The 144,179-nt window shown below is 35.3% G+C and overlaps 3 long non-coding RNA genes and 1 other non-coding gene across 4 annotated transcripts; 2 read left to right on the forward strand and 2 right to left on the reverse strand.

Annotated features, from left to right (window-relative positions):
* The first annotated feature begins 4,938 nt into the window (after positions 1-4,938).
* LOC141460229 (uncharacterized) lies at positions 4,939-22,872 on the forward strand. Its single transcript, XR_012461803.1, has 3 exons — positions 4,939-5,363; positions 8,407-8,653; positions 22,326-22,872. It is a non-coding gene; the product is annotated as an uncharacterized lncRNA (long non-coding RNA).
* LOC141460234 (uncharacterized) lies at positions 13,230-22,297 on the reverse strand. The gene is made up of 2 exons (XR_012461804.1): positions 21,735-22,297; positions 13,230-14,236 (listed from the first exon to the last, which is right to left on the reverse strand). It is a non-coding gene; the product is annotated as an uncharacterized lncRNA (long non-coding RNA).
* A 6,464-nt stretch (positions 22,873-29,336) lies between the features above and the next one.
* LOC141451493 (uncharacterized) lies at positions 29,337-96,181 on the forward strand. The gene is made up of 3 exons (XR_012456848.1): positions 29,337-30,258; positions 93,002-93,160; positions 95,630-96,181. It is a non-coding gene; the product is annotated as an uncharacterized lncRNA (long non-coding RNA).
* TRNAA-UGC (transfer RNA alanine (anticodon UGC)) lies at positions 44,291-44,362 on the reverse strand. Its single transcript has one exon. It is a non-coding gene; the product is annotated as a tRNA-Ala (tRNA).
* Positions 96,182-144,179: the final 47,998 nt, after the last annotated feature.

Below are 144,179 nucleotides of genomic sequence, written 5' to 3' on the forward strand. Positions count from 1 at the left end.
AAATATCATAGAAACAGTTTAGTTTTCCCAAAACGGTTCCTGCGATTATCATGAAACTTAGTCTATTGATTGCTTACTTGTGGAAATATTTTCTCGAGGAAAATTGTATAAGGCCTCGCCTTGGAAAGAAAGCATGGCTTCTCTTTATATTATCAGTGCAATGTGCAGTCTCGTTACATGCAAAATCTCTGACAGTTCAACTTTTCTTTTAAGATACCGTGATGTTAATTGTGGAATTACTGCTATTTTCTGGTATGCTGGACCGAATAGTTACAAACACAAACATTTGAATCATTAAAGCACAACATTTCAATGAAGCAAATAAAATGTTTTGCTATTTACTTTGTAATATGATCTTTACCTAAAATAATATAATATAAAAGGGTATAAAATAATCCAACGTGATAGAGCCTGCAGGGCGATCTAGATAAACCAATCGCTTCTGCCCATACCTACGTCTTCAATGTTTTAGGATCAAAAGCTAGTTTTTATGGGACATAAACGTAAAACAAGATCTCCAGAGTGCACTACGGGCGCCCCTATAAAAATCAAAGGCTTCCCCCTCTAACTTTAGGAGATATTGAGCTAAAAATACTTACTGATTTATTGCTTATTTTTTATATATATTTTTTTAAATACTCGTAGTTATATTTTTATTAAAAGAATTTTTTTCATCCTTTATTTATTTTAAATTAGGGCTTAACAATTAAAACGATAGCTACACCTGAATATAAGATTTCTTTTACCTAAGATGATATAAAATTTAATTTAGAGTTGAATGAAAAATAAGCAAGTCTCTGCGCGAACGCAGCTTAAAGAAACCATCAGTAAATACTGACTCCTTTATACTCAATTTTGGCACTTAGAGCTTTTAGGGATTAGTTGTGAGCACTTATTCGGGTTACCTAAAGGCCAACTCATCACAGCCTCATTTAAACGTATCCTCAACATTAGGCACAAGGAAAAAGAAAAGATTAATCGGCTAACCATTTGCATTGCCCTGCTGAAAACGGAGGCTGCTGCACAAGTCATCCGCTCCCCCGGTGCACTCCACAGTTTTTTACTATTTAGTTTCTTTCTATTTCTAACACAGAAATGATGGAGAAGACATTGTTACCAACCTTGACTATAAATCACCCTAAAAGGTACTTTATCTTTACATTTTTTCCCTCGAACCTACCCTTAACCTTTTTTTTTTTTTTTTATCTTAACCCCTACTTGACTTCTGCCTTGCACTTGCCTAGTGACCTCTGATCGAACGTGAACTTAACAGATGTGTTCTTGGATACATGCTTCACCAATAAGGTTACCTCCTCTATAAGTTATGTCAGTATAGATCATGGTGGAAGGTAGCTTCTCATCAGCCAAATTATTGTTTGTTTATTGCATAATCAATTATTGTTTCAGAATAAAATTTACTGTAAACACAAATTTTTTCGACCATTGAAAAACGAGTAACATAAATTGAAACAAAACTATCTGATTGATCATCGTTTTTACTTTTAGCCAGGATTACTTTTGTACTGGTCACGAAATCCCCTATATTTGTGAATTTCTTTCTACTTTGTTGTCTTAAATTTTCGCCAAAATATAGTTTCAAAACAAAACTTTTTTCCCCAACTTTGCTCCAACTTATCCTTGTATGATTTGTTGACAAGGAACGATACACCGCAAAAATGAAACTCCAATCGATTTGGCTTTAATAAAAAACCTTGTAATTAAAGTAATAGGCCACGTGTCACCATTTCATTGAATTTCCCATTTATCATGTGGAAGTTTAAAGTTAAATTATTTTTCCGTTACATTTGTGTCTTTACAAACTTGCTGAGCATTGTCCTGCCTAAAATAATTCCGAAATCAATCTGTTTTATAAAAACTGTCTAGTAGGTTGAACTTTTAGGTTGATGAAATTTTGTTTCAGTCTAATGTAAGTATTAAATGCTTATTTAATAGTTTGGCTTTGCTATGATATGACACAACTGGAGTTATGGTTGTAATCTAAAGTAAAAAGTAAGTGCCACAGTAGAACCTCCCTGGATCGCAGAGGTAAAGGCAATTTAACCAATCCTCGTTGGATTTAAAGTATAATAAGGAAAAATAAGAAATAAGTAATTCCTCAAGGAAATAAATTTATGTGATGACGAGTTTGTGTGGAGAAATGATTATAATAGAGGTTTATTTTTTCTTTTTATTTAAGAGGGTCTTAAAAGGAGGTCAAGATAAAAAAGAAGTGAATAAAAAACCAAAAAGAATAGGATAGTGAGGAAGAAGAGGGACTAAATGGGTAGACAGTAGCAAGCCGAGGCCTGCTACCAGTATTACTGATGTTAGGTATCACAAAGAGAGCATGACTGAAGACGGATTTACATTGTACCTGGCTCTGTCCAGCCTTCAAGCTACAGCGGCTACCGTACCAACATATCTCCACACAATTCTCTATTATTCCATTACTCAACTTGGCTACCTACTTAGCTTCCTTAAAGCACTAAGTTTAAACAATTAAGGTAGTAATGATCGGCACTTAAACAATTTTTTTTTTTTTTAAAAAAAAAAGATTCACTCTTCACGCAATAATCAAAAGTTTGCATGACAAATTTTCTTAAAAGACAGGCAAGGAGGAAATTTATCAGCTTTTGCTACTACCCAATTCTTCTTGATTGATGTACCCCATGTTGCCCTCTAGTTTGGATATTATAGTACGAGGGGGTACCCAAAAAAAACCGGAATTAATTTTTAAAAGCTATTTATTTACAAATTTTTTACAGAACAACCTTATCCCCTTCAAAATACTCTCCATTACAACTAATACATTTGTCCTACCGGTGCTTCCACTGTTCGAAACATTTTTTGTAGTCATCTTTAGAAATGGCTGACAGCTCCTTCTTCGTTTTTTTCTTGACCTCTTCAATGTTGTCAAATCGGTGACCTTTCATGCCCTTTTTCATGCGTGGAAATAAGAAAAAGTCGCACGGAGCCAGGTCAGGCGAGTAAGGTGCGTGGGGCAGCGGAACCATGCCATTTTTAGCCAAAAACTGTGTAACAGAGATGGCTGTGTGTGCAGGTGCATTGTCGTGGTGGAAGAACCAGTCTCCTGTTTGCCACAAATCGGGTCTTTTTTGGCGAACACTATTGCGCAATCTTTTCAAAACTTCCAAATACAAGGTTTGATTGACGGTCTGACCTGGGGGGACAAACTCTGAATGGACTACGCCTTTGGCATCAAAAAAGCAAATCAGCATTGTTTTGATGTTTGACTTGACTTGACGACATTTTTTTGGTCGGGGTGAAGATGACGTCTTCCATTGGCTCGACTGTTGCTTTGTTTCTGGGTCATAACCATAGCACCATGACTCATCACCAATAATGACCTTTTACAGAAAGTCTGGATCAGTTTCAAGCTGTTGTTTCAATGCACGACATGTTTCAACTCGATGTTCTTTTTGATTGTCAGTCAGAACTCGAGGTACAAACTTGGCAGCAACCCTTTTCATCCCCAAATCTTCCGTTAAAATTCGCTGAACCGAGCTCCAAGATAACCCACTACTCTCTGACAGTTGATCAATTGTCTGTCGACGGTCTGTGAACACCAGCTCTCGAATTTTTTCAACATTTTCGTCGATTCGGGCAGTTGATGGACGTCCAGAACGAGGTTTGTCAGCAATCGACATGTCGCCATTTTTAAACCGAGTAAACCACTCGTATACTTGAGTTTTTCCCATAGCGTCATCTTTGTAAGCTGTTTTCAACATTAAAACACTTTCAGCAGCATTTTTGCCGAGTAGAAAACAAAATTTCAGAGCTGCACGTTGTTCACTTAAACTTGCCATCATAAAAAACGAAAAAAGAACAAAACAGCGCTGGTAAAAACAATCACTGCAGATGAACAGAACAAGCCAGGCAGACAACACAGGCAGGACTGAACTGGCAAGGAATTGCGCTATACACGTCTAGCGGCAGAAATGCGCACTACATAAGCTCCATGCGCGGTAACGCAATTCCGGTTATTTTTGGGTACCCCCTCGTATATTGTTCGATGCCTTGTGACTGTGCAGACGACCTGGCTGATCATTTCTAGCAGCTTGCCTTGAACACTGCAACGGCCTGGAATTTATTGAAGCCGATTCACGGCCAGTAGTCTAATATAGTGTAAGAGTCCCTTTCATTTCATTTCATTCCCATTCTAGTTTTTTTACTTCCAAAGAGCAAAATAGCTGCCTGGGATCAACAAGAAAGGCAGTATGTGGTTCAATTCTCGAAAATAGCATTACTATTGCGAATGCAATTGCAACTTTTCGCGTACCGCATTGGTTGCACGTTTACCAATTACCACACTCTGTTGCGGATAATATTTAACTAAGGCAAGAAATATGTAAAAATATGGTCAAATATTGGCTCTAATTATTTATTTATATAGTGAACTAAGGCACGTCAACGGTTATTGGCGCCCGTAGATTTTTTCAATGCACTGCCTGTCTTCGGAAAGTATTCTCTCGTAACAGACCACACTGTCCATCACCAGACAGCGAGCTGTAAGAAGCTTCTAGGAAGAGAAAATCTAAGGGCCAGCAGTTAGATTCGAACCCGGGGCCTCCACGTGGAATCTAATAAGCTAATCCTTTCCCTATTGGTTCTAAATTCATATTTCTAAAAGAATCTACAGGCGGTTATTAAAAAGGAAAGAAAACATATGTTTCTCAGTTCCTAACTATGACAAAAATAGCATCAATTTGATAGTTATAGCACATGGTTTTTATTATGATATTCCGTAACATTTCAAGAATTATACAAACTACTTCTGTTTACGTTACATGATATATTCAAAGTGTAGTAGGGGTTAAGTCTTAATTATATTCTTCTCATTTTTGTTTTTGTTTTTTTGTAAGAAAGGAATTATATACATATATATATAAAAGAAATTCAAGTGGCCTATTTTAGAACATATGTTTGTACATATGTCACAGGTTTTAGAGTGATAATGACGGCTGTGAAAGGTCAGTTCTGTATAAAAACAAATGCAAGCTGTTTCTAGAATATGTTTACTAGCGCAGTTATTTTGGAAGCCGTGCATGTAGTAAGTGCGCTCTCTATATCACATGTGATTGTTTGTGTGTCTTCTAACATTTGACACCGGCCTGTTCTAGCTTTCTTATCCCTCGAGCGTCCTCTCTTCGCCTAGAACCAACTAAACACAGCTGTTTTTAAAAATTGATAAGTTTTCACTAACTTCACGGTAAGTATAGATATGTTGATTTCTTATTTGGATCTGTGCTGTACACGGATGTAAAAAGCTTTAATTATCTTTCATGATGCTGACTGATGAATGTCAAGGATCGAGTATTCCATCTCACTTAATTCTGTTTTCTGTAAGTATTCTATTCTAGTTAACGATCATATACGGATTATAAGTTATATAATTTTGCAGATGCTTAATTCTAATTTTAACTTTATAATTTCTATACCTATTTATTGTCACTCTCTACTAAAAACAAAAAACAAAAATAGCAAGACAGTGTTTGTTAAACATGGAGACTGAGGTGAGAGCTTTGTCCAAACTTGACGAGTGAAAGTCTCGAGATGATGCTGGAATTATTATTTCTAGACTGAGCCACGTACCAGCCATTATGGTCAATTATCTTGCCTTCCTCTTTTTACAGATCCTAGAGACCTAAACGGTCTTTGTTCCTTGCGTATTCTGAATATTGACCCAATACTTGCAATGCAATGTTTTAAATATTTTTACTCATGACTTGAATTCGCCTTAAATTGACAAAACTTTTCTTAATACATCTATACTTTAACGATATTGATGGATATTTTAAATCACCTGTAAAAATCAAGAGGCACCAGCTTTCTACCTGTATAAGGCTGGAAACATAGTGGAGCGGCGGGCAAAGCGGCGATGATAGCGAAGAGCAAAGCGGCGAAAACAAACACTAGAAATAGATAGAGTTGCTCTATCTTCGCTTTGCTCGCCACTATGCGCGGTCCCATATGTTTACTTGTGTTTGATTTCGCCGCTTTGCTCTTCGCTATCATCGCCGCTTTGCTCGCCGCTCCACTATGTTTCCAGCCTAAGTCACAAAAGGAAGGATCTTGATGGTTAGCGTAAAGGTTCCGAATTGCACATTTTGTTTGCACATTTCCAATGCTGCAGATTGAATCTAGATTTCATTTTTAATCAAGTCAAATTTCCCATTTAATGCCTGAAATTGGTAATACTTCAAAATTAATGTTTCAACCTGATTTCTTGAGTTATATTTTTTTTCAATAAAGGGATTATAAAGCAAAAGAAGTGATCTTGTGGACCTTTACCGATTCACGAAATGAGAACGGAGAAGAAAATAATAGCATTCTCAAGGAAAAACTGTTTTCAAATCGTATTAATTGTTCAGATTCCTCTGAAGAAGCGGATTTCCTCATAGTGTGGCATAGTGCGGTTCAGTTGTTCTACTGATGGGGAGAAGGGTTATTGACCCGTATGCAGTTTTGAAATTGCATACAACAGTCACAGTAACTTCTGTTTCACTGGATAGAAGCTAAAAAGTTAACTTCAACGCAGCTCTATATGAACTGCCATTGCATTTCGGCGGTTATATCAACTTTGAGCGTATAAAAGCGAAGGATATTTTCAACGATATGAAACGTTTAAGAAATAATATAATAATAATTTCGTCGAATATTAATAAAATGCACTGGATATAAGATACTGCTTGCTTGGAGTAATTGCCTTGCAGAACAATACCATGTGTTTTGCACTGGATACAGCTAATGTGAGCAAGGTGTCCTATTCATTAGGAAAGGAGTTTGTCCGTTTCATGAGACAACCTTACGAGCTTAACAGCAAAATAAATCTCAACAACAACCTTAATAACAAATAATACTTCTTAAATTGCTAACTTCTGGCATAAAAATTACTTGATTTCATTGTGTCTAACTGATAGACCAAACTCGGTTAATGGTTTTTTTCTCTCTGCAATAGAGTAAAAATAGAGGACTGCGCGAGGTCTACGACATAAAGGTTACCTTTACAGTTTTTACAAAAAATGATTTTATCATCTATTCGTTACTATATCAAATAATATGATGTTTTTATTTTACTTATCAATTTATTACAAGCTTTTAGGCGATTTATCCATTTAACTGAGAGTTTTAACAGCAAATTAAAGAAAAGCATAAATAATTCAAACTTACTTGTGCATTAAAGAAAGCAATGCTTGAATGCAATACTTGTTGCGGCCGTTATGATGAGCAAAGTTTGTCACGTCTGTAAAGTCGTATGCTTGAAGGTTTGCCATGAATCAATTTAAATTAAAATCTCTATAAACAGTGGAAAAACCAAAATATAAACTGAACATATTTGCTTCATGAACAAGAGGATAGAAACTACCCAGCGGCAGCACTCGCCACAGGAAATCGATGATGACGATGTTCTTCAGTCTCTAAGGAAGTCGCGGAGCAACACTGGCGGTTCAGTCGACGGTCGGATTGTCAGGAATGTAAGAATAGCCGATAGACTACTGTACTAAAAGATTAGAACAAGTAGAGCAGCATGGAATTTTTGGTATTTAGTCTTGGCGAGTTGGTCTATAAAGGGGATGTTGAGTATGTTGTGAAGAGTGAGGTTAGTCTTGTAGAAAGGAGCGTTAACTTGGAATGACTGTACAATCTGAAAGTTTGTAGGTTAGGCTGAACCCTTCAGCACAAGTTCCTAAATCAATCTTCACGTTGATTACAAATCAACCTGTAGAACTCATACGATTGTAAAGCAGTTTCACACGATTTGTCATTGCTTGTCTTTTAAGTCTAGTAAGTCAATATAATAAACAGCAATATCAAATTAATTTGTAATATTCAAAATCAATTGCGACGATTACCTTAATTATTAAAAATAATATTACTCATCGCAATTATGTAAATACTAACGTATGCTTAGATTATTCTTCTAAATAAAATTTTTAATTTTCAGTAAAGTTGAAACATAATTATAGGATACCACATACTTGTGATAAGGATGTAATTAATAATTGGTTACTGGGTGCTTGTCAGCATGAGGTACCTAAGTATTTGTTTATTTTGTCAAGTAAAGCTCGCCTAATTCTTTAAAATGGAGCCTTGAAAAAAAAAATGAATTAAGTAATGCGAAAGAAAATCTCAGCAGAGATTAATTATTATGTTATTGCTGTAAAACACATATTTGCTACCATTACAAGGAAAGATGGCAAATGTAAGCTTTGTTAGACGAAGCTGTGATATTCTTAAGAATCTGATTGGAGCATTTCTTTTCTAAATATTTCTCAGACAAGCCTAAGGAATTAACATTTTTATAAAGTTTATCAATCACACACTATAAGTCTTCGGTTAAAATTTTGTTTCTATAAATTAATTGATTATTCTTGAATTCTTTAGTTTGGTAATCAGAGGATTGAAAGATTGAAATACTTCCAATGATCCTTCGGACATCAAGAGCTACTTCACACTTCAGTAATGTTGATTTTATCCGCCACAGCGTGCTCTCGTTCTGCCGGAACTGACCGATCGACAAGTTCTGTTCATTTCTGGCAGATTGGTCCATCGGATTGTTGAAGAGTAGTTTACTAGCAGTTTCCAGCACTGGATGGCAGAGAGAATCAGCGAGAAACATCAGCACAACTTGGTAATCAGCTTGTAAATGAAAAATACAATTTAATTGAGGCTACCTACATAAGATAGCTCCTACATCCGCCTGGATATTTTTATGTGAACAGTTTCTTTTTTTTTTTTTTTATTCTTTGACTTGTTTAATGTAAACACTAAGAAGGCAGACGCTTGTATGGAGTGGCGACCGTTGATATGCGCTGTAGTGGTGGTGACAAGTGCTAAACAAGCAGGCTACCTCTAGAAGGACCCCTGCTGATAAGCATTAACACACTGACTCATTAACAGCACAACGATCCCAATCTCTGTCCCTCATATTATTATTAACATTTCTTATATGTTCTAAACAATCCAGAAGGCAATGCACGTTTACTACCGTCCTCCTTCCAGGTTCTACATCTCTTATATCTGTACATAAATATACATACATGGTTATAGTCAAGTGGTCCAAACGAACCTCGTAACATCCACAGGGCATATGCCACGTAGTTTAAACACACTTTTATCATGGAAATAAGACATTTATGGTATTCTTTTTTTATTTTATTTTTTTCTAAAGGGTCACACGTGATTTAAACAAAAATGAAGCTTTATTATGGAGGAAGATTTATTCATTTTCGTTGTGTGAAGTTTCTAAGATGAATTACAAAATAATGACAAAAAAAAAAATTAATTTGTAAGTAATTCACTGTAGCGATTTGTTCGATGCAAAATGCAAAGTAATTGAACTCATCTGTTATCGGTTTGAAAATTATGAAGTAGAGGTTCGTCATCACAGTTTAGTGGCAAAAATGATAAGGAATCTTTCTGTGGCCGTTGGCCTGTTGGCGACCGAGAAAATACGTTGGCTGTCATGCTAGCGAGGAAGTCACAAACTTACTGTTGGACAATAATCAACCCATTTCTCCAAGAAGTGAGAACGAAACTAGTACAGCTTTATCTAGTAAAAGCTCCTAGAATTTTAATTGGCTAAGACTAGTACGATCAATTAAGGAGATCAAAGAGATAGCAGAGACTCCAGGCCACCAGATACAGTCGCAGAGATTTTAAAAGTGGAGGCCAAAATATATGGTGTGATTTTACTTTAGAAAGATAGTTTGGTTCTTATGTAGTAATTAGGAAATCATCTTCACAATGAATACATTGTGTCCGGTATCATCTGGACGTGCGCGACGAACAAAGTGACATGGTTGGCATTGCGCTTGTGAAAAAAAGTGTCATATAATTTTTTTTTTTCTTAATGAATTTCTTTTAAGAAATATTGGCCGTTGTTGAAAATGGCAGCAGAAGACAGTATTGGCGTGCAAACATCTAAAACGTACTCTATGTGCTGTAATGTGGTAGAGCAAGGAGTTATTGTAACATTACCGCTTGTTGCGGCAGTACGCTACATCTACGAGAATGGTGAAATATCGAACACGTAGAAACCGCGAACAACTCTAAAATCTGTACAAAAACGAGAAACTTTTTATACAGTAAAGTAAAATATATATATATACACAAAAGATTTTTCTTTGCTGCCTAAACGTAACTGGGTAATTTGATACAGTTATAAAGACGTAGGCAATGTTAGAGAAGTCTTTGCTACATGATGTGTCAGATGCTGGATGTTTCTGAAGAGAGAAAAACATCAATGCTTCACACACTTCTTGCCTTTTCTAAACACTTACAGCAAAAAGAAGTGAGAGTGACTTACAAAACTGCTGAAGGTAACTTTTTAACAGCCTTCTTGTCAGTACTTATCTGTAACTTGGTTAAGTGTTATTGAAGACTTTTATAATTTTATTCGGGTAGTATGTATTACGTCACTATTATCAAATCCAATAGAAAATAATTTAGCAAATTCTGGATAAAGCTTGAAGAGAATAACTTGGCCATTAATCATTTTTAGTGATCTTTCGGCAACAGGGACACATTTACGGCTGCAGCCTAAATTGGCTTCAATAGTTCTTCGCTGCGATGAGGATTGGAACCGAAAAGCCTCTTACTTACAGGATTACCGACTCTAATAAGTGAACTCTGCAGAAAAAATATTACATGGGCATCATAGCCAATTTTAGGATTTTCTGTCTTTAGAAGGCAAGAACAGAACGCCGAACGTATTGAAAAAGAGTTCAGAAAAGCCTCAAGCCAAATTCACGGCATGTAAAATAATTAGGGATAGGTAATTGATGCCTGCGAAAAATTTTAATCAATTAGTAATCTTAGTTAAAACTATTGGTCAGCATGTTATTTTACGCGAACCAAGCAATTGCTAACTGAACCAAATAGCTTAATTTACTAATCATAATTATAGATGAATTGGAAGCACCGTAATGAACAGAGAGAATTCAGATCGTACGGCCAGAAATATAAATAAGAAATTCCAATTATGTACCTAAATTTAAATGACCACAACTTTTAAGTAAATTAGTGTTAATTTAGGTAGCGTCGTGAAATTAAATTAGACATAATTGAAAAGATTTTAAGGTACTTGACTGGTGAAGTTGAGTTGCTTTGAAGCTCAAAAATGGCAAACTAGAAAAGATGTTTTTTCTGTCTTTTAACCTCTAAGAACTGGCACTCCTTCTTGATGCATTCCTTTCTTGATTCTTGATGTAGTAGTATCCTCAGTAGAAACTGCATCCTTTCTTTTATTGATGTAAGTGACTCGAAGTAGGTCTGTATTCTGTCATGACATAAACATTCAGTTTAGTCGGATCTTTCCTGTCATTGCAAGGGCAGTTTAACAAACTGTGCTGCTACTTATTATCTCTTAATTGTCAGTTTCTACGTTATGATTCTTTCAAAATACGCTCCTTTCAGAATTTTGTTTTATTTATAATACTCTTCTAATCTTTTTAATCAAAGGAAACCCCAAAAAAAAAATTGAATAAATGTATAAAATAAATGAATAAACAAACATTACAAGCTGAAAAGGCCCTGATTTATATTCATAATTTTTCATCCTATGTAAAAATGTATTTTTAAGTCAATTACTTACAATAAGGAATATCATATTTAAGTTCTTACGATATAAGTGATGAGTTATCAGTCAAAATAATGATAATGAGACACACTGTAATTTCACTTGAAATGTCGTAATGAGAAATGAAGGCTGCTTGCTCGTTGGGCGAGTACTCGTAAAGAAGTGCAGGTCTAAAGAACGCTGCATATTGATATCATGTTACAGATTGTCAGACAACTTGATATTATCCATACATATATATCTGGTCCTATATTTTTATAGACATATTTCTATTGTCAATATAAACCTCTTCTTTCATATCTCCTTTTGAAGTAGGACAGATTATTTTTTATATATATAAAAAAAGCCGACGTCTAATGGTTGAAAGAATGAGGGAAAAAAACTTAGTATAAACAGCATCTATATCTGTGTAGAGCATGTCGGAGTGCCCTGTATTAGCGCTCAGATTACAGCGTTCGGTTTGTACAAATAATGACGATATTTAAGGACACTTAATGCAGGTGTCCCAAGGATACTTATCCTGTCTCCCTTACACTTATTTTTAGTAACTCTTTTGTTCCTGCTTTGTGGTTTAATAATATGTAAAGCAATACATTAGGTTTTAACTAACATTTTACAAACGAATTTAATTTTATCAACAGTTTCTGTAATAAAAATTATCATTATTATTACTTATTATACTATAATAAAATGAACATAATTTATTTTTTTTAATGTAGAGAGTAAAGTTTAAATTTTATCATTGAAAAGTGAAGTTGGTAGTTGAAACTACGATTACAAATTAAGACCATTTGTTTTTTGTTGTTGCGTAAATTTCTCTTAAAAACGACCTTTAAGAGGGGGTTTATGGAGCCTTCGGGCCTCCATTCCGTCAGGGAGAATAGTTAAGGCTTCACCTTCTATTCACCAAGACCGTCCTAGCGTAACATTAAGTTATACAACATCCTGCAAGAGGTGGCCTTGCTTGATAACTGAACTCGGCGGATCTAGACGTGGATGTCAATAGAAATCCCGGATGGCTAAGGGAGGGAGCCACTCGTTATCCAGGGTGGTGTCCCCGGGGACAGCTTTGGAAGACACCCCCAATCCAAGATGTGAAACTCCGTGCTGAGGGATGAATGGCACAGGGGTGTTTGTGTCAAGAACGGATTCTCCGGGGTACCAGGCGATCCCCCGATAGTAAGTAGCCTTTTGGATGATGTTTTGGGTAATTTGGAATTTTATTTTAAGTAGAAAAAAGTTAAATTTCAGAATTATTCTATTTTCAGCCTTTTCTATTTACTTATTCGTTTCTAAAATAAATAAAATGTAATCTTCAGCGCCTACGCTGACGAATTAAAACTTCACATTGATATTGATTGCATACTTCAATTAAACTTTAACATTCTGTCATTTTTTCAACATGGTAACTGGTTAAATACTGCGAGTTAAATTTAAATGAGCAAGGTTGGCGACCAAAACAGGATACAACAAGGCTTCCTTGCGGCAAGCTGGTGTGGGATAAGTTGGATGTATATTCAGTGCCACTTCAAACTCCTAAGTGGTCATCCGTCATGTTGGACTAAAGACTTTGGAGAGAAGGTATTGCTTTAGTTTACACAACAGCCCTGATGTCACAAACTGTCGAAAGCTTACGTCAAATACAAGAAGGCATACTTTTTTTTTTTTAAGCTGAGAAAAGGTTTCGAGAAACAAGGATCGTTCTTCGGAAGGATGTTGGCGAAGTTCTGGGGGATTTAGATTTAGATTTAGTTCTGCTTGATCGCACTGATCCAGGATCTCTTAAAGGATTTCTTAAAGTTGTGGACAATAAAAAAAAGTTGATTTCTTTCTTTATCGCATCTGACTTCATATTTATCCTGCGTAAAGGAGATAGTGAATTTACGCCATGTTTTAAGCGTGACAGACAGTCGCGTGCAACGTCCCAGCTAATCGAATAAACTACTAGAGAATGGCAACAACTTCCATTTTGTGATGGCTCTACAAATGTTTTTAGCTGCCAACTGCAGGGCTTTGTCTCTCAGTTTTGCTAGCAGACTTATTACACAAAGCTTCGAAACACCTTTTTTGACTCCATGAAAATCTTGTTCCGCACACTCCTCAGCAACATCAAAGTCCAAAAGTGGTTGTGTGAATGAGAGTAATTTTCTTTTGTTGCGGAAGTTGGCTAAACTGGTCAATCTGCGTCAACTAGTTCATCACGATATTCTTTGTCCCTTAATTAGATATATATTCTTCTCATTATATTATTATACCTAAATATTTTCTATCTTCATTTCTCACCGTTTGACCCTCATCCTCTTATCTGCATAAAATGTTAACAAATTAGATTTCCGTTTTAATTAATTGTCATATTCTACAAGGCGTTTTGCATAGTATCTACTTTGGAAACTGAATTGTTGATTTACACAATTAATTCGTCGTTTTTATGCTGGTACTCTGTCTGGGTCATTAACTTAATAATTTTTGTTTTGTTTTGTTTTCTTTTAATTGTTTTTCTTCCGCTTTTGGAGTCAATGCCTTCTTCAACTGATCATTTAAACCAACAGTTATTCAACATTAACGGATGTGAAGCCAAATCCCCAGTAATCGACATCGATCGGTTTTAACAAATTAGTCCTGTGTCCGCCATAACTAAAAAAAAAGCAAAAATCACAAATAGTGAAAATTTGTTGTATCGATTAGTAGCTATTACAGGAAACCACAATAAGGTTTTGGGGAAAATCGGGGTAGCAAAAGTACCGCTACACAGAATTTTTCAGGTGTAACGGTAGCCGAGCGGGTTAGAGACGACACCTGCAAAGCTAATATGTATTGTTGGTATTGGGTTCGATTCCCGGTCTAGGCCTTAGATTTTGTTTAATGTTTAATACGAGAATTAAATAGGGTATGTGCGGAAATCGGTGCTAAGTTTGCGCTCATAACTGCGAGACAAGTATTTAGCTTGCAAGAGCGAGCCACGCGGTGTGCGGATCTTATCTTCTCAGGATCAACAAAAGGTCCTCTCCTCTCTGCGTAGATTGCAATGAGGAGGAGGATTTCAAACATGTAATAATGATATGTCCACGTTATGTGGTGGAAAGGAAACGAATGTTTGACGATATATACAGGTATTTAGATGCACCATTTCGCTACGAAGACATTATATTCTCCAGCAACATCTATGTGCTTAAATCTGTAGCAGAGCTAGTAAAGAAATATGAGTGTATTTAAAAGTTACAGCCGATTAGAATGAATGCAAGAAAATAATTAGAGAAGGATTACGTGATTTTAATTTCGGTTAAGCTATAAGGATGGCAGGAATATAGAGTACTGATCCATCCATTAGCTGTAGTTTATGTAAATAGTTATATATAGTAGAGGGATGAATGTGTGAAGCGAATGTATTTATAAGTAAGAATGGAGAGTGAGTGATATTCTAGTGATAAGCACCTAGACGATGTATGGCGGAAGCCAATGACAAAAAAAAGGCAAAAAAAAGAAGAAAAAAAAAGGATTTACCTACAAATATAAATTTAGTTGAGCCTGAAATACTGGATCATCACGTTGGTTTATGCCTGATTTCGATTATTCATTCATCATCAGTACAGTATAGAGAATGTGACTTCCACATATATTGTTTTTGCTATACGCTTTTCTAAAAGTATTCTCTGTAATGAGAGAACATTTTCCATAAGGGCGACAGCGCACTGAAAAAAGGCTCCGATCGCTTGTCACTTCAGATGTTGACGCTCCATAGATGATAATAATAATAATAAATTCCAAACATATTAAATTATGAAAATAAAATTTTTTATTGCTTAACGAAGTCTTGGATGAGGTTTCATTTGCATTAGTAATAATTCTTAACGCATTTTTCTTTAAATAAAAGAAAAAAGATTTAGCAAAGATCAATGCAGATAGTAACCGTAATGTAACATGCACTTAGCAGTAGATTTTATTGTACCAGTATTGTTAGGATAATAAAGTAGTTAATAGATAATGCTTAGATATTTGATTCCGGTATCTTATCGATGTATAGAATAGTAAACAACTGGTCGATAATGTTGAAAGTGTTGATTTGTTTGGTACGTTACGTTAGAAATAGTAGTAGTAGCAATAATAACATTAGAAGCTTACAGTAGTGTAATGTGTAGTGCAGTAGGCAACACTCAGACGCGCACGCACAAACACTTGTAGTATAGCTGTGGGGAGGGGATAGTGTGTGTAAAAGTGTCCTTGGCCAGTTGGTAGTATAGTGTGTATGATTTGGGAGACTACTACGTCACAACTGGGGCCACGTGTTCATCAGCACAGCTAGCTGTCATACACACGCGCCCACCTTCATGCTTATATACAATTTCTTTTTCTATTTTTTTTTTTTTTTTTTTTGGTGTGTGTAAACGCCTACAAACGTTCTCTTTCTCCACTACTTGTTGGCCGTACGTACGATTCCCGGCTGTTCGCTCATACCCCAGTACATCATCCTCCTCCTCCTCCAATAGACAATCATACTAACACCAGCTCACTTCTCAACCTTTTCCATTCGCCATTAAGGAAGCTCAACGTGTTCAAGTCTCCACACTTAGCCACCCCTTGTCACAGTATAAATTATAATACACCAGCCAGTGTCGGATGGTTGGGTAGAGGGTACGGTCCTGTCTATTTTTATACTTGTGTAGTGAGTGCCCATACGCGCGGCCGTCCTGGACAAGTCAGCGCGGGTCAATGCTCTCCTCCGCAGTCTCACCAATACTCGTCCACTCTTCAGGCCCGTCACACTCTTCTACCTCTATACTATCATCCTTAATTCGCAAAAGAATTATCCAAATTTTCGAAGGCCTGTTCGTGAAAAAAAATTAAAAGTCATATAAGTGATAGTTTGTCTTAAGCAGTAGCGTTGCGAGACCTTGAAACTGGACTCCCTTGCTAAAAAAGAATAAATAATCCGCACAAAAAAAAATTAAATTGCAATGAAGTTAATCTCACATTAAATTTATTTGCTTTGATACAGCAAACTGCAGCGAAATAAAGTAGTTTTTTTCTTTCCAATGCAGTAGTCAAACCAAGTGGTAGCAGGTTTGGGGCTTCAAGTACTTGTTACAACCTGCATTTTGAGCGTGCGCAATACAGTGGTTGCCAATCAGCGCCGCTGCAGTTTTCAAGCTTCTGTAGAACCCAGACACAAGTTTAAAGTCAATGAAACTTGTCAATTATGCTTTGTCTATTTAGCTAAACTTTATCAAATTTAGCTCATTATTGTTCTTATATTATTAGTGATTATTAAATTAATTATTACTTTACTGACCCTGACGAACAAAAGAACACTATATACCACTCCAAAAAATCGAACATCAACCGACTTCAAACCTTACAGTCTAAAATTCTGAGAACAATAGTTAACGCTCCCTTCTACGTCTCCAATCATACTATACACTCTGATCTAAATATTCCTCTCGTCACTGAAATAGCCCAATCTCGATACACAAAACTCCACTCAAATCTACACAGCCATTACAACCCTGTGATCCACAACATGTCTACTACAACACTTCCTTCAAATCCACAGCGCAGACTAAAGTAGCGGTGGCCACGCGATCATCTCAACATTTAACGCCGACCTCCTAGGATGGTCGCTGCGTAAGCTTGCCAAATCTGGCGAACTAAAGGCTTCCATCACTGGATGGTCGTCGTCCTCTCCAATCACGCCCTTGACGCACATGCATGTGCGCGTGTATGTATGTACACACATATATATGCGTGCATGTGTATTTGCGCCATCCCTTATCTCTCATCACTTTTGCCTATTGTACTAGACACAGTTGAAAAATTAACAAATTAAATAAAAAAAATTATTTTAATAACTATGAATATTTAATATTCTACTTATATCCTTACAAAAATTAAATTTTAATACACCTTATTAGATTTCATAAATAGACCACTGTATTCTTTTTTATTATTATTGCTAACATTAATTGTAACTGTAATGCCGGCCATAAACTATTGTTTTACTTTTTCATGTTTTTATAACACTGCAAATATGTAAATTTGTAGCTGAGTAAAGTAGATGAGGCTGAAATAAATAAATGAATAAACATAAATGCATTTTGATACTGCATAATATGTTTGCAAATTTTTGTCAATTTGGTTGAAGTTGTAACTTCTACACCACCAGAACCATCTAGCATCCTCATATAAAAATGCCATTCTACACCACAAATCATAAAAATTGAAAAGACTTGTATTAAGAGATAAGTTGAGCAATACCCTAATTTCTGGGACTGTAATATGCTGTCATTTATTAAGCAAAAACCATACCCTGTAAAAGTGTACTTAATCAAGGCTAATTGAAATGTTCTTAAGCTAACTTACGATCGAAAGAAGCCGATTTTTCTGCCGCTTTGATACGTTGGACAATGAAGCTTAAGGATCTTAAGGAGTGAGTTTGTTTTAAAATGCTTCATTCAACCTATTTGGCATAAAATATCCTTCATTATAAATCTCAAGAACTAGCACTAAATTATAGACGCAAATGCATATATTATTTTTGTATTATTATTATAGTTGCATTTTAGATTCCTACACCCAGAGTTCTGAAATGTATAAAGAAGGACTTTAGATTGAAAGAATCGAATTTCCTGAATGTTGCAGGATTCTGGGAAACCCAAATTAGTTTCATAAATCTAGATCGGTTTCGTATTCAACTCAAGAAAGATATACGAGTATACCTTGATTTTTGCAAATATTTGCGTGCATACTACTTCTAATAACAACTTTTTCCTCTGGGTTAGGGTTCTTGGTGCTATATTGCACAATTTTCGGGTTATAAACAAAGATTTTGAAGGTAAAATAGTTTGCTCAATTTTAGAATAGTAGTGATCGTTACATTAGCATTCTAATATATTATATAACCTGGATTCCTTTCTTAAAAGCGAGTTGGTGGAACCTTACCACTTTGAAAAGGTTACGTTTACGTTTATTGCCAGCACATCCATTCCTTGACATTAAGATCCAACTTACTTTTATTTTTGTTTCTTTCACATTCTCTTGGTACATTATGTGGAATTCTCTGTGAAAAATGTCGAAAAAATTACTTCCAGTTCACAGTTTTAATGAGTGATTTTGAACAAAAAATCTCCAAAATGCCAAATCGCTGTAATCTCAAAATAGAAAAGTCATATGGATTTTTCCATCTGACAAGAAGTTTTTTTTAGTGCGTATCCGTGATCCAAAAATGCAACAATACTCTGTATTTTTATAGTATTTTCCGATTTTTTCTAGACGTTCTCAAAAATCTTTCAAAAACGCATGCCAACTAAATACATACATCAAGGCTAATCACTTTTATTTACCCAAAGTGGCCGGTAGGTAACAGCACTGGCTCATCATCCTCCACTCTCTTTCAAATTCAGACATTTCACTATCCTTCTAAGTACACTGAATTTTAGGAAACATAGACATTCAGGTCGCAATGGATTTGGCTTTTCATCCATCTCTACTAAGGTTATAGAACTTGGGCTTCCGGTAACAATAACATTAATCATTTCGCTTAAAATGCTTATGCAATATTTTGGGCATCCTTTAACTTTAAGATTTTTGCAAATCTTTCATTGATTCTTTTGTAACAAATAATTGAGCAAATCCTCGCTCATCAAAACACTTACTTAACGCCAAAAAATTCTTTATGAACATCTTTACCTACTCCTCAGTATTTCTACCTCAAAACATAATAGGAAATGATTCTTTGGGAATTTCGAGGTCCGGTCATCAATAAATACAACTTTTTTGCTTTATACCAACGTTTCGGTAATTTTTACTACCTTCTTCAGGGTATTATAAAAAAGTTTGTGAAGTTTAATGTAGATCATAAACAGTTATGATGATATACTCGTAGCTCCCTGATGACCGCACCTCGATATTCCCAAAAAATCATCCATCAACATCGGTCGAAATAAACCAAAAACCATAATAGGAAATGTACATATGCACTCAACTAGTTGAATTATTGATAATTTTGTAGTAATTTCTGTCGCAGTTCAGGTTTTAGTCGTCATTGGTCAGTTTTATAGTCCAAGTTGGTGGTACTATTAGAATGTGGGTTACCTAGAAATGTGCATGTTGTCTTGTCTATGAAGTCTTTGAATGTTGGTGCTTCCAGTTCTCTGAGTATCTGATCGTTTAGCTTAAACCACGATGCTCCCAAATTCAAGATTCAAATCAAAATATGCAGTATGCACTTTGTTTTAAAATACTTGCAATTTGTTACTGTAGTCTTATTAGCCTTTATCTGTTATACTATATTCGCCCATTTTTTCAGACGTTGCTTAACGTCCTACTACCGATTAGGAGGTGTTAGACGGAGACAGAAACACACTATTCCTACTAATTTTTTATCTTTTTTTAATAAATAAAAATTACCCGGGATTTGAAGAGGGGATCACCCACTTACAAATCAACGTTCGTGACCACTAAACCAACACCTGACCCTATGAAGTACTTATAGAAACGAATGGAGGTTGCGGTAACCCTCGATTAATTAGGGATAGAGCTATATATGTTAAGAATTGGTAGGCCATAATAAAGGTAAAAAAGTGAGTACTTCGAGAATTGTTGTAACAGCGGTTTGAATTATTAGGATCTCAGAACTAGTTATCGATAAAATAGATAAATGGGTTGGAAATATACGTTCAGTTTTATTAAAAAACAGAAAATCTATTTAAAAAGGTGTTCTATCACTATTTTGAGCATTAGTATTGGGTCAGTATTTCCTGTAAGTACAAAGTTAAATAACAGAAAATTCTAACATAATAATTTTATTCAAAACGAAAGAAAACATAAAAAATAAGAAGTACTATACATGGAAAAGAACCTAAACAAAAAGGAAAAACAAATGAAAGATATACTAGTGTTAATGTTTCGCAAAATATTCATTTCACATGTTGTACGCAGGTTCTATTGTAAGCGTCACGCGAGAGCACACGTGTTCGTAGAGCAAAGGAGGGTGGTGTACTATGTATATGTGGGGTACACAGAGTAGTAGGAGCAACTGAAGCTGCACACATGTGCGTGTCACAACTCATAAGGCAACTCTAGGATTATTGGAAAGAAGTATGCAACAAGTGCTCTTTGTTCCTTTGCAGGCTCTCTGGGCGTTAGAGTGGAAGGTGCGTACATACAAGTGATGCAACGGCGGGAGGAAAGCTCAATGTGTAAGGTGTAGGTGTAGAGAGGAGGGGATGACGGTAATCCTCGGTGAGGATGTGCCCTCACACATCTATTGCTCCCTAAAACATGCTCACATTCTGAGGCAATAATCTAGTGGACAGCGCAGGTTATAAGTGAGCAGATGCATGTGTAATCACGAAGTACTTGTTTTGTGTCCTCTACACACTCACTACGTTAGCCTTCCCAACAGTCTTCCTTCATTATATCTGATGTACGCATGTACATACGTACGCTGGGGACAACAACCTCTTACCATAACCATTAAACAAGTTTGTGTCCAAATTTACCACATTTGTTGTTTAAATTATTCAAGTAATAACGGAATAACGGAATCATTCCGTTTATCTACGTAAGTTATAACGTTTGTATCGTTCTTAAATATTGTTTCTTTAGAAGAAATACCACAAGGTTGGAGCAGGTAGAGGTTTTACTGAGATTTAATTAAATGAAGACAAATGTACATATACATAAAAATGTAAGGCTGGCTTATTTCCACCAATATTTTGACTGTTTAAGCCGTTGAAGCCAACAGTAGAATTAGATCATTTTGCTAGATTTTTCAAGCCCACAAAAATCAAAAAATCAAAGCAGTAACTAAACAATACATTAGATAGTGCTTAACAAACCACAACAAATATTACTTTAATTTAATTACAAATATCTCAAAGCTCACGGGTGACTCAGAGGGGTAGAGTTAATCCCAGAGTCACAGTTTTTTTTTTTTTAATTTAAGGCGCGTCAACATCTAAAGTCAGAGGCGCCCGAAGCTTTTTTTCAGTGTAACTGCCGGCCTCCGAACAAAATTCTGTCGTTACAAAAAACATTGTCCATCACCGTACTGGGAGATGTAAGAAGTTTCTAGGAAGAGAAAATCTAAGGGCTGGATTTGAACTAATCTCCACTAATGGGAATACAGTACACTAACCACTCAGCTAATCCATTCTGCTGCAAAATGATTCTACTCTCGTAGGCGCCACGATGACCGAAGTGTTAGAGGTGCGGACGTCCAAGCTTTGGTTTGCATTGGGTTCGATTCCCAATCTATTGCCCTGGATTTGATTCATATCCTTCGGTCGGGCACGGTATATCAAATTCATCGTATTAATCACTTTTTGTTTAGAAGGCGCTGTAATTGTAACAATCAGTAAATATAAGTAAATTATTCTTCACATAAACGAATGTTAAGACTTATGCTTTTAGTATAATTATTGTTGTTTTATAACACTACAAAAAATCATTTAGTTTAAGATTAATTGATAAAACAGAACATTAATAAACTTAGCAACTTGTAACCCTTCTTCCAATCATATTGCCCCAGCTCCTTCTTTCGATGATTGACACAGTTTCCTTTCGGTTCTTCTTGTCTTTTCGTGCGTTTACATTATTTTCGTCTGTATCAGTTCAGTCTCTCTGGAAGCTCTGACGGCAAGAAATGGTGCCAAAAGAGAATAAATATTTAAAATATGCGCAAAAAGAATAGTAATACTATTAATAACTATTAATTTTACATTTGCAGAAACGCGGACGCTGTTCCAAATTGACTAAAAAATAATTTCCATACTATTTTTGAAAATAAACGTCAACATGCTTAAGAAGAATGAAAAATAGGAAGCTAATACAAGATCAAGATGGCTGAGACCAGATGCTTACATATTCGCACCTCCAAGATATTATAAACAAAATGAACGAAATATCACAAAAAGAGAAACAGTCATAAAGAACTGAAACTTTATTTTATTTTTTTATTGCGAATCCACCTGGAGTTCAGACTGTTGTTTGGCCATCAAAATATATCATCAACCAGTAATACTTGTATTGTTATTTGTTTCTTATAAAGACTTGGTGTTTCAGCAAGAGTTAGTCAAAACATTATTTTAACATAGTTCACAGTTTAGTCTGAACAGAAAACAAGACAAAAATAAACAAAAGTTCGAATCATAAAACAAAAATGAATATGTTTTTGCACAAAATTGGAAAAGTTTATAAACTTTTATGCATCCGTAGATCATCATGTTGTTCTTATGTTGAAGTTATTTATGCTCATGAAAAATAGAGAAGCATTGTACGAGGGTCGTTTGAAAAGTCCGTGCAGTCTGGCGCGTATCTAGGTTATGTTTCGTTAGTAGCATCTCTTGGAAGAACACGCACCCAGTTTCAACCAGATCGGTCTATTTCTTTGTGTTTGGCATTCGTTTGAAACGAGGAAGTCGAGTAATTTCCAAAAAATGGACGAAAAAGAATTTCGTGTGTTGATTAAACACTACTTTATGAAAGGCAAAACGCCTCAGGAGACTAAAGAGAAGCTTGATAAACATTATGGTGACTCTGCTCCTTCGATTAGAACAGTTTATAAGTGGTTTCAAAATTTTCGGAGTGGCCATATGGGCACAAGTGACGCTGAACGTTCTGGACGCCCTGTTGAGGTTACTACTCCAGAAATCATTGATAAAATCCATGATATGGTGATGGATGACAGAAGAGTGAAGGTGCGTGAGATTGCTAGTGCTGTGGGCATCTCGAATGAACGGGTACATAATATTTTGCATCAACATTTGGACATGACAAAGCTATCCGCAAGATGGGTGCCGCGATTGCTCACGCTTGACCAAAAACGAAATCGTGTGAAGTGTTGCAAGGACGGTTTGCAGCTGTTCCAGAAGAATCCGCAGGACTTTAAGCGTCGTTTCGTCACTGTGGATGAAACATGGATACATCACTACACTCCTGAGACCAAAAAACAATCTAAACAATGGGTTACCAAGGGGGAATCTACGCCAAAAAAGGCGAAGACCGTTCCTTCGGCCGGGAAGATTATGGCGACTGTCTTTTGGGATTCGCAAGGAATAATCCTCATCGACTATCTGGAAAAGGGTAAAACTATTACAGGTGCATATTATTCATCGTTATTGGACCGTTTGAAAACCGAGCTGCAAGAAGAACGCCCACGATTGGCCCACAAAAAAGTCCTTTTCCATCACGACAACGCACCAGCTCACACCTCAGCAGTTGTGGTCGCAAAATTAATGGAAATAGGGTTCCAACTCGTTTCACATCCCCCCTATTCTCCAGACTTGGCTCCCTCGGACTACTATTTGTTCCCCAATATGAAGAAATGACTGGCGGGAAAAAGATTTTATTCAAACGAGGAGGTGATTGCAGAAACGAATGGCTATTTTTCAGACTTGGACAAATCCTATTATTCGGAAGGGATCAACAAACTAGAGCAGCGTTGGACGAAGTGTATAAACCTAAAAGGAGACTATGTTGAAAAATAAAAAAGGTTTACTCCAAAAAATTAAGTAGTTTTTATTTTTGCACGCACTTTTCAAACGACCCTCGTAATTACGAAAATTATCGAGTAAAAAAAAATCTTAGTTTATCAATATTTAATTCAGAATTTAAATAATCAAAAAATATTTATATGCGGTTCAGTTTAGTTTCGTCATTGATCGCTAGCAAAGATTCCATTGTAACTTGTAATAATTTGTAGGATCGATATTTTTTTCTAATTTTGAAATGGCTCTTATGATTTTTATTAAACCTCTCTCTGCGCCTGCGTAAATAGATCTCGTAACCTTTGCCAATAAAACTTCAATTAAGAACACTTCTGGAATGCGAAGAAGGCCTTCTCTTTCAAGTCTTCATTTCAATGAAATAATACAGGCTCCTCTACCTTATGTATCATAAAGGAAAATTAAAATTATTATTTTGAGCTAGAAAGAAATTCTAAACTAAAAATTACAATAAACTGTTTTTGCTTTTTGTTTTTTACACTCTCTTTAACGATTTTTCTATCAACTTCTTTAAGAAATTAAATAAATGTTAATCAATGATGAATATTGTTACCGAAAATTGTTAAACTTAGAATTCTAGGTTAGCGAGGAATCGGTCAAATAAAAAAAAAAAAACTCGTCTCTTTGCCAACGTTTCGACAAATATATTGTCCTCTTCAGGGCCTGGATATTACAAATACACAAATACAAACAATTCAGTAATACAGAAAATCAGAAAAAAAACAGTAATATAAAAATAAAAATACAATAAACTTACGTGGCTCAATAATTATAAAGAATTTATTGTATTGTATTTTATTTATTTATTTTTTTTTTATTGTATTTTTATTTTTATATTACTGTTTTTTTTACTGATTTCCTGTATTACTGAATTGTTTGTATTTGTGTATTTGTAATATCCAGGCCCTGAAGAGGACAATACAGGGTGTCCCAAGCTACGAGGGTCGTTTGAAAAGTCCGTGCAAAAATAAAAACTACTTAATTTTTTGGGGTAAACCTTTTTTATTTTTCAACATAGTCTCCTTTTAGGCTTATACACTTCGTCCAACGCTGCTCTAGTTTGTTGATCCCTTCCGAATAATAGGATTTGTCCAAGTCTGAAAAATAGCCATTCGTTTCTGCAATCACCTCCTCGTTTGAATAAAATCTTTTTCCCGCCAGCCATTTCTTCATATTGGGGAACAAATAGTAGTGGTAACCAATTGTTTAGATTGTTCTTTGGTCTCAGGAGTGTATTGATGTATCCATGTTTCATGCACAGTGACGAAACGACGCTTAAAGTCCTGCGGATTCTTCTGGAACAGCTGCAAACCGTCCTTGCAACACTTCACACGATTTCGTTTTTGGTCAAGCGTGAGCAATCGCGGCACCCATCTTGCGGATAGCTTTGTCATATCCAAATGTTGATGCAAAATATTATGTACCCGTTCATTCGAGATGCCCACAGCACTAGCAATCTCACACACCTTCACTCTTCTGTCATCCATCACCATATCATGGATTTTATCAATGATTTCTTTGGGGATACCTGAAAAAGAAGGTAATTATTCATAACTTTTTTCTTTCTTTCCTTATTTCTACTTACCTAAAAGCATTTCTAAATCTAGGTGTACCAGAATCAAGCCGGAATTGCAATTTTAGATGAACTAAAGCAGAGAATAATAGATACGTGTAAGTCGGTTAAAGCCGAATCTATTTCTTTGGCAGTAAGGGGCAATTGGCAGGAAAGAGCATGTCTATGCATCTCTAGTGGTGGAGGCCATTTCGAGCATGATCTGTAATATTAATGAGGAGTAAAATTTATAATAAAATAGTACTTTTCTTCTTATTCAATCAAAAAACCTTTATAATATTATCATTTTGATATTTCTTATAAGAATCATGTTTTCATTCATAACTTCTAAAATATCGCTCACAGAAAAAAACCGTTCAAGTAAATTTTTCTTTAAAAAAATAGAGGAATCTATTTCTGAAATAAAAACCGCACCTTCCCATTTGAAAAAATGAAGTTGATGTCTGTATCTCGCTTCTGGAAGCACCGAAAAAAATTTACAAAGTAAATTTGGATTCCTTACAAAAAACTAAGGGAACACGTATTTTTTAGTTTCTTTCTAGCTATCCTAGTTTCCGAGAAAAAGTCGTTATCCATATAGCTTGGGACACCCTGTATATTTGTCGAAACGTTGGCAAAGAGACGAGTTTGTTTTTTTATTTGACCGATTCCTCGCTAACCTAGAATTCAATGTTAATCAATGACTTTGATTAAGTTTCATGTCGGTTTAGTGGATGGTTTTAGTAAAATTATCTAGGTTTAGAAAATTCAGGGTGTACAAAATATATTTAATGATTTCGAAAATTTTAGCCATAGATAATCAGGTGATCTTTAGGTAGGTAGTTCTTTTTATTTTTTTAAATAATTAATGTAACAACTGTTAAGTTAATGTTGTAGTTGTAGAAGTAATGTGTAACAACCTGAGGAATATTTATACAAATATAAATAATTTTGTAGTAGAATTTTCTGTATAAGATAGATTGTAGGTTAGGTTATAGAAGAAATGGAGAACATGTGGAAGGATGGTAAAGTTGTAAAGGCAGGTACCTCGGTCTATGTGTGCTAGTATATAGTCGTGGCCATACACCTACACGGGCACACTAACACCTGAAGGCGACGCGCTGTCTGGGACGACGTGGTCTCAACCACTTTTTTTTTTTTGTTCAAACTTACACAGAGATCTCTTGAGGAGAGAAGAGCGGAACAGCAATGTACAGACAGATTGTGAGGGAAGAAGATAGAAGTTGACCGAGGGCAAAGCTTTGCCTTTTTTGTTCAACTCTTAGGAAGGAGATAGCATCACATGTCTCTCTCTCCTTTACCCTCACAAACTTACGTTCTATAAACCTCTTCAACAGATTTTTCTATTTTTACACACACAGACAGAGATATTATATACAAAATCTTTTCTCTACACAAAACTCCTCTTTAGTGCACCCTGAAGGCACACAAATATTACTATCATATGACCTGAAAAAAAAGAAAAAAGAACCTCATCTTCCTTAACTATAGTTCAGGTTATTATATTCTAATTTCTACACCTACTACATCTGGAGAAACTGCTACTGGAACTACCTCTCCAGCATCCAAACACACAACAGATCTCCTACCAAAACCACTTACTCACACAAACTCAACTAGTGGTTTTTGTTTAAAAGGAAAGTAAGTGCTGCTATGGACCGTCTACCATATGGTGATCCACTAGGTTCAGCTATTAGAACAAACCACCAGCAGTTTGGGGCGAACAACCACCACTACAGGCACACTGCTCTTCTTATACTCGCAAGGCTTGAGTAGAACACATCTTTTCCATAGATTTATTTGGGTAAAAATTAACAAAAAAGAAAATATCCAGTAATTGTTCTCTGTAGTGGTTGAATATTGGCTGTGTTCTAGTGTGAACACGCTACTAAGGTCACATCTCTGGAACAGGTGGCCACACGGTTGAAACAACGGCAAACTAATACAACCAAAACCTCTGGGGTTTAATAGAGGGACTTTCTAAAGCATATACCCCCACTCTTAGCCACCTTCCGTGCTTCCGACCCCTTCTTCGTCACTGATTGTATCTAACACAGTTGTGTGCCCCGTTATGTATATTATAAACACCTTCTAAAGTACTGAGAGTAGGTGGGGCAAATCGAGTTAATGTTTTCTAATAATTCTATTGTTCTAAAACACTAAATTTAACTATTTTTTTTGGTTTTCAATTAAAACTAATTAACACAACTATAAAACATGACGTGTATCCACAAATATACACATATAAATATTAATGCAGTTGTCAGGCTGTTGTATGACTGAACCAAATGCACGCATTGATTGAAATCGGAAATGCATGTTAGTATAATTTAATTTTAATTCTCCAGTTTGTCTTTAATTGATATAGTTTTATTAATAAAGATGACTATAGTCTTTTCGTGTTACTTAGTAATTATAACCTAAAAATTCTGTGATTATCTAATTGTTTTTTTGATTGTTCTGGGGAAACATAATAGCTCTTAATTTAAACGCGACATGTACTCTTACATATATGGAGTTATATAAAAATATCTAGCGAGATGACTTGATCTTAACGCAGATAAAAAAAACTCAGAATTTGTGTTAAAAAAATTGGTTTGATTTCAATATTAAACATGTTCGCTTTAAAGGCTCTACGAGAGGCACTATTTATATTTTGAGCCTAATAATAAAATAACAGTAATTTATCATTGAAAATGACTTTATTGTTTTTCAAAATATTCTCCTTTATGATCTATACACTTCTGCATGCGTTCAAACCACTTGTCACAGCATTTTTTCCATTCCGCTTGAGACACCTCCAAAACATGGTTTTTTGAATGCATCAACGGCTTCTTCTGCCGACGAAAATCGTTGTCCACGTAATTTATTCTTGACGTTCGGAAACAAAAAGAAGTCATTTGGTGCCAAATCAGGACTGTACGGTGGATGACCCATTAATTTGATTTTTTGAGTGTACAAATAGTCGATTGTTAGACGAGATGTGTGGCAACTGGCATTGTCTTAATGAAGAATGATCCAACGGCGCTTGTTTGTTTTCCTTATTTCATCGAAGACTTCCGGCAAACAAACGGTTGTGTACCATTCAGAATTGACCGTTCTACGTTCCTCTAAAGGTACTGTTGCCACATGACCAGTTTTACCGAAAAAACAGACGACCATTTTTTCGAAGTGCTTCGAGCGCGAACAACTTCTGTTGGATTTGGTTCATCTTGAAACACCCTTACAGTCGACTGCTGTTTAGTTTCCAGCTCATACGCATATATCCATGATTTGTCACCTGTTACAAACTTATACACGTCTTTTGAAGCACCGCCACATTGTATTTCTTAAGCATTTGTTTGCACCAATCGACACGAGCATCTTTTTGAGATTTTATCAGATTACAATACACCCTTCCTACAAGCTAAATATTCCCAGAAAATAGTAAAGTTTTAGAAATTCTTAGGAGAAGTAACAAACGAATTGTGTACAAAGTTCAAAAACTCGTAATAGCCATTTTTTTTGGTAAAAATCTTAAAAACAGAAAATAAATCTACAATAGCATTTCCGGTTTGGCTGATTTTGTCCTAAAGTTTATTATCTGTGCTGTCAGTGACATCTAAATAAGATACAAAATTTTAACTTTTAAGGGGCGGGTGTTGGTCTAGTGGTCAAGAGCGTGGCTTTGTAAGTGGGAGATCCCCAGTTCGAAATTCGCGTACTTTTAATTTAAAGTAATCCTCAGACTGACCAATTTGTAAAATCCACTTATACGAGGGGAACCCAAAATGCTTACTTCTTACAACCTACAACTCGAAATTCAAAACGATTCCAACACCTCTTCCTCTTGACTAGTAAAAGGAAGTGAAAATGGTAAAGTTGTTTGGTGAAGTTATAACGGATTTAAGTCTCACAATAACTAGTCACTGACTTCATTGAAAATTCATATGGATACTTTGGTAAAGATACAACATTGTGTAAAGACTGGAAAAAGTATGGAAAGTAACGATTATTTTGTAAGGTCGAGTGGAAGTGAGTTAACCAGTTGAAACTATAGTATACGTAATAAATTCCATCATTGATGCCCCAAAGTACCGGTGATGGATTTTAAGTGATGTGGCCATCATGGAAGTGAATGTCCGATAAGAGAAATCTGCTTAGAAACGCGTGAAAAACGATGAATGGATTGAAGAGACATCTGTGACTTTGAAACGATGTCTACAATATCGTTTTGTACGCGCAGTAAATGAATACATATAATTCAGAAAAATCGAAACATCTGCAAAAACCCCAAAAAATTATAAAAATAGTACACTTTCTTTCAAAATCAACTTTTGGATATATTAGAAACTAAATTCTAACCAATACCCAAGTGTTCAATGTCCACTAAAGTGATTCAACTAACTGAAGTAAAAACAAAAAAAAAATTATTAAAAAAACAAAGTGAACAGAGTGGGGCTCATTATATCGAACGTTGAATCTTGTATAAACATAGGGAGTCGATCAGATCAGCTAGTATAACATGTAATTACTAATGACAGAGTGAACAGACAGAGCGAGCAATGGAGATGGCGAAGGAGGTAGAAAACAGCACTATCCAGGTATATAGAACCTTATATCTTCCCTAGACAGCAGACATTGGTCTATTATCTCTATACAAGCACTTCTACTCATCCATCATTAGCTTTACGTCTTGGACTAGATTCATTGCTAGTATATTTACTACAACAAACAAAACACAGATTTCCTACAAATAATTAAATAATTATATGTAATACTTCACTAATTATGAGTTTAATTTAAATATTCAGTGGAAGAATAAATGAAATAACTTTAAGAGAAAGTTAACCTAAGGTTTACTGCGATGAATAACGCAGAACTCAAAAACCTTCACTTTATTTAAAACCTGGTAACTTGATACCTCTCAAATCTTTAACAAGAGACAATTTCTAGCATGTAGATTACATAAATATAGGGATATTTATAACCTCAGTTCTTCCTCTGAACTTTGTATTTCTCTTAGGTTCATCGTGATCTTGCCCCTTGGGTCTTGATATCTTCTTCCAATTATGTCCTCTTCATCAAAATTGCATTGCGACTTAACACACTGCATTGCCAATCCGAAGTCAATTTGACTCCAAAAAAAATAGGAATGGTCTCTATTTCCCCACATCACATAGCTATCCCAAAATGCTCTTAGATATGCTATCCTCACTCTCTCACCATTTGATAGTCACGAGCTGAAGACCATGGAATTCTTAGTTTCTTTTTACAGATTAGTTTACTTGAATCATAGGAGTCATTTTGACTTCAGATTGGCATTACAAGAAAATATATCGGAGTCATTTCGACTCCTGATTGGTAATATAAGTAGATTTTCTGTTATTAACTTGACTCCAGATTATTGCCTAAATGCTTATTTGATAAATTTACATAATTTTCATAGAAAGTATCAAGGCACAAAAAAAGTCTCTTTCTAGACTTTTCTGTCCGAATTGCAGCAAAAACTTGCAGCGAATTGGGTAATTTCCGATCCGTGTCAACAGTACATAGTAATTGAAAAAATAGTGAATGTAATTAAAAGATCAGAAGGCAGTCAATCAAGGCTCTAGAAAATACTGAAATTACTGCGATCCTAAGTTGAAGTTAATTCCTTCTGCGTGAAATGTTAAAGCCGATTTGTGGTCAGCGTCAAAATTTGTTTTTTCGTTCTTAATTCCTATTCTTTCTCATCCTTTAATGGAAATTTCATTATTAAAATTGAAATCAATAGAAAAAAAAAGATAAAAATAAATTATGGAGTCAAGATGACTCCACATTGGCAATAACTGACTAAGTTCGAGAATTGGCAATCCAGTGTTAAAGGTGAAGTTCTTATTTTCTCCAGCTTCACTGGCGTTAGAATTTCGGTCATTAAGAACAGTCGGTGTCTCCGTTGCATGTAAAATAACTAGCTCATACGACATATGCATTTCACTGCAGTCTATGATATGAAATATTTTATAAACAAATATGGCAAAGAAAATTGCTAAAAACCACAATTTTATAAGTATTTATTGTTTTTTAACCAATTTCCGTTAAAATTATCTGGTTATACAGAATTTTATAATGATTTAGGAGTAATAAATTGTACTTAAATCAATTAAAAAGTTTAAGTATTATTATTTCATTGATGTTGAATTAGTGTGTGACGATTCCAAAATGTATGAAGTTGTTTATTATTGGCTAGAGGTAGGAACTCGGCTAAGTTTAGTTTCATAAAAACTTGAGTGAGGGCAGCACTGGACAAACGTGTTTCATCCACTCTTCGTTGAATATATAGAACCAGAAATGTTCTAACTTAACTCAGTAATCACTCGCAGTAAATTACGAGACAAGATAAATTGTCAAAAGTTTGGGAAAAGTACAAAATAATAACTGAAAGTGTCAATATTCTTTCCTCCTTTTGGTTACAGATTTATGTACAATTACAGATTAAATTAATAAATAAATAAAAATAATAATTTATTTTGAGAAATGAATCAGTTGCCAGATTTTGATCCAGTGCAACACAATCAGAATGTGACTTACTGCTGAACGATCAACCCTTACACAACTGTTCTACCGGGCAGTTTTAATGAGTGATCGAAATAATGGAACATCTCGAACTTAGATCTAACTTTAAATTCAACCCCTTTCAACATTGCGGTAGATTAAGGTTAACTCCAAATAGACAATTCTATTTCTTCGTCTTTCGCTCGTTTATATATCCTCCATGTAAACATATATTGCAATAGATGTAGCACTGGACAGATGTATAGCGGTAGATAGCGGGCGCTGCGACAAGCTAGTGTTAGGAATAAGCTTGGTGTTAATTAGTTTCGTAATTAATCTCTCTTGTAAGCAGGTGTGTCACTAGATAGTGTTAGCCTACATCCACCCGTCCAATATATAGCAGGTCCAGATGCAGATATACAGAGTACATCGTCGGATGGGACTACACAGTCAGTCCTAATCCATACCAAACTAACGTACTAACTATTATCTATTGACTATATATCAGGACTGCTGGATGAAGGTATTCCTATATCCAGGACAGTATCTACTAACTATTTTAGGCGTGTGTACGTTTCAGTAAGTGACAGTCCCCTCTACATCACCAGATGACCAATGGTTCATTTGGTCGACCAAGCTTTCCTGATAACGCTACGGCAGGCTAATCCCCCTTGTCAAAGACAAACCAACTGACTAGTAATTCCTGCATGTATTATTAACATACTACTAATTTAGCCAAACTATTGTAATTAAGGCTCTAAGCATTGGGGAAATAGTTAGCTGCTAGTATTTTAGTTGGGGATATACCGTATCCACGAAGTTACCAATTAGAACCCAAATATTTTCCGTAAAAATTACTTCCGAGCTAGACTTTTTTTAATTTTTTTTTATTAATTACGATACCTTAATTTGAACGAGTTAATTACTAGCATTTTTAGGTGTTTATTATTTTTTAGTAAATCCCCAAACTTTTTACACAGGGGGCCAGTTCACTGTTCCTCAGACCGTTGGAGGGCCGGACTATAAAACAAACTATTTTAAAGTAAAAAAACAAAACGGGAACAAATAGAATATTTCAAATAAAGAACAAGTAAATTTAAATCACCAAACTGCCCAGTATTTCTGTGGGAACTATGTCCGGTTTAGTTATAGTGCTTTGCCTTTCTTCCTACTTCTGCTGTTATTTTTCGGAGCCGTGACGCGTGCATCCCGCGTCATCGGAAGTAGTACTGTACATGAGCGTCGCAGCGCTTTGCGGCACCGCCACATATATAGTGCTCCTCTCACTGACCACCAATGAAAGAGATGCTCCTTCCGGAAGTGCGGCGGGGGCAGGATAAATGTCCTCAGGGGGCCGCATGTGACCCGCCGGCCGTAGTTTGGGGACCCCTGTTCTAGATTGTTAGAGCAAAAGTTTATATTACTAATTACCTAGTTTGAGTTATTAAGGCTTATCACACTAATTATATAAAACTCCAAACATTTTATTCACTTTTTTTTGCCAAAATTTTTAATCCTATTAGTTCACGAAAAAGATGCGTGTCTAATAAATCAGAGTTAATTTTAGAACACAATTTATCAATCATATTACTTATTGAAATCTAAAGATGAAACCAGGCTTCAATTTCAGTCAAAAGCTAATTAGTGCACCTAAGTTGTAACTCAATAAGTACTTAAACATTTTACTATATTGACCTAATTCTGAAAATGAAGTAGAACGCAGAATGTAGCTCGTTTTGTTAAACAAAAGAAGATCTGTAATCAAAAATTGACGAAACTCGATCACGATATGAAGCGCGTCGAAAAACATCATGCAGAAATGTTTTGAGCGATGAAAGGAACATATGTTATGTAGTAATGTGTGGGCACAAAATTTTGAGAGTGGCTAACACTAATTTGGCGTTTAAAAAGTGAATAAACAAAATTTAAGCCCTGCTTTTTTTTTTTTTTTTGTCCTTACATACATTTGCAACAGGACCCAAAGAGGCTTGGAAACGCAAGGATTGGTCTCACAGACAACGGATAAAGGTGGGTTATGTCACTCAACTGAAGGTGAATAACTGCAAGTCCAGTAAAAATAGATTGAAAACAAAGTTAATAAAAATTATTTATCTATGCCAAATTAAGAATTAAGGACACACCCTCGCTAGATTCTAAGATTTCCCAGATATCTTGATTGGTGAGGGTGTTATATTTTCACCTAGCTCTATTGAGGGGCGCAATTGATCTTGAAGGTTGCAAGGTGGACTTTACTCTTATTATTTAATAAATGAAAGAATATAAAAATTGATTGTTCAATGCAATGCCCACTTAATAGAAATTAACGGCACAGAACTAATAATAAGTAATTAATACTAATAAGTCTAATACCAACTCATTCCTAATATTGATCCTGACTAGCAAAACAAAAATGGAAGCTTTAATTGCGCGTGATTACACGTTCCTTTAATGACTGCCCGCGAAAGAATGCTGGAATAACTTCCTCATCCTTTTTCTCCTTGTAATTGTTGGAGTTGAATAAAGAGAAGAAAGTGAACCGTAAAAAAGGTTATAAACTCCAATAAAGTGAAAAATGTGTACTATGGAGCAGTTGGGAAAAATTCTTGGCCCGTAATGGGTCAGCAGAAGGCAATAAAGGGGTGAACCGAATGAAAAGGTATATAATGGTTTAGTGGCAGCGTTGGAAACTGCAAGGAAGGTTCGTTTTTATTGGCGTATAGGAGTACACACTCTTAGCAGTATGTGGGTACGGCAAGCCGGTCTAACAGCTAGTCTAAAACTAACACACACTGTACCCAGTACGATCGTCTGTTTGATAAAGGAGGGTCCCTTATTGTTTCCACCAGCCTTACGACCCTATAGACCAAACCAAGAAATTCCTGGTGACAGTAAATGATCACTGTCGGCGGAAACGGATATGCTACCCAGTCTCGCCATAATGTTCCTCTTACTGCTTAGTTTGGTTTAGGCTTAGTAACGTAGCATTGTGTATACGCGCTCCAATGCTGTTGGGGCAAAGAGGGCGCCGGGCCAACGACAATATTGTCAGATTGAAGTATAAATATACTTTATATTAATGTATTCCAAGACATAAACAATCTGCACAAACAATAAACTCTGAGGTTGATTTTGTCTTCTAGTTTGCTACTGTAAGTCAGTCGCCTTCAATTAGTCTTTATTTTCCACGTGAATATTTAACTTGCAAACATTCCTGCAAGTGATAGTTAAAAACGTGGCGAAACTTCCCAATAAATATAGATTAATATTGTTTATTTTAAAAGAGCTCTAACTACGAGGTTTGGCTATTAAATAACAATACTGATGCTGCTACAGAAAAACTATGCATGCGCCAAATATTAACGACCGACAACTGTGCAGCGTAAAGCCTTCTCTTTCGATTGTAGCGTCTCACGTGTTTGTTGAGAAATCTGTCTGCCCGGAACCGTCGTTTGTTTAAGATGTGTTAGTTTAGTTTTGCCGAAAACATGATACTACACATGTAGTAGAGCAACGAATTGTCGTGAAATTTCACATGAAACTAGGTAAAACCGCTACTGAAACTTATCTTTTATTAAAAGAAGTTTAAGAAGGCGATGAATGTTAATCACTTGCGCGAGTTTTTGAGTGGTTCAAGCGTTTCCAAGATGGCCGAAAAGACTTGGGAGATGATGACCGCCTGGGTCGCCCTTCCACGTCCAAAAGGGATGAAAATATCGATTATAATTAGTCAACATTACTACCGTGAGGTGCTTGCTCAACTCCGTTAAAGAGTAAGGAAAAAACGACCCGATTTGTGGAAGAACCAGTCATGGGTTCTCCATCAAGACAACGCGCCGGCTCACACTGCATTGTCGTGTCAAGACGTTTCTAGCCAAGTACAACATCCCAGTTTTAGGCCAACCGTCTTATTCGCCTGACCTGGCCCCATGTGACTTTTATCTGTTCCCCGAAGTCAAATCTGCATTAAAAGGAACACGATTTCAGTCCGTTGAAGCTGTGAAAGTAAAAGCGGCACGCAGGAGCTCACAGAAAAAGACTTCCAGCTCTGTTTCGAACAATGGTAAATCCGCATGGAGCGTTGTAGGGATAAGGGAGGGGAGTATATTGAAGGTGATAATAACTAAAGATGCATAAATAAAATAAAATGCATTTAAAATAAAATGTTTTACAGCAATAGTCTCGTTATTTAATAGCCACACCTCGTAATTTTCAATCGAAGAATTTTAATATCTCCGCATAAATTGGTGGATTGCCCACAAGTGGGTGGACTTAAATTTTTTTTTTTTTGTTCGAAAACTTATTCGTCATACTAACACATGATTTTATAATCTTTTCAAACCTGCCAATTTTTGGGAGTTAACTGTAAAATTGTGGAAAAAATTTCTGTAAAGCGAAATTATCGCTGAGAGATGGAACTTTACATTTTGATTTGGTCTCTGAAGGACACCAAATGAAATGTACCGGAAATTAGCGATCAAGTGAAAGTATCCAAAAGCATCTCTTTACAAAGTACTTGCTTCACTTTACCACATTTTTTAAAGGAAAATTTAATGGAGAGCACTTTTGGGAAAGCGGTCTGAGTAGGCTTTTATCAAAACAGTTCCAACCACAACCTTTTCGCTCTCAAATTTCTATTCTGGTGTGTTAGAAAGTTCATTACAAAATTGGCATTTTCAAAAATTTATGGACATATTTTTGCGCATTTTGCAGGCCCTATGTCGTGGAATTATTTTCTATTTTACTAAGGCTGAGGTGTTGTATCCTACCTTCCCGCTCCATTGAGGATTTTTATTTTATTTCTGTTACTAGCGAGCCAATTTGCATTACGGCTAAAACAGAGCTGTACACTCACGAGACCATTTTTCGTATAAAAGCTCCAGGAAATGGAACCTCTTATCCAGGTGCTCGAGGGAAGTGCTAGAAAGAGCACTGCCAGGCAGTCAGAGACCTCTATTCGCGGTGTCAACCATACACTCCTCTTCCAATGCTCTCCAAGGTATTTTCAAGAAGACTTCACCAAATAGAAAGAACCTGACTGAATGTTACTTCAAATCCAGCTCACAGTGCTCCCAGAGAGGAGACATCCTTCTTCATCTCTCTAAAAGATATAAGGAATGCAAGTTATGCTAAGTCTATCTCCGAATCTTGGAAATAATTAAAAAAATAAATAAATTAACCTATATTAAAAAATTGTGGCCCACCTTGCACTAAGAAATGGCGCACAGAGTTCCATGACATACTGGTTGCTAAACTCCGCCCTAAAATACCATTTCAGTATAATTTATGGTTCTCTGCCTCATATATTATAAAGAAGGAATAAAAGTGTAGCTAAAACTTCTAATTTCATTCCACATCAATAGGTAAATAATTACTGAATCAATTTTAACTTGTTTGTGATTATCTAGAAACTAGATTATGTTCTAGTTTCTGTATACTTTGTAGATTACCTATGTATACTCTTACATAGACCTACAACTATCTTATCAGGGCATTTCTGAGGTAAGAGTTTGCTGTCCCCTAAAGTCTCATTCCAGAGTCAAGTATTGTTTTATAAACTTTATAAGTTCATAAAAAGTTAATAGTTTCGAAATTAGAAAAAAAGTAAAAGTTACAACCTCAACAATTATCGTGCGAATATTTTTACCAGATATTTTATTCGTAGTTTACAGTGACCCGCAGTTTTTGCCATCTTCGTAATGTTATAGTTCTATAACATTCTCAAGTTAACCCGTTGCCGCAAATGACGGCTATAGCCGTTCGATCTTTGTTGATATGTAGGCAAACGACGTCTATAGCCGTCGTGCACATTCTAATTAATAAAAAAAAGTACAGCGTTAGTATGAAGTGTACTACTAACGCATACACTTGTTAATTATTGAATAATACATTTAAAAAAAGAGTAAAATATGGCATAAAACTATTTGAACTTAATACGCCGGACGGATATGTGCTAAATATTGAAATTTATGAAGGAAAATCACATAACATAGAGAAAACATCCAAAACAAGTAGTCTTGTTTTACGGTTAATGCAGCCATATTTGAATAAAGGACATCATCTCTTTATGGACAATTTTGACAACTGTGTCGAGCTTTCAAAAGAGCTGCTAAAACATAAAACACACACAACCGGAACGCTTCGGCCTAACAGAAAAGGTAATCCTCAAGAAGTGACATCAAAGAAGTTAAAAAAGGGCGAATATATATGGCGTAGACGAGGTCAAATTTATATATCGAAATGGCGAGATAAACGGGACGTTCTGTCCATAACAACAAATCATCATCCGGAAATAGTGGAAGTTACTAACAAATTTGGACAAAAGAAGAATAAACCAAATGATTTAGCTGGATACCGAATAAAAAAGTGTGTTTCTGAGCACGATCATCAAATTTAAAGTATGCGGCAACGGGTTAATTGAATTTTTAGGATTAAAATCACTTCAGAGCAATTAAAGGTTGCGTTATGTTCTCCACTATGACCTTCGTAATATCAACAAATATTGAAAGCATTATTAACATACGAACTATTAACAAAAGTTGGTTGAACGGTACGACGATTTTGCACTCAGCATTTCCATTATCTGGATTATTATTATTATTAAATTATCTTGATAAGGTTTATCGCTTTTTCACTTAACTTGATAAAACACATCTAAACCTTTCACTTTTATATAAATCATTTTTTGTGTAAAAATTATTTTTTTTGGGGAATGTTAAGTCTGCTAGATGTGACTAACGAAGAATTTCAAGGGAATCAAAGTGTGAATGGCTCGCTACATGATGTCGTAGCCCTCCATAAATTTAAATTTATTATTATTATTTTTTTATTTTGCGTTTATTGTGCTACAATCAGCGCGTTAGCGCTATAAGTAACAATGGTACAATAGAGTAACGTGTGGAGAAGGTCCCCAGTGGTAACACTCCCAAATATTAGATGGTTAGTCACTCTCTTCACTTGAGAGGAGATCACGTGGCCACTGTCTTTTAAGGCGTCTTGTCGGGTTGTCAGGAAGAGTTCTAGAAAAAAGATTTCAAGCTAGAGGATTTATATGAGATTGCAGGCTGTAGTGGAGTTTTCTGTATCGTGTTTTAGCAACTTGGGTGACAAAAGGAATGTTAAGGTCAGTATGTATGTATAGTCAGGTTGGAGACATAAAATAGAGCGTTTACAATAGTTCGAAGTATTTTAGATTGTAGCGATTGAATCCTTTGGAAATTGGAGCGTTTGGTTGAACCCCACAGCTCCATTCCATACGCCCAGATGGGTTTCAAAATAGAAGTATAAAATTTTTTTTAAAAAAATAAAAATAATTAAATAAAAAATGTAAACTTATATAGAAACTTAAAGCTTTTATAAAAAGAAACAGTCTTTTGAATGTTTTAGGCCAGATTTAAGTCTTTATCTGTACAAATAACGTCTTATTCAAATAAGGAAGATTTAAAGTAAATTTCTCATTTCACCAAACCTAATTAGTGGTCCTTATCTTGGATTAAATCCCTACACTTAATCCTGAGTGTACTGCTGAGATTTGTCATTGCCTAACAGTTGGATTAGGCTGTTCTTAATGCAAGCCATTTGTGCAGTTCTAAGGAATTCGTCACTGTTTAATAGGAGCATGAGGCTTGTATTTACCGCAACATCCTTTTTTTTAATACTAAACAAAAAACGAATGCTCGTGGTGGGGGCGAACTGTGAAGGAGGAACGACACGGGCAATAAACGCTGGAGTAGAGCGATATCCTCACACCGAACATCGCCACGCTCCTCTCAGCGACATATGTTCTTATTAGAGTACATTCTCTTTCTCCTCCTTCTCCTCTTTTTATGCCGGAAACATTATTTTTTTTTATTATTATAGGTTTTTTATTGATACAAAAAGTAATTAGATACGCACGCGTAGTTGATAGAGGAACGATTTGTGGAGCATCTTTCAATCATTTGAATTCCCCGTAATATCCAGGAAGCTTAGATTATTTCACACAAAAGTATGCCATTCAATTTGCTTTTTGTTCAGGTTTAAGTTCCGTTTTATTTTCCAAGTGTCAGATAAAAATTATGCCTTCCAGAGTATAATAGCATGGCTGCAGATTGAAGATAAATCTATGTCATTTCCTAATCCTGTTCTGTGTGTTCATCGTGTGATGGGGCTGTGATGCGTGTTTTGAAAAATAAATGTTTTAAACTATCGAATGTATAATGTGTTTACAAAGTTCAGTAACAATTTTTTGAATTTATTGATGAGGAATCTCTTAAAAGTAAAAATATATTTTGCTAAGTGGTACTTCTAGGGCAGCAGGGTTCCCCTCTATAAAAGACAGGTAGACATCAAAACTATGAACTGAGTTAGACTGAGAATGGCTCCGCGAACTCATTGAACTGGGCAGAGATAACCAAGTTACCCTAATTTGGCTTTGAGGGAAAAGCTTAACTTAAACTTCTTTATATTTTTATTTATCAGAAATTAGTTGAAGCACACAAAACTCAAAATGGCACTCACACCGTGTACTCAAAAATATTTTACTTTAGTGCAGGGGTGTTAAACTTAATTAAAACACGGGCCAATTGGTGCTACAGGCAAGATTCACGCCGGCCACATCACATTTACAAATTTTGTTGAATTTCTAAAGTGAGGATTCAAGAATATGGCTAGCATAATTAAAACGCAATATAATTGTATTAATAAAATGAAAATTATTCTTTTTTACCCGAAACGCACCATCAATTTCCTCGTACAAGTTTTGCTATACGAGGTCATTTGAAAAGTCCGTGCAAAAATAAAAACAACTTAATTTTTGGGGGTAAACCTTTTTTATTTTTCAACATAGTGCCCTTTTAGGCTTATACACTTCGTCCAACGCTGCTCTAGTTTGTTGATCCCTTCCGAATAATAGGATTTGTCCAAGTCTGAAAAATAGCCATTCGTTTCTGCAATCACCTCCTCGTTTGAATAAAATCTTTTTCCCGCCAGCCATTTCTTCATATTGGGAAACAAATAGTAGTCCGAGGGAGCCAAGTCTGGAGAATAGGGGGGATGTGAAACGAGTTGGAACCCTATTTTCATTAATTTTTAATTTTGCGACCACAACTGCTGAGGTGTGAGCTGGAGCGTTGTCGTGATGGAAAAGGACTTTTTTGTGGGAGGATCGTGGGCGTTTTTCTTGCAGCTCGGTTTTCAAACGGTCCAATAACGATGAATAATATGCACCTGTAATAGTTTTACCCTTTTCCAGATAGTCGATGAGGATTATTCCTTCCGAATCCCAAAAGACAGTCGCCATAATCTTTCCGGCCGAAGGAACGGTCTTCGCCTTTTTTTGGCGCAGATTCCCCCTTGGTAACCCATTGTTTAGATTGTTCTTTGGTCTCAGGAGTGTAGTGATGTATCCATGTTTCATCCACAGTGACGAAACGTCGCTTAAAGTCCTGCGGATTCTTCTGGAACAGCTGCAAACCGTCCTTGCAACACTTCAAACGATTTCGTTTTTGGTCAAGCGTGAGCAATCGCGGCACCCATCTTGCGGATAGCTTTGTCATGTCCAAATGTTGATGCAAAATATTATGTACCCGTTCATTCGAGATGCCCACAGCACTAGCAATCTCACGCACCTTCACTCTTCTGTCATCCATCACCATATCATGGATTTTATCAATGATTTCTGGAGTAGTAACCTCAACAGGGCGTCCAGAACGTTCAGCGTCACTTGTGCCCATATGGCCACTCCGAAAATTTTGAAACCACTTATAAACGGTTCTAATCGAAGGTGCAGAGTCACTATAATGTTTATCAAGCTTCTCTTTAGTCTCCTGAGGCGTTTTGCCTTTCATAAAGTAGTGTTTAATCAACACACGAAATTCTTTTTCGTCCATTTTTTGAAAATCACTCGACTTCCTCGATTCAAACGAATGCCAAACACAAAGAAATAGACCGATCTGGCTGAAACTGGGTGTGTGTCCTTCCAAGAGATGCTACTAACTAAACATAACCACGATACGCGCCAGTGGTGCTATCTCTCTGACTTTGCACGGACTTTTCAAACGACCCTCGTATTTGGATTCAAAGACTGGGAACGTAAAGATATATTTTGGGAATTCCTACTTCTTTTTATCTTTTAAGACCGAATAATTCTGAAATTCCACTTAGAGTGGCAGACATATCGCTTCCAAACGTATCCGGAGCTGAGACCGCGTGTTTCTACACGCCCATAGGCTTCCAGGTAAGGCACTGGGCCACGTGTGTGAGTACGAGTGTCTTCAGTAGCTAAAGGGCTAACGAGGGAGGGAATTGTGTGGTACGGTATTGCCTTGATCTCCCCTAAGCGCTATTTTCTTCATAACAATTTTTTTGAATTTTAATTTTATTTCAGAACAAAGTGGTCCACAAAAAATTACCTCGAGGGCGCTCCTGCTTTCGTGGACACATCTCTTTTGTTATCGCCAACCAGTTATTCTTCTCCACGAAAAACTTCTCAGAAAGAAATCTGAACAAAGCTCACATTCTTAATCACGTATTTCCAATTTTTTCAATTTCCAATTTCTTGAGCAATTTTCTCATTGTTAATAAATCTATTAAAGTGAGAGAAATATTTCGCCTTTTACTAAATTGTTTCTCAGGATTTTGGATTATTCACTTTTCTTAAAATGATACCAGTTGATTTCCTTTCTGTACTTTGCCTATCACCATATTTCTGCGCTTCAATATATAGATTTGGATATATAAATCCAAGAAATTTATAATGTCATCAAGTTCGCTTCCACCACGTCAAATCTTTAGCACGAAATAAAGCCTGGCAAAGTAAGCGTCGCTTTATTTTACTTGCGCGTTAGATAAATTATAGAACTTTATTATTAAGCAAAAAAGTACCAGAATTATATATTTCGGTGTGGTTTGTGACATGGTGTTATGTTCAAAGTTTATACATACCTCCGTAATTATTAAGAAGAGGACATAGTGATCTATACCATTGGAAAGAACACAAAAAGTTGTATTAGAAATATTAAAAAAAGAAATTTTGAAAAAATGGACTTAGTGTTGTGTACCTCCGGAGTACTGATATATATAAACAATAAAGAAGAACAATAAATTCTTATAAAGTAAAAACAACGACCAATACAAATTTTAATGATTAATTGCAGAAAAAAATTGATGTGATTTATTTGTGAAAATATTGCCAACGTTTGGGGTTTACCCCGCTCACCTCCTCCCATGAAACGGGAGAAATCGCTGTGAGCAAGCAGTAGATCAGATCTAGAAGACGGTGATGAAAAAGGAAAAAAGTAAAAAATAGGAAGGGCAAAAGACCAGAAGAAATGGAGCATTGTGGTTGAAGATTGGACAAGGATTGATACGACGTGAACAGTTGGTTGGCGATGTGCCGTAGTTACGCTAGCGGTAAACAAGATGACAAACTCTTTGCTGGGGTGGCCCCTCGCAGTAATCTAATGCTTTCTTCTGCCAGTAATTGTCCGGTATCTATCTGTGATGTTGTGTGTTTGCCCTATTCATCCAGACTTATCACCTATACTCTGTCACCTAGTCTCCTATAGTTTCCCCTATTTTGTGCCAGAATTCTTCTTGCAATATAGCGCACACAACAATGTAATACCCGTTCTATTTGTGTACAATGGTAAGATTGGTCTTCAGAAAATTGTGCCAAATATGAGGATAGTTTGTCACAGTAATTATAATGAGGTACCAATTCTTACAAGGATGTCCAGGACCTTGCGAACCCACATCACAACGACATTTGCTCTTAGACTTTCAGCTATTACACAGTTTATACAAACCACCTTTTGATAAGAGGTTTCTTTGTCCGCACTTTGTAGATATACCCTCCTAGCAAGTCGCAGCGGATTTGACTCTTAAAGTGTCTATCACTAATCATCTATAATGTTTTTAAAATTAGAGTTTTTTTTTAAATTCTTTAAACAAATCGTACTAAACTTGACATTTGACGGAAAACAAAAATCTTTTGAGTTGCCTTTTGATTGCTGATATGAAAATAAAGCTAAGGTTGTTTTAGAAAAGAATAAAATCATAATAAGAAAAATAAACTAATAGATAAGAATAAAAAAATACGAGTTACAAGAAAAAAAAATTACCTGGAGATGCCGGGGATCGAACCCGGGGCCTTTCACATGCAAAGCGAACGCTCTACCACTGAGCTACATCCCCCCTGCGTACAATAATGTTTTAAATTGGTTATTTCAAATTTTGTTGTTGGTAATGTAAGAAATAAATGCATAGTTGAATTTTTGAAGTGTCCAATTTGTATTCAGTTAAATCTGGCCACAATTAGTTTACAGTTTTTTGTGCATTGGCTGGTACAAAATCCATACAAGATTCTCTCCAAGTTCCAAAGCTGATCTTGCTCTCAGTTCCAAAAACTGTAGTCCAGAGTTATCTTCACCAAACGAAACTCTCCGGTAGATAGAGCACCGTTAGCATGCGATCACACTCTTATAGATTGGTGCTACATTAAATTGGCGTAAATAAATTAATTTAACTGCGCGATAAAGTTATTCCTTTTCCTCCTTAAGCGAAGCAGTTTCTATCCTTATCTCTATTTACCAACCCTTAACTATGAACGTTAAGACGTTACAAAAAAAGTTTTCGGGTTATACGGCGCATCTGAACTCATCTTTTAGAAAAATTGGCGCTTAGTAAGCAAAAGTTTGGCCATTCCTGGTACAGGATAAAAGGGAGTTTTACTTCTTCAATTTTTAGGATAACTTTAATCTCCAGCAGCCTGTAATTATAGTGATTAAAATAGCGGATGGCATAATCCAGTCAACGGAAGACTCTTTTTCAAATTCCCAAGCGAAATGATTCCTTGCTACAATGCACTTCCTTTTGTCAAACCCTCAGCTGTGATAACAAAAGAAGGAACCGGTTTCACTTTATTAAGATATTCTAAATTAAAAAAAAAAAAAAGGAACGACAAAAGTGGATTTAAAAAATTAACACATCAACAGTTAATGTGTAACACTGCGAAAAGGTAACACCGTAAAGTGAGTGTCATTATCTAATGGAACTTACAAATTAAGGGCAAAACTCTTGCTGGAATTTCCCACGTGGCCTATGTATGTTGCCTTTTTTCCTACCCCTTATATTCATTAGTCAATATTTAATTTTTCCCTATTTCTTGTTTGCTCCCTTCGTAATCATCTGTTTTGCAGAAGGGTGATGCAGTGAATAAGGCTGGGGCTACACGAAGGTGTGACCGTGGGTCAGCAATAAAAACATGCATCCTGGGCCATCTAAATTAACTAGAATCATTTTGCTTATGATTACCTCTTCTTTTAAATAATTTCATGGTTTATGTTTTTCTTTCCTGTCAGAAGTTTTTAACCAAGGCTGGTTCATTAAATTTCATATTCTCCAGTTAAGCGTGGAATTTAGTTTTAAAAATCCCCCACAGTTTACAGAATTAAAGTCAGACAATGACGTGTATACACGTCGAAATCAGGGCAAAACAACCAAAAGTTTACAATAGTCGTAATAGTCACTGCAAGAACTTTCTCTGCAATCTCTAGTAGGGCTTCAGGTTACAGAGCATTCTGTGCTCTTTCAAAATCTTGCACCGCTTCACGTATGCATTGCTCTAGTTAACTAGGGACGCAAGAACTTTAACAAAGAAGAAAACAGCTTTGAATTCTGTGCAAAATGAAATCATGCTCATACTGAGGTCTGAACCTCTATCTAAGGTAACAACGGCATTGCACAAGGGTTGAGAGCTTCTATTTGTGTGCGTAATTCCCAATCTCTAATGGGGAGACCAAACATGTACCAACCACTTATCATTTGGCTGACTCCCTCCACCCCCTCCGTATAAAATACTTGGCAGTTCTATTGGTAAGATAAAGGAAACATCCCTCCAAATAATATTATTGTATTTTATTAAAATTTCGAGTTTTTATATTTAATGGCGATTTTATATGTATTTTTCACGAGTATACACGTCGAACGCACCGTAATAGAGATTTGGTTTTGTATACACGTCTAACACGCTCAACTGGTTAAATATTCAATTGTAGGAGATGCGACTTTAATCGGACTTCAGAGTGGACAGACCGAGCTTCTTTAAATAAGAAGTAGGTAAATATGTACGATTATTATTGTAGAAAACTAATTAAATGTTAGGAAGTTGTCGCAGAAAGGTTTCTCCATCAAGCACGAGGAAAAGAAGTTCTGTACCAGTAAGTTACGACAGATAGTACTGTATTTATTTATTTTGTTATTAATAAATAATTCTGTATTATTTAATAACGCTCTTACTCGAGAAAAGTAAGTTTGGCGAACATCACATATTCGATTTCGAGTTATCACCGAAAATATCTGTGTTTTTATTCCTTGACTCCAAAAATGTGATTTCCGCAAAATGATCGCTCTATCTCTCTGCCATCCGTATGTACGTCTCTACCATAATAGAAAAGTTTCCGTAATTTAAAATTTGCTATTTCGCTTAATTGTCAACAATTAAGGATGCCACAATAAATTTGTATCCGAAAGAACAATATACTAGACTAGATACATATATCAGTCACTGCGAATTATTTGATTGGCAGAATCCCTAAACGAGGCATCTTTAAACAGCAGAAAGAAATCACAAAAAAAGATCGACTTCCCCAACTTTCGCTTCTTCTTCTCAGTGTTGTTGCGCAGTCGTGGGCATTTTTAATACTTACGTACATTGAAATGTTATCGCCCACAAAGGAGGAGGGAAAAAAAGAGAAGCTTTTAAGTGTTTATTACATCTGTAATGTGCCCAGTAGTGGAGGGGGGACAGAGTTTCAGAACTGTTTTACAATATAACTACTTTAATGTTCACCTTCCATTTGCAAGATGTGGTGTGTCCGTATATTGTCGAAATGTTCGCGGGTTTTAACTGTGTTTCGTTACGCACGTAAATTTTGATGTACAATCATAAACCATTAAACACTTTACTGTTCAACATTATCTTCGCTTGTGCATTAACAAATCAACAATAAAATGTATATTTTGTTTTAAAAAAAATGTCGAAACAAAATACAAATCTTATGAGAGAAAATATTCTTTTAACTTGAGCTTTTTTTCTTTATGCTTCAGATCGTATCACTAATGTATTGAATTTCAATGACAGTTTTAACTAAACTTTGAAACTTCTAACGATCCCGAAGAAGTGTAACTTTACTGAATCAATTTTCCAGGTTTTTGGGATTTTCTTAAACAAAAATGGTTCCTACGAGTTTCTATAAAACTTGGCCATTTTACTGCCCGCTCTTACCTTGTTCTAACACTTTTACTGGAAATATTATCGTTGGTAGATGTGATTTAAGGCACTTCTGAACGATGGGGATTGGACTGTCCTCTAAAGTGCCTTTTCAATGAATAAGTGAAAAGGTAAGACTTACCACCTAATTGATATTAATAAGATTAAATACGTAACAAAATTTCAAAATTTGTAAAAAAACTTGGTTGGCCAGAAGTATATTAAATTAAATTTCAAAGATTGGAAATCTAAAAATTGGGATAACACGTGCCCATTGCCAAAACGCTCTCTCATTTCCCCAGGGAGAACGTGTTTAGCCCCAATATTCGGAAATACTCAGGTTCTTCCCTGGAAGATTTGGATAGGCGTAGATTAGGACGAACGCTATTCTCACAAAGGCAGGATATATGTCTTTCTTCCTCCATGCTCTATATTCACATACATTTTCTGAAAAGATCAATTGCTCTGCTTACCTCTCTTAAGCTAGGAAACGCTCTTTAATCCTAGGAGGTTCCCAGTAAGTTGGAGGCTCCGTTTTTGTCACAAGTCACCCCAGAGCTATCCGTTCTTCCCCCACAGATCGTATGACGCCTTGGATTGGACTAGGGAAGTGTTGGAAGGAAAGAGGAACAGCAGACTGGAATATCTTGCTCCCTAGCTCCTCTTGCACTCCCATAAACACCCCATATGTTCTGAGGATGACTTCATTACCAACCTCTCAACAAGATAGACAGTTATGAGATTAAGAAATGCCTTAATCCTAGCAAACGGACAGGACCTCATACCGTCTCTGTTGGCCCCGCTGTTAGAGTTGTTGAGGGGTCATCAAGAGGAGGTACAGATCGTGTTTCGCTCTCAGATATTAATTTTATTTTAAGTTATTTAAATTTGACTATAACAAATACATGAATATTTTAAATCCTGAATGCTCCATATTACATTTCTAACCTTACCATACACACTGACCTTCACATCCCTTTTGTCTCCGATCTAATAAAGTCTCGCTACCGCACCTTTCACAAGTTGGTCGCTTGAAGCGGAAGTGGCCTAGAGTACTACTGATGTGAGTGTAATATCCACCGAGAAAGAGTTTCACCAATGGGTGATTACTTTTATCACGACTTTCATGTGAATTTAACCTGTATGATCAAATTTACTTGATGCAACCTTTGTTCTAGTTGAAAATTTGGCTAATAAAGTAAAATAAATAAATAAATATATATATATTTTATTCCAATTTCTTTTATAAAATAACAAAGAGAATTTTTATAAAAATCGACATTCACTTATTTTTATAAAAGCTTTTAGTTTGATTAAAAATTTTATGATTGCAGAAGTCAGCGGTTTTTCACTTAGTGTTCTATAAAATGTTGAAATAAAACATGTCTAGCCAGTAAATGCAACATAACTGCAACAAGAAACTAAAAAAAATAACTATCTAAAACTGTTGCATTGCATAGCCTGCTTGCTGTTAAGGCTGAAGATTGTCTGGGTAACCTCTAAAACTATTTATTTATTACATACATTATGAATTAAAACTGATTTATGAATATTAACAATTCTTTAATGTTGGCAATAAATTTTATTTTTAAACACTTTTTATGATTAAGCATTCTACTTGTCTCCCAACGAGTAGAAATATTTTGTTGAAGGTTTGCAGATAAAATAGCAACATGAAATCACCTTGGTTCTTCTGATGATGAAGCAGAATCTATGAACAATTAGACCAATGGAGCCATTACTGTTGCAGACGATAGCTGCACGATTGTAGATGCTATCCAAGATACTAAATACAATAATTGGAGACCGGCACTAAAAAGACACTAAGCGTGAATTAACTCAAATCTTGAGGCGCCTTAAATTAGAAAAAATAAAAGTAATCGTCAGCAGGGGATATCGCGTCAATTTTACTTTAGTTATTATTGTATAAATTTTATCGCGTTATAGTTGAATTGAGACAGTTAAAGAAATTGAATTGTTCCGTTTACAAAATGTCATTGAGCCTCTCGTAGCTACCGCTTGAGGTCAGAGTCCATTCCTTTAATATGTTCATTTCTGTTAACGTTTTTAGGGAGATCGTAATAAGAGATTTACTACTGCTCCGCACTGCTGAAAGAGTACGATCATTTCCCAGTACTAAAGGAAAGTTTACCATTTGGAAGGAGACTAGGAAACCGATAGCCCGGCTAAAGGACCACTCGTACTCTCAACACCGGTCTAAACACACAAAGTTTTATTAATGGCTGTAAAAGTAAATAATGAATACGAGGCCAAAATGTTAAAGTAGGAAAGATACTTTGTTGCAACTATTTTATTATACACCATGCTTTTTACTACTTAGAAGGCAATATATGTCTCTCATTTCTGTCTGACTCAGACGTATAGAAGTTAACTGCAGAATCAATCGAATAAACTGCATCTATTGTGTTGAATCTCTCCCTTCAACAGAGATGCTAGTTCTACTGTGTAATATCTACTATGTGTACTTTTTATTTTTAATTTTATTTGTTTTATTTATTACCAACTTTTATTTATCTAAATGCAACTGACAAATAAGTATAAAGACGTTATTTACAACCAAGCTCGGCAGATGGAGCTAGATAAGATCCTGAACAGTTTGGGGTAACTTCTATAAAGATTCTGTAGATATGTATGTTAACTAACCGAAGCTCTCTTTACATCTATATTCTCTTCCAATTTTAAGAAATTTAGATTGAAAGGATAAAACTCTTTTTATTTTAACATTAAAACAATAATTATTTTAACTAATATCTGTTAATTATTTTAACAGCAAAACAATGTTTCTAATTTCCCAGTACGAATGTTTACTAAGATTTAAAATATAACCTAATGAGACTGTTAAAACCCGGGTGAAGCTCAAAGTTAGATCATTCGCTAGTCTAGAATTTATTTTTTTATCTTCTGCAATGGAAACTCGACTTTTGGCAAACTATTAACGTTTCCATGTACACAATTGGCCCAAAACAAAGGGTTGAGGCTAAGTATTCACTGTAGGGCAAATTTAAAATGTTCCTTGTCCTGAAGCTCTTCAGTTTTCACAATTTACCTTTTACTGGAAGTCTTTAGCCTAGATTTATGGGACTGGAACAATACTTGCTTGCGCTTGACTAATGCTGAATAACGCTGGGTTATTTTTAAGTACTTACTCGTTATCTATTCTATTTTTTTTACAATGATGTTCAGGCAATCATGAGAAGTACTTTTGTAACCAATTTGTGATGAATTTTTTCTTTACGATTCCAAAAAAAAACGCACAAATCAACTAGTTCTCAGACCTTAATCAATTGCTCTATTTCAAAGAGCCATTTGAATGTAATTCAACCAATGTTCATCTGTCACATTCTTGACTTGTCACATTCTTGTCCAGAAGCGCACATCAAATGGGTAATTTTAAGGGAAAAAACTAGAATATCCTGTTGTAGTCTGTAGACACTCGCAGTACTACTTCGCATCTCTTTTAATATCTTTCGTACAGTATGGAATATGTCTAGTGTTGTTTTTAAACACAGATTGTTACGAAGTCGCTGCACAAGCACTTGTGGTTGCCTGGAGAGCTAAAGCCTCATAAAAGCTCATTAATATCACATAATTACTCTTTTAAATATATCTCTCTCTCTTTCTAAGAAACTTCACTATTACCAAATTTCCAAATAAAAGCGAATAAGACTAAGTTGAAGGACATCTTTCCATTCGATTTCACGCAAGGTTCGCTTAGCTTCGGAGGCGTCTTGTTCTCGGCGATAGAAAATCATTAGTGTGTGGTATAATACAGAGTTGGTTTTCCAAATAAACTTCCGATTGAACTTCCGGAATATTTAAGGGGACAAAAGAAATATGCTATAATAATTATTAAATCTAGATATTAATAAGGCAATGTTCGGACGATCTAAAAGGACTATTTTACGCTTGCTAAAGTTCGCCTAGTTTACTTCGGGAAATTTGTATAATTACTTCGTTATTATTGTTCTCTAGTCTGTCCAATAATAAAAGAAGTTTTGGTTTCTAAGTGCTTTAAAAGCAAAAGAGTCAAATCTTTAATGTTGACGTATCGCTACAGAATTTGACAAATTCCTCAGAAATGAATCAAACTTTAACAAAAAGTTATTCGCAGCAACATTCCGATTTTGTCCTCTTAGATTCACAAAACATTCCATTATCTTGGAATGGAATTTACCAAATGCCTCTGAAACACCTACACAAGGATTAAAAAAAAAAAATATATCTCCATGCAAACCCTGAAAGCAATAATTAACAAAGAAATCATAAGAATTTCCACCTGAATTGATTTACCGTAGATTGGGGATTGCTGTAATTAGTTACACAAAATTTAAGAAAATGAAGCAAAAAGGGTACATTTTGGATATTTTTTACAGCTTTGGTAATTTTGGGGAAATTACAACTTACAAAGATCAATCTTCTATAGCTTATTTTACAGAAGTTGGCTTCAAAATTCTAATTTGATGCCACAGAGCCAATTTGAAGATATTTCCTTATTTCCTAAAAAGATTTTTGTATCTTTTTGTGCATAAATGACCTTAAAGTTTTCCTCTAATCTTTAGAAATCAGCCGTTTTAATCTTATTTAATTGTTAAGAAACTTCATTTGCATATTTAAACGAGATTTTTAAAATAAAAAAACATTTAATATGTAAACTAAGCTATTGAGAAAACCAATCCTGATACAAATGATTTGGAAAACAGAAATCACCTAATTTTGTGAAAACGATGAACATTACTATAAGATTGTCAAGAGTGGTAAAATTATGCAAAATACCCTTTTGGAAAATCTTCTAAACCAGAGTTAGGTACTATGGTTTTGAAGTGAGTAAAATGGTTTTGGAGAAACAAGGGAGAGAAGTAAGTGGGTAAAAAGTTTAATCCTGGTTTTAGTAGCTACAGGAAGGGCGAATGTTACTTTCAGCTTTCGAAGTGTTGCGTACTTTCAGCAGGGCAGTAGCATTAAATATATGGTGTGAACTTGGATGGTATTATAGCATTGCTTGTCAGATAAGATTGTCCAATAGGGTGATTGTTACACTTCGCATTTAGTTTCACATTGATTAGCATAGGAATATCTTCGCCTCTTTTATAAAGGCTCCTAAGTTCTATAAGAAGGACCGGGATGTTCAACACAAAGTTATACTGGTGAAGAGGCTATAGTAGAGCAGTTTTTGTACAGCTTTGTAGATATCCCTTCACAAACTGACCCCAAATCGCCTGATTACATCAGTAGCTTTACTAGCCAAATTTTACGAGAGCAGAGATATGAAATAATATTTTTTTTTACAAAATAAAATAAAATAAAAGAAGCCAATGTTGCAAGCTGACCAAATACTTTTAAAACAACCTTTGAATATTTTAAACTTCCGTCGGGCGTGCTGATTAGAATGACAAGATAAAATGGGGTTTTGTTGAGCCGTAACTATCTCAATCTCAGGATAGCTTCCTCTTTGACGTGATTTCTTTTTAAGTTATTTTGTGAATAGGTGTTTGCCATGTGAAGATAATATTATTTTTATTGAATTCAATTTGATTCACAGCACTCATTCCCGTTTGTTTAAAATAATAATTTATTATAAGTCATTTTCCTATATCGATAACTACTAGGTACTAAGTTAGTAAAATATATTTTTATTAGTAGTAATTAATAGTAAGGTTACACTCAGAGCTAAAAGTGGTTTTAATCCGATACAGGCCGTGCGAAACGGAAATAATAAGGAAAAAAGTATAAGTTAACAAATAGGAGGGCCTGAAAGAAAACTATGCCAAAAACAGAGATAAAGATATCAGCTACACATAACTGCAAGCATTAAAACAAATCATAGAGTATATTTGTGCATATTGGAAGTTTTGGAAAATCGTAGCTAAGAATTGTTAATAAATAAACTCGAAAGAGCAACCTCAATATAATTATTTATTTAAAAAAGTTTACTGTTTTATTGTCCTGTTGGCAGTACTGGTTTCTTTTACGTTTTATTAGAAAAAAAGTTTAAAAAAAATTAGTTATGTTTGAATTATTATAGCTAATATTCATGTTTGATGACTTTACTTAACACTTTATATTTTGTTACCAATGCGTTTGTCTTTGTGAGTCATCTTTGTGAACAAAATGTGAGTCACCATGCTCAACGAAGATGAAAGAGTCTCTAACGGAATGAACGCTTCGCCAACATTCAAAAAGCTATTTTTAGACTAATGAGTTAATATATTGAAAATTTATTTACTAAATAACCCTTCCTCCCTGCAGATTTGGTTTGTTATCTTCGCATGTTCACTGACGAAAGACTAACGACTAAGGTCCCAAACCTTCATACTTGAAAGACTACAGAACCAACGCAGTATAAACTTCTTTACCGATACTAGGAAGACAATTAAAACTGTCACTCGAACCTAACGACTAATTTACAACTCTATTTTCCCTAATGTGAACCTAGAACTGTGTGGTTCAACCAAACGCTCAATCCTGCGAACAAAATTCACGCTTCCTAAATTGTAATTCCCCGACAAATTATAGTTGCCCTTTATTCGAATCTTTTCCTTACATCTTACACAAAGTTAGCTGCATTCCTTACATAAAAGAAACAGCAAAATACAAATACCGAAAATTCCATACTCTCTTCTCCAATCCATTAATACAAAATCTTGCCTCAATTACCCTCCTGGCCGGCTCAGATCCTTCATAGTTTGATCTCCTCCGAGTCCAATAACAGGTGTACATCAGCGGGAGTGTTACCATTCTCTCCTGCTTCTATCCTGATGAGCAGCATGCCAACTCAACGCTAATTCACTTATTTTGTCTCTAGTACAGATTTAAATATCAAATAAATGGATTAAACACAAAAATACTAAGTAAACTATGATAATTACTGAGAGAAAAAGTTCTGTCAATGTTTTTGCCAGATTTTTATCTTTTATACTAGAAATAAATTAGTTTAGCGTTCAGGACAAAGTGTTATTAGGTAAGTCTAAAAATAACAAGTGATAGTAGGGTAGAACTATTAGTTATTATCGAATAGACACCCACGGTAGCAAAGTGGGCACAGCTAAAACCTAAAATCAACAAGACAAACTCAATCTCCGTATGTATACTGGCTACACCCTAACGCACATTAATAGAAGCCCTGAATGGACCAAGAGAGGGCAAAGAGCGTTAGCATGAAATGCGAGAACCATTTTGGACACATCCGACCACAAAGTCCTGCAAGCCTTGTTTTGCCACGGGATTTACTACTAGATAAACAGTTTCGTCATCACTTGGACTATTGGCTACCGTAGTGTGTTTTGGATAGCGTTGGCGGCAATAATACTGGCAATAGTAGTCCTTGATCCCTTCACAATTTAGGGCTAAGGGAGAAATATAGCATACCCTTTCCGACAGGCACGGGGATTATAAATTAGCATTTGAAACGTTTCTAGCTAGACTAACCCTACACTTTTTTTTTCCAGCGATCAAGAAAAGGGTCAGAGCATATTCTTCACCCTTTATATAATTTACTTTATAAGAGTGAGATATTAAAAGATAGATTTGTACCGTTTCTGGTACAGTGGACAAAGTTGTTAATACAAGAATACAACAAAAGTGGACACAACCAAACTATCGCGTGACACAATATTGATAATTAATAGTGAAACCTGTTGGCATGAGTTGATCGATCAATGTCAAGAGATGCTTCTTGGTTAAAAGTAATTAATGAAAGTGTTAGGCAAGCATCGACTGCAACATCGACTACATAACAACAATGGATGTACGATTAATCAAACATCTTCGTTTCGTCACGGCTAAAACTTGTTTTCCATTATAGATATTTGTTATTCAAACACCCTTATTATATTTACATAAGGCGATCTAGGGTAACTTGTAACGTGTAAGTGATCCTAGCCTCTTGTCACTTGGTCCACTATTTACAAGGCTTTATTTACTTGGTGATTATTACATATGTTTTTTTTTTCTTTGTTATATTGGCGGTAAAAAAGCCTAAGTGTGACAGCAAAGTCTTCACTTACACAAGCACAATTCTCTGCTTCAAAGCCTTTATGCAATTACCCAAGTGCAATTATCAATTGTAAATTACAAATTTTCTTCGGGTATTCGGGTACCTCGGAATTTGAGTAACTATATTAATTTTGTAATATTATAAAATAGTGAATACTTTAAATAAATAGAAATACATTTTAAAGTGAAGTTCTAATTGAGTGAAGGTTCAAGTTATACTTAGTGTGTGATATACAGTTTTAGTGCGAATAGTGTTGTGCTTTCGAGCTTTATTTTTTTTAAATGACTAAAAGTTTAAAATCAGTTTTCGTGGTTTTTCCCTAGTGGATTTTAGAATGGATTTAAAATTCATTTTAATGTATCCTTTAATAATTTTATTAAAATAATAATTGTTCTAAACTAAAATGTTACTAAAATGGTGAAAATTGATATTTGAGTAAATTAGTAATGAAAAGTCAGTACGCAAAATCCCAGTTTTCTGCATTTACACCCCTCAGTTCGGGGTAGGGTTTTGTTAAAAACCAAAAAAAAATCCATATGATCTTGAAGCTCAATAAATGCGCAACTTTTTCTGAAATTATGTGATTCCTTGATTCATTAACCATTGAGAAAATGCAGTTGAAAATTTTAACAAAAATCATCGAGAACAAAATTTTTAGACATTCAAGTATAAATTTCATTGTTATAAGAATCGTTTTGAGGCTCTGTACCAAGCAGATTTATATGAAAATTAATGTTCTTTCGTTTAGAATAAACAGATTTGTTGTAGGACAAAGGATAGAAAAATTACGGCCGTTTTTATGGCGAAAAACGCGAATATCGACGGAAATGTTAAAAATGCAAATATCTTGGACACTATTGAGAATCGGGCCAAAGAGAAGAGAATATTTTTTGTTGCATTTGAGCTGCAGAATCACCTCCCGAAGTTTCGACCGCTCCTCCGTATACACCCACAATGATTGAGGATCCATCTTAGAAGTTTATACAGAAGGTAGGGAAACTGCGTTCTGAATATTTTTACTAAAGATTACCGAATACATAAATCAGTTACAATTAATAGTGTGGTACCTGTAGAGAGGTTAAAGGTCTAGTTTATTTGAGGGTGAAAATAGAATATTGGGGCAGCTGGAGAGATGCCTTCCTCTACTAAATGACAAATGTCACAGAACAGAGAGTTACATTCTTCTACTCTAATAGTAGGATTTTCATTTAAAGATAACATTTATTTACACAACTTTACCTCTAAATTTACTGCCCTTTATTAAGGAAATCTTTTCTTTAAGACCGACTCAATATTCAAATTAAAACTGTTCGGTAGGACAATTGTATAAGGGTTGATCGTCAAAAACTGCATGAAAAAGCGTGACGTTTAAGAAATGATCTTAAATTGTTGCGCACAAAAAAGTGGATAGCACAAATGTGTGTATTACGCTGCTTTAATTTAGGCAATAGTTGATTTAATATCCTCATTTATTGAATTGTGCTGGCCATGGAAATGATACAAAAAAAGAAAAGAAATAGATGAATTTAGGCCAAAGTACTCAGAGAGAAACAAAGGCCGTCTGATAGAAATAGAGATGACCAGTTTGCGCAACAAGACAGCTAGAATGAAGTCGTAGAAGTGTATGTAGCCAGCTGACAGTTGTTAGGACTGCTTGCAATTGATTACTCCATTTAAGGCAATCTACACTATGCAAGTACTTTCATTAATAAAGATCATTCAGTGCTTGCACTTTTTCTATTTCTTAAACTCTGTAAGAAGAAGATTTGCTAGTGGGATAAATTTGTGTAATTGTATTACCAACTGAAATCTCTATTCTGAAATGAGAAAACAATTATTTTAACGCATTTTGTGGATATTTGTGTAACTGTGTGTTGATTGGACTGTTTTGAAAACGCTGGACAAATCAGAGTGTTGTACAAAACTGGTTAAGGAGTGTTGACCAATCAATTAACTAGGTCAAAAGAAAATGGTGAACTTTTTCTGGGTGCTAGGAAGCCAGGCTATTCGTTGGCGAAAATGGGCTTTATACTAACCTTTGAAGCTCTCCAGAACCCTATTTCTGACAGTTACTGGACCTGTTTAAAAGGAAACACCAAATCGAGTTTTTTAATAATTCCAAATTTTATTCTGGAATTGCGTCACATTAATGTTGTATTAGTTTCTATAATTAATGTTATCTGTTGCCTTAGATCGTGGTGACATATTGTCTAAATTAAGTACTGACAATAATAAATAAATAACTCAGCCTATAATGTAAGTCTCAACATCTAAATATAAAGTTATGAATAAAGAAGTTAATAATAATAATCTATATAGAAATGTTTGTAATAATGCGTAGTACGAAACTAAAAATTCCATAGTACATTATTAATAGTTAGGTTAGGAAGACGATAATAGCAACACAGGGGGAATACCAGTAGAGGACCCACGGAGTGTGAGCTCACACATCTATAATATTAGTGTCACAACTCTACCGTAATGTGAGGAAGTGAACCAAGAGTAGAGGTTGAAAAGTGGTTGTCCCCTGGAGCCTGGAGCCTGGCCATGTGAATTCTTAACAACTCCATAACAAACCTCCTTGAGTTATACTTTACGAGAGCTAATCCCTCTACTCTGCTCCTATTTACGAACACAGGAATAGTTGAAAAGAGTGTTAATTGTCGGGACAGACGGCGCCTGACTTCTACAACTCAGTTCAATCTCGTTGTATTTCGATTTTTACTGGCCAATGAAAAAAATTAACTACCACATTTGTTATGTTAAAAAAAAGGCGTTATTTCTATCTTTTATTTCATAAATCATTTGTTGGAAAAGAAACATTTAAATTTATTATAGCAGAAGATTACTTATTTAAAATGTTAAAAAAGTTCGTTCCAAAGAGATGCAAAAAGTGGGCAAGGTTTATTGTTTTAATAATTGTTTTACTGTAGAATGCCACTAGGTTGTGCATACTTCTTTGCAGGTGAGCAATTGATCTAAAAGCAGCACCATGCGTCACAAGGACTTAGTTCAAGGATCCTCAATCAATCTAATATTCCAAAGTTGCACAATAAGTCTTGAGTGTCAGGTGGAACGGTTTAGTTAGGTTATGAAGTTGACATACAGAAGCTGCTTTTCAAATCACAGAACTCTTTCGCCTTCTGTTGGTAAACAGTTCCTTGGAAATGGCTATTACCACGATCTGCGCCAGGCACGCTCCCTAAAGACTCAAAGGATTCAATGAATTTACAATGGAATAGAATTGGTTAGGGTGGAACATTAAAATTTGAACCAGATTCAAATAATAAAATCCCAAATCCTAAGTGTGGTTACTACCATGTTTCTAGCCTTACTCTTTGATCTTAACATTTCTTTAGCAGCCATAGTCGCTAAAAATATTGTACAATATGCTCCATTCACATTCAAATCTAATTTTAACCCAGTCTTCATCTCAACCTGCAATCTAAATTCTTGATATAAGATTAATAATTCTACAACAGTATTGTTTGTTTTAATGTCTTATGCTTTTGCACTTTAATTCCGACGAATACAAATCAATGGTAATGACCAGTGTTATTGTTCAAATATGTAATTAATCAGTAAATAATGTCGCGTATAACTAATAATAAGCGGAGAGTTAAATAAATCTCACAGTAAATATTGAATTGTGGAACAAAATTACTTTACTTAATTGCACTCAGTAAAGCGAAGTAACTGATAAGAGCGATCAATTCCTCAACGAACAGGGTATCAGATTAAGATAAAGATTTAGGCAGTGTGAAAACCGTGAGCACTATGTTTCTAATGGCTTCTGATTCGTCCATTAAAAACAATTTGAAAATATACCTTTATATTTCTGTTTGTGATTAATTTTGGGCTCGATAATGGAAAACGGTAGGCTTGGCAACGCTTCTAATCTGTTTTTCGGCTTCATCAAGAACCTAGACCAGGGGTCGGCAACCCGCGGCTCTTTTATCCAAATTTTGTGACTCTTCAGCCTGTCCAAAATATATCGTATATTTCAATTTTTTTGAAACAAATGAAAATTTTATTTATTAAAGTAAAGATATTTTTTCAAAAAGATTTTTAAATGTGATAGGTTTGAAATTGAATGGAATTACATATATTAAAATACAGTACGTAATATATATCACTGCAGCCATTTTCATTCAAACACAGGTTTAGTTATTTGCTTACAAGACGCTTACTTATTATTTACTTACTTATTTATTTGTTTATTTACTTACAATATGTGAAAATAAATACATAAAACATTGAAATGTTATTGAATATCATAAAATAATAATTTATGAATACAAATGATCTACAGAGTATTTTTACACTATCATCCTTGCGGCTCTTGGTAAGATTTATTAAAATTATTTAAGGAGAAATGGCTCTCGACTTAGAATAGGTTGCCGACCCCTGACCTAGACAGTAAAATTGATTTGATAAAATTATTAAATCAGCACACAGTTTGAATCGTTAAAAAAATAAAATAAAAAAAATGTTTAATTCCTAAAAATTTATAGGGATGTAAGGTTGGAAGGGTGAAGGGATCTAGAGGAAGTTACCTAAACAAACTAAGAAGAATCAATCTCATTTAAGCTGCGATCCCTCAAGGGCCTGCAAAAAAGGGAACTAAAGGATTTACTGGATCACCTCTGCTATTGTCTGATTATTTTCCTTTATTTCTTTACAAATATTGTTATACGGTTCTCAACAAAAAAGGACAAAAAAAAATAATAATAAAAAATAAAATAGGGTTGTCCAGAGAATGAGGGTGAAGAAGGGAAGTAAGTAGATGAAATTGAACGGGAAGTTGGGTTTCAGATAAGGGCTACTTCACTGATGGTTTGTAGGGTTTTAAGGGCAACTTATTGTGTTTGTACTACAAGAGAATCCTCTTAACGCTACCAAGGCTACAGGATTGGCTACAGGATTGAGCTAACACATAAATCTAACCACAGTGTATAGATATACTTTAGATATTATATTAATATTGGACAATATGTGAGTTAAACTTTTTCAATTCGCTAAAAAAAGAAGCAGAGCTTACTAAATAACAAAACTCAATAGATGAGGAGAAGTGTCAGGGAAATGGAATTCATTTCAATCTAGTAGGAAAACCCTGCACCCGATTGTTGCAGGAAGGGAGACCAAAGAGGTTATATCTCAGCACACTGTTGGCTGGTCGTAAACTAGCTGAAATGTTGCCTTAGCTGGATATTGCGCTCTTCAGATAATACTGGCCGTCAGTGTAACTTCAGAAGAACGAAATTTTGTAAGAAAATTAGTTAATAATTTATGTAGAACTCAGCACGATCACTTGTGGCCATATTCCTCCCTGGCATACTCTTCTAAACGTGTAGTTCTACTGTAACCTTGAGGGTAACCATTTTTTCAGTCCCATTTTGACCTCATTTCTCTATTTTATTAATTTTCCTTGAATATGAATACTTTTTAAATCTACTATTTGCTATTATAAAAATAAACACCCGAGTTTGAGATACCACTTATATTAATTAGAAGGCTTTTTAGGGTCAAAAACGTTGAAAAAGAAGCTGCTCTTATTTAGTTGTCTATGTATACCATACATCAGCATGTGTGTTAAACTAGTATAACTTGGAACGCCTCCAACATTATGCCGTGAGTAAAACTTTGTTGATTACAACCGCCTAACTCGGCTATATAAATTTAGAGGGCAATACATTTTTAACACTTTGTTTTGAAATATGTCACTTTTACTTTTCTGGGTGAAAATTAATGATATAGTTTTTAGTTACGGAATTAAATTATGTAGGAAGCATTTGCTTATTCTTTCAGTTGTTAAAATTAGGAAAACAAGAAAAGCTTTCTTTGGACCAGCTGTAGAATCTGTCAAGAACAACATTTGAAACGTTTCATTATCACGGTTTCAAATTTATTAAACTTGTAGTGCTAACTGCTTTTATTATTTATTAATTTGCCTGTTACAAGGTGAACCTACATCTATTGCTGGGAGTTGTTACCGCGTAATAATGAACTAAATGAAACGCATACAAAAAAGTAAATAAATGAAATAAAATTCACTTATTTCGTCAAATACGTGATTTTTTATTTTGTAGTCTTTTTATTTGCTTTAAGTGCATACATTAAGAAAAAAAAAAGTAAACTACAAAATAACACATATTGAAGACAAAACCATGGTAGTAACCGTCGGTGGAGTCGATTGAATCATAAAAAATAAATAAATACATACATAAATAAATAATAAGAAAATAATTAATTCTGGGACTAAATTAAAAACAAAATCTCTGAACAATAAAGCAAAGAAAATAAGAATAAACTTAAAAAATAGTTTCCATTAACATGGATGAAATTAAATTATATAAAAATATTAATAATAATTACAACAATAAACATACATAATAATTATACAATAATACTGGACTGAAAACATGAAATCATTCCGGGCAAATACAGTTGTAAGCATCTTTATAATATATCTGTAATAATCTCCAAGCTTCACCATTCAACAAAGCGATCATCTCCTCTCTGGAAAGTTGCGGCTTATTAAAATATTTCATTCTAATGTCTGTAAGTTTAGAACAGACTGCAATGAAATGGTAACTACCGTCTAGCACTTCTTCATTGCGTAGTTGGCAATAATTATTTTCGTCACCATTTTACAAATAAGGAGGTTTACCTAAAATTAATGTTGAAGCCCGTGCCTTTATAATCCAACGCACCTCGGAGAGAGAGAGAGATCGCTCCGCAAATAGTGTCGCTTCCCCAAATCGAAACTTAAAACCCTATATAATGGATATAATTCTCATAATCTTTCTTTGTATAGATTTTCAAAATATAACCTGTTACAATCGCGGATTTCTTTAAAAATTGAGTTCCAACTATTTATATCATTTAAACTATAATTTTTAAATTATTAATTATAATTTATTTTACATTTATCACAAAGATTAATTATATCCTGAAACCAAAACATCTTTTTTTCAACAATTTGGGTTGCAACTGTTTTAGGCAGTCTGTCTACAGACATATAAAAAATTTTAATTAAGTACTCAAAATGCATTTTCAGAGTATGAACGTATATTGGCAAATAATTTATTTCATTATAAATTAAAATAGATGGAACATATTGGGGTAATCTAAATAATTTTTTAATAAAGAAACGGACAAATTTTTCAACTTCCTCAAACGTGATTCAACGTGATTCTTTAAACATGTAGCACTTTTATAAAAAGTGAATTAAGGATTTCCAAACAAAATGACAGATCGACCGCACATAGTATAACCGTCAAAGACAGCATTATAATACAAGGTGATAGATATAAGCGATAAAATTCGCCCAACGAAGTTGCGCTATTGTTCTTAACAATCTGATAAAGGTATTCTCACTTTATACAGGGTGATCCATTTAAAACGCACCAATCGCTAATAACTTTTTAGAAAAACGAAATTTCGAAAAAACTCACGAAGTAAACTATAAGTTTTTTACGGTCTAGTTTTCAAATTTTTTACTCCCGATGCTGTATCTTTATTTTTGGGGGAGTAATGGCCAAAAACCCGATTGGGGTTTCATGAGGACCACTGGTTTTGGCAATGATTATGAAAACAACATAAAACACTGTGAAAAATGACGTTAACTCCGTTTTGATATCCCTAATATTAGTTGAGATATTTAAGATCAAAGTTACAATTTTATCCATTCGTGAACGGTTTTCGATATTAATTTTCCACCAGAAATACATGTTTTGGGAGGCCCTCTGACTGCAAAAAATGTTATTGGTGACGCAAAGTAAAAAAATAATAATAATTGAAGATTTTAAAACATGTAGTATAGTGTAATGGTTGTGGGTAAACCAGGATAAATTTGTTTTATCATCAAACAAAAGCAACCTTTCACATTATTTTAATGCACCCAGTATGCAAGACTTCTTGACATATGATACGAGGGTCGTTTGAAAAGTCCGTGCAAAGTCAGAGAGATAGCACTACTGGCGCGTATCGAGGTTATGTTTAGTTAGTAGCATCTCTTGGAAGAACACACACCAAGTTTCAGCCAGATCGGTCTATTTCTTTGTGTTTGGCATTCGTTTGAATCGAGGAAGTCGAGTGATTTTCAAGAAATGGACGAAAAAGAATTTCGTGTGTTGATTAAACACTACTTTATGAAAGGCAAAACGCCTCAGGAGACTAAAGAGAAGCTTGATAAACATTATGGTGACTCTGCACCTTCGATTAGGACAGTTTATAAGTGGTTTCAAAATTTTCGGAGTGGCCATATGGGCACAAGTGACGCTGAACGTTCTGGACGCCCTGTTGAGGTCACTACTCCAGAAATCATTGATAAAATCCATAATATGGTGATGGATGACAGAAGAGTGAAGGTGCGTGAGATTGCTAGTGCTGTGGGCATCTCGAATGAACGGGTACATAATATTTTGCATCAACATTTGGATATGACAAAGCTATCCGCAAGATGGGTGCCGCGATTGCTCACGCTTGACCAAAAACGAAATCGTGTGAAGTGTTGCAAGGACGGTTTGCAGCTGTTCCAGAAGAATCCGCAGGACTTTAAGCGTCGTTTCGTCACTGTGGATGAAACATGGATACATCACTATACTCCTGAGACCAAAGAACAATCTAAAAAATGGGTTACCAAGGGGGAATCTGCGCCAAAAAAGGCGAAGACCGTTCCTTCGGCCGGAAAGATTATGGCGACTGTCTTTTGGGATTCGCAAGGAATAATCCTCATCGACTATCTGGAAAAGGGTAAAACTATTACAGCTGCATATTATTCATAGTTATTGGACCGTTTGAAAACCGAGCTGCAAGAAAAACGCCCACGATTGGCCCACAAAAAAGTCCTTTTCCATCACGACAACGCACCAGCTCACACCTCAGCAGTTGTGGTCGCAAAATTAATGGAAATAGGGTTCCAACTCGTTTCACATCCCCCCTATTCTCCAGACTTGGCTCCCTCGGACTACTATTTGTTCCCCAATATGAAGAAATGGCTGGCGGGAAAAAGATTTTATTCAAACGAGGAGGTGATTGCAGAAACGAATGGCTATTTTTCAGACTTGGACAAATCCTATTATTCGGAAGGGATCAACAAACTAGAGCAGCGTTGTACGAAGTGTATAAGCCTAAAAGGAGACTATGTTGAAAAATAAAAAAGGTTTACCCCAAAAAATTAAGTAGTTTTTATTTTTGCACGGACTTTTCAAACGACCCTCGTAGCGGTAAGAATATCTTGCCAGGATGTTGGTCTAATGGTCAAGAACGTGGCTATGTAAAAGGGAGATCTCCCGTTCGAATCCCGCGTATGCAGTCATTCGTATTACTTAAATAACCATACAACTTGTTTAAATAAAATGTAGTCATACGCGGGATTCGAATTGGAAATCTTGCACTTTACAAAGCCACGCTCTTGACCACTAGACCAACACCCGCCCATCCCTTTGCAAGATATTCTTACCATAATCATATGTCAAGAAGTCTTGCATACTGGGTGCATTAAAATGATGTGATGATAGCTTTTATTTGATGATAAAACAAATTTATCCTGACTCATCCATAACCATAAATTACACTACTTGTAAATCTTCAATTATTATTATTTTTCTTCATGCGTCACCAAAAACATTTTTTGCAGTCAGAGGGCCTCCCAAAACATGTATTTCTGGTGGAAAGTTAATATTGAAAACCGATCACGAATAGATAAAATTATAACTTTGATCTTAAATATCTCAACTAATATTAGAGATATCAAAACGGGGTTAACGTCATTTTTCACAATTTTTATGTAGTTCTCATAATCATTGTCAAAACCAGTGGTCCTTACGAAATCCCGATCAGGTTTTTGGCCGTAACTCCGCCAAAAATTAAGATACAGCATCGGGGGTAGAAAATTTGAAAACTAGACCAAAAAGAACGTATAGTTTACTTCGAGGGTTTTTCCGTAATTCCGCTTTCATAAAACGTTATTAGCGATTGGTGCGTTTTAAATGGATCACCCAGTATATTTTTCAGATAAGCCTCAGGGAACTTACATTCTTTAGTTTGACATTTGAATAAACGGTCTACTAAAAGTATACTGTTTCTAAAAGTATCACAAAACTGTGCGCTGTTGCTCCGAATTGTGTTATATAAATTAACATTATACATATTCTTGAGCTCTTATTAAAAATATAAAAAAATTCAAACGAAATAAGATCTCCAATGAACCTACAGATACCAAAATACTTCACTTTAGAAATCCAATTAATTTTAATATAATTGTTTAATGATCCTTTTGATCCAAAACCTCAAAACAAATCCTCGGTATTTCAAAAATCTTCCTTAAAAAAAATTAAGCATAAGTTTAAAAAATGGCTACCTTTGAAGAATTAATATCCAATTCCAAAAACTATTGGAAGTGATTTTATTTAAATTAAAAATAGGTTTTATAATTGCAATTGCACTATTTGACTTTGAAAAAGTTAAAAATATACTAAGGACCCTCAACTGTTTATATTACAAACAATCGCTTTTGTTTGAAAGATCTGAAGGGACGATCAGCCCAAACTGATTGGCCCACTTTTATTTTTATCATTTTTATCCACAGACTTCAAACTCACAATATTTATGCTTCCGTTACAAAACTCTATTGGCACACCTGGCACGAATGCAACTCTTCCACTGCAGAACTAATCGGAATGTCTTGAATTTGAATTTTGTAGTCTCTCTTTTTAAATAAATTTCTGTTTTTTAAAAATTGATTTAATTTTTAGCGCTACATTTGAATAGTTGGGGGGGGGGAATTCAGTTTCCTTAAACTAGAAAAGGGGTGATTTTAAATAAATAAAGAATAGGGGCAGATCGTTGGGCCATGGTCTTGCTCTATTACTCACGTGACTTCGTGTTCCGCTGAAGGGAGTGTGGCAAAGCCCTCAGGGACTGAGACGGACTGCTTGTATTTCAGCCAGTTTACAACAATAATGCCCTTCATAGTTCGTCTGTATTGCAGTGGCACTTTGCGATTACTCCGGATATACAGTTTATTCAACATTATCCATTCATCCGTAACTTTGGACGGAATAAGTCTTTCTTATTGAATACTATGTGATAAATTGTTCTGCCGTTTACTGCTCCAAGCGCTTGTTTAACCAAAAATGCGAACATATGCATACAAAATAAGCTTCTAAAAAAAATGAAAAGAAATTTATATAAGACCAGCGTAACTAAAAACGATATGCAGATAGTGCAGTCACAAAGTTCTCCCCTATGCCGGAACTAACTGGAATTACTAAATGTTCGGCGATTAAAGAGAAAAAGAAAAAATTCTCACACTTCACATTTCCATAAAACATGTCTGCACGTTGCTACGCCCAACTGTAAGCGCTACCAACTTTCTCCTCCGTTAATATGCACAAAGGGAGGCGACCCAGCCTGATAACTATTCAGGATTAACTGGTTTTTGATGGTCGTCACCCATTTTTTTGTTTGTTTCCTTTGACGTATCAATTATGAAAGCGAAGAAAAGCATCTGTTCCAAGAGCAAGGAGTGTGCGCTCTGCGGTTTATTACGCGTTTTTTCAAACTGTTCTTGTTCTCAGTTTATTGCCCGTGACAACCCTTTCTTATTAAAATAATCATGTGGTCAATTTTATGGTACAAAGAGGGTTGTACTTCACACAATTTTTATTTATCTAGTTTTTTTTTATTTCATTTTATTTATCTTTTTTTATAACTCAATAAAAATAGTTATTTTATGTACTTGTATTTGTAAAAATAAGTACTCTTTTTTGCTGTTATAAACCGGTATACCAGAACAATTTAAAAATATAAAATAAATTATCAGGTATAATGGAAATTAACTGTACAGTTACAACTTGTAAAGAATATTTTAACTTTTTTAATTTACAAATTAATTTCTTTATTTGAGAATTATGCTTTATGGGATGTAAAACTGGCGACAAATATCTTCGATTGAAAAAAAGCAAACCATAAAGTGTTTATGTCAGTACAGCTGCCCTGAGTATTTTTTGTTGGATGAGGGACCAGTATTGCAGTTTACTTGATCGCACATAACATTGCTCTGGCATTTCTCAAGATAGTTGTTACAACTAGCCGAAGATGTAGTCCAGTTTGTGTCTGGAAATCTTCTAAAAACAAAAAATATTGCGTCACAGTGTATTAATTGCTTATTGGGCCGATTATTATGAAAATGGGGCAAGTCCATTTTTGAAAAAAAAATGAAGATAATGGTAATTATAGATAAAACTTAGTACGATCTTTTTTTTAATCTGTAAACAATTTAGAGTCTAAAAAATTCAGAATCCTAATATTTGGGAGATGGAAGTTTTAGCTCTTAACAATATTGTAAATATGTTTAATTTGAAAATGGTGCAAGTCCATCTTAGGCTGAAATTATTTACCCGTACAGCAAAATTTAACTCCGGTTGCTGTATGGTGAAGCAAATTTGATGGTTTAATATCATGTCTGAAATATGTAGGGTGTTTTTATCTATCTATCTTTGATATTAGTAATCGGTGATTGTAAAATATTTCATAAAATTTATTATTATTTAATAATAATAAGTACATCTTAATTTTGGGTTTCGATAATAACACCAACATCGGGAAATTTTAGTACTATTGGCTCTGAAAAACTATAAATTTTATAAAATTCTACTTATATTATCGGCTATCAAGTAAGTGGTGTTGTTTTGTGCTCGGTGTACGAAAAAAGTTTCATTATTTGAAAATTAATAACGGAGAGTTTATTTTATAAAAAGAAAAAATGGCTGAAACCGATTACAACGGTAATTATAACTCTGATGCATCTGAAAGTGAATTTGGTAGGAACAAAAATAAAATAGAAATACTTTTCTGGGTAATAACGCCATTTCAATAAAATCCTCATTTGCAAGTACTTTTATTATTTTTGTACAAAATAAGACCCATGACAATCGGTAATAAAAGAAGAATCTTGGAATCAGAATCTGAATACGAAGGCAATTCGGACCAAAATGATTCCAAAAAGAAGAAGAATAGTTGAACTATTGATTAGTATTTTGTTTTTATTGTTAAAAAACGACTTGCTACGACTGAAATATTATCCATTTAAATCAACGATTACAATAATTCATTAATTTTGTAAGTGAGGCAAGTCCATTTAGTTATAATAAATCTTTATTTTTCTTAGCCAGCACTACAAACACTATTGGATTATAAAGTTCATTATCTAACACCACAAAATACAAAAAGATATGTCTAATAATATTTACCAATATTTTTAAATTTATTGAACCGCAAAACCTTAAATATCTGGAAATAACAAAAAGTGGACGCCCCACTTTCAAAATAGACGGCACATTATCCTTGGAAGTAAGCTGGTTCAAAATTTTAAACATCTAATCAAAAATGACCGATTTGTTATTAAATAGTTTCTAGTTCGTTTTAGTTTTGTTAATATTGTTGAAATTATATAAAAAGACATTACTATTGGCATTTTTTTTTTTTTTTGCGTTTATTTTTGCTACAATCAGCGCGTTAGCGCTATAAGTAACAGTGATAACAGGGTAACAACAAATAACAGAAGAATACGAGTGGAGAAGTTACCCAGTGGTAACACTCCAAAACAGGCTATTAGTCGCTCTCTTCACTTGAGAGGAGATCACGAGGCCACTGTCTCTTAAGGCGTCTTGTCGGGTTGTCAGGAAGAGTTCTAGAAGAAAGATTTTTAGCTAGAGGATTTATATGAGATTGCAGGCTGAAGTGGAGTTTTCGGTATCTTGTTTTAGCGACTTGTGTGACAAAAGGAATGTTAAGGTCAGTGTGTATAGTCAAGTTGGAGACATAAAAAGGAGCGTTTACAATAGTTCGAAGAATTTTAGATTGTAGAGATTGAATCCTTTGAAGATTGGAGCGTTTGGTTGAACCCCACAGCTCTATTCCATACGCCCAGATGGGTTTTAAAATAGCTGTATAAATTAGTCTTTTGTTGTCCAGAGAGAGTTTTGATCTGTTGTCTAAGAGTCTTTTAAGTAGTCGATAGCGTCTGTTCAGTTCTGTTCTTTTAAGTCTAGTGTGGGGGTTCCAAGAGAGTCTTCGGTCTAAGTAAAGCCCAAGGTAGCGGGCAACGTTTACTACTGGTAGAGGTGTTAGGTTATAGATGACTGGAGGAAGAGTAATGCGACGAAGAGTAAAGGTGATATTTTGAGACTTGGTTTCATTAAGTTTAATAGCCCATCTCTTGAACCACTGTTCTAAGGAGGAGAGATGTGACTGCAGATTTCTGTGAGCAAGTACAGGATCATGATTAGTGGACAGTAAGGCGGTGTCATCTGCGTATGTGAGAAGTGTAGTGTTAGTATCTGTTGGTATGTCTGAAGTGTAAATGGAGTAGAGAATAGGACCCAGAATGCTGCCCTGTGGAACTCCAGCGTCGATATGCTTAAGTGGGGAGAAAGAAGATCCTATTTGCACTCTGAAGTACCTGTCGGACAAGTAAGATTTTATGATTAAATAAAACGTGGCAGGTAAAATATTTTTAAGCTTCCACAAGAGGCCAGTGTGCCATACTCTATCGAAGGCCTGCTGCACATCAAGGAAAGCCCCTGAACAACATTCTTTCTTTTCAAGAGAGGATGCTATTATGTCCACTACTCGATGACATTGCTGAATAGTAGAGTGGTTACGTCTAAATCCAAACTGGTGATCTGGGATCACATGAGAGTTTTCGAGGATAGGAAGGATTTGTTTGAGAAGAAGTTTTTCGAAAATTTTTCCTAGTACAGGTAATAAACTAATTGGACGGTAAGACGAAGGATGTTGATGAGGTTTTTTAGGTTTTGGGATAGGACGGATTATGGAATACTTCCACAAGACGGGGAAGTAGGTTGTTCGGAGAATTGCGTTGTATATGGAAGTCAGAAATACCATGGCTTTTTTGGGAAGATTGCAGAGAATGGTTGGAGTAATGAGATCAAATCCAGGCGCTTTCTTACGTGAAAGGTGATTTATGACGTACTGAACCTCAGAAGGTGAAAATGGTTTGGGTGGGAGTGAGAGAGGAAGAGGTGTGTCCAGATCTTGTAGGAGAGATTTTTGGAATTGTGAGTCGATAATGTCAGAATGTGGAGTGAATGCATTTAAAAAATGAGAAGAAAAGAGAGCAGCTTTATCACCATCGGAAGTAGCCCATGATCCATCGCTACGTCGAAGTGAGGAGGGTACTGGTTTGTAGCGGAGGATTCTTTTTGAAGCGGTCCAGAGAGATTTGTCTTCGGTAGTCAGTGATAGTGTATAGTTTTCAAAACGTTCATTTTTTAAGAGCTGTAGTTCAGTCCTGAGTAGATGAGTAAGTTTGTTAAAGATTTGCTTGTCTGAGGGATAGCGGGAGCGCTGCCATACGGCTCGTGCTCGTCTCTTATCTGTGATGAGTTGTCTTATGTATAGTGGTAAATTGGTAGTGTGATTATGTTGTTTTCTGGTATGTGATGCAGATTGATAAATGGAATTTTGTATTGATGTTGTGAAGTGTTGTACAGCGTTGTCTATGTCTTCACTTGTTTTAAGTACAGTTTGTAGATTTAATGAGTCCTCTAATTTAGATTGAAATTTCTTCCAGTCGACCGGGCCACATATCAGAGATGGTTTAGGAGTACTAAGAAAAGGATTTATGTTGAGAGTAATCAGTACGGGGCTATGATCTGAGGAAGGTTCAGTTAGAGTGGAGATTTCATAGTATTGAGACATCCGATAAGTGACAAAAATATCTAGGATATCAGGGAGCTTAGATAGAGATGTAGGCCAGTACGTAGGATGATCCGGTGATATTACGCTGTAATTTCGGGCGTGAAAAACATTTAGTAGAGTATGGCCACGTGGATTTGTTGTGCGGCATCCCCATTGTTGGTGCTTGGCGTTGTAGTCTCCACCGGACAGGAATCTGGGACCAAGTGTTTTGAAAAATGAAACAAACTGTTGTTGAGATATGGATTTGTTTGGAGGGCAATAGACAGCTGCGAGATTAAAGTTATGAGGATGAGCGGATAAGGAGATACTGCATGATTGGAGATAGTCAGTAGATGATGGAGGAAGGTTATGATGTGAGAGAGTATTGCGAATTAGGATTGCCGCACCACCGTGGGCCGTGTCATCGGGATGGTCAGTCCTGTATGTTTTGTAGTCAGTGATGTAAAAGTTTGATCTACTAGTAAAGTGGGTTTCAGTAAGTAAAACTATGTCAATACGTTTGTCGTGTAAGAATGCGTCAAGTTCGTCTCTGTGGGAGTTCAACCCATTGGCGTTCCAAAGTAGGATGGTTAAGGATTGTTGAGTTGGAGAAGTCAAGGGTTGAGACGAGGAAGTAGTTGACTAACTAAAGTGTTTAGAAGATTAACGAGTGGAGTAAGGAGGGATTCGAACCTTTGGAAAAATGAGTTGAGAACTGTCGTTATGTCGGGTTGTGTAGATGGAGGTTGAGGAGGAAGAGGTGAGTACGGAGAATAAGACCTCGTGATCTCCGAATAAGAGAGTCCTCTGGTAGCTGGTTGGTTGAAGGGCTGCTGCTGTGGTTGTGATTGCTGCTGAAGGTGTGACTGCTGTTGCAATTGAGGCCGATTCTGTGGTTGCTGAGGTCGTTGGCGCGCTGTTTTCGGGAGAGCTGGGAAATCCTTGAAAGCAGACGTTTGAGGAGGCTGAGGGTGATGGCCTCTAGAAGGTAGGTGACCTCGGGCAATCTCTCTTTCCCGACGAACTCTTTGAAGTTCTTTGTGAACTTCACAGCCTCGGAAGGCAGATGAGTGAGCTCCAGAGCATAGGGCGCATGTGGGAGGTGTATCAGGAGATTTGCTGCAGTTTTCCCATAGATGAGGACCAGCGCATTTAACGCATCTCGGGGCTACGTGACAGTAAGCCCGCGTGTGTCCGTATTGCTGACATCTCTTGCACTGCGCTATTTCTTTAGTTTTGTAGGGTTCTTCTACCTTGATTATTGTATTGAGTAGCCCAGTGACGTTGAATATATTTTTATTGTGGGTATCTGGCTCTAAGTCAACATAAAATAGAGGCAGCGGATTTTTGTGGACAGGGTGTCGGATGTTTGTTACGTTTCTTACGTTGAACCCTATTTGTTGAAGTTCTTCTTTAATCATCTCTGGAGGAACTGTGTAGTGCAGGTGTCGCAGAACCACTCGGAATGCTTTATCTTTCTTGAGCTGATAAGTGTGATACTCAATTTTTTGATCATTCAGATAGTGGACAACTTTCCTGTAGGCCTCAATATTTTGGGTAGTTACCAGTATATTGTCCAAACGAGACTTGCACGAATAATTATTGGCTCCTATTAAGTTCTTCAGATGGTCATTCAACATCACAAAATTATTGATTTTGTACACGTGTATAGGGGTGGCTTATTATCACTGGTGGATGGATCGCTAACCTCTGGCAAGACGCTAAATTTATTGTGGGTGGCAAAATCGGATACATACTGTACATTTTGTTGCTGCTGCTGTTGAGGAAATGAAATTTGTTGTAGGGAGGTTGACTGAGACAATACGCCTCTCTGACGAGTTAGTGGCGGCGAGGGGACCGGAACAGTCTTCTTACTTTGCTTCTTTAGTTTACCTTTCCAAGGTGAGAGCTTGGCCATCTCTGAAGACCGTTTTGGTTTGTTCACTGAGGAGGTAGTAGATTCGTCCCCTGAGGTAAAAACTCCCCCCATATCGGTGTCACTTAGAGCCATTGTCTAAGCTGGCCGAATATGGGATTTCTACACTTTATTTTATTGTTTATATTATTTTGTAAAAAACTGTATAATTACCTAACCTTTCTAAAGTCTCACTTCTCACTTCACTGAGCAAATTGTTTGCAAAGATCTAGGCGAAAGATAATTATAACGAAGAATAAAGTATCTTTTTAAGTTTATTGAAAAGAAGGAAAGAGAAGAGAAGTCAGAGGAAAGAAAAGAAAAGTCATGTAAAGTTAATGGAATAAGTAAACTGGCAATAACACTAATAAACTAAATATATATACACAGAAGTAAAAAACTATAGTTAACAAATGTTTTAGAACACAAAATATATACTAAAATCCAATCAAAATTACTTTAAATAAGTATTTAACGAGGAGCAAAAATATTCGCGTATATTCACTATTTTAGCACCACTATTGGCATAAAATATTCTTTTAATGAAAGAACAGTTCGATTAGTTTAGCAAACATAAGTACATACCATCTTTCATAAATAATTAAATGATCAAGATTGAGTTGATAGAGGGGTAACGGAAACAACATAAGGAAGCAAAAGCACACATCATGTGATACAATGTTTGTCGAAGATTGCAATCACTTCCGGCAATTTTCTGCATAATGCAAGAGACAAACTTTAACTTATTCTACAAACTTGGCTACATAGCCCAGATTAGAGCTATCTCCCTTATATTTAACTGGTAACCTTCCAGATCAAAAGAGCAACGTTTACCCAATACTGTTACCATGTTGAAGTCAACTAGACATCTTCTCTTCCACATTCTCTATGTGCAGTCAGTGAGCTTAAAGCTTCAAGTTAGGGCTGTCTAATCTGGAGCATCCAGGAAGAGGCGAGGTAATTGTGTGGAATGCAGTTTTGTACTCGTTGGAAACTTATTACTTGCATGAAAATATAAACAAATGATAAAATCTTCTTTATAAAACTTTTATCAGAAAATTACTTGTTTTTCTTCAATTCTTGGCGCCCATGTTATTTATCCCTTTAAATCGAACTTACTTCAATTGTTTAATTAATTTAATGGTATCGTCTAAAGTTCATTGTTCATATTCTAAGTTTGTTTCCTTGAGATCTTCTTTAACGATACGATATTCAATGTTCAACGTAAAGAGGAAGTCACTTATAAAAGTTTATATTTGCTTAAAATAGATTTTGAACCTAACTCTCTTCATTGCATTTCGTACTGTAGGAAGCAATGGGAGGTTATCTGTGTAGGTTGATGTTATTTTGCGCTAAACTTAGTTCTATATCAATATTCGCACAACAGCTCCATTGATGGGCGGAAACATCAGGCAATGAAGAAGAATCAGGTCAAACCAAAATTAATTAAGAGTTTTTAATTAATATTCAAATTTATAGCCCTTAATTGAGGGGTGTAAAAAAATTATTTAAAAAAGATACAATCACTGTATTCTTAAAAATCCAATTTTGATTTTGTTTTTTTAATAACACATTTAGAGTTTACTTTTGCTCACAATAAATATCCTTCTATTTACGGCAAAGCACTTAAAATTAAGTGGCAAGTAGAAAAAAAGAAGCTTTCAGGTTGTTTTTTTTTTGTTTTACTTTAGGGGGAAATATTGTCAGCACTGTTGACAGTAGATCCTGTCGAACTCTAATTCACGTGTCGACTGCACATACAAGAACGGAATTAAATTGAATGAAAAATTTGCTGGCTAAAGATGATGGACGGGCTGGATGGAATGGAGGTGGGCCCTTATTTGGTAATTGGTCGCAGACTCCAGTTCTAGTGTTTGCAGTCGGAGGACATATGTTGCTGGGTGACAGAGAGATCTGTGGGAAACTATTGTCGGCCAAAACCCTCTTAACTTCTTATCCTGCAATGCGATTAGCGCGCTCTCTCTTTTTAAGAAACTCAATGCTGTCAGTAATATAATACTTATCAACTGCAAAAATGAATTTAATTGGCAATTAAATATTTATGGATCAATAATTAGATCAAAATGCATTTTCTTACTGCTTTAGGCTAAAGATTAGATTATTTAGTTGGAGTCGGCCAACAATCCTAGCAAGGCAAAGCTCCAAATACCCTCTTGTAGGTCTTGAATCCCTATGGGATATTGGTGATTTTTTAGAAAAGAACTGGAGATATGTAGAGCTGAGGTCTGGACTACAGCCTCCCAGTATATCCTTGGCAACCCTAATAATGATCATCGCTAATATTAAGTTACATAAACAATTACCAATGTTAAGATGTTAAGTTAGCTTAAGCTTCTTTGCTATTATCTTTGAAATTAATAAATTAAATCCTAGTTTTTGGTTTATTTTTTTGGAAATAGTTAAGTGAAATTGAGCAAACGGAAAATGTAAAAAGCAACTTAATAATCTAATTTTTTCCTTCGGATGTACATCGACAAAAGATTAACGTGGAATCCCTACACTTAACTGAAAAGACTTGAACTCAACCGGCGAAACAAATTACTGTTACGACTAATTGGCAGACAATCCAAACTACCACTGGAACATGGAATCGAACCCAGCTCCCGCTTTTATGGGTCTCGCCTCTAACCGCTCGGCTACCGAGGCGCCTCCAAAGATGTTGTATATTAGTCTTTAATGAAAGACTAATATACAACATCGTACTTTAACCGATCTGGACTTACGGACTTGAGCTGTGGGGTTCAACCAAACATTCCAATTCACAAAGAATACAGTCCTTCCAATCAAAAATTCTCCGTCAGATTACGAATTCTCCATTTTATGTCTCTAACTCTACCCTCCATAACGATCTCAAAATCTCATACGTAACTGACGAATCTAAATCTAAATATAGAAAATTTTTTGACACTCTTCCAGTCTGTACAAATCCTCTTGTTCAAAATCTTGCCTCCAAAACCATTCCAGATCGTCCTCCACGACGATTGAAACGCTGTTAGCCTCGTGACCAGCTTTAATAGTGCAAGAAACTGCCGGTGGGCAGCTTCTCTCCTCAAGCTGATCTAGCCATGAAGTCTTCTTTTTTCATATTCACTTATTACATTTTACTCTTTTTGTAGATTGTGAATAGCAATAAATTAAAAAAATAAAAAATAATCTAATTTTAAGCTTTATATCAATTTGCCTATGGAACGTTATCACGTTCGTGACGACGCACGTACGATAGGCCTAGAACGATGGAATCGAACCCAGCTCCCGCTTTTATGGGTCTCGCCTCTAACCGCTCGGCTACCGAGGCGCCTCCAAAGGAAAAATACTAGTGGGGGGAAATTCCCATTAGTGTCACTTTCCTCACAAGTGAGTGGAAAAACTTTATTGTGCTTCCTTGATATAAGAAGTTTTGTTATTAACATAAATATTTTCTGTAAAACTCTAATAAGCTTATTTAAATTTATTTTATTTAAATAATTAAAAAACGAATATTAAAAAATAAAATAAAAATTGAAAGGAATATAGAAATAAAAATAATACTTTAATAAATAATTAGATATTTTTAATTATAACAGTTAAAAAGGTTATAGTGTTACCTTATAGAAATTTAAAATGGATTCTAGTGATTCCTGTTTAGAAAACACTCCTCCATCAATAAAAGAAACAGCGGAAAATGTAATAAGCAATGTAAATACGTAAGTAATGTAAATAATTGTAATATAACAATAAATGTTTATAATAAATAAATTACTTTTTGTAGACTGTAAAAATGAAATTTTTAATTTTATTAGTTAATAAATGGTTGCAGAAAAAATATAATATTTAACTCTAGTGTAAAGTATTTTCCTCACACTCGGCAATTTGCACTTGCACTCGCATCGCTTCGCTCGCTCGTACGTGCAAACCTTGCCTCGCGTGAGGAAAAGTACTACTTTCCACACTTGTTAAATAAATAACTATTATTACATTTGAGAAAATACCAAATTGTTTCCGTTGCAATATAAATTTGTATCAGCTTCTAGTAAAACATATTCAATTTAAATCATTGAATGCATGCTAACTTAATAAATGTTTTTCCAATAGTTAATTAAGTAGGCTCTAAAGTGCTTGAATATACTTCATTAAACAACTATGGAGAGAACTGGACAAGAATGAAGAATTTAATGTTCATGATGACGATGATGGATGCGCATGTTAAACTAATATTGTGCTTTGCACTGCTGGACGGCAAAAACACACACAAATGATTCACATTGTTGTGAGAAGTGCACACGATGTTAGAATTGTGACACGCGGCCTACTCAGCAGGTATCCACGTCCGTACATGTGTTCTGTGCCCTCAAGAACAGGCCGCTAAGCTTCCAAAGTGCTACAACCAACGTTCGCCGATTCTACCACCCTCAGCTGCACACACAGACACACTGTCTCTGACTGTAGAGTGCGCTAGTCAATTATTGAAAACTCTTAGTGGGACTCCCTTGCCAGCGTGGCTCCTTCAGTTTGCCCGCCCTACATTCTCACTAAATAAAGACCCTTTGGTATATGTACTTATTAGATCAGTCAGAACACAAACATAATCCAATTATGTTTATCTAATTTTTGTGTCCTTCGTCCTCTTCATTTTCCACTGTTTTAGTTTCCTTTTTACTTACAAAAAGAGAAAAAAGAAGTCATTACTTCTTTCCGAAGAAAGTACTTCCTTCGACTCGATGGTTTATTTAAATTAAAGAAAAACCTTCATGAAGTTAGTTTAGGGTGGGATACCCTAAATTAGTTACCTGATTCGATTTCTTTCGCAAAAAACAATCAGCTGAGTGCTTCCTTATTAACAATTTTAAATTTAGCTAGAGCTTAATATTATAATTAAATTATTGGCTGAATCCTCAATACCGTCAGTCACGGTTTTGGATTTATGGCAACGCGATTTCAGTCAGTAATGAAATAAATTACTTTTGGACAGTCATCTCTGGTTGATGATTCCTCTCACGTCTTTGAAGTCAGCTGATTTACTTGTGGTAGGTCTTAATGACTCTGAAGTTGTAAATAAATAAATAATCTTGAACTCTTAAGGCGCCACGGTAGCCGAGCGGTTTAAGAGGCGAGACCTGCAAAGCTAATATGCATTGTAGTACTGGGTTCGATTCTCGGTCTTGGCCTTGGATTTTATTTAATGGTTAAATAAGAAATAGTAAATTACGTTTGCTATTCGCCTCCGTCCACGACACCTAGTAAATGGTAGTTGGACGTTAAGCCCCGCCTGAAGTAATAGGCGATTATTTTACTTTTACTTTACTTTACTTTAATCTTGAACTCTGCATTAGATAAATCACTAGCATTCAATTTTAATACATTGGACTAAACTCGGAGGGGAAAGTTATTCTTATTTTATTTTTGTCTGTAAGTGGATGCTGTTAATTGCTTGACAGTGGCTCTAAAGAACAGTCTGCGGGTAGTGTTTACGACTTAACTAGACGAGACGGAAAAGCTTCAAATAAAATAGTTTTTAATCAACTCACATTCTTTCCAACATTTTACATTTATTCGCGCATTCGTGTGAAGAACAAGTTGTACACGTATAAATATAAGCTCCAATCCGACAGAGATTACTCTGTGACTAAGTTACTGCAATAAATCCACATTTCCACTGCAAAACGGCTAACCATCTTCAGCAACCGCATTAGAAGGATTCCTAGCGCTCGTTACCTCTACTGTCTTGACCTTTAAAGAATTATTTAAATACTGTCGACACTCAAAGAGCTAACTATGCATCCGCCCGGATACTATCCGACAGCATTGCTGTGGAGATTCTTCTGAGATAATTGTAATAAAATTGCATCTCATTAGAGTGTTATTCGGTAAACACTTCTCAGTCTGTCTATGGCCAAGAGGGATTCTATTTTTTCATCTCCAAGTCCCATATGCCACGACACTGATAATATCTTGATAGGACATTAAGATAATAAAGGAAAGGTTATTTTTGGGAAGGTAAAACAAAAATGAAATAAAAATGAGCCGTAAATACAGTTTAATGACCAAGTAATTATTAAGGGTAGACTCGGTTTTAACAACAACACTACTTTATTATTCACTTTTATGTGGCCTCATGTGAGGTTAAAACTAATTGCACATTACTGCACTGTTTGGCCATATGTGGCATTGTTGTCACTAGGTTTAATATCTCTGATTTATTGTTTTAGCGCTTTTGAATTTTTCATACTGGATTAATAAATTTTTCGATAATAATTATTGTTTAGGAGCCTCTTAAGATTGAAATTGTTACCATAAACAAATCAAGTCAAAAGATCGTGCATGTCATAAATGCAAGTAACCTCGTTGCAGATTATACAAACTAAATTCTTTAATTGGTTACAACTTTTTCTCTGTTACTCCCGCATTATGCTGGTTGATTAAATCACGCAATTTTGACTGTGGACCAAGTTCTGCGATATTTAGTAATAATTGAGGAACAATTGGAGTGGTCAGCGGCTTCCCGTCGACAAAAGTCTCCTGTCTATAGATCTACCATTTCGAGTCGCGACTTTTCGTAGCCTCCTGGGTCCTACAGAGCGAAACTTTCGTAACGCCCGCTGTAATCGTCGGCCTTTTCCACCTTCTCCGTTCTCTGGTAGTGCTTTATTAGCTTAAAAATGTGGTTAGGTTTTTTATTTTACTACCCTCAATGAATACACTTTTAGATTCAAAACTATCAAGTAAAATCCAATCCATTCACAAATTTTCCAAATTTAGATAGTCTTTTATAATTTCATGATGTTTCACAGGTCAGTTTCTACTTTTAGTGGTCACCTCATTAAGTAGATCAAATCTAGTCCTTTCCAGCAGTGGACAGTCGAATTGCAAATGATCCCAAGATTGGATGGTTACCCGATCACATGGGCAAGCAGAGTCACTTATTATTCAGTAGCGACATAAATATTCTTAACATTTTTTTTGTCCAGATAACATTTGTGTCATTCTAGACGTGGTATTGTAATTTGATTCCATTCTAGCCGCAATAGTTAGGAAGAATTTGTTTGTCTGAGATTCCTACTCGGTATGATCAATTTGTGAAAACAACTATTTCGGTGAAATCCTAAACTCGAAAATCGGCAGTATTACAAAACTTTTTCTTTCTAATAGAAGAAGAGAAAGTAAAATATTGAAAAAGTATCCGATATTATTTTTTTTAAATGATTTAAGGCGCGTCAACATCTCAGGTTATTGGTGCCCGTAACTTTTTCAGTGCACTGCCGGCCTCCGAACAGTGTTCTCTCGTTACAAACAACACTTACCCTGTATTATTATTATTTTGTATTTAAGGCGCGTCACCATCTGAGAATATTGACGCCCGGAGTTTTTTTCAGTGCCTAATATTGCCGGCCTTTGGACAGTGATCTCTCGTTACAGACACACTATCCATCACCGACAGTGATCTGTCCAGTATTATTGTTACTAGTACTTATTAAAACTCCTGAAACCTAAAGAAATCATTGCCTCATATTGCCTCAAATGATGTTATTCTTAATAAAATGATGGTAATAACCCAAATGGTTAATTTACGATGCTTTTTTTTTTTGTTTTGCAATGCCTTTTGAATGGCACAATAGCATGGTGTATACAGCTATTAAGCATGTGTAATCTGTAATTCTTTCAATTGTACCGGATGGTTTATTTAGTGATAAATTGTACTCGCTATTAATACAAACTCACATAAATTGAATTGTATAGCATAGCCCAATAGAAGTGTACATACGAACATTGTTGGACAACATTTTGACAGCCGCACACGGCCAGAGCTACAAGAGGTCTGACTGTTGCAGCGTCCTTGGGTCACACGTCCTCCAAATAATGACAATACCACGCGCACTGTTAGAGACCATTCACAATTAATTGTGATTGCAGTATTGATGTAGCCAGAAACAATGAATACATTGGCGTCGGTGAATTGTTGTACCAAAAATCCCCAGGATATTTGGACGCCTGTGGTGAGGAACGGGTCGCTCTGTTCTGGCCAACACTATTTCCAACAAATACAACACACACGCACGCCTGCAGAACCACCCTCACCTGTCAGACAACACCTTTCAAAAGCTTTGTTTCATAGAGTTGACTGTCCCATTCTGGAAACATTCATTTGTCTTTCTCCTTTTTTGTTTTTTTTATCCAGACCCCGTCGTTTCGTTGAAACAAAAATGGGAAACAATTACTTATTCTTTGTTAACAGCGTTGTAACGACATCCCGCTGAAAGAAGTCATAGCCTATCTGCTTCATGTATGGTCTATTGTTTGACCAAATCCGTGTTGACAAAATGAACTACTTACCTACATTGCTCAATTAGAATAAGCTAACTTTTGCCAATATAAATTTGAATTTAGTTCAAATATCTATTGATAACGTCAGATCGAGGTACGACATGTCACATCCTGGGACACTAACAGTGTCGCTCCCGAACATAGAAGTGTTCACAAATACATACGATCTCAAAAAGATGATGGATATCCGCCCTGAAAAAATAGCCAATCACTTTACTTTACCTTAACTCAAATTATTTATGAATAAATTTTGCTCCTAATTATGTCATTATTGACAAAATATAATTCTAAAAAAAATGACATAAAAAAATTAGGTTACATTCAAAAAACCCGTTTCATTAGGATTGGATAACAGACAATCCCTGAGCACAACTTACTAAATCCCTATCATGAGATAAGGTTATTACAATACAATAAACACTTAGTGGGTTTATAACGACTCTAGGAACGAAACTAAAGATAAAACAGATCTCAGCAGTAGTCACATTAAGCTGATAGTAGAAAATATTTACAACCTCAGAACATAGACCTGGTCAGAGTAAACATGAAAATGGAAACCAATAGATTAGAGTGGTCGCCACTTCATGGCAATAAAATGTGAGAAGGCCACCTGCTGTATGAAAAAAAAAAAAAAATCAACACGCTGTGTGGTCATTACGACTAAGATGGGTCATAGTCATTTTGACCTCCTCCACAAGTACAGGATTGGTAAGAACATGAGTCACACTTTAGGTAAGTTAGAAGGTAAATAGGGCCTGTTGGCCCTTTTGTAAGGAAGAGACTTGCTTTACTGTACCTTCATGGAGATTAGTGCTTCAGGGAATACCAAAGTGTTGAGCCATAGATAAATTTTTACACACTTGCCCTTTTTGATTTCATTCTTAGCCCTTATACTTCACGGCAACTTATTTTTTAGGTAACAGCCAACACAACTGGAATCCCTAGTTATTTTGGTTGTTGCTGAATGCCTTTTTCTTTTTGAACTTGTCCCTAGAACTAACATCTGTGATGAAAAGTAATACAAATAATAGAAAAAACGAAATAAATAAATGATAAAATGATAGTTACTTTGAAACTAAAACATCTGTGGTTTGTGACAACCCTGTCCGACATATCAGTAGTTCGGCAAGGAAAGTCTGCCATGAACAAATAGAACTATATTTGAGCAGCTCTAGAGTTGACGATAGCCAAGTACTTTGAAAGACAGTTCCATTTATTCCAACATCAGACACTACTCAGTATAATATTTTCCATTTGTTTACAGACGATGATTACAATTGGTAAATATTCGTACCTACAGGTGCGTGTCAAAGGGTTGTCATATTGACAGAAAATTGTTCGTATGTGTGATTGCAGTGTCGGGACATTGGGGGCATGTAACAATTTGACTGCTGTTATCCTAACAGTGGCGTGCTAACTGGCAGTTAAGAGTGTTACTTTGACACTGGACTTTTTTTCTGTTGTATTTTTATTTAAGAAATTAGAGGTAGTGATTGGTTTCTGTGTAATATATAGTGTTTACATGCGACATGTGCGCACCTTGCTGTTTTTAATGCTTCCATGACTGTACAAACTAACTTATGCTGGTCATACAATCTGACTGCAACATTAAATGGTAGGTCTGATACACACTCGACCACATATAATCATCTATAAAGAGGTTTTCCTGTAAACCTGGCATTTTTAATGAATATTTAGTGTTTCAATTACTTTAACTAACTTTCTGGCGTCAAAACTTCTTGAAGGTGAAAGCATGATGCGAAAATGAAAATTCTGGTGTCTTTCTCTTCCAGAAGAAGACTTCCTCTTTATGCCATTCATTCACAACGCCCAAACTCCGAGAATACACGTGGCAAGACTAGAATACAAAAACATGGTACGTTGAAAGAAAGGCTAACCACTCCTATCTCAGAAGTGCCCCAAATCGATTTTTTCTAGATATTGGTGATTCAAATAACAGTTATAGATTTATATATACAATCAATCCATGACATCTAATTAGTAGATAGATGTTGAGCCCGGCTGAAAAATAGTCTATTGCTTTAGCTATACAATTAATACGCCTGGTTTAAAGACCATGGAACTGTCCGTGCTTTTTTAAAAATCTTTTTAAAAAATTTGGAAAAAAAAGTTTCACGACAATGGTGGTTTTTGTTGATCAAATTTGACCTAAACCTCTTGTTATTGGATCCTCTGGTGGCACCTGTACGGAATTCTAACTTGTTGCGATTTCTCATTTCAGTTGCGGTAACAGAGACACAGAAAAATTTTGTGAAACCACTTTTCCACTTTTCAGAGGACCTAAAAATGGAAATTTTTGGAAAAAAACTCAAATTCAAAAAATCTGTACAATTACCTGACTAGAGAAAGAGAAGTAAGAAGTAGCTTGCACTACGTGAGTACGCGAATTCTAAATATTAATTAATATTTTAATTAATTTGACCCATAAATATTACTTGAAATATTTTTATTTTCAAAGAAATAATAGCTGAGAATAACTTAATAGTTCTAAAGCTTGTACGGGTTTGCTTTGTATCAGATGCATTCAATGAGTTTAAAACGCCATGGTTTGCCAATAGTTTCAATTTACAACGTAGCGTCACACTAGAAAGTGGAAAGCAATGATGTAGCTTCCTTGGTTGAGCAAACTAAAAATATTTTTCTAAAAAGGAGACTAGCTGTTATTAATTTGTTTAAAACAATTAATCTTTCAGTATACAAGCGCAAATTTGTTAAATAATTCATTTTAAAAGTCTGGACGTTCAAAAAATTATTCTGAAAGGCTGGCCCTTTTTGCAGCGTTATGCACTTGCGTAGTAGCTCACTCCAGTTCTGATTACTGCTTCATTATCTTTATGATCCAAAGGAAAGTCTTTTAACTGCTTCCGTAAGTCGTTGGAGAGACGAACAAAATGTAGAAAAGTATAGTTTCATCACCCTGATATTTGAAAAAGTATGAAAATAATAATAAAAGGTTGTATTAAATGTCAAATTAGAAACTTCGTTTTGCATACTGCAAAAAGTATCATTGTTTTACGTTTGAAATTCAAACTTAAAAGTTACAGTTAGGTTTAAAATGAAAATTAATTTTTTAGTTATTGATCGATTTGTGTAAGGCTATTGTGGCTTGTGATGTTAAATTTTGTCGGAGAAATCAAATTGTTCTGCAGTGAATCGTCCAACTTATCGTTGACCACAGCACAGATATTCAGTCAGAGCAGTTTGTCAAGAATATCTTTAATGATATAAAATTGAAGTTACCCCGGCTACAGCATACTTAACTAAAATAAACACATTATACCTCTAAGTTGAAGACCCTTGACGCGGATATAACGTTACTTTTTTTCTATGAAAGGCAAGTCCAAAAAAGCGTCTTAACTGAGGAAGTCTACAGACCAGGTTTTATATAAGTACATTGTTTGTGAGCTAACTCGGCTTAACCTAGAACCCTGTTCGAGATCATATCTAGCAACAATGCTGTTCATTACTTCGGTGACAACCAAGCAAATCGTTGGCTCTTAACTCTCCGAACACTAAGAAATCCTCGCAGAACGTTGTAGAATGTAGTAAAAGTATTTCAATACATTAATAAAAAATTGTAATCTAGTACTGTTTAATCTTGACAAATCACTGCAACGATTTGTGCTAAAAATCTTGCAATAGTATCGATGGTTATGAGGTAATAAAAAATAAAATAACAAAAAGTTGTTATCTCTCGTAATAGGGTGAGGGACGGAGCTCCCCATCTAGAAGGGAGTTAGTGAATTCAAACACCTGCCCAACACATATGGCTCACCAACTCTATTCTCTTCTACCCATATCCAGGGGTTAATGTATCTTACCTAAAGAGCCCTCTTACCTACGTAATAACTACACTTGTCTAGTACTTCCAAACACGCAACTTTTCATAGTATACTGTATAATTTATTTATATGGCTGTGTGTATGGAAAAAAAAAATATGCCACAAAGATAATAAGATGGTAAACGTGATCTGTTCACCAAACTATCTTAAGCAAACAAGGTAGACAAAGGAAAACCTTCTACCTATTTGGAATATGCTGTTGTGCGCGAAGTAGAAATTTCATTGTGGCATCTGGGATTTTAGTTAGTCTTTGCCTCGGTGCAATGACCTCCATAATAATTATGGTGTCTTCTACCAGTATATAGCAGCAGTGAGCCAGTTTTGGAACTACTGTCTTTGAAAAATACCCGTATATTATTTGTGGATAGTCAAATTACGTCACTTGAATATTTGCTATTTATAATTTCTTACGCCATTTGGTGGAGATTCGTTGAAAAAAAAATTAGGAAAACTGCAAAGTCACCATGTAAAAGTACAAAGCTATGTTTGAATTGAACTGAAAACTAAGGTTATTTTACCATTAACCTACTATGGTTAGGAAATGGTGCAATAGTGATATGAAAGCTAAAGAAGTACTAACTTACCCTATACTAGTATGCAACCTAATTGTAGCAAGTAGGGCCGGCCCCTTCTTTTTATGGGCCCTTGGAGCCTCAGAGGGCCCCTTTGTGGAGGAAGTCATGTGGCGAAAGCCAACTAGATTAATAATTATACAGTAAGAAAAACGATCTAAATAAATAGACCACACCGTCAGCCGTTATTCTTAAAATTAGCCGTCGTCTTCTTTGGCAGTCATTCTGTTTAAAACTTCTGGGTCTTTCAAAAGCCGAAACTCTTTTCAACCAATATTTCTGATTTATGCAATGCCAATAACATAATAAAATATTTCAAGTCAAAACTAGGCCAAACTGACAGCAGGGACAGAAAAATGGGTGCCTAGCCAAGACCCGATACTTTTCTGGATACTCACTCCTATAACGGATCTAGCCTAAAATCATGGACTAGATTTTGAAGGGTTTTTTGCTAGACCTTACAAACTTCTGAAGAAACCTGACAGAGAACGAGATGGCGTCGCAAATTCTGCGGTAAGACGAAGGAAAGGGCAAAGGTCTGCTGTGAAGTCATCTTTCAGAAAACATTTAGATGCTTCTGGGACATTAACCGGGTGTTGGAGATGGAAATAACCTACCAGAAGCATCACCACTGGGTGATTATTCCTCAAACCTCACTCACGACCACACTATTAATTTGTTGCAGGAGGACGAAACATATGTAATAAGTAGAGATACATAAACGCTGGCTGAGCTTGAAATCACTAACTTTGAATCTCTAGACTTGATTGAAATGTTTCATCCATTAGAGACGTTGGTGCAATCACTAAGCTTATACACCTACAAGTATCAACTGAGTATCTTTCTTGCCGGAAGGAGTACATCTACTCTTGTTTAATCCAAGGAGTTGGCTGCTCCTTCTCCAGAAGTGCAATTAACACAATGTATTTGTAACTGTATAACAGAAGAGTGCGCATTCGTCAGTGAGACAGTGATATATTCTGTCTTACATTTCCGTTCGCTGACTAGGAAATAAACTAGAAGAAAATCTCCAAGGCACACATGATTTGTAAAGTTCTGCTTACTTGCTAAACACGCCTCCAAAACTGTTTCATTGCATGGGCTTTTAACATCCTACACCCTTCATTCGCATATATTAACGTTAAAATATTTCCAGCAATCAATTCACTGTTGAGTTTCCTAAAGTTAACTTTGTAAATGTTTTCTTTCCAATTTGAGAATATTCACTCTTTTAATGAATATTTTGCTTAAATATTTAAATCAAAAGTAATAGGAACAAGTTTTCCGTTTACAGATACCAGCTTGTGTGAAATAGAGTAATGTAGAGCTAGCAGAAATACTTTCTCAGTTCTGGAGGGAAGAGCGGTTAAATATACTTGTAAAGGGTCGTTTAAGAGTTATTTAAGCCCTTATTAAAGTAAAGTAAAGTAAAGCCTACTTCTTTTTTTAGGCGAACTTTACGTCTAACTACCAATTAGGTGTCGTGGACGGAGGCGACTAGCAAACACACTTAACAATAAATTCTTTTATTAACCATTAAATAAAATCCAAGGCCTAGACCGAGAATCGAACCCAGTACCATGAAACATCATGGATTTGCGGGCCTCGCCTCTAACCGCTCTGTGTTATATTTACTCTTCTATTTCCGTAATATTAATAGCAATTAAATAAGTGAGTAAAATGCCAAAATTGAGGAAAATCGTTCGATTAGTAGTGCCACTTTAACGAATAATTATTGCTGGCTTTAGCGAATTTTTCGCATAAAATAGTTGCAAGAAAAATTGGCGGTAAGAAATGTTTGCGAGTTGTTTCACACTATACGTACATCTAATTTTTAGAATTATCTTATTATTACAAAAGTAAAAACTAGGACTGAGAAAAAGTAAGTGCCTTTAGGAGAGGGGATACATTATTTCAATCAAATAATGTTCCATACTGAGTGAGATGAAATTCTTAAGTTACTGCAAATAATTTTCAGCCGAATGAAATTAATAAAAAAAGGGAAATGTAAATAATAATGCAGAAATTTACTAAAAGCGGCGCCAATTTCCAAGTAGTTGGACAAAATAGTTTTAATGTATACCCTTTGTATGCAAGATAGAGAAACTTAATTTTGCTCTGTGCGTTGTGCGCAGTTTCATTATAATATAAATGTTACTCGTCAGGTTGCTAGCTGGCTCCAAGATGATTGCAGTTGTCACGAAATGAAATTACGTCCGATCTAGCCAGACGACATTATCTTGGTAGTCTAATTCTCTCACAGTATTTATCAGCATCTCCCCCAAACCATCTCTGCACTGGTCTCTTTCATTTACACATCCAACCCGATGGCTGTCTCCAATTAGAGCCTAGGTATTTGGCTTGGGGAATTTCACAGAGGGAGAGCTTTGGGTCCAGAACTTGTAGAACAGCTTCGCTCACATGCAAAGGTGTTTGTTATCTGCACATAGTGCTGCTCTTGCAGGTAGTCTGGGGTAGAACGTTTTGGACCTGCTTCGCATATTCACACGTAGTGATGAGAAGTGTGGAATTTTAATTATTTGCTACAGAGCCTGTACAGAGCGGTCATCAAGTGCAAACGAGTGGTATGCCGCGCGCTGCCAATATGTGGCGCTGCAATATATTGATGCCATACAAGTGCACCCTTTTATGTAAATACATTTAAATTCGCACATATTGTCCATTATCACGATCAAATTTACATTTTTTATTGTTAATTCGCTAAACAATTGTTTTTCGTTATTCCAGTTCAGGAGGTATAAAATGTTAATGGGTTACCATTATCATATTGATATGGTCAAATCTGGCACTTAGTAAAGTAATGGATAAAAGATAAATTGTTCGATTTTTATATGATCGAGCTTGATTTGTTTAATCATTTCGATATCCTCTTACTGATGGAGAGGAAAAGTATTGTGATGGAGTTGAACAATCGAAATTTTAGTATCACGGAATTCAGTTTTTGAGGATGGTTCCTAAATCAAAAGTTTTTAGAAACTGATGTATCGAGTATTTAAGACATCTTTAACGGATAAAATAATCTTTGATTTTTTATTAAAGCAATCAATTAATTATTAAAAATCCGAGGTTAAAAAGTTTCTAATTTGGGACTGAGAAATTTAAAGAAAAGTGAAGAGTTTATAACAGTTCATATTGACCAGGTCTTCGCCAACTTTTCGCACTGTATCTAATTCAACCAGAAGAAAGTTTACTTTTGTTTGAATCTAGAACTTTCTATCATCCTCTAAAAGCACTTATCATAAGCCATGGCGGTTATCATTTAACCTATCACTTTTTCTGCGCTGCCAAGTTTTGTATCCTACATTGTTTTTGCGGAATCGGGGAGGTAGCCTGAAGCAAAACCCTCAACCTGGGAATCAAGAAATCTCTTTTCTTCAGGAACCTCTCTTCCCCTAAACGAATGGCCTTCACCACGGCCTTTATGAGATCTTTCAGCCCTCTAAGATAACAAAAAAAAAGACAATGAAACGTAGCTAGGTGGTTAGTAAAAGGTAAAGAAAGAAGAGTAGGGCATTTAGTGTAAGCCTTAGCCCAAGAACAAGAAGTTCAGGAGCTTTCTTGTTTAATTGCCTTTTAATACATGCTGAAATTACTGTCGCCCCTGCACTTGAAATAAATTAGCCAACCAGTTAGTAAAGAAATTAGCAGAAATTGTAAATATAAAAAAATTAATTATAATTATTATGTTACAGAAAAAGAGTATTTTAAGTCACATATAAAGCAAGAAATGATATCATAAAAGATACTTTTACAAATCTTGGCAGAAACAGCAGCTGCGATCAAGTGGCCACTTGTCGCAAAAGGAGTGACGTACCTCAGCAAAAGAATTAAACTTCCGTCCTCGTCAATAGATCAACCATATTCCGGTGTTTTTATAATTTAAGTAATTTATGAATTATTATAAGTTTTTATATTAAATCTTCTCTGATCTTGAATTTTTTTTTTTTTTCTGGCTTTTGAAATCTCTATATTTTGATCACGTCCAACCATTTATTTCCTGTATACAATAGTTATATTTAGTTTGCCTAGGATTTTAAGTTTCCTAATTGTCAAATTATCTTTTTTATTCACCTGATTTTTTGCTGGTGGACTAGTTCAAACTGACCTATAGAAGCTGTGAATTCGGTAATTAGAAAAATCTTCGTAAATTTAATAATAATCTTGAGTATTATTTCCATTTTGGGGTAGACTTAGAAGTTGGTACACTGATCATGGACATGTTTCCAATTTTATACAATTTATTTGCAGTATAAATAACCAACTATTCACTGTACACCCTTAATGTTACATCGCGTCTTTTCACATCTCTTGATCTCCTTGCCACTGCTCATTAAATATATATAAAACTGGGCACCACAGCAACAAAATAAAGGACTAAAGACCCTAAAAAACCCATCACATGTTAATTGACCTCGTCCACCAGCCAAAAATCAGTTGAATAAAAAAGATAATAAGACAATTAGGAAATCTTAAACCCTTAGATTAAACTAAATGTAACTATTGTATACGAAATAAATGGTTGGGCATTTTTTAAGCGTTTTTTTTTTTAAATTGCTAGGAGTGGCACTGTTTCCGGCAAGAAATAACGCCAATGAATAACGTGCACAAAAGTACACTACCGGTAATAACCATCTAGTAATCTTTTAACAATAACATTTCAAAAAAAGATCATTAATATGTTAACGTATAAAGATATAATTAATTATAAAGTATACATGAGACGAATTGTGAATTAATGTATGGTGGATGAGTCAGCGATGCTGAACTAATGGATAAGAAAGGGTTATATCGCCGTAATCAATGACAGAAGTCAATGAAACTTATTGGGCCAGTATAAGGAAAGGGGTATATTCTATTGGAGCCTGCATAATCGATCAATAAGTGAGAAAGGCAAATAAGTATTATATTGTCATAAAGTTCATTCAATAATATTTTTATCATTATGATCTTTTAACTTTTCAAAATTTTATTGTCATAAAGTTCAAATAAAATAATGTGAACCGAAATAAACGCACATAATCGCAGTGGGTATAAGATAGGGAAGAGACAGGAGGGTTCGAAACAAATCTATGTCTAACATTAGCAAAAAAATAAAACCTTGAGAAATTTTCAAAATTCTGCATAATTAATTGGGTATTTTAACTTAATGTCGTTTTTCGCTAAGAGCTGACCTAAAAACCGAACTGGAAGATATTTTTTTGAACTGGAAGAATTAAGACAATTTAATTTTTGATGTGAGTAAAATGATTCAAAATCAGTCGGCTGAAAGATAGTTCAGATTAATTACGAAAAGAAGGGAATTTCTATTCAGTTTTGAAATAATCCAACAGCTCTTCTTTACTATTAGTTGAAGAAGCTAATATTAATGAATTACTCCAACTTCGCGGCCAATTTAAAAAATAGGAACAAATAAAAAAAGTATTTGTTTGGTACTAAACAGAATGTCCAACCAAAGAAAATTAAAATAATGGAAACAGTGTAGAAATTTTTATAGATAAACTAAATCTAATTTAAAGGCAATTGTTTCTCCTTAATGGAGCTGTGACTTGAGAAATAGGAGGACCTTGTTGAGTGGAGCAGGGTACAGTCTTTTGTCTTAATTTGTCCCAAGGGTGAAAGGAATACCAAGTACAGACCCTCCCTTCTGGAGGACACTGGAGATCAGTCAGTGTCTGTAAATCGAGTCAAGATGCTAGTTGGGACTATTAGTTAGCAGTCTCCTCCAAATCAGGTTACAGCCACTTCTACTAACCAAACTGATGGTTATTTATTTCTATCTATTTACTAAAATTTATCTTGCCATTTCTTCAAACGTTTGTTGTTAGCAATGAATAATTCTGTTTATGAAAAGTAAAAGAAACCATTTTGGGAAGATCTTTACTTTTTCTAACTACTACTGAGGAAGTATTGCAATCTAATCGAATTTTCAAATTTAGATTTTCACTAGAAATATCTATTTTGAGATCCGTGAGTTCGGAAAATGGTTTGAAAAAATGATCTAGTTTGAGTGTGGATGGTTCTACGTGTGTGAGGGAACTCACATCACAAAAACGATATCGCAAGAAGTTTAAACTTTATATTTCGTTTGCTTATTGGGTTTTTGTCAGTTCTTCGGAAAGGATCTACCTGGGTTTTCACGGGTCTGTTTATGAGTCATCGATGCAGAAATGGAAGGCGGAAATCTTGGCCAGATACAAGTGAAAAAGTGTTTCAACTCGTCCAAATTTACTGTGTGATATTAAGAAAAGAGGCCGTCTGGTCGTTTGGATGATCGTAGGCTTCTTAACTGACAATTTTAGGATAAAGAAACTCTTTCATCAAATGGAGCTGGCAGAGAGTAGCCTGTGTGGGTTCCGCCAGGAGGAAGAGGTATCATGAAGTACTTTGTCAATGAAAAGAACTTGAATAGCTTGAGGTTCGTCTGTTTAGAAGAAAAATCCACTCCTTCATTCTTTGGCCAGGAATCCCATAACATACTCTTAAGTCTCAGATTAATTAATAAGACTAGACTGGAAGAGATGGCTAACTAGATGGCTGCAGAACACCTCTGGGACGTAGTGGCATTGGGTTCCTGGCCAACCTCTATAAAGTCTAATCTTTTCCCTTAAAACCTCATATACTTCCTGGCGTCTTCGGCCGCACTAAAGGACTCTCTTTTCCAGTAATAAAATTACAACTATTCCGCATTCCACACCCATATTGAACAAATAAAACACGTAACAAGAGTGACATTGAACAAACGGAATGTTCAAAGAAATTTTTTGAAACAAAGAAACGAAGAATAAATTCATTCGCAACAAGTTTTTTTTAAAGAATCAAAGTCCACATGTCAATTAAAATTCGTAAATAATTATTAGTTCTAAATTGCAATTTATAATAGATTGATTCGGTCATAGATGAGTATAATACTCGTATGTAATGTTCGATAAAGATTTGGATTGTGCAGGCGTATTGTCAATATCTTGCCATCAAGGTGGAGAAACCTCGCCTTTTAGTTAGCTGCAGTTTCCCATTAATCGCAATCATTATTTATCATTTAAGAGGACTTCTCATCTGGTCGCAATCAGCGCAGAGGTTTTAACCCCCTAAAGGAGAAAATATCTGAGTCTAACGTGTTTTGTAAAAAAAAAAGTTTCTTGGTCTTTCAGATGTAGAGATGTCCCGTTGCTTTTCCGGCAGCATTGTTGGGGAGAATTTACATGTATCATGCTACACCAGTCCAAAAGTTCCAGGGTTAAATGGCAGCTGGTTTTCGCCACTGGGTCAGCCACGAATTGTCCAGTCATCACCCCTTGCGGAAATGAAGGGTAGGTGTTACTATAATATTATAAAGTTATATTTTTATTTACCTATTTATTCTTGTTAGTAGAAAGGACTATTTCCTTCAGAGTAAAGTATGAGTAGATTAACAACAATTGCAGTAAAAACATTTTTACTTTTACGGAAATCACGAGCGAAAAAAGTTTATTGAGAACGATACATTTTGAGATGAGAAACACATTAGTGACAATCAGAAGCTTTTAGTCAGATTACTAGGTGGTTGGTTAAAACTCTCATTGTAATGTTGACAGTTCATGCTGTTAGGATCGTTGGCAAAATAACAGGGATGTCTTTTTATTGATAACAGTCATTAACATTCGACAGAACTGATGGCTTTACGTGAAAAAATACACATATAATCAAATTGACTTTTTTTTTGTTTTTGTTTTTAGAATTTGATTAGAGATCGAGCCAGAGAAAGATATTCAATCATCATCAACAATGGATAGGGAAGTTAGAATGATTGTAGGTGTGGAGGGGGTAAAATGTAAACGGGATGGGTATGATATCTGTTAGGGTAAGGGATGGAAAGTCAGAGCGTTAATCGCAGCGATTAGTCAACTCCCTTACTAATCTACATAGTTGCAATCCACTGGATGGAGGGAGTTGAGAAGATTTTAAGGGAAAAGTGCTTATATTGCGCTCTAGAGGGTGGATATGAACATTACTTCAGTAGACACTGGGAAAAATGGCCAGCGATTACCGCCGTATAAGCGACACTAGTCTGATTAAATTACGCGACTAGTCTGGTCACAACTTTCCAGTTTGTAATCAACATTTTACTAAATGAAACATACAAGTTTTAATTTTTTTAGATGTATTCTCATCCAGAGTTTTGGATACAGTCGTTAGTTTTCTGATAAATCCCTTACTGTAGGGTGAATTAATCATAGTCTTAAGCTATGAACATTCTGATAGACAGAAACTAATAATGTGGCTTCGAACTATCACTAACTTTAGGAAAGTTGAACAAAAATCATTTGATTGTAGAGTACCAGTTTAATATTTTGTAAAGGCGAACGTCAAATCAAACAGTTTCTGAATGACTAATCCATGAAAGTGTGAGAAAGCCTTAATAATATCCTGAAAAAAAGGAATCTCTTGCGAAAATGTGAAAGCTGGCAAAGGAAAGTGAATGATGGATTTTGGATACAGAGAATTAGCAGAACAAGGAACAGAATCGTTTTTAAAACCACTAACACAAGTAATCACAACGCATATAATCATCCAACGCCCATCATCTTAAAGCGAAACTTCTGCAGTTGATAACAAATGATGCCGTGAATTCAGTTTTCAGGGTACAAATAACGCCTAATAAGTAATGCACCTAATAGTTGGACTGAATGCTCCAAGTGATATCTTGTGATAATGAATCAATAGGGCTTAAAATGTAAAGTATTGTCGTACTTCTTTTGAACTTTTATACTCACAGTAAGGTAAATTAAATTACTGATATCAGAAGGCTTCAAAATCCTCTCCCCAAACCTCCTCATGTCAACCTTGCTTTGTACGCTGATTACGTGGCCTTTTACACGTCATCGTGGAGAATGGACACCATCACCAAAAGACATACTCTTGCAATAGGCAGACTAACCAAATTCAGCAGTAAGTGGAAAATTAAAATTAACCACGACAAGACTAACGCTATACTCTTTACCAAACGCAGACCCTCCATTAACCGACAAATCAGACATAATAATATTCTTATCGCATGGTCTACCCACGTTAAATACTTAGGCCTAACTTTGGACAACAAACTGACTTTCATTACTCCACGTTCAGGACAAAGTAAACGCAGGCAAACTGGACTACACGACTATTATTTTCTCTACTCTCACGTGACTCCAAAATGACTGTGACCAACAAACTCCTCCTCTATAAAGTAGTCATTAGGCCGATGTTGCTCCGCCTGGAGCCTGACTTGTAGTAGCAACATCAAGAAACTTCAGACAACGTAAAACAAATTTCTGAGACTCACAACAGACTCTCCACGACGCACTAGAATTGACTCACTCCACGAGACTGCATCCATTATCCCCGTACACTCCTATATCCAAAATCATCTGCTGAAACTCCTTTCCATCCTAGACTGCCATCCTAATCCACTCTGTCGAGATATAGCCTCCTACGATCCTTCTACAACATACAGACACAGAAGACTAAAACATATCCTTCTCTAACTCTCTACACCAGCTGCAGGTTTTTCCTCTCCTTTTTTCCCTGCATTCTTATCCTGCTCACTTAACCTTTCTCGTTCCTCACTTGTTTTGAAGGTTAAAATGTATTGAACATTATACTTCATTATTTATTTTATGTAAATATTTATTTAAATAAATATTTATTCATTCATTAGAAGGCATCAAACTTTTCATTTCTATTGAAATCTAAATTTCTGTCATTTAATTAAAAAAAAATCCTCTAGATAGATAAAAAATAAATAAAAATAATGATTACAGCTTTGTGGATAAGAACACATGTCAATCAAAACGGCAACAAAGGACAGAAAGAGAAGTTTTGTGCAAAAGCAATCTGCGCCAAAGTGCAGTTAAAGTTAGATTGGCTGGAAGCAAGGAGCAGTTTATGGCCGCCCACAAAGAGAGCGCCCTGTCAGCGGAACTGAACGTCCACCTTGTTCCCAATCTTCTGCTTCTATCTAATCAACGTTGGATTGTTCCCAATGAAAAGGAAAAGAAAGAAAGATATTTTAGTTTAACTTTTAACCAAATTTAATTAAAAACTTTTTCCAAAAATCTTCCACATTGAACAAATTAAACCACAAGTTATCTTATAAACGCTTTATTTAATATAACTTTATATCCGCACAATATTATTAATAAAACAAATTAAACCGGCTAAATAAGTTTATAGCTCGTACGCAAAGGCAATGAAACTTGAATGTTAATGAGATTTAGCCTTACGTGAAACTGCAATATAGCTTTTATAAGTAGAATCAGAAAGTGTCCACTTCTAGAAGCAGAAATTAGAAAGAGCTATGAGAAGCTGTAGATTTTTAACTACAAAGACGTAAATCTGATAAATCAACAAGTATATTTCAGCGAACAAAAGTTTAGTAACTTCAACAAGATATTAGAAAGCTAGTTAACAGCAAACTTTAGATAAAACATCGTAGCAGTTGGACCATTTATTGTTATATTTCATGTATATAGAATTATCATTATTCATTTGTTCAAATGTGGCAGTATTCCTCTCTTTAAATTGACTATTTGATCCGAAATTTGGTGAAAATGATTTATTATTTAAATATTTGATTTAAATTAAATTATATTTAACGCTGCTTTCTTTTGGAAATATAGGAAATGAACGGTTAAAGCATTTTACATCGTTTTTTAACCCATTGCCTCTTCAAAACTTAATGCATCTATAACGTCTGTTAAGCTGCAACTATCATTCTAGATTGTTTAGGATGGTGAGTCAACCCAATCAAAAACTCCTTTAGCTAGATGTAATTAAAAGCTATTTTCGGTTATTTTTTGATAATTCTAATTCAAAATTTATTCTAATGATTCAAGGTGGACTGAAAACTAACTGAATTAAGATTCTGTTTCAATTTTATTGCGAGAAAAGTCAACCTGCAGCAATAACCTACAATTATTTTTAGGCTATTTCACTTTCTCTCCTTTCTACGGAGAAGAAGTAAGCGATCGTGTAAAATGTTCCAGAAAATTCTCATTTTGTGGTCCCTTTCTCGCTTGAAACTGTATTGATTGCCGTTTGCAAAATTTAGTTTTTGTATAAAATTCGTAAATGAGAAATGCGTTTTTACTAATGCGACTTTTTTTAAGGATTTTATTTTAAGTTCAAACATTTCAATCATACAAGTTTAACAAACATTGAAAATAAATGTTTCATTCTTTTTTGTAACTTATCTTAAGTAATATCACTTGCAATTCAATTTATTGATTTTTAGTTGAATAATATTTTCAACACCTGTATAATGATATCATTCCTTTATGGGTTCGCGTCTGCGTATGTAAGTGGCGCAACATGGCCGGATGGTAGCCTGCAATAAAGCACTTAAAGATAATATTCGGTTATAAATTTGGACATTATAAATATAACATTTTTATTTCTTACTCCGACTTCCATGGATTTAACGACATGGTTCACACGACTGGAGTAGTGCGGTAGTATAATTCGTATATTCTACCTATTATACATTAGAGTTTTACCACAATCATAAATACATATGACGACGAGAAGCAGTTTAACGTACTAAGGAGGGAAATACCGTTAATGTAATAATATTAATGGCCTCACTTCTCCATAGAATAGATACGATGTTCTTATGAAATTTTATAGTTTTCTCAAACAAAGAATATCTTAACGGAATTACGTCACCCGCTGGGAGACATTGCACTCCATATTATCACTCTACTTCTTCATTATACAATTGTTTACCGTCCTCCGCACCACACTACAAGCGAGGAAATAGTCTCTCTTGTTTGGTCTAATTTCCCAAAATCTGTTGGCAAATTTTAGAAAAACAACTAATAAAAATTTTAGTTAAATCATTAATCGATGACCCGAACCTTTCTTTTTTCCAGAATTCCCTTTATCCTGAGAGACTGCTCGCCAAATTTTACAGATTGATTGGCTCACTTGCTTATGGAAGCACAATTTCAAGTTTCATATGAGCCGTTCACTGCACAAGTTGATTAACCCCACTTTTTAAAACATCTTAAATTTAAATAACAAAACTCTTGGTTCAGACAGAGCTTTTTATATTTTTAATGAATTTCCAAAATAATACAAGTTTAACACCATTAAACGCCAAAAATGTTTTGGCTTTTAAATATAAATAATTTATTTCAGAAGTCATTTTGATCAACGCGTGCTCTATTGTAAATCGTTGCAATAATTTAACTCAAATTCAGTAGCAGGCGTTGAATGATAAGGTAAATTAATTTGAATTTATATTATAAACGAAATTATAAAAAAAAAAGTGCATTTTTTCATAACATTTCTCCATTTTTTGTTTTATGGAGTTAATCAAGTTGTGCATTGAACGGCTCATTTAATAAAATTCTAATATATAATTAACAATCCTAATAAATAGAGGGTTAGAAGTTTTAGTATTTCATTTTAATAATATTCAATTTTTAAAATGGCTGAATTGTTTATCGTAATTCACAAAGTTCAAAAAAACAGTAACAATTTTTAAATAAGGGTGGAAAAGTATGAAGCCGTTTATGTCAAGACATTTTTTGTCCTTTAAATTAATCTAAACATTTATATTAATCGTCTGCTGTATTGTGATAATTTTTGGACTGTTTGGATGTCCCTTACAATATTAAAATAATTCAATTTTTATGATTAATTATTCGCATTACTGAATATTGCTCCAAGAAGGTCTCGTGAGCTCTAAACTTCCAGTTCACTGGAGAGAAGTGAAATAATTAAAAAGTCATATGTTGAAACAATTAAACATTTAATTTATCGTGCGTATAAATTTCAAATTTAGCTTAATTGGCATAAGAGCTTGTGAAATTTAAAAGGCATAAAGAATTAAATGATTTACGTTATCCTGGGAAATCAAGAATTCTTGTAAATAGAAGAATATTTATAAAATTATCATTTTTTTCCTATTTAGTACAAGTATATGGTAGGTTAACGATCGAAATCTCAACCACATATAAGAAAACGAAAATACAGACTTTTTTGATTACTACTAAATATTTTGAGAAAGACCTCCACAAAGAACCTGAAAGGAGATTCAACTATAAAATAAGATGCAAATATTCAGAGTTTAGAGAAACCTCATTTACTTTTCGTTTAGGATTCAGCTAAAGAGAAATGAAGAAGGTGAATGCATTGTTAGACCGCTTGAAATGGTGTCAAAATACGAAATTTTGATGGAAAACTAACATCAAACTTAACACGATACTTCGATCATAACTTTAGTTTATTTAGAACAGAAACAAACTACTAAGTTTGGAAATGATAAATATTTTAACAATAATTTATTAAGAAGTATAAAAACCAATGGAGAAACGCATATAAAGGATTTAAATTGTGATTGGATATTGGGTTTAAAGCCTCAGGGTAAATCTAGATAATAGAAATTGAAGTAGTAAAACTAAGTAAACCCCAACCGTAAATGAAACCACTAGTAATCTTAATTGTTATTGGTGTAATAACCAGTTCTGGACATTTAGTCTAATGCAGCCCATATCTACACATGGCTGCTGTTGAATAGAGTGCCCACAGGCGGCTCAAAACAACTATTTGCAAAGGTAAATTGTCTGGTTTAAATTTATTCTATCTCATTTCTGGGCAAAAAGTAATTGTTTGGGTTTAATAAGCTTTTAACAGGCATTCGGTTATTAGATACAAAGAAATGCTCGGAAAAGAGTATTTTGGGGAAATGGAAGGAACAATAAAGTATAATTTTTCGAAACTATTGAGGACCTATATGATTTCATTGGACAGTTTCTACCATTACCGGTACTTTAATATTGTTAATTTTACTTAGTGTTGGTGCTTTAATGTAAACAATATAATAATAATAATAATAATAATAGTTCATTTATTAAGAAATAGAATACCTTATACAAAATAGATAAACATAAATCAGTAGCACTCATCAGCATGGATAGAATCCGTCTGCCGAGTTGCTAATCTATGTATTATTACAGACGAGATTTTTTTTTCATAATTAATAAAAAAACTAACAACGAAAGAAGAGATAGAATAAAAATTTAGTCCTTCAGGAGTTGAACACGGAAGTTAATTAAATAATCTCTTCCAGCAACAATTTCCTATAATGTAGGGCATCTTTTAGATATTAACAGAGTAAAGGCCAGTCCTTGCCATCGAGATATTTGCAAATTTCATCTACTGAGAGTACATTTTTTCCTAAATATTGCCGCCTGTAATGGGCTATTAATGTAAACAATTTCGTTACATATAAATATTGGGGACCCTGAATATGAGAAAGGATTTTTTTCCAGATAGGTCTGTCTGTACATCCGCTGCAATTGGAAAATGAAAAATTGCAGAAATTGAAGAGAGGTGCCGAAAATTAAATTATTAATTAAGCGAGGTGTTTATAGTAAGAGATTTGTGATTGGCATTTGGGTTAGCACCTTATTAATTGAAAGGGACTGAAAATCTGCAGCAATCTTGCGGTACTTTCAACAAATTTAATCGTAAAAATAAAATTTCTTGGCAAAACGGAAATCATTTCCGTAAACTTCGCAAATTAGAAAATAAAAAGTAATTTAACTAATTTTATAAATCTGTAAAAAGGAATTAGCTTGATTAAGGAATATTTGAAAGAATTCTCGCAGCTATTTCTGTAACTCGGTAATGGTTAGTACACCGTTTACAGAGACCGATAGAACTATATTAGATATTAGATACAAAGAAAGTTAATGTAGATATTAAGTTAATATTCGATATGTATCTTAGGCGCACCCAAAGGATGACATAAATTTTGGGTTAAAATCGAACATCCGAAAAATCCAATTTAAAAAATAGTTTCTTCAGTTTTTAAAAAATAGTTTCTCGAAGTGCTTATAGTAAATTCACTTTCAAGCGGGTTTCAATGTGCTGCTGAAAACGAGTTTTAAAAAAAAGAAGATCAATTTGCTGTTTCCATTCCCGTTCGTTTTATGTCAAAGTTTATTTAGCTGATTTACAACATTAAGTTAACAACTTAAAGCATATTATTTGGCACCAATGCCTGCTGCACTCAGGGTTTGAAGAGAGATGAAAAGGTACAGGTCGACGCATGAAAATGAAATTAACGCATTTAATTGCGTTAAAGGTTTAAAATAAATTTAAAAAAAACAATTAAATAACTCTCCTACCGGAAACTGTTAACAGATATTGAATAAACTGACTTATTAGCATAATGTAAGTCTATAGCTTGTATACAGAAGAGAGTGGACTAAGCGATGCGTGAAGAACCTGAAGACGAAGTGGAGTTGGTAATATTCCAACCAAGAGCCTGAATGTACGAGAATTAGCAAGTCTAGTTCAGTTGTTATTTAGCATAGCTAAGACTAGCGATGATTTTGTAACTTATTACCGTAGGCAAGCGACGAGTTTATGGCGTAAACACTATTAACGTAACTCCTCACTAATGGGAAATGTTGCCTGTTCTAGAGGCTCAAAGGGTGTTCTCATAACATTGACAACCTATTACCAGTAATAACATGCAATAATTACTGTCTAAACCACTAACATTATTCCTTAATTATTAAGATGAAAGGAAATGTCTTTCCATTTTGACAATAATGTTAACATGACGCCTGCTTAACTTTGCTAGTTAACAATTCACTATCCGATTAACCAAAACCATTGTTTATACCAACCTTTCATTCAACATTTTATTGCAATTTAAATTCAATTTGAATTCTACTCTAAATAATGTTTAATGATCTGTAAACGTTTAAGAAAACTATTTGGTTGTAATGGAAATATTTGAAAATTCATTCATCAAAATCCACAGAGTTTGTGATTGATCAGAACAGCGAAATTAAGAAGCGAGAGTCGATCAAGCAACATCAATACTACGTATTAAGAACATCAATTTCATCTGTCCAAATACTGGTGGCCATGGGAAGCTCTGGCAATATTTGCATCGGTCCAACGTGACTGGCGATCCTACAGCACTGATCCTCTTCAAATTTCCTCGCATGACTTCATCTTGCTCACCAGGTTCCAACTCACCAATTTACTCTGTCAATTTGTTAACATTTATTTCTTTACAAACATTATAAAGTTTGTAAAACATAACACTAAAGCGCTACAGGGAACAACCTTACAGTAAAACTTTTATTCACGAAATTTTAATGACAAATGTAACACGCCTTATCAGTACACAAAACACTGGTCCTAAATTTTAGAAAAATGACTCTTCAGAGAGAATCTATTCATCCACGCATAATCAAATTTCCAAGGATTTTTTTTTTCTAATTTATTTATGCCAAAATCATTGCATTTGGCGCTATAAGTAACAATCATAACAGTAACAGAGGAAATTAACGAGTGTAGAAGTTACCCAGTGGTAACACTCCAAAAAAAATTAGCCTATTAGTCACTTCCTTTATTAGAGAGAAGATCACGTGGAAGGTCACTGAATTTTAGACGTCTTGTTGGGGAGTCAGGATGAGTTCTAAAAGAAAACTTTTGAGCTAGAGGGTTTGTGTGTGACAAGTTGAATTGAAGTTTACTATATCTTGTTTTAGCGACCTCAGTGATAAAAGGTATGTTAAGTTCTGTTTGTATAAGACCGGTTAGAGAAGTAAAAAGGAGAGTTTACTATGGATCGAAGTATTTTAGATTGTAGAGATTAAATTTGAGATTGATACGTTTGATTGAACCCAACAGCTCTATTCCGTACGCCCAGGATAGGTTGGGAAAATTTTTAAAAATGAAGTCGTATATTTATGTATTTGTAATCAGTGTAAGTTTTATCAGTTAATTCGTAGAGGCCGAATTTGATCTTTACTGAAAGCTGTTCAGTGGAGTGGCGTTTTTGGGTCACCTTTGTTTTGTTCAAATTTTTTAAAATTTGTAAACTATAGTAACAAAATTGATTCTTAACTTTATGTAGATGGAAAGAAAGTAATTGCATCAGAAAGATCACTAACCACACACCGCTCTTGAGTTCCCTTAATAAAAGTAATCTGGAAAAATAATTAAAATCACTCACCATCATCTGCACAGAAGCAACTAGTTCAAGTGGGAAAACCACGAAAAAAGTCTATAATTGATTCAGTAAATTCATACTTTGGGTTGACCGATTTGATCCAATTGTGTTGGCACATAATAATGTTCTAATATCAAATTAATTTGATATTAGAACATTCTACGATTTTCCTATTTTGAGTTACGAGTTGATACAAACCCACACGTACACCGAGTTTGTGAGTGGGAGAGACTCAAACCCACTTTTTTTGGGACTCAAGGGAACTCAAAACGAATATATGCTGTGATAACTCAAAATCGTACTCAATTAGAGTGAAAGAAAAAGCTAGTGCGCTTTAAAAAGTTAACTCTAAAATTACAAAGAATGAATAATATCTTCAAATTCGCCTTGTTGCAATGATACGGCAGAGTTTTTCCCCTTTTTCTGAGTGTAATTGGCCCTTCTGTCTAGAGAACTGAATACAGTGTAGCTGACTGACATCTCGGAAAGGAAGAATGCTCTGCAACTTCTCAGCATTATTAAATATTCTTTTTTTGCCATCTAAATTTGGAGTGCACTGCGGTACTGCAGAGGGTGCGCATATCTCATTGTTAACGTTGATCTACCCCACCGCCCACTCATCTTAACTGAAGTACTGGAGTCTTCCAATTGGTTCAATTGGTCCAACTACAATAGAACAATTAGAGAGGTGAACCTTATCAAGTTCGCATTATCAGACTGCCCGCATTCTGTGATAGGTAAAGTACTTGGTGCAATCTCATTGACCACTGGTCACAATGTTCCTCCTCAATATCAGTGCAATTTGGACAAAATGATTCTCTTACCCCATGCACATATTTACAAAACACTAACGCTTCATTTAGATTGGTTTTGTGAATGTAAATATGGTCTGCTGGTAGTTGTAACTCTTTATTACGCTTCAATAATAAAACAGTACATTTATATTTAGCTGTCATACGTCACTTATTACATACTGTCATCTGACCATCATGCACATAACTGAAGTCAATAAACGAACTGAATTACATGTCCATTTACATGGACAATTTAATCGTGTGCATAAAATCAAATAGTCCATTCTAATGCCATTTATAATTGCAATCTGCTGGTACAATAAAGAGTCATATCCATTATTTACCTTTGTTTGACAAAGAAACATTATTTGTATCCACATGTAATTTTATGCTTGAAATTCTAACTTTTTTATTTGTGCTAGTCTCGAACAGTTCCAACTTCAAATTAGATGCATCGTGCAACTGGTTTAATCTTAATGCCAATAGGAAGCCGTTGAAAGCAGCACCGAGGTGAAACTGCTAGCTGAAACGTCTGGTATTCGAGGATATTTAGCACTGATTTACATCTACTTAAAGTCTATTCAGAAAACCTTCTTTTTTGCTTTCAAGACCCTACGGTCCCAGATGGATCTCAACATCTTTAACCATTTTTACCACTCGTCTCTCACACCATAGTGACTCTCCTCACTCCTTCTTCTGACCAAGCTTCTAATATCCTATTCTTGGCGTCCATCTGTCTCTTTTTCTTCGGTCTTCCTTTCTTTCTTACTCCTCCAGAATCCAGAAATTCTCCAGAAATTTCTTAGGGCCTTCCTATCCATCTCATCAAATCTTGCTTCTTGTATACTTCTTCGTCTTAACCTGTTTTTCTTTCCATTTTCTGGTTATGGGCTAAAGATTTTTTTTTTTTTTTTAAGGACGCCTCGTCTCATCGGCGCGTGTTAAACTTGGCCTCAATATAGTTCTGTAAACTGTCTAGTTCGCTCTATAATCTGAACTCTTTCTTCTAGAAAACTCAATAGACTACCGTTATTTTTCTTTTTAATTTTTCTGTATCGCCCTTTACATCCTAAAATTTCAGGCTATTTAAGAAAGATCTTAAAAATTTCAAACTTCAAAATGATTATAAAGCCATTTTTAAAGCCATTATATTGTGGTACCTTTTATATAAAAACTTTTTGGACATATTTTGGATTTTTATTCTTCACCAGAGGTTGGTTCATCAGTTCGGTGTAGAGGATTTGATTTCTAATATGTTTCTGCCGCTTACTCATTGAATGAGGGAAGTTACTAAATGTTACTATGTGTTTCTTAGAGTGTGAACCAAGAGTTACGATGGTACATCTTTAATCACAAGAACACAGACCTCACTCATACCCAAGGAAAGCGGAGAAAGTCATTAACCAATCTGTTTTGTGTAAATGTAATGTTATTAGTTAAATTGTTTGATAACCGATCAACACTCGATATCTGATGCTTTCTCGAGCATAATTATGCAAGCAAAAACCGAGTTCTGGTTGGATATTTAAAAATAAACTCAATATTACTAAAAATAAAGGCTGTAACTGGACATCAACTCCTAATGGAAGGATTACCCGTGATTAAATGTTATGTTGTAACTGTCAACCATTTTGGATTTAGTGTTACGTAAGAACCAGAAGCTGTGCTGTTTATCTAAGTAACAATGAATAATAAAAGCTCTTGCTAGACACATAATATAAATATAACAAAACTGGTATAATAGTTTGGTACAATGTGAACAAAATAAAGGCCGCTATATCACCTACCTAGAGAGTCATTGTGGTCAGTTTGGGACAAAGAAAGGATTTACTTTTTTAGACCTTCTCTCTCTTATACATATATAACAAACATCATTGTACTAAAAAACCACTGCTGCTGACTGCACCACACAGTGGTGGACTTCCACCTGAATTCCCTATAATCTCCTACTACAAGGGCTAAATCTCTTCCACTAATGACAACCCATTCCAGTTCTATACACAGAGTAGCGTATGGATTTCACTGCGGGGAACTAATCATATATAATGTATATTCACATACTTAGGTTACGTTAGCTCTTTGAACATCCTGGAACATGTGATTAAAAAGAATAATCTTCTTTTTTTTTATTGAGTTGCTTGGGGTCTCTCCCCAAAATGGCCGAGATGTGGTCACAAAAAGAAAATGGTATGGGCAAAACGAACATGATCATTTCCAACTTTGGGTAGCTAATAATAATTATCCAAATCCAAAGAATCCATAAAACAATGAAGTAAAATTAGTAAAATTAGCCTAATAAAGAGCGAAGTGGGCTGAGACCTTCCTCGTCGCTTAGGGTTCCACGGTTCCACCTGAGAAAGTCGTTTATTTTTATGGAAAAAGTTTAGTTATTTACGTATCTCGTACTTGACTTTTGGTAAAAGGGTGCAGCTTTTTCCGATTTTCAGATTTCCTCGGTAATATCGGTTTGGAGATCCGCTGATGCCGAAATTTGGCTTTCACAAAATAATCCAATTATGTGTGCGTGTAAATGTCGCTCTGTCTGCCTTTCCGTGCCAAACCAATTCAAATAGCAAAAATCACAGAAAATAGAAATTTGATATTTCCTTTAATTACTAACAGTGGGCACTGCAATAAGATTTTGGTAAAATACTTTTACTGAATGTACGTACAAAAAGGGTAAAAACGAATTTTGTGGAAGGACAGGACAGCTTTGGCAGAGAACGAAGAGAGGTGGAACATGAAGAATGGAGCCTCACATCGCTAAAGGGTAAGTTTGGTATTTACCGCAGCTTAGGAGCATGAGCTGCAGTGTTCATGATATAAACAGGACTAGACATGAACTTGGTGAATTCCATCACTTGTACCAACAACTTCAGGAGCATCCTGGCAAGTTTCATGCGTATTTACGAATGTCTATTTCGACATTTGATTACATACTAACCAGTATTAAAGGCATGTTAATCAAGAAAAGGACGAATTTCAATGTTAACCCCATTAATCCAGTCCCATTTCTTATCCAACACAAATCGGTTGTAATATAGTGGATCCTTCTGGTCCCACAGAGGATTCTTTAAAAATACACCAATAAGTGTAGCGATATCCATTTTAACCTTGAAAATTGAGCGCGATGAGATCGAAGAAATCAAACATATCACAACGCGGTACTCTATTTCCTCTTGATATCGTTGCTCTGTTCCCTCTTGATAGCGTTGCTCTGCTCTCTCTTGGTAGCGTTGCTCTATCTTCGTTTTGCTCCCCCACTCTGCGCGGTCCAATATGTTAACTTGGGTTCCTTTTCGCCTCTTTGCTCTTCGCTATTATCGCCGTTTTACTCGCCGCTTCACCCTAATTACTTGTTTTATTCATTTCTTTGGCAACATCGTTCCATTTCTTATCCAACACAAATCGGTTGTGATGTAGAAGATCCTTTTGGTTTCTTTAAAAACACTATACCAATAAATGCAGCAGTATTGATAACCTTTGAAAAATGAGGGCGATGAGTGCGAAGAAATCGAACATGTCATGCGTTGCTCCACTCCCTTTTGGTAGCGTTGCTCTATCTTCGCTTTGCTCCGCACTTGTTATATGTTATATTTTTTTTACACATATATGTATTTGCCGTCGTAATTTTAATGTTGTTCTTCTGAAAAATTGGAGTAGTACGATTCCACAGAATAATTTGTTTTTATCGCAGGGTTGAGAAGTAGTAGATTGTGAAAATGATTCGTGCTGTAGTTGAAATATTTGTACCACTGGACCAGATTATGGAGCGAATATTTGATCTCGTGTATTGGTGACGAAGCTGTATACTAATTCCTGAATTTGTATTCTGCACAACAGCTTATTCGGCCGTAAGAGTGATCTTACAAAAGGAAGTAGGCTATTGAAAAAAGATATATCGTCGTTAATGGGCTCTGGATCCTTTGGAGCTTGAGTCTTTTCCAACAATTCCATCTTTCTTTCCTCGAGTCTAATAAGTGCAGCACCAATTTCATTACTGGATCGTTTACGTGTCGTTTGTACCAATGTCACAACACTATTCTCCTTTTCCGCGTGTTCCCAAATTTTGGATATTTGAATGAGGCATAGAATCCTCAATGACTTCAGATGGGCTCATTGGCGTTTCAGTACCAGGCAAATTTCCACCCGCAAATCGAACCACAAACTGATCTTTCAAAAAAAGCAGGGTTTCAAAATATTTACAGGGCGATTTCCATCCAGCCGGAGACCCATTGTCACCGGAATGTGGAATCGGTCTCTTCGATTGTACATGAAACGTTCGACGCTATTTGGAATGCTTTACACCAGGGATGAGCAACACGCGGCCCGCCAAGCATTTCTAAAATTGAATTTATTTTATCGACTTTCTCCCATCAATATATTGTTATAAAATTAATTATAATAAAATGGTAGTACATACTGAACCGAAATATTTTTTTATGGCGAGTTACTTGTCAACGACGTTTTTAAACATGCAATACGAACGTGCCGCGTCTGCGCGATTTTTTTGTGACGAGATACACACTTGTCGTTGACTTGTTCAAACATGAAATACGGACGCAATGCGTTTCGTACGAAGTTTTATAAATTAATAATAAGAGTTAATCTATGTGCGGCCCGCCAAAAAAAATTTAAATTTAAATTGGCCCATTGATTAAAAAGGTTGCTCACCCCTGGTTTACACCCTATTCACATGCCAGTTCCAACGGAAGCAATGTTTAAAGAAATATCCAATCAGTTTTATGAGAAATGGAATTTTCTTCTTTGCCTGGTGCCATTGATGGCAAACAATTCCGCATAAAATGACCACAACAATCTGGGACTGTGTTTTATTGTTATAAACTTTTTTTTGCTATCGTTTTGCAAGCTGTGGCTGATGCCAATTACAAGTTCATCTGCATTGACGTTGGTGGATACTGAAAAAAGAGCGACGGTAGAACATTTCGCTATTCTTCGTTTTTTCATTTGTTGGAATCAAGACGATTGCACATTCCTCAAGATACAGTGTTACCGACAAAAGATATTTCTACAACCTACGTTTTCGCAGCGGATGATGCTTACCCGCTACTAAACAGTTTGTTATGAGGGTTATCTTTTCCTATAAAAATGATTCAATTAAAAGTTGTACACCACTTGGAGTACAATTTATTTTGGAACAAATCTCCAAAAAAGTGGAAAAACTATTGTGCAAATGATTGAGAGAGTTTTTCTTTAAGTTGCGGCATGGCCCCTAGTAGTCATCCAATCGAAATTTAAAATTTTCCATTTCTGCAATTTTAAAAACTAATTACTCAGACTTGGGCTCCACAAAACGGCTATATTAGATGGAAACTCGAAACCTATAATAAGATCGCAATACTTTTATTAAGCCTATTAAGAGAAAATTTAAAAAATATTATTACCTTTAGTCCTTGATGTATATTTTTGATATGTATGAGTCCACCATAAATTAATGATTGCGTGAATGCATAAATATATTTTATTGTCAGTAAAAATAATGTAATTCAGATAAAGCGGCCGCAACTCATAAAACATTTTTAATCCTTGCAGTAATTTAGTTTTATTTTAGGTGTTAACTAAAAAGTAAAATGAAAAATAAAAACCATAAATGACATATAATGTTAAATTACGTATTCTCATCTTCGTGGGGCATTGTCATGTTCCATAGAGATTATGGCTGTGAAATCACCGTGCTAGATTGGCAATGCTGTTCTCTTCTTGTACAAGAAATGTGTATACACCAATGTACGGAGATGCTCAACATGATGCGTTATGGTTTGGTAAAAAAAAGTCCATTATACAAGAAATATTCATATTAATCCCTCGCTTTTACTTTAAAGATAAAATGAGATTAGTTCTAAAGGTTATTAGACGTTAAACTATTGTCTTTTATGGTGGCAATATAATAAAAGAGGGAACATTAGGCGACTTAGTTCTAAACACCGAATGACTTGTAGAAATATAAACATTGAAGGATTGTACGAAGCAAAAGAATTGAGATTGATAGGTGACCGAACACCAATGTAAAATGAAAGAAATGATAATGGAGTAAACTCACACACAAGTAGCCCCTTTTTTCCCGCCATTCGACCGTAAACCCCTAAAACATACCCTTTCTTTACCGCCACAACGACGGTTTTTTTTGGGGGGGGGGTTGTCAATCAAGCGAATAAAAAAGCGATATCACGATTGCACCTGCGTCCACGCCTCTATATACCAGACGACTTGCACACAGACACACTCCTGATGCAGTTATGTGAGTGTGTGTAATTTGGGCGTATCTGTAGGTAAGGAACTCCAGGTGTCAATTACATTACCCCTATCTAGGCAAACATGTCAAAATTTGTAATATAGCCGATGACACACTAAAATCTTTAAACTATGACTGCGCGTTGAACTTGCTCGTCAATTTAACAAAGAGCCCAACAGATACTCGTATTGGATCCCTCTTTTCTTACTAAAAAACCATAATCTGCCTGAAATACAACTCTCTGCTGGTATTTTAGATCATAAATTTTATCAACTATTGGCATATTGTCCTTCATAAAATCACTTAGAAATAAGTGAAATGTAAACTAAAATAAAATTTAATAAAGAAAAATAAAGAAATGAAACTACATAGAATTCTCACGCTGCTGGAGAATTTCGAATAAAAAAATAAGTTTGACTTTTTGTTATTTCATTGTAAAAAAAAACTACTACTTCATTGAACAATTCTTTTTTAAGTTTTTTATCTTTGAAGTGAATTCCAAGTTTTGTTGAGCGCCTTGAATGTGTCGGTTAACTATAACCATTACATTTACTGAAGGTTTCCTTCTGGAAGGACACACGTTTAATATTTTTTTCGAAAACTTGTAACGACTTCACTTTAGGTTTGTAGCACAACCTGTACATGAAACATTTTCATAGAAAAATTCTATTCACAGCATTTTGGTTTACAGAGGTGAAGGTTACGTTATGTTTTCCATCTAAAAAGTTATTTTAGCACAAAATTACTCCTCTAGCCCTTAAACTTACAGTTTAAAGTTAAGTATAAGGGTTGATTAAACGACGAAAATCATCAAGTACCCAGCATTTCATTCTTACTTCAGCTTGAAATGTCCGCCATTTGGAAACGTTTAAAAAAGCTATGTGTTTTTTCGAATTTTATAACTATTGATATCATTTAAGAAATTTTACATCATTAAACTTTCATTAATACTGTTTAAAATTTATTAGATGTCACAGATCCTTATGCTGATTAATTCTCTAATTGGAAGTAAAACATCTGTGCTCCCAAAAGGCACATCTACATGAAATTTCAAATCGAATGACACCACATTCATGAAAATCTGTCCACGCGTTTAGGCGCTACGTTGTTTACAAAAAAGGTAACAAGATGAAGATCAACAAGAACAAGAACTATTTTTGAAAATGCCGTTTCTCTACAACGACAATCGCCTCAATTTAAACATTCCGTTGTTCATTCGGATGTTTGTAAATTCGTAAGTGCTTATTAAAAAGAGTTAATCAAATCAAAGTCATTTTTTTTTTTTAAATCGTAGTTTGTTCCTTAATAATTCTATAGTCAATACTAAATTCTATTGATGTCTTATACTTCTAACTTTATGTATACTTAATTTATTAATGTTTTAAATGACAATAATTTAGCGCATCAATTTGGCGAAAAATTCAATTAAAGCAATAAAAAAATATTCTGAGTTAAATTACCATTTTAGTTTTGGTTTGTGACAAATAAAGAGGACGAATGCAATTCAGAATGTGACGTTTCAGCGGGACCCCTATCATCTTCTTGACTTCTTTAGTAACACTCCTTCTTTTTGCTCAGAAGTGGTTGGGCTCTTCTTAGACAAACAACTCAATTGAAATCCACACAAGAGATTTAAAGACAAGCTATGACGAAACGAGCTAAACTACCAAACAGAAGTATAGGAGCACGATCTAAACTACCAAGCGAAATGAATGGACTAATATAAAACTCTATAACCATTACGTGCATCTACAGACTAGAACTCTGGACTCTGCCAAAGGAACGGAAACTTCAGACATTCCAAACTAAGATTCTACAACATATAGTTGAGATGTTTCGTTCTAGCTACGTCACAAACCCCACTCTCAATAGCGATCTCCACATACCTTTCGACAAGCAGCTAGTCCAGGAAAAATACCAGAAATACCCTTTTATACTCCCTCATTGCCCTAATCTTTTTGAACAGATTATCTCCGCTTCTTCTATTCCTGACAATCCTCCATACCGACAGATCCGTCAAGGGCCTCGAAATGTTCTACTAATGCAGGTATCAAACGAGACTGCTGCTGTAGTTTCTCTCCTACAGCTACTGGAGTCTTCCCCTGATATTGTGCTCTTACCCTCAGGGGTTGTAAGTTTCAAAATAATAAAGGATATTGTGACGCCAATCATCTGAAAATATGAGTGAAGACTTTGCTGATTTAGGTTTAATAGGAATTACATTTGACAATAATATTGCAAGCTGCAATCATTTTGATTGGTAGGTAAGAGCGAGAGACTTGTTTTAAGTGAGAGAGATGCACGATGTTGTAACACATCCGTGGCGTCACACAAAGTCACATCGCAACAGCAACAAGACAGGAGAGGAGATAAAGAAGTGGGACTGGTACATCTAAATCAGAACACCAGCGGCAAGGGGAGTTGCGACTTCACTTACATCAATGTCACGTCGCCGAACTGTACACCTCTACCGTACTCCCTGCCCAAACACAACTGTAGATCTTTTTTTTTTTGTCAAACCAGACAATTATCATACATATTGCAATATCACTTTTTCCCTACTGGATTTATTGGACAGAATCACAATAAGTTAAACACCATCATATCTATGTAAATGGAGCAGGTATGTGAGCAGAGTGTTGTCCCTGTTGAACAAATATCACCCTGAGTACTCTTCATTCACATGACAAAGCGTTCGCACTCCGTACTGATCGCCCAGCTATCTCTGCCTGAATCTATTGTCTATACATGCATGTTTCTGTACAGAAACTAAACTCCCTATTTTGTATAATGTTATGACTTGCTGTCAACAATGCTGCAGGACCCCCAACTAGCAGCCGTCATCTCTCTAACGCTCTGACTTGTGCATTATTTGTGTTAAAAGTTTGCATAATAAATTAGTGTCTAAACTACTTACGCATTGCACAAAGAGATGAACAGACAATATCCGTCCTTTGTATTCCTTTGGATACGTTTAACTGAATTAAAAGAAAGTATACATCTGATGCGCACACTCTCTCGACTCTTTTTTGCTGCCGTTACCATGGTTCTAATTCACAAAGTGTCTTCTAACTCCAAATAGTTGGGCCACATTTAATCCTTAAGACATTATATAGCTTGTAAAAAGGTACATAACATGAACTGTTACCTCACAGGGAAACCCTGAACCCCTTTCCCGAATACTGCATTTACCTAGGCGCCACGACTTACTTACTTTACTGCATTTACCTTTATAATTTTTCTAGTGTACAGGTTCCGTGGTCTGATGTTAATCCAGTACTTTGAAGACATCTACCTACTGTTCTGATTAACATGTGTAGGTTCCTGGCCTTTTTGCAAAAAAAAAAAATTAATGTTGCATATATAAGATTTTTTAATCTTAAAAATCCCTTGTCTGGGGATCCTGTCAGTAGACCTTGTCCTCTTTTTCTTGCTTTTGACCTGTTCCTCGAAATTTTTCCGTCCAAGAAATGCTAGAATTAGTCTCCGTCCTTCAGTTAGCAATGCGATTGCCTTAGCAGCTTCTGTCTCATTTAAATTTCTCCTGGGGCTAATTACTTTCAAAAATAAAGTGGACGCAATTCAATCAAACCTTTTGCTAAAACGTTAAAGCTGATTAATTATTTCAATAACAGAATAACCAATTATTAAACACTAAATGGTTATGAAATATCCCTTTTTTTAGAATTTGCACTTTATTTTGAATAAGGTAAAACCATTCAAAGTTAGGACTGTCAGTCATGTAAGTATTAGTCACTCAAAATCATGTAAATCTTTCTAGTAAAAATATTATATTTACAATTATCAATTTTTACATAATTTGACAATTGAGGCTTTCTCGTCATCAGAATTACAGTAATTCGTTAATTCTATTAGGTAGGGTAATTGGTAACTTCTTTTCTTCTTAATTTTAGTCGCACTCTGTAATCGCAGCTACTGAACGCACTCAAAATTGGGGAAAAGTAATGTGGATTTAAAATTTATGTTGCGTCTGATTAATTTTAGCATTTCAGAGTTATACCAGTTTAGACAGTAGACAACATGCAATCAATTTAAATGATAATTTATTCACAATTAAAGTTCATGAAACCCGTCTGGTACATGAAAAATTGAAGAAAACTATTAGGTTATCAGTTTGTTTATCCAATTAGATGGAAACCAACTACAATTCCGTGCAGTTTTCCCCACATGAATTAAAGATTCATACCATGTCTAACACACTGCCATTACGATATAACTAGCGCACTTCTATTTAACTTAAATGATAGTAAAATGCTCAGTGTAAACAAATATACATAACCTGCCTCTTTGTGGTTTTTATTATTGCATTAAAACAAACAGATAAATACTATTTTAAGGAATGAATCACACGTTAAATGTAATGCAATATGTCCTTATAAATGTCTCCATTATTGTTGTTTAATCAGTAAGAAAACTTCCCTTCCGCCCCTTGCATGTACACGTGTGTATGTTACCCGATCTACACTCGTACGTTGTGCTTTTGGTTTCGAAGCTAAGTTTGTATTATATAAAGCTTATATAAAGACTATTGAACGAACCGATTACAGTGCTTACGCCACACTAATATCACTAATCTGCTTGCTAGGACATAATGTTGGTTTTGCATAGCCGATAGTTGGGAGATCGGGGATATGGTCGCTCGGATGATGGGAGCTCAATTACCATCTTATGTTCTGCTTCCTTTGCAGCACCCCATGACGATAATACACTGATACACCCTCCTTTCTGTTTGGCCCAAGTATTAGCGGCAAGGCGTTGCTCAACTTTAAAGTCACGTGTCTAAAAGCCGCTGTCGTTCATGGTGAAATGCAAGACAGAAAGATGTAATTGCCACCAATGTTCTAACGGGAATGGAGTGTGGTCTAGTACATTCTATTATATGATGATGTTCGTTTTCTATTTCTGTTTTTGTAAATATATATTTGGAAGGGGGACAGTAGATCAGACAAAAACAGAAATTGGTCAGCTGTGAGAACAAAATCGTATTGAAAGCCGAGTAAATTCGTCTAAACTATTGATTCATTCCAACAATCGACAGAAGAGGCATGCTCTTCTATTGTGCGGACAGTTAGCAGACTGCAATCATGTTATTAAGATCAAAATGAATAGTAATAAAGAAATGCAGCCCACCAGCACGCACCTATTGTCTGAAAAGTGCAGCGACCTAAATGCTGGATTCATTACTTGATCACGTCTTGTTTATCAGATAACCGTGAGAAAGTTATGAAAAAATTATTAGAAACTATTAATTCAAATAAATTATATATACTTATATTATTTTATTGGTAGTGCATTGCTGGACTATCTTTGATTTTATTGACTGTAGATGGATATCCTTCCTGTTTATGACCGATTTCAGACTCTTATCAGTTTGGTATAAAAAATTTGACTATTTCTATGACACATGCATTCAAGGAGTTGAGTTCAATATAGTGACGAAAAACAAAGCCATTACAATATTAAGAAATGTTAAAGATATTATCCAACCCTTTCTACTTTCATTTGTTCATGTTTTCTACAAAATTTGACTTCTCTATTCTCTTCCTTAACTTTATTAGTTTCCTTTTTAATAAATAGTTTTAAGTATAAAACAATAATTAAATAAATGAAGTTAGTGGTTAAAAATATAACCACATATTAATATGCCAGTGATATCTATTAAGGGGGAAATCTGATATCGACGAAAAGTAAAAGGACACTGATCCTTACACTATGTTATAGTCCCTGAAAGAAGTGGTTGGTCATCAGTGTTAGGGTGGTGGATGGTGAATATGATGACGGAAGTCACGCGACCGAATATATTTAAGCACGTGTTTTACTTCCCATGATGTTACGTCGTCTGGGAGCGTTGAAAATTGTACACCATCCAAAACGTACTCCTTCTTAATTATTAATCTCTGGATTAGTCCTTCGTCCTGTGCATATGTTAAATCTCATACCGCGTGCTTTCATAACGGGTATAATGGCCACGCCCCTTTATACAAGGATATATATTTATTATAAATCAGTCGTGATCATTCCCGTTTTTGGCAGGACATAGTGGCATCTTCTGTGAGGGATGTTACACTTTACCATCAAATATTTAAGAAGTTCACCTTGTTCAGTCGCACATAAAAATTGAAAAATCTACTAGATAATTTTTATAAGCAAAATTATTATTTAATACAGTTACTGGTAATGGTATTTATAAATTTATAATTTTCTTTTATTAATTGAGCTCCTTTAATATAGATATGAAGGTAAAAAAAATATTTTAAAAAGTTAATTAATATATTTTATTAATACACTTTTTCTGGTAAAATAATAAAGCAAGAATGGTTTATGGGCAGAAAAAGAATCAGTTAATGCATTAAAAAACCAGGAAAATTTGAATGCCTACGTTGAAAGCGATAACAATGAACCAATAACGGCAATTACTACGAACAGTGGCTGATGGCACCGGAAAGCAAAATAATAAGGGAAATATGTGCAAAAAGGAAATTAAAAAACTGTATCAGCAACTCACAAACTTATTGCTGATGGACAAGTTGAATATTTGGCAATGGTTAGATGAGACCAGAACAATAAATTTTCTAAAATATTCTACTTTTCGGACATCTAAGTTGTCTTTCTTCAGGAACGGGTTTGTGGTGGCAGGGAAGATGGAAGGCTTTGAAGCAGACAGTTACAATATAAGCCTAATTGTACGAATATAAGAACAGACTAAAAGTAAAGTAATGAATAAAGAAAACCCAGGGAGCAAAAAGAGAGAACTATTAAATCTGAATTTTTAGGGAAGTGACGTGAAATACTGGGTGAAAATATGATGACGTCATAATGTTTAGAGTTAGAGTGCAGATGGATGGAGACGGTCCAAAAAGAAGGCGTTTCAAAATGGTTAGGATAGGTAAGTTAGACCGGAGGGGTTCAGGAAATCGAAGAAGTGGTTAAGAGTATTCTGTTAGTTTTTAGTTTAATATGTCGAGTTCGTGTTGACGTTGGTGAACGAGTAATTTTGTCGTAATTTTGACTCATCTAGGAAAGAGCATCTACGGCAGGAAAGAGTGTTAAGAACGTCATCACATCCTCATACAATTAAACGAGAATTTGCCCTATATTTTAAAGAAAATTTGGGAATTTATCTTTTATAGAAAAAAGAGAAAAAAATTATCAAAGTTGGGTGTTTTTGAACGTTAAGCTTTTTCGTGCAGTTTTTGACGATCAACCCTTATACAACTGTCCTACCGGACCAAAGGTAAATGATTTCTTTTGGTTGCAAAATAAACATTATTGGTTGACATTAATTAAAAAGTAGGTAATTATTATAAGCTTACCAACTCTGAGAAGTTTGGATTTATTACTTTGCAAATATTAACAAACGGTTACTATTCATTGCATATTCATTCATTCATCAAATTACTTAAGACAGCTGACTGTCAGATACAGGGGTGGCCACTTAGTGAACATTGGACTTAACCTTCGTGTCATGTCCAGCACTGACAGTCTGTCAGTAGTCATGTGGATTATTTGCTGGTATCAATCAGAACCCAGAACCGATCACAAGAATATTGTAAGAATCGAAATGAATATCAATTTAATTTAGATCAAATTTCTGCAAATAATTTGGTAGTTATTAGTAGTCAGAATATCTTAGTAACATGTTAGTTTTCCTTTGCCATTGATTTCAGATCTGCCATTTAGTCTGTACATAAAATTGCAGTTGTATATTTATTATCTCCGTTATATTATTATAATTGTTTTAGTCGCCACGTAGCCGAGCGGTTAGAGGGAGACCTATAAAGCTAATATGTATTGTGGGTTCGATTATGTACTGGGTTCGATTCCCGGGTCTTAGGCCTTATATTTTATTTAATGGTTAATAAAAGAAATATTCAGTAAAGTATGTTTGCTAGTGCCTCCGTCCACGACACCTAATTTGGTAGCTGGACGTAAAGACTGCCTGAAATAATAGACAATTACTTTACTTACTTTACGACTTTCAGTGGTCAGTTAGTAGTCTTAAATCAGTAAATAATAATGAAATTAAAGACTCGATATTAGATTCAGATTCATTTATTACGAATAAAAACTTTACTAGAACTCTTCGGAGCATATAGTTAAACATACTTGTAAATTATCATTGAGTTTGTACATTCTTGTTAAATCATGTCATTTAGAATGGTTTGGCAGCAAATAAATCCTGATTGGTCATACTTTGAAGAGTATCCATGTATGTGAGATGGTAGTACAGACATTCCTGACAGAAATTAGTGTACAGAACGTTTCACACGGGTCTGTGGTGCAGCAGCACAGGCCACTGGCGTGGCCAGCTGTCGACACAAAACAAATAGCGTCAGTGACCACTACTGGAGGAACGGTCCAGCCAAAAGGGTTGCCCTGTCAGTCTGTCACACAGATTGTATTGTAATCTATAAGAGAGTTGGTCACGTGACTCGGCTGACCCCTCGCTGGCTGGCCCGCATATCTGCACTACCTGATTGCCGGACACACTTTGACCGATGTTGCTAAAGCTCTACTTCCGGTCCACCAATACACAACTTCCTATCAACCTTTCAATTAAAATGCCTGCCGGCTGACCTTTTAGGGTCGTTTGTTCCACTAGACAACCACCGTGTCGGCCACCGTGTACAGAAACAACCTGATCGCTTTGATCGAATTCCAAACTCTTAGTACTATGTTTTATCCATCGCTCATCATGATGGCCGAACCTAGAGGTTTCATCAACATTGCCAGCATATCTGAGAATTGCCCAAATTCCATTCTTTATGAAATTCAATTATATGTTACACAATCCAATAGTAGATAAAATTCTTCCAAAATGCTGCTGGCCTTTGTAAATTTTGGATTTTTTTATTATTTGTTTTGGTCTCTAAATTATGATACAAATATTCTTTTGAAAAATTTATTAAATTTGTCCCTTTTTTATTATTATTATTATCTTAAAATACTTTTATTTATCATCACAGCTTTAGGGGCTAAAAGTTTCCAGTACAATAATTCTTACCTCTGCAATTTCACAGTTCTAGTTGAAAAAGTTTCTAGTTTAAAATAAAGATTTCTTTTTTTACAAAAATCTTTGGTTCACTTGATTGCTGCCGCAGGGCAACCTGCAAACATTGACCGCAAAAACGCAATAAAAATGTATAGCATTTGTTCAAAAACTGAATGAAATGCAGTTTAAAACATTTCAAATGTTTGTTCTCGCATTTTTTATTCTTCCTGTAGCCTGTTTTATGCCATAACTGCAAATATTGGTCGTATAATTAATATGTTTGCCATCATTGGCCCACATTCAGAAACAAAAACATATAACCGCGAATGATACCTCTACATATTTGATGAAATTGATGTTTTAGAAAAAGAAACGTTTTCCTAAGTTTTCTGCCAACTTTTTGGCGATATGGAATCGTTCTTCTTGGATAAGAGTGTTTTGGTGTTCCAAGGAATGTTTTAAAATATGCAGATTATCTATGGTCATGACTACCCACAAAGTTGAATTTAATCCTTCAGACGTTTGCACCAAATTACTAACTATTGAAGATTATTGTTCAAATATTGAACTCAAATGTTCAATACTTCCTTTTGCAATCCAACGAATAGCTGTCCACCTAGAATAGCAGGAAGGGTACGCGGAGAAAATTAAAAGAGAAAGAGATGAGTAAGGAGCCAAAGTTAAGATGGTCAGGAGGAGCATAATCAAGAAGCTCTTAACTTGGCATTTAAACATTGGATGGCAACAGCACAAATCTGCGTGAAAATTATGAACAAACTTTTGGAAGAAAAGACCAACGTCTAAAGTATAGCTTAGTCAACCATATTTGCGTTTATTTTTGATAAGGCAATAAAAACCAACAAGTCCAAATCAACAAGGAAACATTAAAAATAAATATTTGATTACCTCGCTATAAAAGTTCTAAAAAGAAAATCTTACACCAAAGTCAGCTGTAAAAAAGTTATAATTTATTGACAATATCCATGTTACAGACACATTTGAATAATAACCATTATGTTATGTCGGGTGATTGTAAAAATCATTATGTTAAGAACAGTTCATTTAATATTTAGAGGGTAATTATTCAAGGTATGCTAACCATCCCTCTTCGCCTTGTCGCCCTTCTTACCAGCGGTTAGAGGGGTAGCCAACGGACTGACACCCAAAAAAAATCTAACAAAAAACATCATCGCACGGAAAGTGAGAAGTGTTAACTTGCCTAGAAAGGGAACCTAATCGTAGACTTCCCCCCATGAAATTTAGAGGTTTTTTTTTTTTAAAAATTACAAGACTATCGTTAAAGCAATTTGTTCTTCCTGTTTTAGTATTAAAGCCAAGCAGTTTTTTGTAACGACTAAATAAATCTTCATTAAGCTAACTTATTGGGTATTATACAATTGCTTATTCTAAATTTTGAATCTCACTCATTTGCTCTTCCATAATGTTTAAAAACACTTAAAATGCTCCCAATTAGACACATATTGTGATACCTCCTGTTCATGATCTAAAACTTATGGAGCTAAATTCATGTTTTGAGTTCCTTTGGATTTGAAACCGATAGAAATGGGAGTGTTTCATAGCAGACTGATTTCCTGATCCGATAATTGCCAGTAACGAAACGCCCATCTTTACAGCAAATTTCATAACATGAGATTTTTAAAAATAACATTTTATTGGTTGCATAAATTTGAATATCACATGTTTATTCTGCTCTTAAGACATGTTTTTGGAAAAGATGGGACTTGGTACGGGCCAAAAAAGTGCTTAATTGTCTGAATAGTGCTTATGCTGAAAAGATGAAAAGGTTAGAATAGGCGATATGACCACAGGTCTGCCAACTGTCCAGGCTTTCTGTGCGAATTGTACCACGAGTTGGTAGAGATCGGATTTGTTACCGGTTGTCAGTCCCGTTCAGTAAATACTGTTGGACAGTAAAATGTGCAATCAGAACAGATTTTTTTACATTTTCAATAGTCTTTAATATAACCGAACAGTCTGTTATTAGTTATCTGAAACAGAGAAATGAAAGTTTAACGCTAACGAGATTTTATGTAAATTTTAACTAGATTTAGTAAACTGATAAACGATTAGACTGAATAGTTTATTTATCTCTGCATTCTAGAGAGCGCAGTGGTAGATCAGTGCAATTGGTCTAATTGACTTGGCAACATCACTAGGATGGAGTTCTCTTCTAGGACACTTAAACATATTAACCCTAACTACCGATAATATACACACATACGCATGGGGGAAATAATATAGCCCAGTATTAGTAGATACTAATTAGTGACTAGTTGAGAACTTATAGCAGATAGCGCTAGGCAACGAGCTATGTTTTATATATACAAAACACTAACCTTGCCATCCAAGTACACTCCAGCAATTCTGTTTGGCTAGCTAGTCGGGGGGCAGTTAAATCTAAATAGCGACACACTTCAATGTCGAACGTTGCAGCCAAATCCCTGTATCTCTAACGGGTGCATCACACTATCAGACTGGACACCAGCCATACACACATTATGGGCAATCGGAGCTTGCTGTTGTAAAACGGTTATATCGCTTTTAAATGTTAACCGCTGTTTTGTAACCCATGGTGAAATGTGCCAGGCTTCTAGGACAAACAATTGTATTTTAAGGGCCACAGTCACCCTTTTGATGGTCGTCAAATGAAATATTCTAATTGGATTTAGCTTTAATAGCTTTTATTGCCGAAACTCGATTATAGTAGGTTAATTGCTATCAGAGTTATTTTGCAAAAATTTTATCCATTTCATTTTATTTTCTTTATAGCATCCCTCTGATAAACAGTTTTGTTTAGCATTGTTTGCACCATTTTGTGTTTCAAACTTGCTAAATGAAAACTATGTTTTGAAACTTTTAGTTTCTGTGGCCTTATGAGTCTACATGGGACAGACTGCTGAAGCGGGACATCGAAATAGTTCTTCACAGATCATGGTTGCAGATAGAGTTCTCTCTTCTTAGAAATTCCGCCAGGAGCGTAGTGAGGAGTACTTCCGCTCAAGGAGGAAAGCGTTGGAAAGCCTGTGAGAGACACCGGGCCGATTCACCAAAAGCCTCGAGAGTAAATCATTGCCTCTCTTCAGAATGCTAACATGACCTCGGAGAGCAATCTGCTCTGATAGCTCTGATAGTTTAGTGAAGTGTCTTTTGTATGTCTTGTCCTTCGAACAGATGATGTTCGCTACCCAACTTGACATGGTGGATGTAAACAATATCGTCCAGGCTTGCTGACGCGCGCGAAGTACATTCTGAAAGAATTACGATATTATAAATTTTTATAATAAATCTTTTAAAAGAGATTGCTAAATTTATGTGCAGAATTTTGGATTATAAAAGTGATTATAAATGAGGGGCAGTTTTTATTAAAATAATTTAAGCAGTAAATTGAAATTTAAGGATCATTTTATCAAGAATATGACAGCAATAAGTAGGAAATATAATGGATATGCAAAAATATATGTAGTTCATAGCGGGTGATTGATACAACCGAACAAGCTACAAGTTAGGACGCGTTCATTGTCATTAAACTATTTGACAAACATTGATTTTTGGCTCAAGATTGGCTCCATTGAGCGAATTACTTTGATAAATTATCATCCAACCCATTTTTAATTTTATTTGAAAAACGCACAGATTAAAGTACTCGTTACTTATGAATAAAAGATGAAAGTGATTTTTTCAAAAAACAGGAAATCAAATACGAATTATTTTCAAAATATTAATTATGAGTGACAGATTATTTAATAAGTTTACTGTAGTTAATATTGTAAAATATTGAGTCACCTGCGTAGATCTAGATGTAATGAAAAGGTACGTATGTAGGGTAAAAGGGCTTAGGGACGAGTATATGTCAGCGAAATGAAGATTGAAGACTACGAGTGTCCCTTGAGAGGTATTCCTTTGGCCTTAAGCCCTTTTCATCCTGCAACCAACGGGGCTAATCAGAAAGAAGTTCATATCTAGTTCTTCATTACTGTGTCTCTGTACCTAGTGTCTTTCTAATATTGCTCTGTAAACAGTGCATTGACACTCAAAATCTTCTCTTTGTTTCTTTGGCTAATTACAACCATCTACTGAATACAGTCTCTCTTTTTCATCTCCAACTTTTGCGTTATTTCCATTTCAAGTGCATCACTTTCTCGCTTAAACATTGAATGTTTTATAATTTAAATAACAACGGCTTCTTGCTCTACTATTCTATTATTGCATTTTATGACAACCAAGATCTGATTCTAAATATATGAGAAAACATAGATTTTGCTGCTAAACTTTATCGAAGTTCTGTGAAGTTGGATCTTTCATAAGTACTGATGAATCCGCCTTTATGTTTGGGGTTGCTGAGCTAATATCTAAAATATCTGTAAACTCTAAATAATTATCTATATTTAATACAATTTAAACTTATCTGGCTAATCAATCAAAATTATTAATTCAAAGCTGCGAGGCATAGAATCAATTAAATCTCAGTAAATAGATCCAAAAAAATAAATAATGCTTAGTATTAGAGCCTTTTTCACGATGGCCTCTTTATTTGGTGGGCTTTAAGGTTTCGAAATCTACTATCTTCACGCTACCGGCGGATCCTGGCATTGGTACAATGCGATCCTTAATTTGTTCATCATATTCGTTAAAAAAATCTCAGAAATATATTTTGTAGTTCAGATATTTGAAACAATAAACATCATTCGTCCTTTTATATACCCCATTAGGATTTAATATAATCGTAGAATTTAATTTTTGGTATTTTACTCTGAAACTGTAAGATATACCTAATAAAAAATACAATTTTTGATAAAGAAAAAAAAAAAAAATAGTTAAATCCTTAATCTTTTTCTCTTAGGAGCCCTATTTTTGCTTATCAACTTCAGTGGTACCTCTAATTTATTATCTGCTATAGTTCTTCCCATGAAGATATATTGTGATTTGATCTTTTCAATTCGGCGTTAGTTAAAGTGTTTTTAAGTTGGTTTTATTTAAATATTTACCTGTTATTACAGAAATGTGATTAACTGTTTATAATACTGACTTTGTTAGTAGGTATTTCATGCCGTCAGACTATAAGATAACAAAGAACAGCTTACTTAGAGCAATCTAAGATTCAATTACTACCTTTCCTTCATTAATCACTGAGGTAGTTAAAATTTAACATTTCTCTCCAAACTAAATAGTGAGGACTGTGGCATAGTGGTGCGACTATTAAACGTTTTAACCCCAGAATAATAGCAAGTAAAATGAGCACCATAGCAACACAATCCACCGTTGTTATATATTGCCAACACTAAGAACACCCGTGAGGCAAAGTTGTTTTAGTATTACGGCTCATCCTGTAAACTGTTGGCTCTACAATTCTATCTGGAAAGTGGTTGTTATTATTATATAGCTGGTATTCAATAAAATCTTGGACGAAACTCCTTCACAGACCGACCCATAGAAAATCTCAAACTACTATGTTTACAAAGAGATATAGAAGTTAACGGCAATTCTATCCAAGCTAACGACTACCTACTGATTTTCCTGATGACATTTTTAACGTCAGTGTAACTCGTTAATGTTGCAACAATGTTGCTGTTAATAGCACCGATCTAAAATAGAAAAGAAGTTTATTTTTTCAACATAAAATTTTGATGCGTCACCAATAGGGACAGCCACTTATTTTATTGTTTTTTTAAATCTCTTTCTCTCTCAATCCCCCCTCTTTCTCCTGCCACTAAACATATCTTATTATTTTAGTTCCGAACCAATAAAATATTTTTATTATTGTCATTTTAAACAAAAGATTTTTATGGCAAATAAAAATTTATTGTATGAATATAGAGGAAAATAAAAAAATTCACTCAGTCAACTTTCTTAGACATCGCTACAATAGATTGAGTCTTTTAAACAAAATTGAGACAACTAGACAAAATAAATGCTTTTCAGAAATGAAATTATTAAAATAGCGGACTTAGAATGGACTTGAGGAATTATTCGCAACTTCTCATTGCCTGCAAAGCTCCCAGAAAGAAGAAGTCTTGAAATTAAGCCCAAGTTTTTAAGAAAGAAAATGGACAAAGATTGTATTATCTCATTCCGTTGTTGAAAAGAGGATATTGTTATATATTTCGAGAACTCTTTGATTTAAAGCGTCAAATAAATAAAACAATTAATAGCAATACTATTTAAAGTGAATATCCTTCCTTTTTAATTTGTTGGAACTTTAGTCAAAAAAAAAAGATCCAGTCTCGGATAATTTGGGATGGATTTTTGAAAAGCTTATGTTTTCGGGAGCTCTGAGATAGCAACTAATAAATACAGTTGATACAGAATTTTTCGATAATTCGAACTCTACAGCTGTTAACTTCGGTAAATCGAAAAAATTCAGTGTATTTAGATACGCTCGATAATTCGAAATCCTTTTCTTACCAACAGGGGGAGAGAAGGCTCTATAATTCGAACGAGGCCGCTTCCCCTCTTTATGATTCGAATTTTCCCTAGTGTAGGTAAATTGGAATGTTTGGTATATGTGAGAGTGGCCACTCTGTGAGGGTGTCTAAGAAGGGATGACCGTTAGGGGTGGCAAAAGGGTTGCAGGTAATGTCGAATCTCGATAATTCGAATTTTTTGATCATTCAAACTCTACAGCTGCTAACTTCGGTAAATCGAAAAAAAAATCAGTGTATTTAGATACGCTCGATAATTCGAAATCCTTTTCCCTTAACAACAGGGGGAGAGAAGGCTCTATAATTCGAACGAGACCGCTTCCCCTCTTTATGATTCGAATTTTCCCTAGTGTAGGTAAATTGGAATGTTTGGTATATGTGAGAGTGGCCACTCTGTGAGGGTGTCTAAGAAGGGATGACCGTTAGGGGTGGCAAAAGGGTTGCAGGTAATGTCGAATCTCGATAATTCGAATTTTTTGATCATTCAAACTCTACAGCTGCTAACTTCGGTAAATCGAAAAAAAAATCAGTGTATTTAGATACGCTCGATAATTCGAAATCCTTTTCCCTTAACAACAGGGGGAGAGAAGGCTCTATAATTCGAACGAGACCGCTTCCCCTCTTTATGATTCGAATTTTCCCTAGTGTAGGTAAATTGGAATGTTTGGTATATGTGAGAGTGGCCACTCTGTGAGGGTGTCTAAGAAGGGATGACCGTTAGGGGTGGCAAAAGGGTTGCAGGTAATGTCGAATCTCGATAATTCGAATTTTTTGATCATTCAAACTCTACAGCTGCTAACTTCGGTAAATCGAAAAAAAAATCAGTGTATTTAGATACGCTCGATAATTCGAAATCCTTTTCCCTTAACAACAGGGGGAGAGAAGGCTCTATAATTCGAACGAGGCCGCTTCCCACTCTTTATAATTCGAATTTTCCCTAGTGTAGGTAAATTGGAATGTTTGGTATATGTGAGAGTGGCCACTCTGTGAGGGTGTCTAAGAAGGGATGACCGTTAGGGGTGGCAAAAGGGTTGCAGGTAATGTCGAATCTCGATAATTCGAATTTTTTGATCATTCAAACTCTACAGCTGCTAACTTCGGTAAATCGAAAAAAAAATCAGTGTATTTAGATACGCTCGATAATTCGAAATCCTTTTCCCTTAACAACAGGGGGAGAGAAGGCTCTATAATTCGAACGAGACCGCTTCCCCTCTTTATGATTCGAATTTTCCCTAGTGTAGGTAAATTGGAATGTTTGGTATATGTGAGAGTGGCCACTCTGTGAGGGTGTCTAAGAAGGGATGACCGTTAGGGGTGGCAAAAGGGTTGCAGGTAATGTCGAATCTCGATAATTCGAATTTTTTGATCATTCAAACTCTACAGCTGCTAACTTCGGTAAATCGAAAAAAAAATCAGTGTATTTAGATACGCTCGATAATTCGAAATCCTTTTCCCTTAACAACAGGGGGAGAGAAGGCTCTATAATTCGAACGAGACCGCTTCCCCTCTTTATGATTCGAATTTTCCCTAGTGTAGGTAAATTGGAATGTTTGGTATATGTGAGAGTGGCCACTCTGTGAGGGTGTCTAAGAAGGGATGACCGTTAGGGGTGGCAAAAGGGTTGCAGGTAATGTCGAATCTCGATAATTCGAATTTTTTGATCATTCAAACTCTACAGCTGCTAACTTCGGTAAATCGAAAAAAAAATCAGTGTATTTAGATACGCTCGATAATTCGAAATCCTTTTCCCTTAACAACAGGGGGAGAGAAGGCTCTATAATTCGAACGAGACCGCTTCCCCTCTTTATGATTCGAATTTTCCCTAGTGTAGGTAAATTGGAATGTTTGGTATATGTGAGAGTGGCCACTCTGTGAGGGTGTCTAAGAAGGGATGACCGTTAGGGGTGGCAAAAGGGTTGCAGGTAATGTCGAATCTCGATAATTCGAATTTTTTGATCATTCAAACTCTACAGCTGCTAACTTCGGTAAATCGAAAAAAAAATCAGTGTATTTAGATACGCTCGATAATTCGAAATCCTTTTCCCTTAACAACAGGGGGAGAGAAGGCTCTATAATTCGAACGAGGCCGCTTCCCACTCTTTATAATTCGAATTTTCCCTAGTGTAGGTAAATTGGAATGTTTGGTATATGTGAGAGTGGCCACTCTGTGAGGGTGTCTAAGAAGGGATGACCGTTAGGGGTGGCAAAAGGGTTGCAGGTAATGTCGAATCTCGATAATTCGAATTTTTTGATCATTCAAACTCTACAGCTGCTAACTTCGGTAAATCGAAAAAAAAATCAGTGTATTTAGATACGCTCGATAATTCGAAATCCTTTTCCCTTAACAACAGGGGGAGAGAAGGCTCTATAATTCGAACGAGACCGCCTCCCCTCTTTATGATTCGAATTTTCCCTAGTGTAGGTAAATTGGAATGTTTGGTATATGTGAGAGTGGCCACTCTGTGAGGGTGTCTAAGAAGGGATGACCGTTAGGGGTGGCAAAAGGGTTGCAGGTAATGTCGAATCTCGATAATTCGAATTTTTTGATCATTCAAACTCTACAGCTGCTAACTTCGGTAAATCGAAAAAAAAATCAGTGTATTTAGATACGCTCGATAATTCGAAATCCTTTTCCCTTAACAACAGGGGGAGAGAAGGCTCTATAATTCGAACGAGGCCGCTTCCCCTCTTTATGATTCGAATTTTCCCTAGTGTAGGTAAATTGGAATGTTTGGTATATGTGAGAGTGGCCACTCTGTGAGGGTGTCTAAGAAGGGATGACCGTTAGGGGTGGCAAAAGGGTTGCAGGTAATGTCGAATCTCGATAATTCGAATTTTTTGATCATTCAAACTCTACAGCTGCTAACTTCGGTAAATCGAAAAAAAAATCAGTGTATTTAGATACGCTCGATAATTCGAAATCCTTTTCCCTTACCAACAGGGGGAGAGAAGGCTCTATAATTCGAACGAGGCCGCTTCCCCTCTTTATGATTCGAATTTTCCCTAGTGTAGGTAAATTGGAATGTTTGGTATATGTGAGAGTGGCCACTCTGTGAGGGTGTCTAAGAAGGGATGACCGTTAGGGGTGGCAAAAGGGTTGCAGGTAATGTCGAATCTCGATAATTCGAATTTTTTGATCATTCAAACTCTACAGCTGCTAACTTCGGTAAATCGAAAAAAAAATCAGTGTATTTAGATACGCTCGATAATTCGAAATCCTTTTCCCTTACCAACAGGGGGAGAGAAGGCTCTATAATTCGAACGAGGCCGCTTCCCCTCTTTATGATTCGAATTTTCCCTAGTGTAGGTAAATTGGAATGTTTGGTATATGTGAGAGTGGCCACTCTGTGAGGGTGTCTAAGAAGGGATGACCGTTAGGGGTGGCAAAAGGGTTGCAGGTAATGTCGAATCTCGATAATTCGAATTTTTTGATCATTCAAACTCTACAGCTGCTAACTTCGGTAAATCGAAAAAAAAATCAGTGTATTTAGATACGCTCGATAATTCGAAATCCTTTTCCCTTACCAACAGGGGGAGAGAAGGCTCTATAATTCGAACGAGGCCGCTTCCCACTCTTTATAATTCGAATTTTCCCTAGTGTAGGTAAATTGGAATGTTTGGTATATGTGAGAGTGGCCACTCTGTGAGGGTGTCTAAGAAGGGATGACAGTTAGGGGTGGCAAAAGGGTTGCAGGTAATGTCGAATCTCGATAATTCGAATTTTTTGATCATTCAAACTCTACAGCTGCTAACTTCGGTAAATCGAAAAAAAAATCAGTGTATTTAGATACGCTCGATAATTCGAAATCCTTTTCCCTTACCAACAGGGGGAGAGAAGGCTCTATAATTCGAACGAGGCCGCTTCCCACTCTTTATAATTCGAATTTTCACTAGTGTAGGTAAATTGGAATGTTTGGTATATGTGAGAGTGGCCACTCTGTGAGGGTGTCTAAGAAGGGATGACCGTTAGGGGTGGCAAAAGGGTTGCAGGTAATGTCGAATCTCGATAATTCGAATTTTTTGATCATTCAAACTCTACAGCTGCTAACTTCGGTAAATCGAAAAAAAAATCAGTGTATTTAGATACGCTCGATAATTCGAAATCCTTTTCCCTTAACAACAGGGGGAGAGAAGGCTCTATAATTCGAACGAGGCCGCTTCCCCTCTTTATGATTCGAATTTTCCCTAGTGTAGGTAAATTGGAATGTTTGGTATATGTGAGAGTGGCCACTCTGTGAGGGTGTCTAAGAAGGGATGACCGTTAGGGGTGGCAAAAGGGTTGCAGGTAATGTCGAATCTCGATAATTCGAATTTTTTGATCATTCAAACTCTACAGCTGCTAACTTCGGTAAATCGAAAAAAAAATCAGTGTATTTAGATACGCTCGATAATTCGAAATCCTTTTCCCTTAACAACAGGGGGAGAGAAGGCTCTATAATTCGAACGAGGCCGCTTCCCCTCTTTATGATTCGAATTTTCCCTAGTGTAGGTAAATTGGAATGTTTGGTATATGTGAGAGTGGCCACTCTGTGAGGGTGTCTAAGAAGGGATGACCGTTAGGGGTGGCAAAAGGGTTGCAGGTAATGTCGAATCTCGATAATTCGAATTTTTTGATCATTCAAACTCTACAGCTGCTAACTTCGGTAAATCGAAAAAAAAATCAGTGTATTTAGATACGCTCGATAATTCGAAATCCTTTTCCCTTAACAACAGGGGGAGAGAAGGCTCTATAATTCGAACGAGACCGCTTCCCCTCTTTATGATTCGAATTTTCCCTAGTGTAGGTAAATTGGAATGTTTGGTATATGTGAGAGTGGCCACTCTGTGAGAATGTCTAAGAAGGGATGACCGTTAGGGGTGGCAAAAGGGTTGCAGGTAATGTCGAATCTCGATAATTCGAATTTTTTGATCATTCAAACTCTACAGCTGCTAACTTCGGTAAATCGAAAAAAAAATCAGTGTATTTAGATACGCTCGATAATTCGAAATCCTTTTCCCTTAACAACAGGGGGAGAGAAGGCTCTATAATTCGAACGAGGTCGCTTCCCACTCTTTATAATTCGAATTTTCCCTAGTGTAGGTAAATTGGAATGTTTGGTATATGTGAGAGTGGCCACTCTGTGAGGGTGTCTAAGAAGGGATGACCGTTAGGGGTGGCAAAAGGGTTGCAGGTAATGTCGAATCTCGATAATTCGAATTTTTTGATCATTCAAACTCTACAGCTGCTAACTTCGGTAAATCGAAAAAAAAATCAGTGTATTTAGATACGATCGATAATTCGAAATCCTTTTCCCTTACCAACAGGGGGAGAGAAGGCTCTATAATTCGAACGAGGCCGCTTCCCCTCTTTATGATTCGAATTTTCCCTAGTGTAGGTAAATTGGAATGTTTGGTATATGTGAGAGTGGCCACTCTGTGAGGGTGTCTAAGAAGGGATGACCGTTAGGGGTGGCAAAAGGGTTGCAGGTAATGTCGAATCTCGATAATTCGAATTTTTTGATCATTCAAACTCTACAGCTGCTAACTTCGGTAAATCGAAAAAAAAATCAGTGTATTTAGATACGCTCGATAATTCGAAATCCTTTTCCCTTAACAACAGGGGGAGAGAAGGCTCTATAATTCGAACGAGGCCGCTTCCCCTCTTTATGATTCGAATTTTCCCTAGTGTAGGTAAATTGGAATGTTTGGTATATGTGAGAGTGGCCACTCTGTGAGGGTGTCTAAGAAGGGATGACCGTTAGGGGTGGCAAAAGGGTTGCAGGTAATGTCGAATCTCGATAATTCGAATTTTTTGATCATTCAAACTCTACAGCTGCTAACTTCGGTAAATCGAAAAAAAAATCAGTGTATTTAGATACGCTCGATAATTCGAAATCCTTTTCCCTTAACAACAGGGGGAGAGAAGGCTCTATAATTCGAACGAGGCCGCTTCCCCTCTTTATGATTCGAATTTTCCCTAGTGTAGGTAAATTGGAATGTTTGGTATATGTGAGAGTGGCCACTCTGTGAGGGTGTCTAAGAAGGGATGACCGTTAGGGGTGGCAAAAGGGTTGCAGGTAATGTCGAATCTCGATAATTCGAATTTTTTGATCATTCAAACTCTACAGCTGCTAACTTCGGTAAATCGAAAAAAAAATCAGTGTATTTAGATACGCTCGATAATTCGAAATCCTTTTCCCTTAACAACAGGGGGAGAGAAGGCTCTATAATTCGAACGAGACCGCTTCCCCTCTTTATGATTCGAATTTTCCCTAGTGTAGGTAAATTGGAATGTTTGGTATATGTGAGAGTGGCCACTCTGTGAGGGTGTCTAAGAAGGGATGACCGTTAGGGGTGGCAAAAGGGTTGCAGGTAATGTCGAATCTCGATAATTCGAATTTTTTGATCATTCAAACTCTACAGCTGCTAACTTCGGTAAATCGAAAAAAAAATCAGTGTATTTAGATACGCTCGATAATTCGAAATCCTTTTCCCTTACCAACAGGGGGAGAGAAGGCTCTATAATTCGAACGAGACCGCTTCCCCTCTTTATGATTCGAATTTTCCCTAGTGTAGGTAAATTGGAATGTTTGGTATATGTGAGAGTGGCCACTCTGTGAGGGTGTCTAAGAAGGGATGACCGTTAGGGGTGGCAAAAGGGTTGCAGGTAATGTCGAATCTCGATAATTCGAATTTTTTGATCATTCAAACTCTACAGCTGCTAACTTCGGTAAATCGAAAAAAAAATCAGTGTATTTAGATACGCTCGATAATTCGAAATCCTTTTCCCTTACCAACAGGGGGAGAGAAGGCTCTATAATTCGAACGAGACCGCTTCCCCTCTTTATGATTCGAATTTTCCCTAGTGTAGGTAAATTGGAATGTTTGGTATATGTGAGAGTGGCCACTCTGTGAGGGTGTCTAAGAAGGGATGACCGTTAGGGGTGGCAAAAGGGTTGCAGGTAATGTCGAATCTCGATAATTCGAATTTTTTGATCATTCAAACTCTACAGCTGCTAACTTCGGTAAATCGAAAAAAAAATCAGTGTATTTAGATACGCTCGATAATTCGAAATCCTTTTCTTACCAACAGGGGGAGAGAAGGCTCTATAATTCGAACGAGGCCGCTTCCCACTCTTTATAATTCGAATTTTCCCTAGTGTAGGTAAATTGGAATGTTTGGTATATGTGAGAGTGGCCACTCTGTGAGGGTGTCTAAGAAGGGATGACCGTTAGGGGTGGCAAAAGGGTTGCAGGTAATGTCGAATCTCGATAATTCGAATTTTTTGATCATTCAAACTCTACAGCTGCTAACTTCGGTAAATCGAAAAAAAAATCAGTGTATTTAGATACGCTCGATAATTCGATATCCTTTTCCCTTAACAACAGGGGGGAGAAGGCTCTATAATTCGAACGAGGCCGCTTCCCACTCTTTATAATTCGAATTTTCCCTAGTGTAGGTAAATTGGAATGTTTGGTATATGTGAGAGTGGCCACTCTGTGAGGGTGTCTAAGAAGGGATGACCGTTAGGGGTGGCAAAAGGGTTGCAGGTAATGTCGAATCTCGATAATTCGAATTTTTTGATCATTCAAACTCTACAGCTGCTAACTTCGGTAAATCGAAAAAAAAATCAGTGTATTTAGATACGCTCGATAATTCGAAATCCTTTTCCCTTAACAACAGGGGGAGAGAAGGCTCTATAATTCGAACGAGGCCGCTTCCCACTCTTTATAATTCGAATTTTCCCTAGTGTAGGTAAATTGGAATGTTTGGTATATGTGAGAGTGGCCACTCTGTGAGGGTGTCTAAGAAGGGATGACCGTTAGGGGTGGCAAAAGGGTTGCAGGTAATGTCGAATCTCGATAATTCGAATTTTTTGATCATTCAAACTCTACAGCTGCTAACTTCGGTAAATCGAAAAAAAAATCAGTGTATTTAGATACGCTCGATAATTCGAAATCCTTTTCCCTTAACAACAGGGGGAGAGAAGGCTCTATAATTCGAACGAGGCCGCTTCCCACTCTTTATAATTCGAATTTTCCCTAGTGTAGGTAAATTGGAATGTTTGGTATATGTGAGAGTGGCCACTCTGTGAGGGTGTCTAAGAAGGGATGACCGTTAGGGGTGGCAAAAGGGTTGCAGGTAATGTCGAATCTCGATAATTCGAATTTTTTGATCATTCAAACTCTACAGCTGCTAACTTCGGTAAATCGAAAAAAAAATCAGTGTATTTAGATACGCTCGATAATTCGAAATCCTTTTCCCTTAACAACAGGGGGAGAGAAGGCTCTATAATTCGAACGAGGCCGCTTCCCACTCTTTATAATTCGAATTTTCCCTAGTGTAGGTAAATTGGAATGTTTGGTATATGTGAGAGTGGCCACTCTGTGAGGGTGTCTAAGAAGGGATGACCGTTAGGGGTGGCAAAAGGGTTGCAGGTAATGTCGAATCTCGATAATTCGAATTTTTTGATCATTCAAACTCTACAGCTGCTAACTTCGGTAAATCGAAAAAAAAATCAGTGTATTTAGATACGCTCGATAATTCGAAATCCTTTTCCCTTAACAACAGGGGGAGAGAAGGCTCTATAATTCGAACGAGGCCGCTTCCCACTCTTTATAATTCGAATTTTCCCTAGTGTAGGTAAATTGGAATGTTTGGTATATGTGAGAGTGGCCACTCTGTGAGGGTGTCTAAGAAGGGATGACCGTTAGGGGTGGCAAAAGGGTTGCAGGTAATGTCGAATCTCGATAATTCGAATTTTTTGATCATTCAAACTCTACAGCTGCTAACTTCGGTAAATCGAAAAAAAAATCAGTGTATTTAGATACGCTCGATAATTCGAAATCCTTTTCCCTTAACAACAGGGGGAGAGAAGGCTCTATAATTCGAACGAGGCCGCTTCCCCTCTTTATGATTCGAATTTTCCCTAGTAATGTTTACTTCTCATTTTCTGCTTATTGTTCATTTCCTGCGTAATGTTTCCCTCCTTTCAGCCAAGTTTAACTTTCCAATTCTCTTTCTTAGTTTTTCACGATGGGAAGTATGTCTCCCTTACTGTATCCGACAAAGAAAACAGTATCGCGGCCGTGAAAAGTGGTTCGAAACAAAAAGATATCGCCTAAACTTTCAATATTCCACCAGCATCGCTTTCTACAATTCTAAGTCACTTGACTAAGTCAAGCCACATTGTAACAAAAAACTGTTCTTCTTTTTTTAAATTAGGTACATATGTATATTATTATTTATTGAAATGTTAATACAAAGTAAATTTTTTTGTTATTTTTTGTCGTTTTCATTATTTTTACTTTTTTACTTGAGGCTATATATGTCTAAAACTTAGGTAAGGTCGTACGTATTTTCAATATACCTATGTACATACATATATACATAATAAAAACTCTTAATAATTCGAATTTTTTTCCCCTTCTTGATAATTCAAACTTCTTGATAATTCGAACTCTCGATAATTCGAATTTTTTTTGTAGTCCCTTGGATTTCGACTTATCGAGAGTCGACTGTACTTCTTATCATACTTCTCAAATGGTTGTGAGGATAAAAAGGAACCTCGATGATGATCTTCTGGATAAAGGAAGGCCTAAAAATGAACTGCCAGAAGCAGAGCATGGTCCTACGGAACAAAAGAGTCAATTGTGGTAAAACCAGGAACTTAAGACACTACCGACTTTCCTTGGACAAGCAAAATCTTCTCTTCTAAAGGATTTGGCTGTATATCGGAATAATAGTAAGAGTTACCACGAGCAAAGACCATCATAAACCTCTCTTCCGCGTTGAAATTACGATAACCTTTGACTGACCACTCTGTGATGTAGTCCATAAAACTGTGCAGTTATTGAAGGGTGCCCTAAACATTCAGTTGAGTGGACGAGTCTCAAATTTGGCGTCTTCACGCAAGATAACTCTCAGCCAAACTTATTTCCTCCACACCCATTCAAGAGACTGCAAAATACAGTAAATTCATTTTTTCGTTCAAGAATTTATTAATTTAAAACAAAATAAATGCAGTAATTTAATTACTAATGAAAATTAGCTCTTTCTGAAGGAATTATCTGCTGACATCTTAAATGATAGCCAATAATAATTAGTAGGAATATAAGATTATTACTTCAAACATCGCGATCGAATGAATTTTTTAATATTTCAAGGAGCTATTTTAGTTTACTAAAACTAGAGAATAAGTATTTCAGATACTGTACAAAGTTCATTAATTATTTCTAAGGCTGTAAATAAAACTTGCGGCGAAACGTGTAAGATAGCAGTTCTGTTTAATAAAAGAATTCTGAATAAAATAAAACAGTTCTTTGGTAGCAACCATTTCTTTTGTGCTTAATGTTTCGTACCAATGTAAGAAAACAATAATTTTGTTCAAAGTGAATCATTAATTAAGTTGAAAGGAAAAAAAGGCCAAATAAAATTCCTGCAATAATTAAAAATGTCTGAAGTAATTAATGATTGTAGAAATGGGAATTAGATAGTTACTTTTAGCATTTTCTTAAAATTAAATTAGTCGCAGAAGTGCATTTAATTATTTGCTTTATCTAAGAAAGAATTATTTTTTAGTCAATTTATGTCTTCTTTCTATGATAACAAGAGCTTGTTATGCAGTACTTTAATCTGATAGCTCCAAAATATTGAAGCAATATATCTGTCTTGGAGAGTTTACTTTTCGACATAATTATTTTCCTGTTTCCGGTCAGAGATAACTTGGTTCATGCTTGAAATGGTTTAAAATGAATTGGTTTCATGAACTTGTTTAAAAAGTTCAAGAAATCTATAAAGTTATATGACTATTTATTCCTATAACTTTATTATTATCCACACGTAGATTTCGTATTGAGTAAAATTCAATAATTGTATTAGATGGTAGTGGAAATGATTGCCAAACTAAATCTCTTGCGAGTTAAAAAAACTTTGATTTCTTATTTAAGATGTTTCGTTTTAGTTCGCAGGCTTCTGTAATGAGTAAAAGGTAAATGTTTATGGGGCGCTCTATAGACAAAAAGTTCTGCCATCATTTTCGTCTGAGGTTCTAAGTAGTGTTGTTCAAGAGCTGAGCTATAAGGCTATAAGTTTCAAGAGCGCTCGAGCTCTCAGGGCTCAGCGGGTGGCTCGAGTCAGAGCTTGAGCTGAAGCCTCACAGAAAGCTCGGTGAGCCTCCAAGGCCCGGCTCAAAAGGCTCGAGTTTTTTTTTCTTTTTTATATGAAGCATTTTATACTAATTAATAAATTCATTTCTTAAAATAAAATCAAGTTATAGGAGCTAACGAATTTTTCAAACATATTTTTGCGTAAATGAATATAGTAATTCCTAAAATGTTCGTTGCTCATTGAAATTGATTACTCATCATTCCTTAAGAATTTTAAAGGGCTTGCACTTTATGAGCCTTCAAATCCAGGTTTATGAGCCTCCAACTTGAGCTTCACGGCTCCAGCTTCGAGGGCTATAATGGCTCGAGCTCTGAAGGCTCAAGCCGTAAAGACTTGAGTCGAAGCTCGACTCGGTTGAGCCTTCAGCTCGGACCTCAACTGAACAACACTAGTTCTAAGTGAAGGGATCGTCTGAGTTTTTAGGCTTGCAATGTGACTTTCAGGCAACTATGTCTTAATGATTACTATGGCTATAATCAGAGTTAGTTTGTTAGTAGATATGTCGATAAAAAAATGCTGCCCAAATTTTAAATCTATATCTGAGGACGCGTGTATTTTGCATCGACTGCTGCATGCCTTGGATCAATATCATCTTGTCTTTTTGTTGGCACTTCCTTTACTTCCAACAATCTCCTTCACATTGCTTACCATCAAAAAATATATTTTGAGGAAAATTAATAACAAGGACTAAGCTCTGTTGTGACTAAGCAAAGTATTTTGTAGACGAATGATGTATGCAGTCATGAACGGTAGATGTAGACGGACCTCGTGTTTATAGATTGAGAATAGATGTATTGATTCATTGTATTTGCATTTGGTGGTAAGGTCTCATGGGAAAAAGTGTTGATTACTTTACTTTTTCTTTTGCATATTTACTTTTAGGTAAAAGATGCTAAATTTGATAAAATATAAGTTCTGAAATATATTTTTCGCCTGCCAGGAACATCTGCACCTGCTGAAAAGATATTCTATATTGTCTAAAACATCCGTAAAAATGTTTTTGTGCAGTTCAAATAAGTTGTACTAAATTCGTCTATGCAATTAAAAATAAATAATGTTTACATAAGTTCAATTTAGTAGTACCTAAGTACCAAAAACCTTTTTTAGTTTGATATATTCAATCAGTTTTTCTCAAGAAGAATAATATCTTTAATTTTCCAAACAGTTTGTATCTGCCTTGGGAAATACAAAGAAGTGTATATCTGAAATGATTACTGGCTGATCGTTAAGTTTGCAAGTGCGTCCTATGGTAATTCAGGTTTAGTCATCGTCAGTCTGTTTTCTCTCCGAGTCGGTAGTGTTGTCCTACATCTTTAGCAAGTCGATTAATTGGAAGTATTAGTCTAGTTATGTTTATAAATTGGGTTGTCCAAGTCCTGCTCCTTAAGGAGCATTCTATTCTTCTGAATGAACTACGGTATTTCAAGACGATAGGCAGCCATTTATTTGAGAAAACTTAGAGCTTATTCATTGGAGCCTCCATCCACACGGGGGTAAGCTAGGTAGTAAATTGTCTGAAATGTAGATGAGTCTAGAGCAATGAGCTGTCAGAGGTATCCGTCGGATAATTATTAGAGAATGGAGATGACAGCTAGTTTGGTAGGCCTATCTTAATTTCAGTTTATTGTGCCCAGGTTAGGCTTATGAGGCAACTAAAAATTGTTATACCTATCAAAAATTATGCTATTTGGTTACCAATTACAGGCACATAGCGTAGGAGCCGTAACTTTCTGTTCCGCAGAAACTCTCGAAACTATCCCGGTTTGAGAAAACGAAAAACATTACGGTAAGTACAAGTATGAAAAAGCCGTGTAACTTTTATACCAAATTTCATTTTAGTCTAAAACGAAAGAATTATAGAAATTAAGGAATTCGTTTTAAGATTTTGTGAACGATAAGATATGTTTATGTGGTTAAAGTGGCTCTTAGCTTGTCACACTGGCACCTAGCGCTAATTTAGGAACTTAAAATCTGATAATCACTGCATGCTCTGCTAGACTAAAACCTTAACAGTCGTTAACGATTTTGTCTGTTCACAAGTCGTTTATTTTTTTACCTCACAAACAAATATAAAGTTAGCATTAAGATGCTATCGCTGTGAACCATAGAATATTTTATTAATTCAGCTTAATTATCTTATTTTCACCTTTAAAAAAATAATCTCTTGGAAGTCAATGCCTTATTCAAACAATTTATTATTTCCTTAACCGTTGGAAAGAATCTATGATATTAGCATGTGAAACAAGCCTCAAATTCAAGTGGAACCGAGTATTAAATATACAACAATACACTCTACACTGTGTAATAAACATTTAAAGCGAAATATTTACTCTACCCTTATTAACAGACAATCCATTTCTTTGATTCGCACCTGCTTCTAGTTGTATGCATTGTAACCCTTCTTCCTAGCTGGACCACTTTGTTTCTGAACAATTCGATTCTTCTGTAGGTGATTATTGTACCTCCTCTTAATTTCTAAATTCTTTAAATTCAAAATGTTTAGAAACAAATCTAGACTAATTAGGCTATTTATCTTTTTATGGCAATTGATATTTTTTTGGGGTTAGCGATGAAGGGTAATTTTTCTCCAATTGAGTTCAGCCAATAGAAGAGCACACATTGTTATTAATAATTTATTTTTTGTAATCGTTCCAATAATTTATAAAAATGTACTAATTTTGAAAAAAAAGAAGCTACTTATTGAAGCTTTTTACTTTCTCTTGATTTACTGCAATAAGGGAAAGTACTGTAATCGTGCCAATTTTATATTTTGCGTCTTCAACAGAATTTTCGTTTTGAGGTCCCTTAATTACGAAATAGTTATTTATTTAACAAGTGTGGAAATAGTACTTACACGGGTTTGCACGCACGAGCGAGCGAAGCGAGGCGAGTGCAAGTGCAAATTGCCGAGTGTGAGGAAAATACTTTACACTCGAGTTAAATATTATATTTTTTCTGCAACCATTAGGGTTATTAACTAAAAAAAAAAAAAAAACTAAACAGGAATCACTAGAATCCATTTTAAATTTCTATAAGGTAACACTATAACCTTTTTAACTGTTATAATTAAAAATATCTGATTATTTTTTAAAACATTATTTTTATTTCTATATTCCTTTCAATTTTTATTTTATTTTTTTAATATTCGTTTTTTAATTATTTAGATAAAATAAATTTAAATAAGCTTATTAAAGTTTTACAGAAAATATTTAATAACAAAACTTCTTATATCAAGGAAGCACAATAAAGTTTTTTCACTCACTAATGGGACACTAATGGGAATTTTTACCCACTAGTAAGGTAAAGTTGGGCATTACACAGCTGATTTTAATTGAGTAATGAGAACATTCCTACATGGTTGCAGAAAAAAGTATTTTTTTAAATGATGGGGTCTGCATGTTCCCAAATATCTATTTGCTTCTCCGTAAGTATGCTCCGCCATTGTAAATAAAAAAAATCGCAGAGACTTAAAATTTGATTCATATTCTGTACTAGCTGTATTGTTAGTTACACTTCTCTAGGAAAGGAAGATCGTTGAAATTACCAGTATTTACATAGTGACTTAACCCATATTTACCAACCACGTTATTCTCTCCTTCCTCAACCTGCCGTACAGATTTCTCCAGAAGGACTTCTTCGGGGATGTACAAAACAGTATTCTCGGGAAGTATTCGTGCTATCTAGTTTTAGATTTTAGGATCTCAACCACTTTTTCTGCAGCACCTGCTATTTCCGTTAAAGAATCAATTCAGCACAACATACACAAAATAGGATTGATTTTGATTATGTTTTGGAAATAGTTATTTTATTTTATTAGTTTTGTTTTGATGTACACATTGGACCTTTGTAATAGCTCACCAAAAAGGGCTAATTAAACAAAAGTTAGAGTGAAAATATCAGAATACATTCCACTTAAAAACAAATATTTTCTGCTTTCAGACAACTTACGCCATCTTTAACAATATTATAAATACAGAGGGATTTAGAATTTTTACGTTCAAATCAAGTCATCCGTTAAGTTCGACCGAGTGTGCTTTACGAGCGTGACCACGTACGCATATATCAAAAGGATATAGATAGAAGTAGAAAGATTTGGATTTGTTTGGGTATTTGTGCGATTGCCTGGAGGAAGACTGTCTATTGTCAGTTACACGTCTGCAAGGCCCCTGGGAGTACTCAGCGGGAGTCTTTACAGATCACGAATTAGACAACCGCCATGACAACTGCACAAATAGAATAGAGAGGTGAATACTTCCTTTATCTCATTCTAAATTTCTATCCACTGTTCCCCATTGACAATGCCACCTTTATCAATAAGTAGATGTTTACACTTTTTAAAAACATAAACCATTACCTTCTATTTTCACCCCTTTCAAAACTTCATAATAAATATTACATTTGAGTTCACATAAACTTGGTCTGTTTGTATGTTTGTAACTCGTATAAGTATTTTACTCTCTTAAATCGTCTGTTTACGGTCGTTTGATTTCCAGTTGACCATTAAATGTCGCATCAAGTTGTCTACATTTAAATGTATCTCACCATCTATAAGGTTTATTTCTCCAACGTACTTGGTACCCCACATGTGAGCTGAATATATTCTACGTACTCCACATAAATCTACAGTTCGGTAGATTCTACCCTCTTGTGGAATGTTAATCAAACCGACCATATAAATGGTTCCTAACACATTTAACAGCAAATTAAGTTGTTCTTTGTTATCGCATATTGTGCTGATAATTAAATTTTTAGATTGGTTTACTTACTATTATTAGAATTTAGTTCTTATTCAATAAAATTTTACGCGATTAAGTATTAAATATTTTTGTTACTTGAATAAAAACAAAATCAGAGATATTGATGGAAATGGCAATATTATATTAACAAATCAATTAGACTGTAAGAGTAATTAGGAACTCCAGAATTCAGTTAAGCTTCCCACTACAGCGGGGCTGGAGCGCAATTACCCTGGTGTCCCTCCCGTCAGAATTCGAAACCAACAGTAGCTGTGCATACCAATATGTTGGCTTTTTTCTTTTCCAGCGCTTGAAAAACAATAAATCTATAACAATTAATATTGATTCAAAGGGATGTGATTAAGCTCAGTTGTTACGTGCTGAATTGCCATGCGGAAATCCCGGTTTCGAATTCAGCTGCTGACATTTAGATTTTTTTACAGCTCACTGTTCGGTGATAGTCTAGTGTTGTCTGTAATGAAAAAAGTTCCGGGCGCTAATGATTTCAGATACGCCTTAAATTAAATGAAAAATAAAGTGTGATTATCTTTGATTAAATTTGCAAAGGTAAAAATAAAAAGTTGTTTCATAACGGTTTATCTTATTTTCTATCTTTAGAATCCAACAGGTCTGTAGAAAAAACAGTACCTGTTGCAATACGGAAATAAAAACAAAGTTTAACTGGGCGCACATTAGCCTTGAACTTACAGACAGAATGTAAGGTAATTGTAAAGTAAACTATATGGGAAAAGTGGGCCACAGACATGCGCTACTGACTCATATTGATTGAATCAGTTATTATGATGAGTCACTCAATGATGGTGAGTGTCACTCCAAGTTTTACGCTGTTCTCGTAAGTTTTGTAAACTTGTATAATATTAGGTATTCGTGGTGAGTGTGTGCGTGTGTATGCATGACTGAGGTGTCCATGTGTGACCTGCAAGCGCAGGTTTTCATGACTCATGGGTGCATCTTGTGTGAGAAGACCAAGTTTTTTTCCGTTAACTGTTTATTTCCTTGAATATTCATATTTAGCACACAAAAAATTGATCTAGACATTCATATTTTATAATGCTTTATACCAATTTTCTAATAAATTAGTTAAAAATGCAATGACTAAGCTTCGGAAAATTGCATGTTTTGTTTCTACTAAAATTGCGAACTACTTTTTCTAATTTTACTATGCTTTATATATTAGCATGAATAATGCGCAGACTGAAAGTCCTAGACGTCAGAATTCACTTTAAAATGTTAAGAATAAGAAATCTTCGACAGAATTTTACTTAAAATTTTTCGCAAGCAAGAAACAGAAAAAAACCACTGATACGTTATCCTGAGGAGAAGGCAATAATAAGGTTATAGTCAAAATGTCTATCACGTTACAGTTTTGTCAGTGTAATTATTTTAATTTAAGGCGCATCTTGATTCCTTAGCGCCCGAACCTTTCCATCGCATTTCTGCCTGCGGACAGTGTTCTCTCGTTACATACAACATTACCATCACCAAACAGTGAGCTGTAGGCGGCTCCTCAGACTCGGGATTTCCGCGTGGGAGTCAACAACCAATTAAGCTAATCTTTACCTTTCTATCCTGCATTAAAATAATAATAATTTTCTTAATAAATTTTCTCCGATGCTATCCTGATGGATAATCAAATAATAATTAATGCACTTATTGTTACATCAACACAATCTTTTGTGTCCTGTCCCATAAATCTTAGCTAATTCGCCCAAAAATTTTGACTCATACTCTAGTCTGGATTGAAGACGCTTTTAGAGACTCTAGGAAAGGATTGTCTTTCTTTAAGGCAATGGTCAGGCTTTAAACTATTACAAGAAGGCTTTTATCAGCTGTGCCTAGAGAACTTTTTTATGTTATCTCTTGTTCCGGGTACCTGATGAACTTCTTTTGAGATAGCAATGTAATAGTAATCAGTCTTCCTTTTAAGACAAGTTCCTTAGAAATACTAAATTTTTTTCCAGATCGGCTAAGAAATTTAATCTTGTACAGAAGTCCACTGGATCATTTGTCGCACTTTTTGTTTACTAGGCTTTCGCACAGATAGAAATATCTTCAAAATTGGCCCTGTTTGAAAGCGTACTCTAAAACCAAATTTCTTGGAAACCTTTGGAAACCGATTTCTATAAAATTGTTAGCATTTTCCAAAAAACATAACGACTCAAAAACCTCCCATCCCATTAAGATATCTGCAAAACAAGTAGTTTTTTTTAGAAGCAAGCTCTGCTGTCACTTACTTGGGTTTAATTGGAGATAAACAACATGCTGGTAATCATGTCATGTGAAAAATATCATTACTATTAAGGGATCTAAGCTTCTAGAATTTAACGAAGAATATATGAAATCAATCAATTCATTTCCAAAAACATAACACTCTTTCCTCCGTTTCAAGTAATAATGGATTTCGAATCTAGCCAGTTATATACTATGATAATGAGGATAATATTTCATGGTTTAAGTTTATCGACAATTTGAATGATAGATTTTGTAGCAGTTTGATACATTAAATTAAAATTTAATTAAGATAAACATTAATTACAAGACGGACGGTACTTCAGGATAGTGGCAAGGGTAACCAAAGTCAAGCTTCTTCCATCTTCATCCAAAGTAGGTGCAGTAAAGTTGACACTTGTCAGAACTTAGAGAACAGAGTCTCCTTACGCCATCTCTCCCGCTAGTGGTGAGCTACTGATGTTACTGACATTAGCATATATATTAGTCAAGACTTAATTAAGTCTAACCACGGCCAACATGACGATCATACTAATATCCATATTACAAAGACAATGAAAAATGAACTTTATTAACTAATAATGAATCTTTACCTTCTTTCCATTTTCCCTTTATTTTAAAATAAACATCGAAAATTATTCTTACTGATGACGAGTCTTTTCTAATATCCTTGGATAACGGAAATACAAATT

The sequence above is a fragment of the Rhodnius prolixus genome, unplaced genomic scaffold (genome assembly GCF_049639745.1).
Source record: "Rhodnius prolixus isolate KJV_2025 unplaced genomic scaffold, Rpr scaffold_1, whole genome shotgun sequence".
NCBI classification, from domain to species: Eukaryota; Metazoa; Arthropoda; class Insecta; order Hemiptera; family Reduviidae; genus Rhodnius; species Rhodnius prolixus.